The following is a 144179-nucleotide window of genomic DNA, read 5'->3' as shown; positions in this document are numbered from 1 at the left end:
GCAACTTTTCTGAATTTGAGATCATTTCCAAATAAAAAGCTGAAGAGTGTATATACAAATCCCACTTTTACAAAGAAGGTACTCATGTAGCTTTTTGTCTTACATGCACTTTCACATGTGCAAAATGCTGTGTGTACGATAATGTTCATTGAAGTATTGCAGCAAAAGCTAGTATACAGTAAGAACTGGACAAGTGGAAGCGTGTTTTGATTATTGCTGCCTTTCTGTTCTTCCTTATGCAGCCCGTAGCGAGGTTACAGAGCCCAGGGGGCCGAGGAGGGCATCCTCATGAGGTGGGAACAGCTTGGCCTGAGGAGGCTGTCACTGTGGAGGGTTGGGGTATTCTAGAACAAGATGGCAAAACTGAGTGTAGTTCTCAAAGTCAAAGGTATAAAAACTGAATTTACTCTTCCTCTTGTTTATTAGCTAAGCTGTATACTTCCAAAAGTTCATCTTGGAAATCATCATGAAGAGAAGGGAGGAGGCTTGTACAACTGGCTCTCAATTCCAGCTGCATATTACAAAGGGAGCTTTAAACAATGCCCATTCCTGGGCCCTGCACTTAGAGATGCTGATTTAATTGGTTTGAAGTTGGGTCTGGGCATCACCATCTTTCTTTCTCTTTAAGATTTTATTTATTTATTTATTTATTTATTTATTTATTTATTTGAAAGAGAGAGAGAGAGAGAGAATGGTGGGAGTAGAGGTGGAGCAGAAAGGGAGGGAGAAGGAAGAGAAAATCTTAAGCAGACTGCGATGAGCTTAGAGCCCAAGGCAGAGGTCCATCTCATGACCCTGAAATCGTGACCCTGAGATCATGACCTGAGCTGAAACAGGGTCTGATGCTTAACTGGCTGAGCCATCCAGGTGCCCCTGGACATCACCATTTTTTAGAAGTTCCCTGGGTAGTTCTAATGTGCACCCAGGATGGAGAATCACCTTCTGTCCCCTTGACCGTGAAAGGGGACAGTTTCCAGTTTCCATACATCCAGTTTCCAGGCCCCTGAAAATGGGCTCTTGGGCATGGCTAAATCACTTCTCCGACATCTTTCATTCTAACTACAACCATGCAAGTTGTTATGACCTCTCTTCTCCATCAACACTATTATTAAATATTTTACTTCCAATTGACCCTGTTTTACTTAATTTTGTTGTAAGAACTTTTTTAAAAAATATTTTTATCTATTTATTTGACAGACAGCGATCACAAGTAGGCAGAGAGGCAGGCAGAGAGAGAGGAAGAAGCGGGCTCCCTGCTTGAGCAGAGCGCCCAATACAGGGCTCAATCCCAGGACCCTGAGATCATGACCTGAGCCGAAGGCAGAGGCTTTAACCCACTGAGCCACCAGGTTCCCCTGTTGTAAGAACTTTTTAAAAAGACTATATTACTGCTCTGTGTGGAAAATCAAGATATCTTGCCATACAGGGAATGCTAAGGTAAAAGTAAATACTCAAATTCCCCCCAAAATTATTACATATTTTTTAAATTTTGAAAATTAAATAAAACAATAAAAAATAAGACAAAGAAAAAAATGTAGTTCCTTACCTTGGGGTTAAAACTATAAACAGTCATTCATAAAAGGCATCATTTAGATTTTATTTAGGTTAGGATGGAGATGAGTTTCTAGGCCAGTGAAATAACTGGATTTTTTTAATAGTTACTCTTTTTTAACAGTTAATAGTTTTTTTAAATAGTTAATAGTTCGGAGAGACCCTACCAGCATGTACAAAACTAGAAAGGACATAAAGGACTATTTGAGCATTAATTTCTAATCCAAATGTACAAAGCTTTTGCTCAATGAAATATGGTTTCATATTTCATTGTAATAGTTGTAAAAGAGTTCCAGGTGCCACTAACATTAAGGATTACTACTGGCAGGGGGCGGGGGTGGGGGGAGGAAATACATGTATGCTACTGAGGCTTAGGTACTCATTTAGGACATGTTTGTAGTTTAAAACAGGTTTCTCAACCTCAGCCATGCTGGCATTTTGGGCTGTGAAATCATTCATCACGAGGGCTGCCCTGTTCACTGGAGGGTGTTTATCAGCATCTCTGGCCTTTACTCAGATGCCAGTGGCACCAAACCCCGAACCCAAGTTGTGACAACAAAATATTTTCAACCATTGCCAAATATCCCTTGGTGGGAAGGACAAAGGCAAAATCTTCCCTGGTTGATGATCACTATATAAAGTTCAGGAAGCCTCCTTTGGGGAGATAATTTGTTTCTAGTAAATTATCCTAAAGTAACCAGAAATGTGCATAAACTGTTAGGGTTCTTCTTCCCCCCTTAAACCATGATGTTCTTTATAATATATAGCAATGGAAAATCACCACAATGCCTAACAATAAGGAATTGCTTAAAATACTTAGGGCACAGCCATGTGATGGAGTACTGTATGGAAATTAGACGGCAGAGGCTTATTCACTGTCAGGATGTTAGTGCTGACCCACTACATTTCCAGCCTCCCTGAGAGTCAGGTGGAGGCCAAGTGGCCAGTGAGGCTACTGATAATGGAGTGGGAGGAAGTGTGTGACATTGTTCAGTGATAAACCTGCGATTATCATTACCCGAGGGAGCGCACAGTCCTGCCATGTGTCAGAAGAAAGTGCAGTTTGGATAGTCTTCATACAAAGGGTATAAAATAAAATTAAATTAAAAAAATAAAATAAAATAAGGTCTCAAAACACCTAAAGGAGAAAATTCTACATCCCAAACCTGAAGGGATAGAAATAACTGGAGGCATACCTTTCGTGTACCTTGGACAGAGCATATTCTGTACAATTTAGTTGGTACAAACAAAGATTAAAAATACAGAGCTCCAGGATGTTCTGTCACGGTTGAACAAACCCAGTTGTGAACATGGCTTTGTTGAAGGAGATTTCATTAGATTGCATAAAAGCGCCACCCCTGTTTAGGACTAGATGTTTGTAATCTTTCTGCTCTATTTGCTGCATGAACATTCATTATTTTAGATCAAAGAAAACAGAGGAAACCACTCACACTCCCCCAGTGTCTCTCATTAAATTTAATTATTTTCCCAGTTCAGTCCTCTTTGTTCACAATTGTGTCCAGTGAGAGAAACAGGTCTTAGGAAACCCAATTATGTCTGAGGCAGTTTCAGAATCAGATAAAAGGGTTGGGGGCTGAAGCTTAAGAAAGGCCTGGTAGGAAATAACTCACATTTCTAACGACCTGCCATATTAAGAATTCTCCTCCTTGGGATTAGTTTTGAAAGCACTTTGCCTTAAATATAGGCATTTTCCAGTTTTAATTTCTGAAACTGAAAAGAATGTATTTCATTCAGAAAGGAATGGAACCATTTTCTGTATTACTTTATAGCACATGGATTTAATTACATCAGGCAATAAAGGAATTGCAACACATTCTGCAAAGTATTTTGGTAATATTGTGCAGCCACGGTTTCACTTGTTTTATTTAATGAACCTGTAATATACATATAAATGATTCCTTCAAACAGAGGATTTGATTCCCAGCTCACTGGGGAATGAATATACTGGTTATTGTCAATGCACAAACCATGCCCAATTAAATGTTTCAGCAGAAATAATCTCATCGAAATGAAGACCTGACAGCACAGCTTAATGCAATTTATCTTACTTCTCATTTGTTAATAGAAAATAAGGGTTTTGTGTTCCAAAGACAAAAATAAAGTGTTTTAACTTTCAAAGGAGTGCTAAAAATGAAAAATTAGTGCTATGTCTCATTTGCAGGCTCATCTTGACAGGACAAGGGAGTGTCAACATCACACAAATATCTGAAGGGTCAGAGGAAGGCTCTGGAGTATGACATTCCATGTCTCCAACCATGGCCTCTCATGCTTGCTAGCTACACGTGTCGTGGTGTTGTTCCTCTCTACCTGGGTAACAGTGATAGCCTCCCTCCCCTAGGATGCAGGGTAGTGCAGCCCTTGCTGTGAGGGGGGCTTTGGAAGAGCCTCGTGCAGAACCTTCCCTAGAGAAAGGAAGAATGGTCTGGGTCTGATTGTTTGCTGCCATGTTCAGGCATCTGGGCAGGACCTCAAAAGTGGGAGGCTGACAGTGAACTGGGTGGGGTGGGGGGAGAGGACTCTCCAGGGTGCTGAAAGCCCTGGCAGGACTGAATCACAAATGGTTGAGTCCCCCCGAAATTCATATGTTGAAACCTAATCCCCAGTGCAATATAATGTTGGTAGATGGGACCTCTGGAAGGTGATTAGTTTGTAAGGGGGAAGCTCATCTCCCTAGTCCCATTCAGAAGAGACCTCAGAGAACTTCCCCGCCTTCTAATACTACCATGTGAGGATACAGGGACAAGACTGCTGTTTCTGAACCAGGGAGTAGGTTCTCAGCAGACAACAAATCCACCAACATCTCAGTCTTGGACTTCACAGCCTCCAGAATTATGAGAGGTATCTCTGTGTTGTTTAAGCAACCCTAGTCTATGGCATTTTTGTTGTAGCAGCCCCAAATGGACTAAGAACAGTCTAAATGTACAGTATGACTGTCAGCAAACAAAATTGGCTTTATTACTTTATTATAAGTATTGGTTCATTTTTGCTATGAAATATTATATCTTCACTGTAGAAAATGTAAATCATATGAATTAAGTAGAATAGAAAAACTTTAAAGGTATATTCCTATCACTCTAAAAAAATAATCATTGTCAACATGGTAGAGTCTGTCCAGAATATTTTCCTGTGTATATATATGACTTTATTAAAATAAAGTATGCATTTCAAAGATTATTCCCAATTTGATTTTTAAACTCAGTAATAGCTCAACAACATCTTTCTATATTACCATGCATGCCTGCATCTATATAACTTTTCATTGCTGCATACTATTTTGTTGTGTAGCTATAACACAACTTAATTAAACAAGATGATTGATATTTAGTTGTTCCCATTTTATTCTACCAAATGCTAGCCCGTGAAAAAACATTCTTGTAGGGGCGCCTGGGTGGCTCAGTGGGTTAAGGCCTCTGCCTTCGGCTCAGGTCATGATCCCTGGGTCCTGGGATCGAGCCCCACATCGGGCTCTCTGCTCAGCGGGGAGCCTGCTTCCTCCTCTCTCTCTGCCTGCTTCTCTGCCTACTTGTGACCTCCATCTGTCAAATAAATAAATAAAATCTTTAAAAAAAATTCTTGTATTCATATCTTTGTGCACTCATTTAATTATTTCCTTAAGATAAATCTGAGAATTAGAACCAATATGCCAAAGAAATGCATACTTCTTTAATGCTTTTGACACATACCGCTGAATTGTCTCTTGGGGTGAGCAGCCTCTGAAATGGACCCAGTGATCCTCACATTGGTTTTATGTGGGAACTTTAGTGTGTGCTAGACTGATGTCTCCAACCAACAATCTAGAGAGGACTGGAGACCTGTTTCTAGCAGGGACGTGTATCCTCCACTGATTGAAATCTGTGCCCCAACTCAACCCGTTACTTGCACTCTTGGGAGAGATCCTGAGCTAGGATACCAGAGTCCTAACTCATAGAACTGGTGAGACAGAAAAATGTTTATTGCTTTAAGTTTTGGGCAGCTTAAATATATCCCCCCAGCACCCCAAAGATTATTCTAATTGAGAGTACACTAGAGTCTAGTAGCATTCCTCAATGTGACAACCAAAATGTCTCCAGGTATTGTTAAATGTCCTCTGGGAGCTAAATTATCCCTAGCTAAAAACCATGGCTCTACATCCAAAGTGACTGGCTAAAGACATTTATATGTAAAGCATATTCTAGACATTCTTAAAAAAAGGAAGAAACAAAGGAAGGGAAGGGAGGGAAGGTGGGCAGGAAAGAAAGAAAGAGAAAGAGAAGAAGGTGAAAGAGAGGGAAGGAGAAAGAGAGAAAGAAAGAATGGGAGAGAAAGAAGATAGGAAGAAAGGGGAGAAAAGGAGGAAGGGAGAAAAAAACTGACCTAGGCCAATCTCTCAAGACCTTACAGACATAAAAATACACAAAATGCTTGATATTATGGAATTACATTCGACATTCAAAAGAAAACTAGGATAAGCTTTCAACTTTTCCTTATCAAAAAAAATGAAATCTTAGTACCTTTCACATGAACTCAACTTGAGAGACCAAGATCATTTCTAGTTTCTATTTATTTTGCAAATTGGTTAAAAATGCAGGACCAGAAGTAGAGAGGACCAGGTGTCCGATGATAGTAATTCCACTAACAGTGATTTTTGAGAAAACAACATAAACATTTTGAACTTTTGTGTCCTCTAAAATATCATTCATCTCCCATGGCTACTATTTTGGAAGCATTTTCAAATGTATAAGGTACTACCCAAATATAGGGAATGTGTATACACTCAGCATTATCTTCTCAAGGGAATTGTGGTGTCACTTACTTATTTTCGTCTTTCTATTAGCTCAGCCAATATATTTAAGAGGCTCTAATTTTATTCAAGAGCATACAGAGAAGTGAGGCACTTTTTAAAATGGTAATAGAAGCCAAAGAGAAAGGCCTCTGAGACAGAACAGGTTGGTGGCATGGGTTGCGATTCTAGTGCACAACTGAATTATGCCACCAGTTTCCCTCAGTTTGACTCAGAAATGGTCAAACAGACACTGAGAGGCCCATAGACCCTGAGAGGCCCTTGGCAATAAATTCTTAGAGGAAAAGAGTTGGAGCAACCTCTGATGAATGGCACTGACTTCATGGGTATGCAACAGCCTTGACTCCCAAGGGCCTTTTGCTTGGTGCAATGCTCATTGGCTACCATCTTGAAACTCACACTTTAATGTAAATAAGAGTCCCTGCATTTTCATGTTGCACTGGGCCCTGCAAATATATAGCCATTCTGTGAATGAAGGATGTTTTCTCAGAGAAGTTACAAACCAAAAGAATCTCATTCACTTCACCTGAAATTGTCCCTCCCCCTGTCCCTAATGGTAAATTTCCTATCTCTGTAAGTTCTTGCCTGAGCACTGATCATCGTACATCTGTTGGGCCCTTGCCATATATCAGGCACTAAGCACTTTCTACCTATTATATATGTTCATGTTCACAGCATCTCAGAGTTCTGTTCATTTTACAGATATGGGAACAGTTAAGAAGTGTGCCCAGGGTCACACAGGTAGTAAGGGGGGCACCAGCATTCAATCCCCTGTCATCTGCTCTCATAACTTCTACTCCTGTCCATACTATATTGCCTCCACTAATAGCTTCTCTGAGACCTAAATGGGTAAAATGCACAGTACAGACCCCATGTTGTCTAGCATTTAAATATGGCAGGTGCAGGACAATTTCATGGACCAAAGATATTGGTCATCTTTGACTCCTTTTCTCTTTTTCTTATATCTCACACTCCATTCATGAACATCTCTGAGTTCTATTGTTAAAATTTCTGAGTTTAATTTCTCATGGCCTTCCCCAATATCCACTCTGGTTCAAGCCATTGCCATTCCTTCCCTGGATAACACATGTTTCTGTGGAACATCAAAGCATATTTAAAATGTGAGTGGAAAAAAATTTTAAAAAAATGTGAATGAGGTCATGGCTCCCCTCTGTCAAGTGGGCTCCCATTTCACTAAGAATAAAATCCTTCCTGCATGTGATCTGTGTGGCTCTAAGTAATGTGGCCTCACCTCCCACCCCTGTCTCCCTTGCTTATTCTGCTCTAACCTCACTGACCTTTACATTGTTCCTCAGCACAAAACAAAACTCAAAACTTTCTCGTCCCAGGTCTCCATATGGCACAGTCAATTGCTTACTTCACGCATGTCTCTGCTCAGATGTCCCCTTACCACAGAGGCCTTTTCTGACCGCTCATCTAGAATAGACACCATCTCCTGCGACACTGTGTCTCCTCACCTTGCTTTATTTCTTCCTTAGCACATGTGCTTATAAGCGAGTCAAAGATGTCCTCTGTGTGTTGGCCTCTAGGCTGTTAGTTCAAAAGCCTGCTTGAGCCAAACTCAAATTTTTGTATATCCAATTATTTAAAAAGTAGCCCAGCCACACAGATTTCCAGCCATTTAGAGCCTGCCTGTTCTGTACACCCCTTAAAGCCTCACCCAACGGTTGTTGTTCATTGGTAAGATAGGGCCCTATAGTTAGAAGGCTCCAAGCCACTGCTGAGCTTCAGAGCTCTCTGACCCAGAGACTTTCCACCATGCTGCTGAATGAAATCATTTAGACACAGAAGCCCCTTTCCAACCCTCCCTTCCTGGGGCTTCCTTTGCTTTCCTCTCCTTCCAGATATTAGCCCCCTCACTACAAATCACTAGACCGTCTTGTGCTGTGAGGAACCTCCCTTCTCAAGCTACCCCGACCAAGTGCCATCCAGTAGAGCTTGTTGTGTGTTCCTGCCTCTCACAGTTATGTTTTTCCTTGATCAGCCCTCAAATTCTTCTAACTCCACCCCTACAAATTATCACCTTTATGCATTCCCTGTCTTCTCAAAGAGTAACCCTTGTTTTGTTCAGGAATGGCCCCCACACCTGCAATATGTCTGCACATGACTAGTAGACATTTAGTACGTATTTGTTGAAGTAAGAAATGAATATATATGAGTCATCACTGTTCTTCTTTCCCCTCCACCCAGTCACATTCCTTTATACTCATGTATCATCATCCTCCAACAATAAATTCTCTTTCATAAGACAGCAGAGGACATGCTGGTGTACTTAGTGGTAAAATAGAAGGGAACTTGCAATTGGGAAACCATTCCCAGGTAAAGGAGACTAGCCTAGGTCTCACTATGTACAGTTCTGGCTCGAGATTTCCACACTTCACCTTGCCACTCCTGGCAATTCGTCCTTCCTTCAAGTCAGGAGTTGGCAAAAGAGAAATGGAAGCTGCTAGCTCACCAAACTTCCATACACTTCTCTGTCACTACAACCTCAACACCTGCACACCGCCTCTCACCAACATTTTCATGAAGACAGATAGGCATCCTCCTTTTAGAAGAGAACAAAATAATCCACCTATTATAAGAGAAATGGATAGATTGGTAGTAAATTTAAGGTCCTTACCTATAATATTTGCTGGCAGGCATTCATGCATTCTTAACTGCTATAGGGAGCATGTTAAATTCTACTGTGCATTTGTTGGTAAAACATGAGAGAAATTTCCTGCGCTCCTCAATATAATGTGAAACCCCTTATAGAGGAATGCGGTTGTAGCTGTGGTTTACTTGGGCATGCACCGTGCATCAGCCCATATCAGGCCATTTTTAGCAATTCACTCCCAAGGGCACACTCCTGGTTTGTCATCACTTTGAATTATTCTACTCGTGACATCTCAAATTCTAACCCAGAGACCTCCTGCTTATCCACTGAAAGCTCCTACTTCCCCCACTCACAAATTCTACTAAGTCTCTTTTCCTTCTTGTCAAGACCTCCTAGTTCTTTCAACCCTCCTGGTGTCTCCCTCCCCAATTAGAACATTTCCAAAGGGCAAGCGTTTTTTTCTACTTTGTTCACTGATGTATCCCTACCTTTTATGTCTTAAATACATAAATGAGTAAACAATTTGTTTCCAAGATCACATGGACACTTGTGCAAGACTCAGCCAACTGGTCTCTCCCTCTGCAATTTTCCTTTTCTGCAAATGTGCCTCAACCTTACTACTCTCATTTTTTTGGACATGACATCTGTTTCTATTTCGTAATGAAAATATGGAGGAAAATTGATCCCAGGTCTCCCAAACTCCCTTCCTCCTGCCCACCTAAACCTTCTCTTCTTTCTCAGAAGGAGAGCTATGTATCCTTCCTTCTTTCAAAGTCGGGCTCTTCCATCCGTACTATCTATCTTCTGCCCTCCCCATTTTTCAGGGAAGGGCTTGCTCAGTCAATGTTCTGACAAACTGGTGGAGTTTGTACCCTGAAAAGCACCTTCCTTCTGTGAGAAGAACTAAGAAATAGAGAGAGGGGATTTCCTGTACTCCGGGGTTAGGGAGGAAAGCTCTAAAGAAGAAGAGGGCAGCATTATGGGGCTCAGAGTTCATGCAACTGAAGTAAGATTCCTGAACCCAGCTAGGATTGGGAAGTGTGTCTAGGGGAGGGTGCATAGACTGAACCTTTGGTAGCAAGATTGCTGAGAGCTGACTGCTCAGTCACAATGGGGCAGGTCTCAGAGAGAGACCCCTGGATGCAGCGAGTCAGGAGAGGATCCAGAGAAAGGAGGAGCAGGACTTGGATCTTCAAGATCCCCCCCACAAGAGTGGGGGCGGAGGTGGAACCTACCAGCAGCCTCCAGGAGTGTGCTGATCCTACCCAGCCCCACCTCCTCCCCACTTTCCAAGGTCAGGGATAGCGAGGGCTGCCGGAGAATCAGTGCCACCTTGTGGCCACAGCTGTGACAGCTGCAGAGCCTAGGATGTCCTTGTAGCCAGGAGGCTGCTCCGTCAGTCTCCCTGCTTCCTACCACTCTACGCATGCAGGTTTGGTAATCCTGGTTTGAACAACCCCTGAAGAGTTTAATCACTGGAAGTGGAGGAGGGAAGGAGAGATCCTGGAAAGGAAGAAAGACATTATTGTAGTAGCCAAATGGAGACTTCAGCCACTTTGAATATTGAAGGAGATGTGACATTTTGTACCAGTCGCTCTGGTAATAAATGACACAATTCATAGTCCTTCTTCTCTTGATCTGCAGTTTCTGCCTTCTACTAGTTCTTTCCATCTCTCCTACCATGAACATAAGCCAGTTCCCTCCATTCTAAAAGAAGAAAAAAAGAGAAAAAAATGGACCTGAAGGACTATCACAAAATCATTGTCTTGTTTCCTTTTTAAAAACAAAATTATGGTAAAATATACATAACATAAAATTTGCCATTTAACCGTGTTTGAGTAGAATTCCATGGCATGAGGTACGTTCACATTGTTGCACAACCACCGCCATCCCGCTCCAGAACTTTTTTATCCTCCCAACCTGAAACTCGGTACCCATTCAACACTAACTACCCATTGCTCTGTCCCCTCAGGCCCTGGCAAGCTCCACTCTATGGTCTGTCTTTGGGAATGTGACTAATCTAGGTGCCTCATAATAATGGAGTTCTGTAGTATCTGTTCTTCTGTGACTGGGTTATTTCACTTAGCGTAAGGTCTGCAAGGTCCATTCATGTGTAGCCCATGTTGAAATGTCATTCTTTTTTAAGGATGAACAAAACTCCCTTTTATGTAGATACCACATTTGTTCATCCATTGCTGGACATTTGGATTGTTTCTACCTTTTGATTATTATGAATAATGCTGCTCTGAACATGGATATAAAAATATCCATTTAAGGCGTTACTTTTGATTCCTTGGGGTATATACTCCGAAATGGAAATCATAGAATTAGAAATGTGATAAATCTATGTTCAATTTTGGAGGGATCCACTGTAATGTTTTTGGCAGTGGCTGCATGGTTGAACATTCCCATCAGCAGTATGCAAGGGTTTCCATTTCTCCACATCTTGTCAACACTGATTATTTTCTTTCTTTTTTAAAAAAATAATAGCTAATGTTCCAGGCCCCTTGGAGAATTAATGTGTACATCTTAGAAATGCTCACCAAGTCTGGAATGTAGAGCAGCTTGCTTCGGCCTCCCCTGAATCTGTTAGAGATAACATAGTCTTTCCTCGTCCTAATGCACAGGTGGCACCATGAGATCTAATCAAATGTTAGCTGTCAACTAAGAGCATGCAAACCCTTTGAAGTGCATGGGAACCCTCTGATCTCACTACAATGTCCTCCTGGCATCCCCTTACTCTATAAAATCTGTAGACTACAGTTGGGACTTTACAGAGCATAGCTGCACAGCTCTGGATTGACGTTCACCCAATCTTCCCCATCAGTGAGTGTCTCTGAATGAAACTCTGTGTAAACTGTATGGAATTGCCTGCTTTGCTTTTTCTGCCTCAAAATGCCTTCTCAGTCTGGGGGATACTTTACAGACCCTCTCCTCTTGCATCTTCTGCCAGCTGGTGAGCCAGGCAGGAGACGGAAAAGGAAAGAAGCGTGGGTAAAGGAGTCATGAGGGCAAAGCCCACATTCCGTGAGGGAATCCCAAGCTGACAAGCACCTTCCCCAAGCCCAGCTCTGTACATGACAACTCTCCACAGAAAAGGAATTATGAGTAAAGAGGTGGTGCTTTGAGAGCTATCTCCTTGTCTCCCCGCTTGTAACAAGTGATAAAAAGTTTTTTGCTTTCAACAATGACAACAAAATAATAATAATAATAATAATAGCTATCCCACAATGTGAAGTGGTATTGCCTCCTTTCATACTTTGAAGTTGTAACTTGCCATTTACTTACTGTAGTCTAGACACTGCCCTCACTACAGTGCTCCATATGCCTGTTCCTAAAACTGTCTAGCTCTTGGATAACATCAGTCTCTTGTTTCTTCTCAGTTCTCCCTTGGCTGACCTTTCTACTGACTTGGCAGTTTTGATCATTCTCTTTATTAAAATTCTTCCCTTGGCTCCTGCAATCCCCAATACAATACCACTTTTCAGTTTATTACCCACCCCCACCCCGTAGACTCCCTGATCTAAATTCCCTTGTTCGTTAACCTTGGCATCACTACCCAACTACCCTTCTAAACTAGAAACTGTCCTCCATATTCAATTGCTCATCAAAATTCCCTTAAAAATTCCCTTAATTCTATCTATCTACAAAATTCCCTTAAAATCAGAACCTTTCTCCTTATTTGCAAAGTAAATGAGCTCATCCAGACTTCCCTGAGTCCATCTTGATTGGGCCCAAACCTCTCAAATAGTCACCACATGCCCAACCTCATTTCACTGTGTGTACCTACCTGCTGCAGGAGGTATCTACGTAGAAGAATCCTATAATTTCATTACTTAAAAATCCTTCTTTAGTTCTTCAGTCCCTGGCAAAAGGTGGCAAGGCACACACAACTATTGACAATCTGGTTCTACTTTCCCAGCTCATTTCTAGTTATTCTACTCTGTCCAGCCCACATCTCCACTCTATCCCCAGCCTATCACAGTTCCCCCAGCTTGCATGGCTACTCCTCCTTTGTTCCTGTTCATCACTATGTCTAGAATATTCATCTTTGCCTCTCCATCTGAAGAGCTCTTATTCAACAACATTGCTTCATCTGATGAGCTCTTATTCAACAACATTGCTTCATGGAGAAGCCTCCATGGCAGTCTCAGAGTTATTCAGTTTCTCCTGAGGAAGTCAAAATGACCCCTGAAACAAAAGTGGATTTATTCATTTAACAAGTGCTTATGAGGGATACTATGTGCTAAGCATTATGAGGTACATGAAGCATTTGTCCTCAACTAGCTTGCATGGTAATAGGGGTGGTGGGACATCTAGAAAATAAATGAATAAATACATAATGTGCCAGATGGTGGGAAGTGCTATGGAGGAAAAAGAGCAGGGTGCTGGTATGGGAGTGTTGCTATTTTATACAGGGGAAAAGCCTCCCTGATAAGGCTGAAGGAAGAGAAGGAACAATGCACACAGATTCTGGGGCCAGAGCATCTCAGGCAGAGGGAAGAGCAAGAGCCAAGGTCTATGTAGCACAAGTCACGTACATCAGGGCCAGCGTGGCTGGAGTGGAGCTTATGAAGGGAGGAAGGTAAAGCCAAGGTCAGGGAGGAAACTGCGACACAGAGAAGTGTCCCAGGTCATTTATCACGAAGAGCTGAAAGTCACCCCCAAGTTGGTCCAATTCCAAAGCTTATACTTTGCATGACATGGTGGCCATTTGGCCTACTGATCATTCAAACACTGAACAACTATTAGGTGCCTACTGCGTGGCAGGTTGTATTTTAGAGGTTGAAGATATGCTGATGGAAAAAAATACAGTGCTCTCTTTCAAGAAGCCTAGTGGAGGAAGGTAGATCCATGTAGACATTCACGTGGCATAGTTTTAGTTACCAAGGTCATGGTCTGTCCAGTGGTTGCATGGAGGTAAATTCTACCGGCTATGTTCAGGAAATGCTTCATGGAGGGGTCAGTGCCTAGACTGATCTTGAACAAGATTCAGGGGCCTCCTTGAAATATTAATCACACCGTCAATGTGGTTATCCCCTTAGGCCTCTGTATTCATTTCCAGGGCTGCCTTACAAAGTACCATAAACTGGGTGGCTGACAACAACCACCAATGAGTGGTTCAGCATTTATTGTTTCCTTGTTCTGGAGGGGAGAAGTCTGAAGGCTCTAGGGGCTCTTTCTCTCTTGTCTTTTCTGGCTTCTGGCTGTTGCTGGCAATCCTTGGCATTTCTTGGCTTAAAGATGGATTGTTTCAATCTCTGCCACTGTCTTCACTTGGCCTTCTGTCCTGCTTGTGTCTGTGTCTTTAAATCTCTCTCTTTGTAAAGTCACTAGTCATTGGATTTAGGGCCCACCATGGCTTCATCTTAACTGATGATACTTGCAAAGACCCTATTTTCAAATAACCTCATATTCAGAGTTTCCAGTGGTTAGGACTTCAACCCGGATTTTAGAGGGACAGCACAATCAATTGATAGCAGCCTGCATGGTGTGTTATATTTTACAGGAATGAGTGTGCATTACTTTTATAGTCTGAAAACATATTTCCATTGAACCTAATGTGAGAGATCTTTTTTTTAAACCTATTAGATTAGTGAAGATTAAAAGAATGTTGATACCAATTAATGATAAGCTAGGATAAAATAACTCCCACACACTGAAGAAATTATGAAGATTGGTTTAATCATTGAAGGGCAGTGTGACAATAAATTTTAAAATTTAAAATTTAAAATTTAAAATGAGTATATATATACCCTCCAGCTAGAAATGTCACTTGCTGAAATTTAAATTCGTGAAATAGATGAATGCTCAAAAGAATGTGTATGGGGATATTCATTAGAGTGTAGTTTTATGAAACCAGTGAAGAATTAGAACTTACTTAAAATGGTTATTTTTTTGGAAATGGTTTATCAAACAGCATTTTGTTAAGAGAGGGGATATCCGGCATGTGTGGGGGCGTAGGTGTGGGTGAGTGAGTGTTTACAGAAGAAATGGTCTAGAAGGATGTCTATCGATCAGAATACCTATACACACGGGTGTGCCATGACTAAAGGTTAACAGTGCCATGGGAGAAGGGAGGGTCCAGATTACCTGATCCTTACCTGAAATCATACTACGACTGACCTTCCCTGTGCCACCCCACCTATGCAGGCCCTGCTCCAGAAGGCAGATCCTGGTCCTTCCCCAGTGGTTCTCTACCTGCCCGCCATGGCTTTGTTGCAAAGCTAGGATGGGAGTGTATGCCCACCCACTCTGGTTCTAGGTTTGTTTCTGGGTGGTGGGTTTTTAGGTAATATTTATTCTTTATTACACTTCTCTGTACATTTTGACTTTTTTTTTTTTTTCTGCAACAAATACCTGTTACTTTTATAATAAGAAAAACATTATGGTCTTTCGGAAAAAAGAGACTGGTAGGTGTTTACCAGGCAGATGGCCGGGGACAGGTGGGGGAGGCCATTCCAGGCAAAGGGAGCAGCAGAAGTACAGATGGATTGGAGGAACAGGGAGAATATGTGACCTTTTAAGTAAAATGCAGTTCCAGCCACATTATTAGAATTTAGGGGATCGCAGTGAGGAAAGAGGGATGGGGAAATCAGGCAGAGGTAAGATCTGGAAAGCTTTGTTTGCCATGCAGAGTTTGCTTTTTTACTTAGGTCATTGGGAAGAAGGGGTTTTGTTTGTTTGTTTTCAAGATTTTATTTATTTGTCAGAGAGAGAGAGAGAGAGATCACAAGTAGGCCAAGAGGTGAGAGTGAAGCAGAGGGAGAAGCAGGCTCCCTGCCGAGCAAGGAGCCCGATGTGGGACTCGATCCCAGGACGCTGGGATCATGACCTGAGCCGAAGGCAGCCGCTTAACCAACTGAGCCACCCAGGCGTCCCGGGGAGAAGGGTTTTAAAGAGGATAGAGAACTGATCAGATACTGCTTTAAGAACAAGTCTCAGGTGTGTGGGTTGGCTCAGGTGGACAGGGAGGGAGAGGAAGGTGAGAATAAGGGAATGTGGGGAGGCTTCCACAGTGGCCCAGGCCATGCTGAGGGCCTGAGGCAGGAAATAAAGGTAGGGAGGAGTAAAGGCATTGAAGAGGTACTAAGAGGGGAAATCATCGGAACCAGGAGATTGCTAGTCTGTTGAGGGGGGAGAAGGGGAGGAGGTGTTGGGTTTGAGTGACTGAGGGGATGGCACTATCAATCGCTGAAGTAGAGAATGGAGGAGGGGAGGGAGCAGAATTGGGGAGAACGTCCATGAGTTCACTTCGGGACATGTTGGGTTTTGGGTGGGAGCTGTCCAAGAGAAGAGCAGTTGGGTAATCATCCGTGCTGGTAGAGCGTTTGAGGGAGATCCAGGCTGAAGATACACACATGAGGATGCAGAACACATGGGAGTGCCAGAAGCCGTGAGAGTACGGGATGCCCAGGAAGACCAAGGTGCCATGAGGAGAGACCTCAGGGCCAAACCTAAAGTATCAGTTAGAGCTCTTCAGTTGCAAGGAATTAAACCTAAACAAAAGAAAACAGAAGAGCTTATTGAAAGCCTGCTGAGTGGGTCACAGAACAAATAACCAAGTAAGTAGGCCTCAAGGAGGACAGGAATGAAGGGAACTCCTGCGTATCTGGGCAGAATCTGTGGCCCACTGACTGGTAGTTCTGGCTGCCCTCCAAGAACGTCATAGAGCGGTAGCTGAAATAAAAGACCTTTATTTCTCTCAGTTCTCAAGGCTGGGAAGTAGGACATCAGGGTGAGAGCACAGTTGGGTTCCAGTGAGGGCTCTCTCTCTGCTTCTTCCTGAGGAGGAGAGAAATGGAGGAAGTAAGCGCTCTTCCATTCTCATGTAAGGAAGGTGGCTCTTCTTACTAAAGTACTCACCCACAGGGCAACCTGGAATGCTCCTGTGCAGGCTGAAGCTGCTGAATACAGGCAGAACTGCTTTTTTTTTTTTTTTTCAGGGAAGCCTCAGCCCTGATTTTAAGGCCTTTCAACTGAATGAGTCAGGGCCACCCAGATGCCCTAGGATAAAGTTAACTGATTGTAGCTTTCATCACATCTACAAAAACCCTTCCCCATGACATCTAGACTAGTGTCTGGTTGAATAACTGGGAGCTGGAGCCTAACCAAGTGAATAAATCAGAAAGATCATCACAAGCATGTTCTAAATATTTAACACACTCTAAACATTTTAGCTAGAACATTCTTATGGGAGTCCCTAGTTACCCCAGTTTTGCAGATGAAGGCATTAAAACTGTGAAGGAGTCAACAACTCGTCTAATCTCTTACTCTAGTAAAATGTAGTTTGACCCAGGTAATCAGACGGCACAACCAACCAGCTGAGCCATTTGCCCGGCTGCCTTGTTGGAGCAGGAGAGGATTAAGGCCTTGAGAGCAGAGACCAGCTGTACTCACTGTTGTATGCTTAGCACCTCGCCTGGAAAATAATAGGGACCCAATTGTTGAATTAACTAGTTAGGGTATAAGATTTAAAATAGTCTGTGTATACTCAAGGGAAGATCAATAAAATCTATTTAATGGGTTCCTCAAACTGCAAACTCCTCAAAACAATTTTCTTAATTTCTATTTAAGTGTTCTTTGGTTATCTAAAGAAATTAAGTAGTTATTTAATTCAGAGCTGAAGATTTTAAGTAAAATACTTCAAGAGAAATTTTTTTCTAAATTGCTCCTTTAATTTTCTACAATGTGGTTTTATCCCTTTATGCATGATATGAAGCCAAATTCCATATGTAATTAAAATTCAATACTTTTATGAGAATACAGAAGGTATTTTCTTCATGAGGTCTTTCTTTGGAAACTAAATAGAACAAGTTTAAATTTACTTAGTGACAAAAATTAAATTGGTGTTTTCAGTATTTATTTTACTGACATTAGGTCCAAACAAAATTAAATTGCAAAACAAAACCTGCGTAGCCCATAAGATTTCTTTTTCAATTAAGAAAAGTAAAAAAACAAAAAACAACCCCCCCCCAAAAAAAACCCCAAAACTAGTTATGCAATTCTGGATAATCCAAGTAGAGAAACACTTCACAGAAGAAGTGAGAAATGGGGAATATAAATCATATTGTATTTATGAGGCTTCTTTTAAAAATCAATGATAGTTGATGTTCCATAAGAACAAAAATCTGAAAGAAATGAGGCGGATCTGAGAGAATCCAAAACCCTAGCATTTTTGAACCAGAAAGGGACCTTCAAGAATATTTGGTCCTTTGTAGGGCATCTGGCAGATAAGACCTAGAGGCCCAGTTGGATAAATTAAGTACGCTGGCGGAAGGCATGGAGTGAGAGCATTTGAGAGTCATAAATGTATACTTTCCTGTCCTGCCTTGCCAGCCCCCTGGTCCACCTGGGATAGCTCCTTTGGGAGATGGTGCTGTAGGCAAGTGTCCATGACTTCCCCAACAATTAACCACTGGCTCTTAACTCATCTGGAGTTACTCTTTTCTCCCTCCTTCAGATTCCAGGCCTACCCCAGCCTTATAGAGACTCTCATCCCTCTTCAATTTAGGACTCCATTTACCTGTTAGTGTTTTAGCTCTGTTTTCTCCCTTGGGATTGAGGGTTCCTAGCTTCTTTGGATTTGAAGTCTCTGCTTCCTCCTCTGAACCTGTGGACAGAACCAGACCCTACAGGGTATGGAGAATGAAAAGTTCAAACACAGTGTTATATCCTATATTTGAGATTAAACTTGCTGAGGAAGTCTATTTGTAAGATAATGCCTGAGGTAGTTTCCAAAGGGGACAGTTATAGTCTTGGTTTCTTGTGTTGTTATGGCCACAGAAACCCAGACTCAGCCAGGCCTTTCAGTCTGTGTCTAGAATCGAGCTTGTGACTCATGATTTACAGCATCCAGGTTGAGGGGTCAGTCAGTAGTTGTTCAAACAAAATCAGTGTCCAGGAACATCAACCCATTTGCCTTCAGAAAATTCTGGCTCTTAGAACTTCTTTACATTGAGCTAGAAATCTGTCCTTCTGAGGCTTCTCAGGAAGTGAGAGCGTTGAATTTTAACTGAGGCCCACGCTCCTGGAAATCATGTCCCTTGTCTCCTTTGCAGTAATTCCTTTGAATAATCACTCCTTGCTGAGTCTGGATTTGTTTTCACTCGACAGAGCTACTGTAATCATTTCAGTCTATCCCTGCATTCTCTCAATAGGGGCAATGTGGCCCCCAAAGAGAAGAGAAGTAATTCTTTGGGAGAGGAAGCAAAAGGAATCTTAACTCTTTTTATGTATCCAGCACAGAAATACATAGAGTGCATAAACAGATGTAGAGTGTATATGTTGTATTAGTTATTTCATGGTGAGGGTGGGGCAATTAGAATAAAAATATCTAAAAAGGCTCTTTAGGGAGGTAATTATTAAAAAGAAGAAGAAGAAGAAGAAGAAGGTTGAAGAACATTGGCCTGTTTTGGCTTTTCCACATGAGAACTCTCCAAATATTTTTGGGCAGCTGTCCTATTCCCGCAGAGTGAGGCTGGTAGAGCGTGTATCTGCATGAATTTCCCTCTGTTGAGCTTTGAGTGGTTCATTCTTGCAGGAACTTAAATTTGTTAGAATCTTGCATCACGTAATGATTAGTTCTATCAACAATAATTATAGATGTCTTTTGAGTCTTGCAAATTTGAAAACACAGACTGTGACAAAGAAAATATCTAAAAAAGAAAACAAGAAAGAAACCTCCTCAATTAAACTACTAAACAAAAGTGGAACTCCTCTCTCTTAAGTAAACACTATGCATTTCTTGTTGCTATTCTAAATTAATTTATTATTATTATTACTTTGCTCAAAATGGAATCCTGGAAAATTCAGAGACAAAGTCAGTGCCAACTCGGTTCAGAACAAAAATTCTTTTCTTAAACATCTTGACTTCAGAGGTGATCAATTCCTCTTCTATTCCAACACTGGTAGACTAGCTATCTACTGGTCCAAATCATTTTAATGTGGAAAAACACGTCCTTTCTGTTGCCACTCAATGAAAACTCCTCTATCTCCTCACCCATGGCCACAGCATGTAATCTCCATCTGACTTGATAATATGTGTTCGGATTCATTATTCTCTGAACGGCAATAGACACTGAACATTTCTCTATTCATTCACACCATTAAACCGCTACTGAATTATCTCTACTTTCTTGACTTCCACTACATTTCCTGAGCAGTGACTGATTGTTTGTTGGTGTTTGGCATGGTTTGATACATATGGTGTTTTTGGTGATAAGAAACAGGACAGAGTTATAATTTACCTTAAGATGGAAAGTCATTAAAATTATGACTTCAACTTTTAAATATTTAATCTATGCCATGTGAAGCTTTGGAACAATCAATAATTCCAAGAAAAACTGAGACAAAGTCTGAATTACTATAGCATCCATTTTCAGAGTTGGCAGAAATAATTTCAAGGTCTTGGGTCCATGAGAACAACACTTTTATGAATAGAGTAGAGACTTATTTAAAAGATCTGTTAGTGTACTTCCCAGATCTACTTTCCAGTCTACTTCCCAAGATCTGTCTTTGAACTGGTTCAGTCTGCATGTCCCTGTAGTGAAAAGCAATCTCTTCGTGTGCAGAACTTTGAGGAAGAAATGCCCCCCCGGGATTCCCATGCTTTACCACGAGGGGCGCTAAAGAGCCAGTCAGCCAGGTAAAAGAACAAGAAGCAACCAGAAGACTTGGTTCATGGCTGACATCCCTCACATAAAATTTGCCAAGTAATTCTGCAAATAGTTAGAAAACGTATGACGCTCTTAAAGCAAAACCCTGACAACTTAATTTTTCCAGAATGAAGTGTTCTCTTTTCCTATGCTTTCTCCCGCTCCACCCCAGCCTGGAGCCCATGCACACGAAGGCTTAATACTTTTCTGGCATCTTAACAGATTTCCAAACATTTATCTGTTTAAATGTCTATAGCCTTTCAAGTAGCAAAAGAAAGAATCACTAATTAGGTATGCTGAAGGAAAATTCAATTCATTACAAATTATCTAAGAGCTGTATGCACCATTCCGGCTATGGAGAATCAATCCTTCTCAGGGAACTAATGAGCCCTAGCTTCTGCATTAAATTGGAGCCTGTCATTTAAAATTATACACGAATGTATACATACCTGCATGCCGGGTGACTCATTTAAATGTAAATAGCACATATATCCAGTTTTCCCAAAAAAGCAGTTCATTTGCTGGAGACTTTAAAATCTTTTTGTTCTTTTAAAAATATTTTATCAGAGCCCAAATTTAAAGCTATTTCTTCAATAACCGAGTGACAGCCAATAGCATGCAAATCCTTGAAGTGACATGCATAGCAAAAATAATATGACTTTAACATAATTAAATCATATCTGCATTTCTGATCCCAAGCTTACATCTGTCTCCCAACAGCAAGAGAACACCACCCCCACCCTTCCGCCAAAGGATATTAACGTGTTCTATTCTTTTTCCATTTTCCCTCTTCATCGGACCTGACACACAGCTTCCATCACAGCTATTAGGGCTACTGAACACAGCCACATGACAGAATTTGTAGACTCCCAATGGCTCCGGCGAAAACAAAAGCATACATTTAAAAAGTAGACTGCAGTTTCTGTGAGCAAGGAAGATGGGGTCAGGAAGGGAAGGCTAGCTCCTTTCACGGGAAAATTGCACTTATTAGGCATGCTGATGTTAAGATCATAGTCCCCTGAATCAAGATCTAAACCTCTCAAGAATGGGTATTTTTGTTCATTTGTCAGTTGGTTTCCATTCCACTCTGTTTAAAAAATACATACAATTTCCTCTCCTCCTCACCATAGTTTTAAAATAATATTAAAATGCCTATAAATATGGGAGAAATGCTGGCCAGTGCTTTCTCCAAGGTTGTGGTGGTTGGTGGTGGTGGTGGTGGTGGTGGTGGTGGCAGTATGTGTGTGTGTGTGGAGAGAGAGAGAGAGATGGAAATCTGTACTGTTGCAATATCAACCATGCACTTCCGTTGTGGGCATTGGCCACATGATGGGCCTCACTAAACAGTGTGTATCCACCCAAATTTCCGGGAAAATGCTTATTCCCATAGTTTACAGTATCTTTGAAATGTGAAAGCCTAAAAGTGAGAATGAATAGAAGTGTTTAATATAGTGCCTCTAATGATAGAGCCCGGGGAAAAAATTTAGAACAGAAATGTATAGGGCAATTTTAGCAGCAACAGAAATCTCAAAAATCTATACTCAGCTAACACAAACTTCAAAGTCTTCACTGCTATAAATTAAAAATTTCCTTTGAGAGTTGAGTGACAGTGTGGTGTCAATATACTAAAACACTTGTGAAATATTTGGGTCTGCCCTACACACAGTTTTGTAGGAGCTAAGTTGCCCTATGGGGGCCTCTGCTTTTGGGTGATTTTTTATTCTACCCTTGTAATGTCTTCTGTCTTCAAGTTTTATTTATTTATAAATCTCAGAAAATGCGCTGATAAATTCAATTGTGATAAGGCATAAATGACTGGAGATTGGTTTTGTCAGGGTTAAGCTTTAATCCAACACTAAAAAATATTTCTGATAGTGGAATTTTAACCGAAATCATGATAACAGCCAAAATTTAAATTTAAAAATATTAAAATCTAACAGTTTTGCCCCAAAGCAGAAATAATGTCCATGAATGAAATACCTTGGCTAAATTCTGTAACTATAAATGAATGTCATCTAAAATTTATATCAGCTAGGACTGGTCTAAAATTCATATCAAAATTCTGTAGTGAGGCAAATTCATTTTTGAAAAATATCTTTATCTGGGAGCGCCTGGGTGGCTCAGTGGGTTAAGCCTTTGCCTTCAGCTCAGGTCATGATCTCAGGGTCCTGGAATAGAGCTCCTCATCAGGCTCTCTGCTCAGCGGGGAGTCTGCTTCTCCCTCTCTCTCCGCCTGTCTCTCTGTCTGCTTGTGATCTCTATTTCTGTCAAATAAACAAATAAAAAAAAATCTTAAGCTAAAAAAATATATTTTTATCTACAGTTGGATGTATGTGATAAAATATAAATGTATGTTTAGATTCATTATAGTAGTAACAGCTAAAAACTGCAAACAACGTAAATGTCCATCCACAGGAGAATGCTAAAATAATTAAAATAAAAAGAAATACCATGCAACCATTTTTTTGGTGACTTAAAAAATTGTGGTAAAGATTATATAATATAAAATTTCCCATTTTAATCATTCTTAGGAGTATGGTCCAGTGATATGCATCCATTTAAAACTCAGGTTGATCTGTGTATGCTAAAATGATTAAAACTCTCCAAGATCTATGATTAAATGGAAAAAGTACAGTGCAGAACAGTATGTATAAGAGAATCTACTTTGCTTTTAAAATTTTTATTTGAAATATATTTAAAAATGTACAGAGAATAAGTTTCACCCTGAGCCTACTCCTGAAATTGGCAATTCTTAACATTGATCATATTTCCTTCAATGTGTGTGTGTGTGTGTGTGTGTGTGTGTGTAAAAAAAAAAAAATTCCAGACAAATCTGAAGTCCCTTCATCTTTCATTTTCCATCCCTTGTACCTTAGTCGTCATCTCTAAGGAACTACATGAATTTAATGTGTACCTGATTAATACGTTTTTATACTTTATACATATATAGGTAACATGAATACAATATCACTATTTTGTGTATGTATGTATGTATGTATGTATGTATTTATTTATTTGGATGGGAGGAAAGTGCAGAGGGGAGAGAGAGAGAATCTTAAGCAGGTTCCACTTCCAACGCAGAGTCCAACATGGGGTTTGATCTTAAAACACTGAGATCATGACCTGAGCTGAAATTAAGTGTTGGACACTCAATGACTGAGCCACTAAGGTGCCCCTTGTGGGTCTTTTTACATTTGCCTCAATGTAATTACCTCTTCAACTTGCGTTCTTATTCCTCTATCACTCTGAAGTTTGTTCTCTTCACTTAACATCATTTTTGAGTGTGAATGTCCCTTGCGTTTTTTGTGGAAAAGATACATGTATATGCTCATTTTTGCAAGACAGCTTCCTGGTGGTACACATGAGATGTTGTTAATAGTATTCACATCTGGAAAGAAACACCGGGAATCAATGAAGGGAGGTAGGATTTTTACTTTTCATTTTATACCCTTTCCAAAGTGGTTGAAATTTCACTGAAGTTATTATTTTGTAATGAAATAAATAGTTGAAACATGTAAAATCATTATCCTGTTCATGTGGCAAGTGATATGAACATCTCATAGCTGCTTTTATGGGTTAAATGATTTTTTCCTATTGATGCACCATGTTGCCAAGGTGAAATGGAACTGTAAGGGATGTCATCTCTTATGATGAAAGCAGTAGAACTTTTAGGGAAGTTATGAGTTCTAGGGGGAAGGAGGCTGAGAAATGACACAGAAGAAGTCATTTAGTTCATTGAGTTTAGGAAAAGTGAGGGAAATATGCCCTCTGGGAATGCACTGAATAGGAACAGAGAAATGACTGACAGGGCTACCAACACATGTCAGAAGAAACACATTAGAATGGGAGTAAACAGATCTGATTTCAAGTCCTGGTTCTGTACTAACAACCATGTGTTTTAACAATTCACTGAACACTGTCACTGTAATGTTTTCCCTCCATAAGATGAGAACACACAGATTTCTCATTCATTCCTTCTGTAAATGTTGGTAGAACCACTAGAAGGTGCCAGGCACTACTAGAAATTTCACTACTGGAAGTATAAAGGTAAACAAGATGGAATTCTTAGCCTTGTCCTAGAGGTGCGTGATATTCTAAGAGTCTAGCCACTGAAGGCTAGAAATAGGCTGAGTGCCAACCATCGGGGCTGAGAGTTCTGGATATTTCCCTAAACAAACTCATTGGTGCTAAGTCAAGGGCCAGATGACTAATAAGAGAATAGTTACTCCAAGGGCCTCAGTTGGACCCCTAATGACAAAACAGAAAAGGTCCCTGATTTTCTTTGGACTTGAACTCAGCTAGTTGTGGAGCAGCAGGATGAGTTAGAAGAATCACAACCACTGAAACTGGAAGAGGAATGTAACACTGAGTGAGCAGAAGAGGATATTGGATTCTTTCAATTGGGATCAAACTGAATGAGGATATGAAATTTATCCTGTATCTTAATGGCTTATATTTTGAGATTCTCTTAAAATTTAAGTTTATCAACTTTAAAATGGTTGATTATCTAAATGTCCCATCTCATGTGGGAGATGATGTCACTTTGCGGAGAGAAATCCCCTTTTTTATATGCTGAGATGGTCACTGCAATAATACCATCAGTCATGCAGAGGTTTCTGTGTGCTGAGGGCAGAGAAGTATTCTAGGAGGTTGTCCTAAGTCTTCTCAATGAGAGATTCATCTATGACAGATAGAACTAAGGTTGTGGATGAGAGAAAAGCACTGACTGACCTGGGATTAGGCTTTGACGGTTTCCATATTAAGAAAGTAAATTAATGTCTCACAAAATAAGGATAATAATACTGACTTCAAAGGATTACTGTGAGGAAGAATACTTTTTTTTAGATTTTATTTATTTGAGAGAGAGAGCACTAGTGGAGGGGAGGGACAGAGGAAGAGGGCAAGCAGACTGCCTGCTGAGCAGGGAGCCCAACTTGGGGCTCGATCCCAGGATCCTGACATCATGACCTGAGCTGAAGGTGGAGGCTTAACCGACTGAGCCACCTAGACACCCTAGGAGGAACAACTTTTAAAACATGAATATATGTTGTAAACTATAAAGGGCTTTACAAACACGAGATTATCATTATTGTTTTATTTGGAGTTCTGGAAGATACAGATAATATATTTCCAAAAAAATTGTTTCATTCCCTGGGCTTATGAAAAGGTGCCAAGAGACCAATTGGCCCAATCTGTCTTAAGTCTCGTCCTGTGGACAGCCAATTTATCTCTTACTTGTGAGAAGAGTCTCATTCCTAGAGGGTGTATTATGTGACCTAGTTTTACAGAAGTCTGGGGACCTGTGGGAAAATATGGTTTTTGACAGAATCCAGGAGGTGAACTCAGATGGACATTTAAATTGGGAAACACATATGCACCAGAACCTTAAAAGCCCTTACGGAGTATGGCTTATGATGGCAAATGAGGAATTACAATCTCTGCCTTCCTAGGATCCTCCTCTATTATTCCTAATTATAGCAAATATATTGTCATGAGTATCTGAAACCTAAAAAATAATTTTCAAAGACTTCTAAGCTAATAATGGCTATGATAAAATTTGCCTAGCATCTTTTTTTACAATAGACTTACAATCTTTATCACAAAAGATACAGTACTCAACAGCTACACATTTAGAGAGAAATAAGCCCAAAGACAAAACACTTTTGAAATAGCATGGTTCTTTTTTTTTTCCTGTAAACACAGACAAGAAAAGCAATTTTTTAGCCCAAGACAATCAATAGCCTCAAAAGATTTTCCAGTGTTCCATGATGGAATGCTTTATGCATACATAACTCAAATTTAACAATTTCTAGTCATTATTTAAATGAGAAATTTGAGTATGTTAACAATTTTGGGAGATGTTCACATAAAAAGAACTCATTTAAACTTTATAATTATCCAGTTCACAAGAAAATTATGGGGCACTCCTCTGGGAAATACAGAGCAGAACAAATGGAAAGAAAAAGAAATAGGATATAGCAGAAAGTTGGAAAACAAAAAGGGGGAAGTCATGTTATTTGAAGAAAGATGAGTTGCCATTATTCATGCAATAACTTCTGGCTAGTTTTTGAGAAAGACTTTTTGTGCATGTTGGACCCACACACATATTTTTGGAAATAGTTCCAGAACTAAATGGTTCACCATTTGGGATTCTTGAAACCTTAGGTGATGGTATAAACTCAAAGCGTGAAAGTTAATGTCAAGGGAAGCAGAACAAATCTCTGAAAGAGGGTCATAGGCCAAGTCCTAGAAAAAAAGGACAATTAGAACAGGGACCCAGTCAGGAAAACATTCTCTAGGTTCCCACCAAGCAGCAGCTTGGGGATCAAATTGTTTCAACACATTTTGTGCCCAATAGAATGTATCTGTTATTGTTTTTTTTTTTTAATTTTTATTTTTTAAAAGATTTTATTTATTTGACACACAGAGACTACGAGAGAGGGAATACAAGCAGAGGTAGTGGGAGAGGGAGAAGCAGACTTCCCACTGAGCAGAGAGCCTGATGTGAGGCTCCATCCCAGGACCCTGGGATCATGACCTGAGCAGAAGGCAGTTGCTTAACTGACTGGGCCACCCAGGTGCCGCACAATGTAACTGTTTTTAAATGGCCCAGTGAGGAATCTTAACTTATCCAAGTACAAAAATGAAAGTTTCTACTTTTTTCCCCCAAATCTTCTAATTCATTTCTATTGGCATCTGGCTTGCATATGTTTTTCCCAGTAGATAACAGACTCCCTCAAAGACATCTTAGACTGATGCCATAACTTGTCAAACATGCTTGGTTATTAAGACATTTTCCTTATTGAGAGTTAATCCTCCTCACTTAAAATTTCAGGGTTATGTTCAAAATTTCAGACAATGTTCAATTATGTCCCACCCTCCTCCATCTCACCCTCATTACCTAGCACAGACCAGCTTGAGGCTCCATAGGCCTAGATGGGAAGACATGGGAGAGTGGGTCTTTAAGAGGTGGTAAGAGCTAGTTGGTTTCCTTTTTTGTCATCAAGGGGACAGCCCAGATCCATGGCTGCTCTTTGTATTCTTTTGCTAACAGTTTCATTATCTAGACTTCTTCCAAACAATTTCCTTAAGCACTATAACCCAACTCTGAGGCCTCAGTCACAGGCATACAACTCAGAAACATGGGGACAGTCTTGTCCGTTCTACCACCAGGCTATGCCACTGTGGCAACTTTCTTTCTCCCATTTGGAAACGTGAAGGCACATCAGCAAGCCCAACGTCAAGTAAATACTCTATCTAGAAACAACAAACGAGTTCCCCCTTTTTAAGCAAGACTACAGAACTTAAAAATGATTCTCTTCCCTGGAGAATCCTTACAGACAAACGTTATACAAAGAATAAGGTGGTGGGAGGGGTCCCGTCCAGTACAGGAAATAAAACAATACATTAACTGTAGAGAATTTAAAAACAATAATAAAACCAACTCTAAGTCAGTATGCTTTTTATTATCACCTCAGACTGGCAATTCTGAATAACATTAGTGATAAAATACTTCCCCCTATAAATATCTTTTGTTGGTTTAAGTCTAAACAATTATTGGTGTGTGTGTGTGTGTGTGTGTGTGTAAGCCCATGCACACATAAGCTTCAAATTAATACATTTAAAAAATATATTTCATTTATTTATTTGACAGAGAGAGAGCACAAGCAGATAGAGCAGCAGGTAGGGGGAGAAGGAGAAGCAGGCTCCCTGCTCAGCCCAGTGTGGAGCTTAATCCCAGGACCCTGGGATCATGACCTGAGTGGAAGGCAGCTGCTTAACCAGCTGAGCCATCCAAGCACCCCCCAAATTAATACATTTTTATTGCTTATCCTTTAATAAATATTTATTCTATATGAAAGTTAATTTGAAGAATTCTTCACTGATCAACTAGCTGCCAACACACAAGGATTCTGTAAGATGCATTTCTTTTAAGAATAAGTTCATAATGGTCCAGTTTAGACACAACCATTATGGTACTCCATAGTCCTACTTTTAGCCAAAGACTCAAAGTTGAATGATAACACAACTATGGTAAAGGGAAGGAAATAAAAGTGGAGAACTTCAATTCTGTTATTCTATGTGACCACCTGGAATTTTTGTTTATCATGTAAACCAGTGAAACTGCAAAGTGTGACGTGTGATGTGTCTGGTTGGAAAGAACACATCTTAGTGTGCACATGCAATATTTTATGGGGTTTGAATTCTAACTTTATAGAGTTGAACTATATCCCCCTTTTTAAGTTGTTAACTAAGGAATGAATCAAGAAAACAAAGCATTGAGTCAGTGGTACCATTCAGGAGTAGAAGATATTTTAAGAGCACAATACTTCGGAATTACTTTTGCACTCCCCATGTTGCACACACTGATCAGATGTGCGAAGTGGTCAGGTACATCCATATTGAAGATGATGAACTTTGAATAGAGGAATAATTCTTGGGCTTCTTTGCTATTTCTGGAAAACTATTGCAAGCCCACGGAAGAGTTGTTGAAACAACTAAATGATGACAGATGGGCAAAATCATGGTCAATCTGTCATGGTCAATGAAATGACAAAGCCAGAACTACAGAACATATTCACAATGATGTCAGGCACCAATCAAAGAAATCACTCCCCATCCTTATGTAGGTCTTGTGTAAATTAGTCTTTGAAATTCTGCAGAGTTCACTTCTTTTGGAAACATTGCTTTATGAGTGGCTCTTTTGGAACTTTGACAAAATGTATTCATTCATTTAATTTTCACCTCATTGATGAAAACCAGTGCAGAATGTGTGTAAAACAGTGTAAAGATCTTCCCAGATGAGATGGCATATTCATTATGGAGCTACATACATAGTCAAAAGAAGTTTGAAAAGTTAATTTTGATCTTCAAAGTACTATGTAATCTGAAAGAAAATGTGGACCCAAGAGGATTAGCTTAAAATTTCTCTGTGTTGCATGAGATTTTTCTTTCCTGAGTTATCTTTTTTCTGGTTGTGAAGTTTTAGATGAGGTTAATAAGACCCCAAAATATTTAAAAACAGTGAAAATCAGCCTTGAACAACAGGGACACAGCAGACTTTAAAACTGCTGCTTGAAGATCAACACACAGAAATTCTGAAAGAAGCTATAATTATGGCACATAACATTGAAAGGACCAAAGAAAGACCACCAAAATGTTATCAAAGTGAAAACTTCTGAGCTACAACAGATGCAGGAAGAAACCGTATCTTAATTTATCTGACTAAAGCAGAGCTTATAAGAATCATCTGTCACAGAGGCAACTGTCCTTGGGCACTGGAATATTCAAAAAAATTATGTAAACAACCTGCATCAGAAGCTCCCACTCTTTGAAGCTCTGACTCAGCGCCCCCTCCCCTTACTAAGCTAGTATATAAATTTTGATCCTAGATGTCTCCATAGAGCACTTTTACATGAACTGTACATTTTTGTCTCATCAATGTGTCTATTGTCAATTAATTTGCAGACCCCTGACCATTCAGACCTAAGCTGGTAGAGAAAAAGGTTTTTCTCCCAACAACACAGACAAAAATGAATATTTACATAGAAAAAAAGAGTCAAATTTTAAAGAAAATTGCCAGAAGAAATAACAAAAGATGTTGGTCTTACATTGCCACAAAAGCTGAGATTGAACCATTTCATTTTTCTTATCAAGAACTAAATAAGAGATAAAATAATGTCTCTAATTTTTGCTGAAGGAAAACCTTCAGTTTTTATGGAATATGATATAAATTTATGTTGAGTTTATAGTAAAGATAAGTGAAATATTTTTGATTGGAGACTTTTATAAAAGCTGTTAGAATAGATCTCAAAGAAACAATGACATGTTTAGTATGGCAATTGCTGGAATTTATTGTGAAATGGGATTTTTATGAATCTCTGCTGAACTTAACCTTACACTTAAGAATTTTCACTACTATTTGTATTACTTCATGTGAAAAAAGCTTTTGAAATTAAAGTGAACAAAAAAGTAGTTCTTCAACCAACCATGAGGGAAAGGAAGGTAGATTGACAAATCTGGCAAAACATGAATGTGTGCAGAAGATCTGTTTTGACAAAATTAAGGTTTAAAGATGGAAACTGTAATGTCATTCATTATTGTGCAAGACCAACCTGAAGGCATAATTTCCCCCTTTTTTTCAAAAACTGCATTATAATTAAAATAGATTAATCCATTACTTTTATCTTGTTTTTGCAATGTTTTATTAATTTTTAATTATTTTTTTCCTGGCATAGTTATAGTTACAAAAATCAGTAAAGCATTTTTCACTGTTTGCATCTCTTTTCTGTCAGTCGGTTATTATTGCTTATTTCAGTTTGTGATGATTACTGAAATACTTTTTTTTTTTTAAAGAGATTTTATTTATGTATTTGTCAGAGAGAGAGCACAAGCAGGGGGTAGCAGTAGGCAGAGGGAGAAGCAGGCTCCCTGCAGAGCCTGATGTGGGGCTCGATCCCAGGACCCCGGGATCATGACCTGAGCCAAAGCCAGGTCATAGTTGGTCAAAAGACCAACTAAGCCACCCAGGTGTCCCCTAAAATACTTTCATGATAGAGAGGAAGGGGGTATGAACTATCCAATCTAGGTGTCAAATGCCGTAGGTGGGCCTCCAGTTACACCACTGCTTGAACCCCTTTTTCCTCAGCCTCCCCTCAGAAACTTGCTTTCCACCCAGCCTCTTCCTCTGCGCCATCTCATCTCATCTCAACCCGGGAGGCTAGGGTTGAAATGGAGGTTTTGTATCAGTAAAGTCAATCAACAAACCCTTAGACATACTTTTAAATATTCCTTCCTTCAATGTGGAGGTACTTAATACCATTTGTTTTCAGAATTAGCCTTTGTCTTCAATTCTAAAAGACAAGAAGGATTTTGATCAGCCCGTCACAATCACCACAAATTATAGAACAAGTAGACCAGTTATTGAATCACTTCTATTAAACTTGATCATACCAGATTGACATTACTTCGTATGAATGTAAAATGACTTTCCCTAATAAAGTTAAAGTAGGAAACTAAAAAAAAAAAAAAAATGTTAAGTATTCTATATCACTTAAACTTGTAGTTTTAAGATAGACTAGTAGAGCAATTTAAAATATGTGATAATATAACTTTATTGCACAGGAGAAAGAAATATGATGGATTAACTTCTCTGCAACTGCTGTAATACTGACAGGATTTGCCAGTAAGGGGGAAATTTGCTTCCATTTCCAGTAGGAAAAGATAAAAATTGCTGATATGCTCAGTGTTATTTTGCAAGGAAGCTGTATACTTACTAAATTAGGTTTAAAAACTTAAGAGTATGTGACATAAATTCTCCCTGAAAGCGTTCAGAGTTTCTCTCAGGCAAGTCCTATTCCAATTTCTTCGCCTGCTTTTGCTTCCCCAGGCTAGAAAGTATGAGTATTTGAGGGTGAATGATTCTCTTTGCGGTTCCCTCCTGGGAAGAAGTCATCAATGCAAGACAATGCAAGGCAAATGAGCAGCCAAGGCTGTTTCTTTGTAATTGAGCCAGAAGCCAGAGCAAAGGGAAGCCAGCTTTTGTTTTTTTTTTCCCCTCCTGATCTGGTTGGCAATTTAGGCACCTGAGATCTGTGGATATGTGGTCTACTCTGTGTAAGCCAACCCTTCTAGGCGGGGCCCTTGGAATACTATCGCAGAATGGGAAAGAGAAAAATCAATGAAGCTTAGATGTCTTTTGCTTTGGAAGAGGACTTATACTTTGTTTAACGATGTCTTTAAAATATCCACTGCATGAAAATAGAAAAATTAAAGATTTTGAAAGTCTACCTTCTATTTAAAGAGAATGTTGGTTCTGGTTCACTGACACAGTGGCAGGAAAATTAAACTGAGTTCAATCATCATGATTAATAGCTTCCTAAGAAAATCTTTAAAATTAAACATCTATTATCTTTAACCAAGAGAGGCTATCTCAATCTGATTTTTATTTATTTATTTTTTAAAAAGATTTTATTTATTTATTTGACAAGATCACAAGTAGGCAGAGAGGCAGGCAGAGAGAAAGGAAGGGAAGCAGGCTCCCCACCCAGCAGAGAGCCCGATGAAGGGCCCGATCCCAGGACCCCAAGACCATGACCTGAGCCGAAGGCAGAGGCTTAACCTACTGAGCCACCCAGGCGCCCCTCAATCTGATTTTTAAAAAAGAATTCCAAAATGTTTAAAGACTGGTACTTCAAAGGAAAAAAAGTTAATCAGAAAGGTGATACAATAGGGCTTGGTTTACATAATAAGGTCTTTTAGTTTGGGCTACACCAGCAGAGTTAGGCCATTTCCCTTTTATCATTTTTTTGAAGTATCAATACTTCAGTGAAATCCACTGGGACTGGAAACGAATATTTTCACATTTAATTAAGATAGGTTCCCAGTCCTATTAAGTCACAGACTCCAAGGGTTAAGTGCCTCAAAACCTTTTTCAAATGCCTTTGTTTGACCTGCCTTGCAAATCAAGTTTGCCTAGCATAGAGAAACAATTGTGAAACTATAAAGAGATATTCACGAGATGTTGTGTTTATTTTATTAATTTGTGGTTAATGAAGTTGACTGAAACTACAACTGGATTTCCCCTGCCTGAGAAGCTTTCTAATCCTGTTCTTCTCAAAACAGAACTCAGTCCTTTGTCGCCAGAGGTGGGGTTAGCTATCCTAGTGCTTTTTCCCTTGTGGCTACAGTGATTGATCAAGGTGTGAGTCTGTAGCCACAAAGGTCATCATCTTTCCCTGGAGTGGATAAATAAACACTTAGAGGGAAAAATTTTCTCTTTCTCTGGCTTACTAAATTAGGACTGCCAGGGAAAGCTTTCCTGCCACAAGGAGATCAATAGGAGAGAGCAACCGAGAATATAAGACCCAAAAGAATCCTGGCCCCGGTGATCTGTGGGTCTTACCTCTCAGCTCTGGCTCCTGAAGCCCAGCCTTTGGTTTGAAGGTAGCTCTTCCAGCTCTCTGAGCAATGAATCTTTTCTTTTCTTTCCTGCTTAAAAATCATTTAAGTTTCTGCAACTTGCAGCCAAAAAGTCCAGACGAATATATGTGCCATTTTACACCACTTATTTCTGTCTTTTTTTTTTTTTAATTTAGTTTGTAGTTTACATACAGGAAGACTCACTTTTGGGGGTGGGGGAGGGATGTGCCATTTTGTCAGTTATGTTAACCAGCAAATGCAGACAGTTGTGTAACAACCACCATAATAAGATACAGGATAGTTTCATCACCCCCCGAAATACTGATTCTTTTTTTTTTTTTTTTAAGATTTTATTTATTTATTTGACAGAGATCACAAGCAGGCAGAGAGAGAGAGAAGGAAGCAGGCTCCCAGAGCAGAGAGCCTGACTCGGGGCTTGATCCTAAAACCCTGGGATCATGACCAGATCCGAAGGCAGAGGCTTTAACCCACTGAGCCACCCAGGCGCCCCCAAAATACTGATTCTTTATGGTCAATCCCTGTGACCGAGCTCAACCCCTGGGAACCAGTGATTTGTTCTCTATCTCAGTAGTTTTGACTTGTCCAGAACGTTGTATAAATGGAACCATATAACATGTAGTTTTTGTGTCTATCTTCCCTCACTTAGCACAGGGATTGGTAAGCTTTTCCTCTAAAGGCCAGGTAGTAAATATTTTTAGCTACCACACCATGTGGGCCATATGGTCTTTGTTGCAACTATTCAAATCTGCCATAGTAACACAAAAGCAGTCACAGACAATCCCTAAATGAATAAATGGGTTTGAATTGGGCCTAGAGACCAAATAGTGTGTTGTCCCTTAACTTAGTATAATGTATTTGAGCTCCCTCCATCTTGTTGTCTGTAGTAATAATTTGTGTTTATCCATTCAACAGTTGCAAGGTATTTGGGTTGTTTCCAGTTGTTGGTGATTATGAATAAAACTACCAACATGTGTGTATGATGTTTGTATGAACTTATTTCATTCTCCTAAGTAAAATACCCAGAAGTGGAATTGCTGGGCTGAATGGTTATTGCATGTGTAGTTTTATAAGAAATTGCCAAACTATTTTACAAAGTAGCTGTACCATTTTGGATGCCCACCACCAACATATGATAATTCCACTCTCTTTTTCTTTGCTAGAACTTGATATTGTTAGGGGTTTGTTTTTGTTTTTGTTTTTTGCCACCTTAATAGGAGTATAATGGGATCTTGTGATTTTGATTTGAATTTCCCCCAAAGAATAATGATGTTAAGTATCTTTTTAGGTGCCGGTGTGCCTAGGAGGCTTGGTTAAGCCTCCAGCTCAGGTCACGATCCCAGGGTCCTGGGATCAAGTCCCCTGTTAGGGTCCCTGCTTTACAGGGAGTCTGCTTCTCCCTCTGTCCTTCCTCCCACTCATTCTCTCAATCTCTCTCTCAAATAATAAATAAAATCTTTTTCAAAAAAATATATTTTCAGGTGCCTATCAATCTTCTTTGGTGAAGTGTCTACTCAAATCTTTTGCCCATTTCTTATTGGGTTATTTGTTTTCCTTTTGTCAAGTTTTATGATTTTTAAAAACATATTCTGGATACAAGTTGTCATATGTATACTTTATAATATTTTCTATCAGTCTATGGCTTGGCTTTTCAGCTTTTTAATATCATCTTTCAAAGAACAAAAGTTTCTATATTTTGGTGAGGTATGTTAAAGAATTTTTTTCTTTTCTTGTCACGTTCTTGGAGTTGTTTCTAAGATATCTTTCCCCAGTTTGAGCTCACAAGGATTTACTCCTATGATTTCTTCTAAAAGCTTTATAGTGTCCTTTTTTACATTAGGTTTATAATCTATTTTGGGTTACTTTTTGAATGATATGTATAATGTCACAGTTCTTTTCTTTGCATATGGCTGAATGACTATTCTTTCTTTGTTGAATTGCCTTTGCCTCATAGCCAAAAATCAATGGACTCTATTTCAGTGGGTCTATACCTGGCCTCTTGATTCTGTTCCATGGATCTACAAGTCTATCTTTTGCCATTATCCTACTGTGTTGATTATTGTAGCTTAATAGAAAATCTTGAAATCAGGTAGTGTTCATCCTCCAACTTTGTTCTTTGACAAAATTATTTTGGCTATTTTAGTTTCTTTGCCATTCTTTATAAATTTTAGGATTTTTTTCTACCTAAAAAAAAAAAATCCTGTCAGAGTTTCGTTTAGAATTTTGTTAGATCTATAGATCATTTCAGAGAGAATTAACTTCTTAACAATATTGAGTCTTCCATTAACATGACACCTCTTTCTATTTACTTAGGTCTGTTTTGATTTTATTCATCAGTGTTTTATAGTTTTCAGCACAGAGAATCTGTGTGTATTTTGTTTGATTTATACTTAGTATTTAAATTCTTTGTAAAGGACAATTTTCTATAATTTCAATTTTCAATTGCTCATTGCTACTATATGGAAATACCATTGACTTTTGTATATTAACTTTGTATCCTGTGACATTGTTAAACTCACCTTTTAGTTCTAAAAGCTTTTATTTTTTTTGATTTCTTGAAATTTTCCACAAAGCAAATGTTATCTTTGAATAGAAAGAGTTTTACTACTGCTTTCCCAATCTGTATGTCTTTTCTTTTTCCTGTTTTATTACACTGTTTAAAAGTTAAAGTATTATACCAAGAGTAAATATGAAATAAATATGGTAAGAAAGGTATCCTTACATTGTACCCACTTAGGAAGAAAGTGTCCAGTCTCATGCTATTAAGTATAATGTTGCTGTAGGGTTTTTTGTAAATGCTCTTTACCATGTTGGGTAAGTTCCCTTTCATTCCTAGTTCTGTAAGAATTTTTATTGTGTATCATTTGATAATGTAGTGAATTACATTGATTGATTTTTCTGAGGTTGAACCAACTTTGTGTCATAGTAAATTATCCTTTTTATATAACATTGGATTTTATTTGCTAATACTTTGTTGAATATTTTTACATCTTGGACATGAAAGATATCATTCTTTAGTTTTTTTTTTTTTTTTCTTGTAATGTCTTTGGTTTTGGTATCAGATAGTACTAACCTCATAAAATGAGTTGGAAACTATCTTCTGTTTTCTGAAAGTGTATTGTAGAATTGGTGTAATTTCCTCTTAGAATTTGGTAGAATTCTCCAATGAAACCATTTGGGCCTAGAACTTTCTTTGTTGGAAACTTTGCAATGCAAATCCAATTGTTCAAAAGATATAGTACTATTCTAGTTATTAATTCTCTTTGAATAAGATTTTGTGACTTGTGCATTTCAAGCAATTTCTCCACTTCATCTAAGTTATAGAATTTATGGGAATAAAGTTATTGTCATATTCCATTGTCTTTTCTTTTTTTTTTAAAGATTTTTATTTATTTGACAGACAGATCACATGTAGGCAGAGGCAGACAGAGAGAGAGAGGGGGGAAGCAGGCTCCCCACTGAGCAGAGAGCCCAATGCGGGGCTCAATCCCAGGACCCTGGGATCATGACCTGAGCCGAAGGCAGAGGCTTTAACCCACTGAGCCACCCAGGCACCCCTTCATACTCTATTATCTTTTCAATGTCTCCAAGCTCTGCAGTGATATATCTTTATCTTTATAGTGATGATCTTTATATTAGAGGTTCATTTTTACTCATTTTTTTAAAAAATCTAGATTTTCACTACATTGATTTTTTTTGTTTTGTTTTTTTTCTCTTTTCAATACTACTGATTTCTGGTCTTTGTTATTTCCTTCATTATGCTTGCTTTATTAGTTCTTTTAGTTTCTTTAGGAGAAAGTATGAAGCATTGATTTGAGACTTATCTTCTAATATAAGATTTATGCTATAAATTTGTCTCTAAGCATTATTTTAGCTGCAGTCAAAATGTTTGACATTGTGGTATCTTCATTTTTTTTTATTTACTTTTTTTTAAGATTTTTTTATTTTATTTTTATTGATTTGACAGAGAGAGATCACAAGTAGACAGAGAGGCAGGCAGAGAGAGAGAGAGAGAGAGAGGGAAGCAGGCTCCCTGCTGAGCAGAGAGCCCGATGTGGGACTTGATCCCAGGACCCTGAGATCATGACCTGAGCCGAAGGCAGCAGCTTAACCCATTGAGCCACCCAGGCGCCCCTGTGGTATCTTCATTTTAATTTGGTTCAAAATATTATCTAATTTCCTTTAGATTTCTTTGATCCATGTATTATTTAGAAGAGTTTTTTTTTAATTTCCAAATATTTGGGGATTATCCATATATCTTCTTCTTATTGATTTCTAGTTTAATTCCATTATGGTCAGAGAACATATTTAGTATGATTTCAATTCTTTTCAATTTGTTATTTTTATGTATTTATTTATTTTTGCCCAATGACATGGTCTATCTTGGTGAAGTTTTCACATGCACCTGAGAAGAAAGTATATTCTGCTATTGTTAACTGAAGTATTCTGCAAATAAACAAGGATATTTTAACAGGGTATAGAATTCTGGGTTGACAGATGTAATTTTTGGCATTTTTCTTTTTTCTTTTCAAACTTTATCTAAATTCTAGTTATTTTTTTTTTTAAAGATTTTATTTATTTGACATACAGAGATCACAAATAGGCAGAGAGGCGGTGGGGGGGAGCAGACTCCCTGCTGAGCAGAGAACCCAATGTGGGGCTCAATCCCAGGACCCTGGGATCATGACCTGAGCTGAAGGCAAAGGCTTTAACCCATTGAGCCACCCAGGCACCCCTATATTCTAGTTATTTAACATACAGTGTAATATTGGCTTCAGGAGTAAAATTCAGTGATCTGTCACTTACATACAATACCCAGTGCTCATCACTAGTACCTTCCTTAACACCCATCACCCATTTGGCCTATGCCCTACCTATCTCCCTCCATCAAGCCTCAGTTTGTTCTCTATAGTTAAGAATCTCATGGTTGGTTTCCCTCTGTTTTTCTTTATTTGTCATATGTTCATCTGTTTTGTTTCTTAAATTCTACATCTGAGTAAAATCATATGGTATTTGTCTTTTTAAAAATTTCACTTGGTGTAATATACTCTAGCTCTATCCATGTCATTGCAAATGGCAAGATTTCATTATTTTGGATGGCTGAGTAATATTCCATCATAAATACACACACACACACACACACACACACACACACACCCCACTTCTTTATCCATTTGTCAGTTGATGGACATTTGGCCTTCTTCCATAGTTTGGGTATTGTTGATAAGGCTACTATAAACATCAGGATACATGTATCCTTTTGAATTTGTATTTTTGTATCCTTAGGTTAAATGCTCAGTAGTGCAATTGCTGGGTCATAAAGTAGTTCTATTTTTAACTTTTTGAGAAACCTACATACTGTTTTCCAGGGTGGCTGCACCAGGTTCCACCCCACCAACAGTACATGAGGATTTCCTTTTCTCTGTATTCTCACCAACATCTGTTTTTTCCTGTGTTGTTAATTTTAGCCACTCTGATAGGTATGAGGTGGTTTTCACCATGGTTTTGATTTGCATTTCCCTGATGATGAGTGATGTTGAGCATCTTTTCATGTGTCTGTTAGCTATCTGGATGTCTTCTTTGGAAAAATATCTATTCATGTCTTCTGCCCTTTTCTTAACTAGATAATTTGTTTTTTGAGTGTTGAGTTTTTCTTTCTAGATTTTGGATACTAACCCTCTATCAGATATGTCATTTGCAAATATCTTCTCCCATTTTATAGGTTGTCTTTTAGTTTTGTTGATTGTTTCCTTCACTGTGCAGAATTTTATCTTGAAGTCTCAATAGCTCATTTTTGCTTCTGTTTCACTTGCCTCCAGAGATGTATCTATAAAGAAGGTGCTGCAGCTGGGGTAAAAAAGGTTGCTGCCTTTGTTCTTCTCTATGATTTTGATGGTTTCATGTCTCACATCTAGGTCTTTCATCCATTTTAAATTTGTGTGTATGGTGTAAGAAAGTGGTCCAGTTTCATTCTTCTGCATGTCACTGTCTGGTTTTCCTAACACCGTTTGTTGAAGAGACTGTCCTTTTTCCATTCGATATTTTTTACTGCTTTGTTGAAGATTTGTTGACCATACTGTTGTTGGTCTATTTCTGGGTTTCCTATTTTGTTCCATGTATCTGTGTGTCTGTTTTTGTGCCACTGCCATACTGTCTTGATGATTACAGCTTTATAATATAGCTTGAAGTCCAGAACCAACTTTGCTGTTCTTTTTTAGGATTGTTTTGGCTATTGTTTTGGCTATTTGGGTCTTTTGTGGTTCTATACACATTTTAGGATTGTTTGTTCTAGTGCTGTGAAAATGTGAAAAATTCTGGTGGTATTTTGATAGGGACTGCATTAAATGTGGAGATTGCTTGGGGTAGTATAGACATTTTAACAATCTTTATTCTTCCAACCCATGAGCATAGAACATTTTTCCATTTCTTTGTGTCATCTTCAATTTCTTTCATAAGTGTTCTATAGTTTTCAGAGTACAGATCTTTTACCTCTTTTAGCTCTCTGGTTAGGTTTATTCCTAGGTATCTTATTGTTTTGGTACAATTATAAATGGGATCGATCTCTTGATTTCTTTTTCTGCTGCTTCATTATTTCTATACAGAAATGCAACAGATTTCTGTACTTTGATTTTCTATCCTGTGACTTTGTTCAATTCATGTGTTAGTTTTAACAATTTTTTGGTGGAGTCCATTCAGATTTTCTACAGAGAGTATCATGCCATCTACAAATAGTGAGTGTTTGACTTCTTCCCCGCCAATTTGGATGACTTTTATTTCTTTCTGTTGCCTGATTGCTGAGGCCAGGACTTCTAGTACTATGTTAAATAGTAATGGTGAGAGTGGACATCCATGTCTTGTTCCTTACTCCAGAGGAAAACTCAGTTTTTCTCATTGAGGATGATATTAGCTGTGGGTCTTTTGTAAATGGCCTTTGTGATGTTGAGGTATGTTACCTCTATCCGTACTTTTTTGAGGGTTTTTATCAAGAATTGATGCTGTATTTTGTCAAATGCTTTTTCTGCATCTATTTAGAGGATTATATGGCTCTTGTCCTTCTTTTATTAATGCAATGCATCACATTGATTTGCAAATATTGAACCACCCCTCTAGTGAAGGAATAAACCGCACTTGATTGTGGTGAATAATTCCTTTAATGTGCTGTTGGATTCCATTTGCTAGAATCTTGTTGAGAATTTTTGCATCTTATGTTCATCAAGGATATTGGCCTGTAATTCTTTTTAGTGGAGGTCTTTATCTGGTTTTGGAATCAAGGTAATCCTGGCCTCATGGAATAAGTTTGGAAGTTTTCCTTCCATTTCTTTTTTTTTTTTTTTTTTTTTTTGGAACAGTTTAAGAAGAATAAGTATTAACTTCTTCAAATGTCTGGCAGAATTCCGCTGGGAAGCCAATTGGCTCTGGCCTTTGGTTTGTTGGGAGATTTTTGATTATTGACTCGATTTCTTTGCTGGTTATGGGTCTGTTCAAATTTTTTATTTCTCCCCATTTCAGTTTTGGTAGTTTCTATGTTCCTAGGAATTTCTCCATTTCTCCCAGATTGCCCATTTTGCTGACATACAATTTTTTGTAATATTCTCTTACGATTGTTTATATTTCTGTGGTGTTGGTTGTGATCTCTCCTCTCTCATTCATGATTTTGAGTCCTCTCTCTTTTCTTTTTGATAAGGCTGTCAATCTAGTTGTCATTTCTTTGTAATAATAGCTAACACGTTTTGAGTGCCTGCTCTGTACCAGTGTGCTATACACAGATATGAACTCACTTGAACTTCATAATAAACTTATGAAGAAAGTAGCATTAATATTTCATGTTCTGGGGGCACCTGGGTGGCTCAGTTCATTCAGCATCTGCCTTTGGCTCAGGTCATGATCCCAAGGTCCTGGGATCAAGTCCCACTCTGGCTCCCTGATCAGCGGGGAGTCTGCTTCTCCTTCTCCCTCTTTCCCTCCCCTCTGCTTATACATGATCTCTCTCCTCTAATAAATAAATAATTTAATGTTATATATAAGGAAACCAGAGCACTGAGAATTGAAGAACCATGGTAAGTGTCCACAATCAATTAGTGGTAAAGCTGGAAGTGTATATTTGTCTTTATCATGCTCAGTACTCTTAGTGTGCTCTTTGGTCAGTAAATTATGTCTTTCAAGTCTGGAAAATGCTAGCTCAAATCTTTTCAAATAGTGATTTTTCCACTATTCTCTCCTCACTCTTATCAAAGCTCTTTGTTGTCAAAGCCCCTCGTGTATGGTTGTGCAGGTAACATACAGCATAACTCTAGGAACACCATCCACACCAGAGGCTATGAACTATTTGTTTTCTACTTACTTTCAGTCAATTCACTTAGAGACATTTTTTTGGTCAATTCTCAATCAAGGAATTGATGTTTAAATACATTTCTACTATATGCTTATAAAGTAGCTATTACTATCTGGTACTCCAGGAAAGAAGATTGTTTCTGATGACTTGTTGCCAAGGAAGTCAAGTTTACCTCAGCTTTTAAATCATAATCATAATCATAATCCCGCTTTTGTGTGTCATGTTCTACTGTCTTAAAAATGACTCTTGTACATTATTTAACCCGAATCTCATCACAGTCCCATGAGATTATTTGGGACTATGGTATCATTACCCCCATTTGATAGATAGGGAAAATAGATCTCAGAAAAACCAAGGGCCTTACACACGATTACAAAGCTACTGAATGGCAGCTGGATCCATGACTGAAGGGTGAAGTCAAGGCAACACAAACAGACTCTCACATCTTGGCTCCTCTTTCCATTTCTCTAATCACTTTTCTTATTACTTTTTTCCAGGCACTATAATTTTCAACATTCCTAAATACCTTAGGCCATTTCAGAGCTGATCTTCTCTCTGCTTTCTGCTTCCTCTATCCCTCTGTAGAGCCCATGGAAGAGGAGACCACCTATAAGTCTACCACAGAGAACCTCATCTATGATTTCTTTACCAAAGTCTGACCTTTTCTGTGCCTGCTTCTTTCCCACCAAATTCTGAGCTCCTGCAGAGGCTGTGGGGGGAGGGGGATTGATTCTTACCTGTCTGTGAATTTATGGTTCTTACCACAGGGCTTGGGCAGTACACAGTTCACATTAAGTGCCTAACATTTTGTGAATGAGTGAATATTTGAAACACAAAAAGGACTTCCAGATACAACATTTCTATGAAGTTTAGTAGTTTAAAAACACTTTTATATGTCAATGTTTAACTTTTTACTTTCAAACACTCCAAAAAGTACTAAATGCTGCATTAACATATGTCAAATGAATAATGAACAAATTAACTAATGAGTGAGTTAGTGGATCATAACAATAAAATAATATAATATCTCCATATGTGTTTAATAAAAACCATTCTCACTTTAAAATTTAATGCAGTCAGTTTCATATGCAATTACCTCTTAACCTTTACTGACATTTAAATCTATAAACATTTATGTGATGTAAAATGTTTTAAAATTACTCAGGGAATCTGAATGAAAAGTATGAGCAAATACAAACCTGCCATGTTAGATATTGATTTCATCATTTCTGACCTGGGAAAATAAAATCAATGTTTAATAGGGCAGCTGATGACAAATGGTGGGGGCTAAATGAGCTTCTTGTGTGTATTCATTCTGATGATAAGTGAAACAAAAGGGATCCATTGTGAATTACGCATGTGGCGGAGTTGATTAAACCCGCCTGCGTGGTCACAGTGTGATTGAAATATCACTGGATCCATGATGAGCTGCTCCTCCGGACGCTGTTTGCCTCGTGGGAGAAACAGGCGGGCAGATCTTCCTCGGTTCAGTGATTTTACTGCATATATACAATTTCAGCCAAGTGCAACAGAAAATACTTAGAATAAGGGCAGCTCCAGAAAGACAGCCAAGCCATAAATGACAGCATGGCTGTTTCAGAGAGTCCTGATGCAAGGAACAGGGAAGCTTGAAAGGAGCAATGGACGTCAAGCATTCCATTACATCGTCAAGCCAGACTAAAAGAAGATCATGTCTCTGCTAGTTTGGTAAGCAGGCAAAGCAGGAAAAACACAAGCAGATATTCAAGGAGAGGAAAATGTAAAGGCACTCGTGTCACACCTGAGCCAAGTACATCATGCAAGATTAGAAGAGGAATTTAGGAGCTAGAGGGGGAGGTACCACTGCAGAGATAGAACCCCCATCACGTAGCTGTCGGTGCTGGTCTACTTCCCTTTTCCATTCAGCAAATGTGAATAAAGATCTTGCTGAGATATGTAAAGAATGCAAAGGGAATGGGTCACATCTGTGCTTGGGTAACCCTGCTTGGTTAAAAGTACCCTTTGCAATTATCAATTTGACGTAGTTCGAAATGATGATGCTAAACAATGTCTGGTTCTTGCATGAAACCCATTTCCCAACAGAGTTAGAGAATTCTATATTATACTGGATTCCATTATTATTATGTTATCACAAAGATATTTACTTTGGGAGGCATTGAGCATATTTTGGGCCATAGGAATGTTGTTTAGGAAATGATTTCTTCAAATTTCTGGCCATTAGTATCTGTCAGCAGAGGGTAAGAGTTAGGGGTGTTTTATTTATTTACACTGTATGTTCCAAATCAGCAATTTATTTATTCCCTCCGGTAATCTGGTATTCTCTCAGGCTATTTTAGAAAACTCTTTTAGAGATTTCCATTAAAATCCATTAAAAGATGTCCATTAAAACTGAATTATACCTCTCAGCAGGTAGTTAAGATATTAATACTAGGTGTCAGTTACTTATGAAGTCTTTTCTGTTTGATTCTGACATAACTCCAGAAAGAGACATGGGTCCAGAAGCTCACAGGCTAAAATATCTTCCTAAAGGAAACAGGGGCCTTTTGTGGGACTCTGAATTTGTAGGTTTTTAGAGCAGCTAGCTGCAAGCAGGTTAACATAATCACTTCACAAGTTGGATGTGAGAACTGGAAGGGTTGAGGGGGAAGCATTAGCAGATGTGAGAATGATGCATTTTGGGTAGCTTAAGCTATTTTAAATAATTCTTTGAAATGTTATTCTAAGCTTAATAATCACAAGGCAGCCTCTGTCTTGACTATATTTTCTCAATTATTTGGCATTTGGAACAAATGCTTCATTTTACATTACATTACACTTGTTTAATTCAATTCAATAAACATTTTAAAGCTTCTCCTTATACTCTTTTCAACTGAGAAGTATATCCCAAGGGCCATGTGCTAGAAAGACTAACTATGTAAAGCATAAATTGTGGGGTGGTTCCTAGAGTCTAGATTTTACACAGGAGAAAATTTAAACATTTTTATATTAACATTATGAGTACTACATGATAGATCTGAATGTAAAATCCACGTGAATTTTTTGAGAAAGAACAGCTTCAGAGAAATTCCATCTTAAAGCAGTCTGAAGGCATATACTCTTCTGTAAGTGGTACCTAGGAGGAAAAATGTGAGAACATTCTATGTAAGACAAGCTACTTGACATGTAGGAGTGGGAAGTACACAGAGTCTAACCTTGGTCCTTTTACTCAGAAATTATAATTAAGAAGTAGAAAATGTATTCTGTGTGAACACCCACGGAAGATGTAGAAAGACATGAAGGAAAGATCAATTCTCTTTAAAAGTGTCATATGAGTGTTAATACTTGGAAAGAGCTTGGAAATCTGAGTAGAATTTCAACAGGTAGAGTGTGTGAGAGAATTGTCCAGGTGAAGGGGTCAGCCTGTGCAAAGGCACCGGGGCATGAACTAGCATGGAAGATTTAGGAACGAGGAACATGCCCTGTGGCTGGAACATAGACACAGGGCAGAAGGAAAAAGATGTGTTTGAAGTTGTGCTTATGTGTATTTTTTTCTGTGTTATTCCAGATTAATCAATATCCAGCATTTAAAGGAATCTTCCTGTGAGGAATTAACTTTATAAAGTAAAAATAACTTCCCCATTTATCTGCAAAAAGATTGAATTTTAAATTCATTTACGTTGTGGCACAACTACTTTTATCGTCTTTTGTAATAGATTGGATGAACATTTCTCCCCATTTACCCACAGAAGGGTTTTGTTTGTTTCCACATAAACAAATTTATGTTTATGTAGTGTCTACTATTGTCTGGAACAGTAGCAAAGACTGCCTCGCTCCTCCAAAAAAAAGAAAAAAAAAAGATAGGAAACCTTCTCTGAAAAATGGTACTAAGCCTGGGTATATCTAAACATTTACGCTTCTCTGAGCCTCAGGGGAAGGCCAAATCTTGTTCCAGATGTCAGGATGATCTGAGAGAGAAGCATCTGCCCTGGGTGAGGCTTCCTGTATTCCTTTTACCAACACCTGTCCACAGAGGCTTGAACTTAAGTGTACCAGAAAACTAGTCATCTGATGCCACCAACTATAGACAGTAATTCCCAATATTCTCACAAATGTGGGATAAAGCAAATAAATTTCATTGATTCAATACCAGTATTTCCTCTCTAGCAGTTGGAGGATTATCACAGAGGTCTCTCTTTACTTCCACTCCCCTTACTCAGAAGTACATCCTTGGTTTCCTATGAATGTTCTCAAGGAATTCTAAATTGTGAAAAATCAGGGATCATGACCACATTTAAAACGTCACTGGATTAAAAACAGCTGTGGAGATGGGAACTTATGTCAGCATCAATAAGAATAGTAATTACTGACCCATATTAAGGTTGTAGAATGACCTAGATGGAAAAATAAACTGGGGCCTTGTCAGGAAAATTTCATGGTGCATGAGACAGGTGGAGAGGGATGAGGTAAAAAGACTGACCAGGCCAAAGGGCAAATGCACAACGTGGTGATTCCTTGTCATGCTCACCACAGCTAAGGTCTGTGTACCAGCTTTCCAGGGTCAGAACTGAATTTTGCCAGTTCTCCCAGAGTTCTCAGGATAGAGTGATACACAAGCCAAAAAGCAAAGCAAAAACTTCGTTTGTATTAGCACAATGTCAATTCATTAATCTTGGGATTAATTTCTGTTACTCCGAGCACCCCCTCTGACACCAGGATCCCAGGAAGGCATCAGAAGCCTGCTTGACAAGCTTGGAGTTAGAACAAAGGAAGGGGGGAGAAAAAAAGGTAAATCATACAGGTCTTACTGCAGTCCCACAAAAAAGAATGCCTTTTGCTGCATAAGAAGCAGTATAGTGTTGGGTGTGTGGGTTTGGGTTTGAGCTCATCCTGGCATTTACTACCAGTAACCTCTGGTTGCAGCTTCAGTTCCCTCATTTGTAAAATGAAGATAATAGATAATAACAATGTAGATGATAGCAATAGCTAACTTTTTTCTTTCTTACTCCAAAGGGCTTACAGAGACCAATTTCACATCTAAGTCCAGGGCAGAAGGGATGAAGCTTATAAACCTGGAATAGAGCCCAAGAGTTCAGGGTGGAACCCCAAAAAGGAAATGAAATAAATGGAGGAAGAGAGTAGAGGGTCAGGAGAGGAGAAGACAGACTATATCACACAGTGATAACATAGGTGGAGGTGGGGCTCCATTATAATCCCATCTATACTGATATACAGGGAGTTATGGGGTAACCCTCTCCACCCTCCATGCCCCAAGGAAAGGCAAGAGAAAGCTTTCTATGGGTAGGGGAAGTAAGGATGAGCATCTCCCTTGAGGCCATTATCGGCTCCCAAGGAAGTTACTGGCCTTGGAGGCATTGGGTAGTTTCTGGATAGCTGTGTTTAGGGAACTGGAGGTAGGAGTATTGGCTTGAGAAAGTTTCTGGTGTGTGCCAGGCCTGGTATTCCCACTGAGAACGTCCAGGGTTCAACTGACTCCATGGCATCTGCGGGGGGGGGGGCGCGCGGAAACCAGAGCAGGAGCACCTGGTCTCCTCCCAGCACAGCACCCACCCAGGTATGGGAAGATGGAAAAGATGTTTTGGGGATTCAATGAGAGTACCTGGAACCTTCTGGCATCTTGGGAAAGCTGATCCCCAAGGATACCCTTCCCGGGTCATGCTATGCCTGAGAAGGCAGCTGAGATACTAGGGCTGGGCCTCAGGGCACAGAGAGGAAACTCCCAGAGGCCATCCTGGAGGGTGATCCCTGAAGGAGGCTGCTCTCCAGGCTGGATGCTTAGGGAAGGGTGGGTCACGGGGGAGGGTCTCTGGGGGAAAGCACCACCGGACTCTGAGGAAGGCAGGAAGAGGTCAGGCCTCTCAGCCTCCAAACTGAGGTTGGGAGTCCTCTTGGTCCCACCTGCCTAGCCCACTCCCCAGCCAGCATGGCAGCCAGAACTGAGCCAGGTGTGTATTATAAGACCTTGGCCAGGGCGTCAGAGTGCATACTGGTCCAGGAGATGGATGCCTCTGTCATCACGGTCGCTGGTTGAGCGACTCACCACCTGGTTGATCTGGGTGGGGCTGCTGCTCCTCTTGGACTCCAGGGTGAGGAGGACACTGCCAGTGTCAAGGTCATAAAAGTGGTGCCATCAGAACAGAAGAAGGGCACCATGTGGGCAGGTTCAGTGCTTGTGAAGACCACTGAGATGTGGATCCTGTAATTGCTGTTCATGGGGAGCCCATGATCACCGGTTGTGGGAAAAGTACAGAGGCGGGTCGAATTGCTGCTCCCGGGGTCCTGGATGTGCATGGGTGCCATTGACAGAAGAGTAGGGTACGCACTGGGAGCGGGGACTAAAGGTTGGGCAACACACAGCCTCTGCATGGCCTTCTGGAAGGACATGGCTCAGCACACTCAGGTCATAACCATCTTAGGGGTCTGTGTTGAGGTCTGGAATCTTCTAGATGAGGGCATCTACTCAACACATCTCAAAGGTAGACCGAAATTCTCTAGAGTTTGACCCCCTGGTTTTGCAGCTCATAGTGGGTCCCTATCTGGAGCATCTTCGAGGGTCTGGAGAGGACTCCCCATCCTTTCCCAAGCCCAGAAAATAGAACCCAACGATGGCATCCTCAGAGTCATTCTTCCTCTTCCACCTGGTCCTCCACTGCAGGCACCAGCTTTGGCAGGCAGCTTCCTGCATTGTTTCTTGGGCAGCACACCATTGGGCTGGTCGTCTTCATGGCTCTCCCCATCCTCACAGTTCCCCAGGAAGAGGATCTGCTCCAGCACCCAGTCCCCCCAAGCGCTCTTCGCCATCTTTGACTGACACATTTTTCTTGGTCTGTTCACTTGTTTCACCAGCAGCAACTCACTGCTGCTGATCCCCCCAGGGACCGAGGTGGTCCCGCAGACTTCTTCTCTGGGCTCTCTGGCCCCACTGAGCTCCAACAAATGGCCCAGTAGGGACTTCACGCACCTGGACTGCAAGTCCACGATGGCGTCCATGTAGCCTACTTCTTCCAGGTACTGTTGGAGAACCTGCTGCCCCTCCCTCCGCGCCAGTGGGCTATTCTCCAGGGTGACTGACTCCACGGGGCCATCGGACACTTGTTCTGACAGTTCTGGTTTCTTCTCCCTGTGGTTAAGGTCAATACTGAACTTCAATTCATCATATTTGGCCCTTTCCTGCTTCTGCGCGAATTCTAACATCTCAATCCACCACACCAGGTCTGTCTAGACAATGCCTTGCCTTTTGCTTTCTCCGTGGAGGGAAGTCACCTAAGCCTGCAACTGGGCTCACTCGACCCCCTCGGCTTCCAAGCGCGCACGTGCATGTTGGAAAAGGATCCCGCTCAGGCTCGGGGCCTCTGACTCCATGATGGACCCAGGCTGCCTCAACTGCCTCTTCCCTCACCACCAGGTAGGGCTCTAGGGCAGGGGAGGGGGCCAGGGCTGCCCTGTCAGACTGTCCCAGGCCAGAGCCAAGTGAGTGGCAGGATCTGGCGGCCTCAACCGTGGGGACCACTCCCTGCTGTGTCCTGGAGGCCTCGGGACCCCCTGCGCGCCCCTGTCTGTATTCGCTAACTCTTAAGGAGCAGCTGTGTGGACCCAGTGTGGGCCCTGGACCTTGCAGATATCCCTCAATGAACAATAACTCTCAGAAGAGAGCATTACTGTTATCCATATTTGGCAGATGAGGAAACAGTAACACTATTGGTCCCTACAGAAATGGTGAAGAGTCTTCTCTACCTTGTTATCTTGTCTCCATCCCATTTCATGGAGCAGGGTTTGACTCCTTCCCCAGGTTTCTCTTAGCTTTCAGAGGAGTGAGTCAACTGTTCTCTGGATCTACTGACCCTTCAGGGGCAGTGGGATCTGGAAGGGAAAAGGGATCTCTGGTTTTGTGACATGGAGAGGGGAGGACTAGAGGCCCCAATCCAGCCTGGGGCCTCTTGTCTCCTAAACTATGTGAATTGAAACATGTCGTACTGAGATATAATTGATTCCTGCCCCGCTCTCTAAATCTCCATTTGGCCCATGAGAGTGATTCATATTCCTCATATTTAAATATTTTTGCCCTTATTGTGTGCCAGCTAATGCTCCTGACTTCAATTTACCATGCATTCATACCCTCCCTTCTCTCTGAGGGTGTGAATTCTGTATTCTCTCATTGAATAGCACTGAAAGGGTCATGCCCAAATCATGGCCCTCTTCTCCTTTGTGTTCCCTCGTGGCTATCAAAGTCTTGAATACAACTATATTTCATCCACTTTATCCTATCACAGAAATTCTTTATCTAGTGGTCAGATTATCAACATTTTTCTTCTATGGCCAGTGTGGAAAACATCACTAATGTCCTTAGTAATGTATATCCCAACACAGATAAGAAGAAAGCTGGCTAAGGTAGTATTCAGTGAAGAGAGCGTCTAACTTGGTCTTCCCACCCAGGTTACCAGAATCTTAAGGACAATTACAAATCACTTTAAAATACATATTTTGTTGTTAATCAGGCATTTGGCAAAGCCAAAAGATCAGGAGACAACTGCCATAGAAAAAATAGTTTGTATACTCAGAGTTCCTCGAAGGAGAGGGCATACCATGCCATAGGGGGCCACGTAAGGAGGAACCAGGTTTGGTCAAAAGGCGAAGGGATCAAGGGAAAAATGTGGGCACTAGCCTTTATTATGGTTTCCATGGGAAGGAACTGGAGAGGCAGGGAAGTAGGTTAGGGTTTGAGAAGTTTTAAATAGTATCAGCAGGGTCTGGGGCATAGTGGGTGTCCCTGGTTATTGGCCACCTGATCCTGGGGTGATTAGGGCAGACAGACAGTGGCCCAGAGTGTGAGAGTCCACTAAAGGATATGGTTGAGGGGTGTAGACACTAGATTGGCTGATTTGTTTATGAAGGGTATGCTTACAGGTGAGTTGTTTGCTGTCTCTAGGAATTAGCTAATCCTGAGAAGGGTACTTGCTCTGGGGAAAGCAAGGCTCCCAAGATGTCAAACAGTCAGAAAATAGAAGACATGGTTAATATGCCAACTGAGTGAGGTCCATCTGATCCAGACATTAATGCTCTGAGAGCATTAGAGAAGGTCATCAATCCAACACTTAAAAAAAAATCACAAAAGAATTGAGAATAACTTAATGAAGACCATATGGAATAAGGACTGTAAGCAAATTACTCTAAATTAGCTTGGGCATCATTCTTTACTACAAACTATGAACACTATGTGCTATGATATTTATAATAACTTCCAGTGTTATCTCACTAGGAATCCCTAGAACACTTAGCATTGTGGCTAAGAGAAGCTTTTGGTTTTGGTCTTCTCTACCACTATCCTGCTGTCTCCTCCTCTGCTGGGTCTCTCTTTGATGATTCCCATCCATCTGTTGGAATGGTCATTTCTTATAAGTATTTTCAAATAGCTTCATTCTTTTGATCTGTAACCATTGCAAACTTGAATTTTTAAGAAGGCAAGTGTTCTCCAATTGTATTACTACACCCTTGTCAATCTGTTGCTAATTTTTAAAAAAATTTCAAGATTCTCTCATGCAAGTCCCATTGAAAATTACCTACCTGAGAATCATGCTCATCTGCAGAGGGATAAGGGTTCCACTGCTTTGTATTCAAGAGGTTTTTATCAAATACTTGGTCATGAAATAAATAACATTTTCTTTGATTAGCCTTCACGTTTTACTTTTCATCTTTGGGATTCATCCATTTGGAGTCCACCTTGTATGATCTACTTCCCCGTGCTCCATGCAGACTCTCTCCCCCTGTGCTGAGCTCTGCTAGTCCCTGGGGGCTTGAATATACTTTCATAGGGTGAGGGGTTTTTGTTGCGGCCTTATTGTGTTCTCCCACATCAAACTCCATGTTCAAATTCCATTTCCGCCATTTATCAAATGTGTGACATTCACCAAATAAACTTAATCTCTATAAGCCTGTTTATTCCTCTGTAAAGTGAGTTTATAATAATACTCACCTTATAAGGTTGTTGTGGGGATAAATGAACTAATACATATAACGCACTTACCACAACACCTGGTACATCATAAATGGTTGATAATTGTTGTAATTGCTACCACAGATATCCTAATTGGCTCTTCCTGAAAGCTTCTGGCATTTTAAGTAACTTTTGTAAATTATTAGTCTCATTCACTATGTTGATTTGCTAGTTTAATTTTCAAATGTAACTTTATTTCTAAGCGTTACCACCAAGTGCCAACTACTGGACCTAGAGCATAAAGACCTTTATAGACTCTCTTAAGTTTTATCTAATCAAAAGTATTATAAATTCTTATACATCAGAGTCTATAATGGATAGGACTACATTATGACTATGGACCCTTTTCTCCTTTAAACAAAATAATTTTAAATTATACTTTATGACAGAATCAGTATAAAAACAATATACTCAAGGCTGCATTTATTATTACATATTCATCATTATTACATTCATTGTTTTTTCTGATTTTAAAAGAAATTAAAACTACAACATTTTCATGGTCCCTAAAGGTCTTATAGACAGACCCTAGTGTCTACTGTGTGAAAGAATAAGTCAGGCCTGATTTAATGGGACTCAGACCACAGTGAGAGTCAGGGAGCCCTAGTGATACTGTTTCCTCAAATGCAGCTAAAGATATTGCTACAGCTGTTTTGTTAATAGGATTAATATTACCAAAATCATTTTTGTAGTAAAATATTATAGAATGATAAAGAGTCATACCACCTTGAGACCACCTAGTTTAACACCCATTGTTCATAGATAAAAAATTAAGACTCAGTGTCAACGTGTTCAGCTTGGATCCATAAAGAAGAGAGCTAGAACCCCGTTCTCCTGATTACTGGGCAGTATTCTTTCCACCACACTATCCATTGCTCTTGAAGGCTTTATTTGAGCTTGGTTTTTAATTTGAGCTCATGATTCCTGGAACATTTCCTGTAAGAATTTTTTTGTGTTCTGGGTTTATAAAACTGACAGTAGAGAGGAATACCCTTTCCTATTGCTGGTGGCCTTGTTTGGAACCATTGGTCAGAGCCACTTCTCACTTCTGTCCTATCTCATAATCCTTCCAGGGCACCTCTACTCCAGAGACGTGGGTTGTCTGGTTGTAGTACCCTTGGGAGAGGGCTCCTTTAGATATGCACCTCCCTAGGAACTAAAGTCTAACAGGCCAGGGAGCAAAGTCAGGGAAAAGGGAACTAAGATTTGTCAGTTGCTTATTGTATAACAAGATATTAACTGGGTGTTTTATGTGTAATCTATTCTTTAATCTGGAAAGTACTTATCAATATCTTGTATCTTGAGCTCTACCACTTGCTATATGACTCAAACAACTAGGGAAGGCTAAACATAACTGGTCTCCTGAATATGTTGGCTTTCTTAGATACTATCTTATTGTGAGCCATAATTTTGCAGTGGATTCCAACACTAGTTTAGTCTTTGGTTGTGGACTCAAGGTTCTTCAAGATCTACATATATTTGAATATTATAATCTCTGGCAGAATGTCCCAAGTGGCGTGGTAACAATGATTCCAGCTTTGTTATAATGCACAGGTTAATTATATCCTTGTGACAATGCCAAAGCATGGCTTCATTACCCAAGGGATTGTGTTTATCTATAGTGATTAAATTAAGCATCCATCGACATTTCTGAGAAATACTCTAGCACTATTTTGAAGTCTTCCTAATCCACCTAGATTAATCCTTTTGTGTACAAACCATCAATATTTCCATAGGATAGTTTTCATATGATCATTCCCATGTTAACATACTAAAAAGGTATTTAAGATGAAATATTTAGCCTAAATGGAGAGGCATTAAAAACAAAGACCAGCTGTTATATCTATGTACTTGGTAAAAAAAAAAAAAACAGCTGGAATCAATAGCATTTGGACACATGGTTGAAGATGTGCTTTTTGTGAGGAATGTGCCCTTGAGGGAAATGAACCTTTGCATTTGTATACTACTGAAGTGGAAAATAGGGGAGAACCTTGGAAGCCAGGGAATATCTTCAATTACATGAGATGAGTGAAGAATGAATGCTTTGAACGTTACTGATTTCAAGACAGCCAAAATGAAACAGCATTTTAATTAAATCCTGCACACTGGCAGTGAAAGCCCAGTCCCAAATTTGTGCTAAATTTTAGGAACTGAGTATGAATAGAACTCTTTGGGTATCTAAGTGGCCTGCACATATTGGATCTGGGCTATCCAAGATGGTAGCACTAGCCATTCATTCAATAAAATACATTTTAAAATTCAGTTCCTGGTCTCACTAGGCACATTGCAAATACTCAGTAGTCACATGTGACTAATGGTTACTCTATTGAATAGTGCAGATATCAAACATTTCCATCATTACAGAAAGTTTCTTTAGACAGCACTGTAGTAAACATTCAATAAATACATCATGAATGAATGAATGAATGGATGGATGCCTAAAATTTAAAAGGGGAGAAAAGATATTGCTCTTGTAAAAAGTTGAACCAGTCCTCTTAAAAGAAGACATAATAGGGGCACCTGGGTGGCTCAGTGGGTTAAAGCCTCTGCCTTCGGCTCGGGTCATGATCTCAGGGTTCTGGGATTGAGCCCCACATCGTGCTCTCTGTTCAGCGGGGAGCCTGCTTCCTCCTCTCTCTCTGCCTGCCTCTCTGCCTACTTGTGATCTCTGTCTGTCAAATAAATAAATCCTTAAAAAAAAAAAGACATAATATTTTGGGGGAGGGAAGGGGGATGGGTAAAGGGATAGAATGACCTTTTAAGAAGTATAATGTCCTATTTCATTGACTGTCTTAGATTTTTGTGAAAAACTTCTCTGAAACTTTTAGTAAAGTCTATTTTGTTCATGATGACCTGTGTGGGTGGGAGTTTTTGAGGAGCTCATTAAAGGGGCTTTATTTCATATGGGGGGTCAGCTTGGTGTAGAAAAGAGGCCAGACATAAGGAAGAGGGAACAAGAAGTGGAGGAGGTCATATGTCACCAAGAAGACAGGAACCTTAGGGACAGATTTGAAATTCCATAGACCAGAGAACCAGGCTCAAGCCAACTTTACCTCTAATTAAAGTACCCTGACTACAATTTAATATACTGTATCAGGAGTTATCAGGCCAAATCTGGCCCCCTATCTATATTTGTAAAGCCTACCAGCTAGGAATGGTTTTTATACTTTTCAACGATTGTGGAAAAAAAAAAAGAATAATATGAACACAGGACAATTGTATGTAATTAACATTTCAGTGTTCATAAAAAGTTTTGTTGGAACACAGCCACCTCGTTTGTTTACAATTGCCTATTGCTGATTTTGTGTGACAATGGCAGAGTTGAGTGTTTGAGGCAGATACCAAATGGCCTGCAAAGCTTAAACTATTTGTGCCCTGTCTCTTTATAGGAGAAATTCCCAACTCCTGTACTATCTCATCAGTATAGGGAGAGAAGGGTTTTACATACCAGATATCACAAAACATTCAGGCCAGGAATGGGTTGCACTAAAACAAGGCTTCCTCATGGGGAACCATTAAAAGAGGAGGTTTTAGAAGATTAGGGATGATGAGAGGAGTAAAGAATTACTTAAAAGGAAGGAAACCTCTACATCAAATGCAAATGTCTACATTTTTATTGCTGATGATAGCAGGAAAAATGGGACAGATGAAAAGAAAACTGTGTGACCTAAGACAAAAATCATCCAGTCTTTCTGAGGATCAGTTCAACTTCAGGCAAGTGTCCATCTGTGATTCAGAGTAGACCAGTACCAGATGGTTCAACAAAGGCCTATTTAGTGCCTCCTAAAGGAGGGCCCTGTGCTAAAGTCAATGTGAAGGAAGGATGAGAAGCCTAAAGTTGGGCCCTTATTCTCCAAAAGAAACCACACATAATCTCCTTGAGGAGATAAGGAACCATATTGGATTATTGGTGATAAATGTGGCAAATGAGAAATTCTGGAAATAAGTTATAGAACTAGGGATGGGATAGAATCAGCAGGAGTAGTCAAGAAAGATATCGTAAAGAAAGAAGGAAGGAGTTGGGTTGCAGCTTGAAGGCTGACTGGGGGGAGAGGAGAGAAGAAAGGTATTTCAGATGGGTAAATGGACAAGCAATGGCTTGGCATTAGGTGGAGAGAGCTCTCTTCTTTTGATTGCTCTAAAAGAAGAGAGGTCAGCTAGGCTGAAGCAGGTGGATATGATGGGGAGAAGCTGGAAATAAAGAAAAATAGGACAGAGACAGGAGTTTGGGGAAGGTTTTGAGAGCCAGAATAAACGGTTTCCCAGATTGATAAGGGGAAACGCAGTGTGTTTGTGTAAAGAGAAAGGTTAAGAAATTGGTATTCATCAAAGAAATAGCACAGGGAAAAGTTAGGTGAGCATGAAGAAATCAGACAAGTCTGTTGATATTCTAGTAAGAGAGAGATGAACAGTGAGAAATAGTGCACACCTTAGACCTTACAAGATAGGAAAGAAATTGTGTTAAGAGATACATCTTCTAGAGCTTCCAAGGTTATTTTATAACATGAGTACAAGAATAAAGGTGGGAATTGTGCAGCCAGCTCTATGAATTTAGGCACAACATGGAAGAGCCAACTGCTGGCAACACAGTCAATGGCTTTATTTACACAAGGATCTGGTGAACATCTTCGAAAAGATAATGAGTAGAAGCATTGGCCCAGACAACTGGCTCCTTAAAAAGTATCCTGCATGACTGAGGAATCACAGATGTCCCTTACTCTTCTGAACAAAGGATTAGAATTAAAAAGGTAGTGATTCAAGAGGGGAGAGGTTCATAGAACATTTGCTAACACTACCAAGCCTGAATAGGGTGGAGTGGGACATTCTGAGTAGAGCCCTGAGTAATATTATTGGCTCCTGACACAGCCTTTCCAGAGCTTCTCTCCAGATTCCTGGGAAGAAGGTGGTGAAGAGAGTGTAATGATCCTCAGTGAATAATATATACATATAGATAGATATAGATATAGATATAGATATAGATATGTAGATGTATATCTATATATATCTATATACAGATGTAGATATACAGATACAGCTATAGATATGTAGATGTATATCTTTATATAGACGTATATATCTATATACAGATGTAGATATACAGATGTATATCTATATATCTATATCTATCTATCCATCTATCTACAGTCTCATCTATTTACTGCTGAAAAAACATAGCACAGTCACCATCTTTTTTCCCCCACCTTCTCTCTTGACCAGTTCAGTGTGAACGAACAGCCATACCACTGATCTCTGCAGCGAACAGATGACCACATCCCCCTTAGTAATGCTGACCAGCAGTGATCAGAGCCATGATTCTTGGAGAATACCATCCTAAGAGATGATCAGTACACATAGGAAAGGCCATGACCCCTTGCCTGTGAAGATGATAAAAGGAACCAAAAGACTTGCACTGCAGAGACTGAACTAAAATGGCTAATAGTAGATGCTACTGTTTTTATACTGCCCTTAAGAACCAAGCTTTTTACCATTTAGGTTGGTGACCATCCCTAAAAATCCTGACTCCTCCAATAAGACAAAATTATTTTTTATAAACTGAAGAGTAATCATTTTGTTAGTTTTACCAGCAGATGTAGCATCGTGTATGATTTTTACTAGGAGTCACTGCTTCCCCATGGGGATGCTCTAAAGAAGAGTTTCACTGCCACATCAGTGAGCCCTGATTTGAGCAGATCAGATGGGCTTGGAATGAATAGCTGTAAGGTCAGGTACACCCCACACGGAGGTTCTTGTCAACACTGACCATAAACATACTTAGGGTTTGCGTGAGAACAAACTGACCGGAAAAAAATAAATAAGTAAAAATTATCCCATGATTAAGATGGCTTCTTGTAGGTATGAGATTGAAAATACCCACTATGTGTGACCCGGCACACTTGAGGAAAGGAGCTTATTAAAAAACAGAATGTTAACAAAAAGTTTGAATCATTTCTTGGTAAACAGAATTAATTGTTTCTTTGTATAAGTAAATTTTGTGTGGATGGTATAGAGTTTTATGTTTATGAAGTTGTCTAAAACATCAAAACCTTTTGGTGATGATGCCACAACTACATCAGTGACTAGAATGAATGGGAATTGTTGGCATTGAAATTGAAATATGTTTCTAGACTAATTTCTATAGAATAGAGTGGTTGTACTACAAGTAAGCTAAATTCTATAAGGAATAGAGGATTTAATTATCTAATTTCCCATGATTTATTTCTACCAATGGAGAGGGAAGATAGATGGTTAAACTTAAAAATAAAATGTTACTATGCAACTGGTTTATTGTCAGAGCTCTTCCATTTTCCATCAAAAAAATAACTTTTGGATTAAATTCTTCTCATTACATTTTGATGTCATTCTTAGGCAATTAGGATTAGATTATAAAAACTCTAGGAAACCCTTCCAAAAGTAAATAAGAAACAAAACTTCAAAAGAAACCACAAATTACTAGCTCAGAAAAAATTATCTGTGCATCTTTCAGATGAAAATAAAACACATTTGAATGTCTAGTTTATTTAATAGGTTATTTTAAAATCATGAAGTTCAGGGCAAGTTCCCACAGTGAATACTAATAAGTGGTGAATAGTTATTCTGGTGCTTACTCCAACTCCATAAATTCAACAATGGTGCAATGTCAAAATAAAGGAATATTTTCCTTGTCTGCTGGGAGCACCACTTCCTGAGCCTTAATTAGAGGGTGATGCATAAAACATTTTTTGCTAACCTAACATATTTGGAGTCAAGATACTGTCCAGGGAATATACTTTCAAATGAAAAGAACTTATTTTGGGTAATAATTATTTTTGATAATTAAATGCCTCTCAACTCTCTGCTTAAAATTGAATTGCTCTGAGACAAATGTTTATTTTCAAGCCAGTAACCAGGAAAATGAAGGTATATATAGCAAAGTTCACTCTTTATGGGATAAATATATGCATGTAGATGGAATTTTAGTTTATTTAACACTCCCTTTGGCTAGGAAAAAGCAAAAAGCAAAAAGGAGCACCATTTTCTTTTCAAGTAACAAATGTGTCGAACACATGGCACAAGTGCCAAACACACGTATGCCAGCACAGGCCAGGGCAGCGGCTGGCCGGCCAGTGTGATGACCTTCCACACAGCCTGGGAGCCTCCCTGGCTATAGCTCTAGGAGGGCTGTGTCTTTGGTCCAGAAAGCACCAACTTTGAATGTTAGTGTCACATTTATACACCATAATGTAAAACTTTGTTCTTTGGGAGGACAGGTTATTCTTACTTAGCTGAACTTTGGAGATTTTCTTCTACTGTTCAGGAGTTGAGTCAAACATTATAGAGCCTAGAGCTCATTGAAAATTAGGTATGAGGGGCGCCTAGGTGGCTCAGTGGGTTAAAGCCTCTGCCTTCGGCTCAGGTCATGATCTCAGGGTCCTGGGATCAAGCCCCACATCAGGCTCTCTGCTCAGTGGGGAGCCTGCTTCCCCCTGCCTCCATCTCTGCCTGCCTCTCTGCCTACTTGTGATCTCTCTGTCAAATAAATAAATAAAATCTTTTAAAAAAAAGAAAATTAGGTATGAAAGTAAACACTGGTTAAAGTAAGAAAGACTATCACATAAAATACACGTTTTTAAAAATGGATTAATTCCAACATTCCCAAATCCAAAAACAAGCATATATCTGATAATTAAATGTCTAACATATCTATAATGCCTTTTCCTACATTTTTGGTGGTATGTTCTTTGATTACTTCTTTATTTGAAAAGTATTTTTTATTAATTCGACTTTCTGTAGAAAACTTAGAAATAATTCACTCTTCTAGCAGAGATGATTGATCTTTAAAAAAAATTGTAATTTAGAAGTTTTTTTCTAACTACACAACACATTGCTAATGGCCTATATATTTTTAGAAAATTTCTAATAGTGCTTGCTTCAGCAGCACATATACTAAAATTAGAAAATTTCTAGCAAATTGAAGAACTCTAAAGTTAAATGGAAGACATGAGTTGTAGGATTTTAGGGCATTTCAGATTTTTTTCTGGAGTGAGTTACTAATCTTAATGATGATTTGAACTGATACCAGTCTATTATTTGGGTCATTTTCTCTGGAGCCACCGGACTGTGGCAGGACAGCCTGTATCAAAATTGCCAGGACTATATCTGATATGTTAGGACACATAAAATGTGTAAATCATGTACAGATGTCTTCACTAATCCACTACAGGTTTGTATTTTCAAACACAGGAATTCCATTACATTTGATTTTGCATAATTCCCATCAAAAAGTGGGGGAAAAAAAGTGTGTAGTGCTTTCATAATTATATGTCCTATTTATAGCCTACATTCCTGACAGAAAGAACTCTCTTGGCATGGTATCAGTGAGCACAGAATCCTCTGTAATGTTCCACACCGATGATAGGAAAAATTTTCCACAGACCAGCTGATGGCTTGGTACATCACAAACCTTTTTCCTCTGTGCCCATATGCTTCAGTGGCAACTGTAGTAGGATGTGTTTATAGCATGATTCCACCTCTGGCCCTGTCGTTGTACTGCAGTGCTGTGAGTCAGCGCAGTGGGAAGTGGGAGTATTCTTGGAGCTCATCCCACACCGAGCCAGCTAGCAGGAATATCCCTGCACAAAGAAGCGACTGCCAACCACACAAATATTTCTCAAACTAAGTGCTTCACCAGTCCCGCCTCCACTGAGCCATATTTTAGCCCCTCGCCAATCTGATATACTTGACACTAGAGAAAGGATGGCAGAGAGTATGTTAGAAGAGAAAAAGATAGCAGTCGTGGCCAGCCTTATGGTTATTTTTATACAAATATATGATGATATGGGAGCACATTGCTAGGCCTCTACCCGCAGCCTTGAAAGAAAGTTGTGCCATGAAAGGCCCTGAAGCTAAACATTTGTGACAAAATTAGCCTCAGTGATTGCTGGGTGATCCAATCAGAGGCTTCGTGGTTCTCCAGAAAGATACTTACCATTAATCAGTCTCTCTTCAAGCCTGAAGCAGTGAAGTTGAGACTAGATCTGGGGAGCTTTCCCCTCAGGTGTTCTACGCTAAAATCCGTGTGTGCTTCTATTCAGAGTTAGTGTGGGGGCAACTCTGAAAGGGTGAACATTGGCTTAGTAACTTAACACTGAGAACACCAATGCAGGGGAGGGCAGGGGAGGTGGTAGAACTACTGTTGGAAAAGGCATGTTCTTGACCACAGCAGAAAAATTTGTAACGCGCGATGTGTTTTCCGACTAGTTATTTCAGTGTCTCTAGGCTTTCACAGGATAGAGAAGTAAACCTGCATGTTGTTTAAGCCCCTGTAATCAATAGTTGTAGCCCAAACTATTCTTGACAGAGACAAGGTAGCATCAGATTACCGAGAGAACGTTCCTGAGTTATTTCTTCCTCCATTGTGCTGTCTTCCAATGCAGGACAATTGTTTAATAATTTAATAAAAAGCAATTTATTATTTCCCATAATTCTGTGGGATGGATCCGCTTGGCTGGGAGGTTCCGTCCACATGGCATCATGTGGCTTACATGGGTAGCTGCATGACCCAGGTACTCAGCTGGGGCTGGGGAACACCGAAGAACACCCAAGATGTCCTCACTCCCATGTCCCACACCTCAGCCAGGTGCTGACGAGGTCTCCCCATGTGGTCTGTCATTATTCAGTAATGTAGCCTAAGTTTCTTTACACAGTAGCTAGCGCCCACCACAGCAAAGCAGAAATTGCCAGGCCTCGTCGTAGAGGCCAGGCCTGGAGTTAGAGCAGCCTTACCCCTCACCCTCCATCATACTGTGCAGGACGAAGCCAGTCACTAGGCCAGCCCAGATTTAAAGGCAAAGGAAACAGACTCTATCTCTTGATGGGGTAAGTGGTCTGCTGCAGGTAGAAGGATGGAAAATGTGTTGGCAGCCATTTTTGTAGATGGTCTATATGCAAAGAGATGGATGTTCCTAAAAGGACCAAAAAAAAAAAAAAAAAAAGTAAGATGGAGTAGAACCCAGATGCTCGCTTTTCTGGCACATAAAACGCATTGTCTCAGTCAGATCTTGGCCTTTCTTTCTAGTCAGTCACTATTTAATCACTTGACCCTGTAGAAAGTTGATACTGCTGGGAAAAGGGATGATGCACGTTTTTCTAGACTGGGCCACCTAGAATGGCACAATCTGTGGTGACCATGTTCTAAGATTTAGCTTTCGGAGTACAAGTCCCTACACTAGTTTTTCAGTGTATGCCGAACTGAACTGATTCACTGAAGCAAACACATTACACACAGATATGCACACACACATGACAATCGGATTGTCAGTTTATTAATTTGAAACTGGAAAAATAGCTAAGTAATCCAGAATATTGTTTTCTGATCTGTATATCTTTTCGTAGAATTTGGACAATCTACTTGGAAAACCAAATTATTTCTGGATGTCGCTTAAGGAAAATTAGAATCAGAATGGAGGAATTAGATTATCTTAATGTGGTGTCCTCTTCTATGAGGCTTAAAGGAAGTGCCTGCCAAGTGGGCAGTCAGTTAGACTACTGGTACCCTGGCTAAATCAAATCTGTAGTCTGTTTGTGTACAACCTTTAAGCTAAGAATGACAGTGTTATAAAGAAGAACAAAGAAATATACAACAGAGACCATATGTGATTAGGAAAGCTTAAGATATTTACTATCTGGATTTTTACAGAAGAACGCATACTGAGCCCTGAGCCAGACAACAAGTTACTTGACGGAAGGTATTCTCTGTTTCTCCTAGACAGTGATTACAAACTGCATGTAACACCCAATAGAGGGCTCTGAAACTAAGTTACTGGGTTGAAATCAGTATGTTAGGGGCCCAGTTGTGTCCTCTAATATTCATTTGTTAAAGTCCTAATCCCCAGTATGTCAGAATGTGATTGTATTTGGAGACAGGACTTTCAAAGAAATAATTAAGTTAATATGAGGCTATGATGGTGGGTCCCAATTCAATAAGGTTGGTGTCCTATAAGAAGAGGAAATTTGGATACAGACACATACAGAGGAAAGACCATGGGAAGACACAGGGAGAAGACAGCTGTCTATAAGCCAGGGACAAAGGTGTCAGAAGAAACCAGCCTTGCTGACACCTTGATTTGAGACTTTCGGCCTCAGAACTGTGACAAAACACATTTCTGTTGTTCAAGCCACTCTGTGTGTTATCCTTTGTTATGGCGGCCTTGGCAAACTAACACACAGGAATTTTAGAAATATGCAATAGGCTGAATGAAAAATGTCAGGGAGCCCTGTATATTAAAAGAATAAATATTGTTTAATATGATTTTATTATTATAAGTATATGGTATGTATGTGTTGGGGAATTGATATCTGTGATGTATTTCTCAACATGGCTCATGGTCAAAAAGTTTGAGAGCTACTGACTTACAATATAGTAGGCGCTCAATGTGTTTGCTAAATAATAACTTGCATCATTGTGTCAGGGCCCCATCTGGGGCTCAATGACATTTCTGCTCTTAACTGTCTTTCCCTGTAAAGACCTCTCTCTTCCTAGTTATATTACTTCTGGTATCATGTTGTGATCACTTAGGGTATGATCTTCTTTTATACTGTCATGTCCCTAACTCTACCTTAAATCCAATCCTGCTATTCACAGGGTCTTAACTGCTTCTTGATTTGTGTGGCTTCTGATCATTTTCAGAACATCTCCAAACAGCTAACTTCCTTCATTTTGGGGGGATGTTGCAGATATCTGTCATTTTTATACGACCAGCAAGGATACTGACAAATGGCAATAGCCTTCCAGCTTTTCTTTTGGGGAACCTCTCCATACACCATGTGATTCTGGAAAGCTGTTCTGTATGGTGGGTATGTGACCCAAACTGGTCAAGGTCTTCCCTGATATTTGACATATGGTTCTTAGTTTTAAGGACTATGGGAACCCAGAGCTGTTTTTCTTTCAGCATGGTGTACACACTGTGGGATGAGGCCAGACCCAGACTCGAGCAGAGAGTTGGAGAGAAAGAACTCTGGCAACATGGCTGGAGCCCATGACCCAGCCGTGCCTAACGGCTTAACTTCAGCCCTCAAATCAGTATTCTGTTGTCCCTGCTTTAATTTAACAAGACGGGTGGGTTCTATTTGCTTCACATCCATGTTATCGTTGGGTTAGAGTTGGCTAAAAGTGCTGCTTATGTGGGCTGATAATAAACACCAGGCTACCCAATGAGAAGTACTGGTGTGTTGATAAAGGTGGGTTTAAGGAAAGATGATAGAATCTGGGTTAGGTACTGGGTGAAATCAATTATGTACACTATGCAAGCGGAAAGGAGATGTGTTAACTAGGAAAGATGACTGTAAACAAAGAGTGTTGAATGAAGATCACGTACGAGAGTTCTGCCTGTTTGGCCAACAAGAGAACTAAACCAATTAGCCGGCAGTTGTAAACCTTTCGGATTTATGATGTTTTGTTTATAGGAGTAAATTATTGTATGTAATGATTGAGTAAAAAGAGAGACTCCTACAAAGATAGTAATTACTCTGTCATTTTTAGTTTTACTTTAAAAAAAAAAACATAAAAATTAGGGAAACAAAGGTATAGCTTCAAAATCAGGTTTTAGTGAGTTAGACTAGACCAGAAGGCAAAATCTGTGTATCTCTATCTAGTCACCCAGGTGTCTGTGAGGCTCTGCCTTTGACCTCTATAGAAGCCTTGCTGTGGGTTTTGCTTCCTGAGTTGAACAGATCCCCAAAGTGTGCATTTTTTGAAGACACTAAATTAATTGCCATGATAAAAACATCCCTGTAGCTCATGGACTGTGAAACATTAAGAAAGTACAATAACTTGAAGCCCACCCAGTTTTTAATGCACTAAAGAATTACACCGAGACTGAAAATACAGCGAAATTAACAGGAGGCCTAGTGGATGGAGAGTTTCCCACACACTGTGTAGCGCATACAGCCAGCTGAGAAGTTACTAGTGTTGCAAGACAATAGGCAGGCTTCACTTCATACACTGAATGAGACAGCACAAAACTGAAGATACTCTCAACAGCCACAGTTTAGAGTCGCCCCTGTCTTGATCACTTATTTCCAACTTCCTTCTCTGTTTTCCTTCTGTAAAAATCTCCATAGAGCCTCTAACTCCTCTGATCTCCATTTTATCACTTTTATTTCTTTTTTTTCTGGGCTCCCTGTGCTTCAGTTGGCTTTTATAAGATTCTGGCTGAAGGATTCTCCTTTTCAAGTGGCTTGCTTGCTGCCGTAAGAATCCTTAAAATCACACCTGCTATTATATGTCCACTTGCCCCAACTTAGATTTTTTTTCCTTAGTAAGTTTCTTTATGCATTCACTGGTCCTATTCCATTTCTACTGACTGTCTCTCAATTTCAGCAATTCTTTCTCACATTTTTTGGGCATATAAATACTAAGGAGCTCACCCCAAAGTTCCAGAATGTCATATCCAAAGGATGTGTTTTAGTGCTTGTTTGACCTTTCTTTGAGACTCTTCTTTCTCTCAGCCTTCCATACAGTATTTTCACTCTTTGTTTGTTTGTTTTTCCTACTTCTCAGGGTGGTCATTCATTTTCCCTTCCTGAACTAACTCAGCCCAGCCACTGTACCGTCCAATGGAGAATTCCACCATCTGGGTGTTTCACCTGCATCTCAAACTCTATCTGAAAGCAGCCTCACTATTTCCCCTATCTTAGTTAATTGTATCCATCAATGAAACCAGAAAATACGGGATCACCCTTCACTCCTCCCTCTCCTTAACAGCTAGTGAGGCATCTCCATGGCCATGACTCTAGTTCCAACCCGGTCAACCCTGAATTCACTTTCTTTTTTTTTTTTTTTTTTTTAATATTTTATTTATTTATTTGACAGAGATCACAAGTAGGCAGGCAGAGAGAGAGAGGAGGAAGCAGGCTCCCTGCTGAGCAGAGAGCATGATGTGGGGCTCGATCCCAGGACCCTGGGACCATGACCTAAGCCGAAGGCAGAGGCTTTAACCCACTGAGCTACCCAGGCGCCCCCTGAATTCACTTTCTAATTGATCTTCACCTTTATTCTTCCACAGATCACCCTTCCCCACAGCCCATCTTCTCTCACTGCCAACTCTGTGGTTTTCTACAAATGCAAACATGATTCTTGGGCACGCTGCTTGAAATCTTCTAATACGTTCCACCATCTCCCACAGTGCTTCTGAACCTCAGCCTGACTCTGAATCAGTAGTCGCTTGCTAAAACGTGATTTTGACTGGGGCTGGGGTGTGGCAGTCTCCATGTGCTGCTGCTGCTGCTCCTTGGACCACATTTTGAGTAGCAAGGGTTCTAGATTTGTGTCCGAATCCCATAGCCCCTTATAGTCTGCTCCCTGCTCAATGTGATAGCTGCAGTTCTTGACATTGTTGGGAAAACACCTGTGATGCCTCAGTCATTCCAAGCATTCATTCCACCTTGATCCACTGATCTTCACGGTTTTCTAGCCACATTTCTCATTTCATTTGTAGGCCAATTTCAGGAAGTACCAGCTGGGGATTAGTCTATATTCAAAAGAGAAAAATCAAATAAAATTTCCATAATAACGGAGGAATACATGTTTTACAAGCTCTTTAGTGTGAAATGGTTCAATAATATCACATTTGTTTCACATTTCTTAACAATTCACCTTTGGGTCTTTACCATGGCAATCTTTTTTTCTTAATGAAAATCTCACTAAAATTTTCATGAGGCCAGCAGTGAGGGAACAGAACTATATTAAGAGTCTTATGAAAAATATATTATGCATCTTTCTCTAGATATTGTCTTTTAATATTTTCATTGGATTATCAATTGCTTATCTTCATTCCAGCTTTATGACTCCTTTTTCTTTTATCATTAGAAGTGGCTAATAAAAGGGTAGATTAAAATACATTTGGCTGTTTAATCAGGGTTGAACATAATTTCCTACACCACAGACGCTGGAAAGTAATGTTTATGTGAGAGAAGATCGACCTCCCCTTTCTCTGAGCCCAGAACAGATCTCATCATAGGAAGAACAGTCTCTCCTAATGAAGCTGAGCCATTAGGTTTGCCCCCATCTCCTGCCACTTCCGGCAGCAAAAGCCAACATCTTATTAATCATGGAAGCTGCTGCACTATTTTACACCCTTCTGTACTTTTGCATATGCTGTTTGCTTTGCTTAAAACTCCCTTCCTCACCCCCGTAGCTAACTCTCCTTGATGTTTCAGATCTAGGTCGAATGGCACCTGGGATTAGGACGCCCAAACGGATTGCCTCAGCGGAGCTAGCTTCTTACTGAGTTCCCTACGTAAACACGCTGGTCCTGCTGGAAGATCTGGTTTTTTGCACAACCCCCATCCCCACCCTGTTAGAGGCAGAGACCTTCCAGCTCCTGTGCCTGGCTGGCACAGTGTTCACCTATAAGATGCTTGTGGTAGGCAGAATAATGCTGTCCCCCTCCTGAAGATGGCCACGTCTTAATCCCCTAAACCTGTGGATATGTTACTTTACATTGGCCAAAGGGAATTTGCAGATGGGCCCAATGTCATCACGTGGATCCTATTGAGATGGAAGAAGAGCCAGAATCAGAGAGAGATGTCAAGTGAAAAGAGAGGCCAAGGGATGCAGTCCTGAGCTAAGGCAGGCAGGTAGCTTCCAGAAGCTAGAAAAGGCAAGGAAATGGGTTTTCTCCTAGAACCAGCAGAAAAGAATGCATCCCTGCCAACACCTTGGTTTTAGCCTATAAGAACCCATTTGGACCTCTGACATCCTGAACCCCAAGATACATTGTTTCCAGACGCTAAATTTGGGTAATCTGCTGCAACAGCAGCAGTAGGAAACTAATATGGTGCTCAATTAATGTTCTTTTACAGAACGCCTGAATTAAAAAAATGCCTCAGGGTCATCTTCTCTGTCCTCCTGTTCTCTCTATCTGCTCTTTCTCCCTGAGCTGTGAGGGAAGCTGCAGGCAATGGCTCTAGGAGATCTGCTTGGTCCAGCTAGGTCAGGGCTGGGCAGGGAGGTGGGGGGCTTCCCACTACATCACTCCACCAAAACATAAAGTCACACTTCATTAAATATTTTCTATCACCTCTTGGTGCAAGATCCTATGGTTGGTGCTGTGGGAAAAATTATTTGGTCTATGGTTTACTTTTGAATTCCCTAGAACTCTGAGATTATTTGAGAATAAGCACTGCATTACAGTAAATTCAAACCTGGCGATCAGCCCCTGCGCCCTGCCCCCAGCCTCCCCCTCCCCCCAAACCCCTTGTTCCCTGCCTGCCCCAGAGGTGCTGGAATGACCATCTCCTTTGAGAACACGTGTTTCCTGACCCACTTAGGTAATTTTCTGAAATGGTGCAGTTTTCCTTTCCCTAGACCTTCATTTCCAGTTTAACGTACATAAATGTGTACTGAAAAAGACTTTTAAAAAGGTACATTTCCTTTTCACCATTATCCTCACAGGGCTTTTTAATCACTATGGTGACAAGTGAAATGCCAACAGCTCTTTGACTGTGCTAAGCTGCCAGGCCTCTAGGTGTCGCCACCTGCCAAGTCCTGTTGAAGGGTGTCTGGCCCCATATATACAGGCAGAGCATGTAGTTTTTTTCAAATTATCCAGAAAAAAAAAATATATATATATATGGTTTTCCTCTGTTACATATATGTTTATATATTCCATTCTAGCTCTAGTTTGCTGTGCAAAATTCAAACTAAGAGAATAAATGATAGATGTAGTGACTTTTTAATTTTATTCTTTTGTTTTATTTTCCACATCAGCACTGGAACATGGGGGATTTTGTTGGGCTCTCAGAATATTCATTAAAGAGGAATTCAGTTCCATAAATTCACAAAAAATTGTTTTTCTTGTATAATACCATTTTAATATTTTCCCTTTCTTTAGATCTGCATACAGTTTTGGAGGCTACAGAGTTGATTTGATTTTCAAACCAGGTGGAAAGCAGCAAACATTGAAGAGTGGATACATTTAGAAACATACACACACACACATATATATATATATATGTGTGTGTGTGTGTGTATATATATGTGTGTGTGTGTATATATATATATGCATATATATATACTATATATATGTATATATATTGTATATATATATATGTACATATATATATATGCAATATATATATATATTCCAATACAGAGTATTGGAAATACTCTGAAAGTTCACTAGTCACTAATACTCGGTTCTTCCCCATTTTGAAATTTTACAACTTATAAATGTAAATATATGGGGCTCCTGGGTGGCTCAGTCAGTTGAACGTCTGCCTTCGGCTCAGGTCATGATCTCAAGGTCCTGGGATCCAGTCCCACATCAGGCTCCCAGCTCAGTGGGGAGTCTGCTTCTCCCTCTGCCACTCCCCCTGCTCTCTCTCTGTCTCTCAAAACTAAATAAAATCTTTAAAAATACATAAATAAATGGAAATATATGGTATTTCAAAATCTGGGTGGGAGAATTCAGAAGGGCTCATAAAGATGAAAACCCTGCCCTCCAGGACTGCTCCTTCCTGATTTCATCATTTTTCTCCACCTTGCCAAATCCAGAAGAGTTGTCTGCTTTAACTTCAAAACGTGTGACAGACTTTTACAAAAATCAGTTCCATTGCTTCCCTTTCTCTCCTTACACTAGAACGGCCTCCTCTATTCACGTGTCCTTGTTTGTGCTGTGGCTCTGCCCCCACCTTCTGCTATTCTGCTTTCCTCCTTTCCCTGCAATTCTTGTCCCTGACCTTGTAATCACAGCAGCTTGCTTCTGATGGCTGCTATAGGTCACATTTTGTAGGCTATGGCAAGATTTACATTGAATAACTGGGAAGAACTTTCTGTTGAAAGATACTTCTTGCCTCGTTTTTCTTTAAACTAAGATTTAGCAGACCTATGTGTACACACACAAAACCACACACACACACACACACACACACACACACATAAAGAAAATGAGAACTTTCCAAATCTTGCATTTAATATTTATACAGTCATTTTCTGAAAGCTTTCAATATAACCAAAGCTACCGTTAGGCAAAGAACTTTGACTATAATGAAGGTTATTGTAAGACAAGAGAACATGCTGTTTTTATCATCCACCCACTTGCTCTCCCCAAGAAAAATACTGAACAGCAGTTAGCTCATTTTAAGGGCTATATCTAGTTACTGCTAAACTGGCAGACTTCTGTCGGGCTTCTAAAAGCAATTCGTATTGATTTCTGACTTTAGGGTTAAAATTAATAAGGAGCCCAGGAAGGCCAGGGGTTTTCCTTGAACAGAGAAAAAACCCAAAGGTTATGTTAGTGACTGAATTTGCTGTGCTAGTTAAGGGTTAAAAAAAAAGAGAGAGAGAGAGAGTACATATTAAAGACTATCAATCACATTGAAAAAATGGGCAGTTATATAATAAGAGTTAATATCCGATTTTGGTCTCTTTTTATTGTAAGCCAGCAGTGACCCTTCCATTTGCCTATTAGAGAAAGTAGAATGTTTTGTGAGCTAATCGTTCTGTAAAATAATACCTCCCTGGCCTGTGTGTTATTAGAAGGCAAACTCTGGGTTTGTGGAGTAAGAGTAATTCATTCCTGGAACCAAGACTAATGTTACTACTGATTTATAGACACCTGTAAAATCCATATCATAGAGCCCAAGAATTAAAATGGCGCAGAGTGTCTCTAGTGAGGCTCCTCACCCACCACTGCAGCAATCCTTTTTACAGGTGGGCTTGGCGGCACCACCATCACATCAACAATGGGAGATCCTATGACGGAGGTAATACTAGAAGCTACTTTCTTTTTAAGTTTCTTTTAAATTTTTATTTATTTATTTGACAGAGATCACAAGTAGGCAGAGAGGCAGGCAGAGAGAGAGGAAGGGAAATAGGCTCCCTGCCAAGCAGAGAGCCCGATGCGGGACTCATCCAGGACCCTGGGGTCATGACCTGAGCCCAAGACAGAGGCTTTAACCCACTGAGCACCCAGGTGCTCTTAGAAGCTATTTTTATATTCCCAATCAAGTCCAGAACGGTGTTGGTATTCTGAATATCTATTTGTTACTCTTGATTTAGTAAACATGTCTCAGTGTCACACAAAAGCCTCAAGTACCGGTGAGAAAAATCAAAACAGAAAACGGGCACAGCAAGCATTCCAGTAGCAAGGCTAGAGAGAGCCACAGGTAAGAAATGGACTGTTCTGGAGTGGTCATCCTTGGAAGCCAATTATTTTCTCAGCAAAATTAATTTCTCTTTCACTTCAGGTTCACTTAAAAGTTAATAAAAGGAAGAATATCTGGCAGGATCATCTATCTCTCCATCTACCCACTCGCTTAATCACTAGCCACCATGAACTGAGAGTCTGGGAATGCACATAATCATTGGATTTAATTGGATCTGGCACATTCTATTTCCTAATAACTTCTTCCTTGTCTTCCATTAGAGGTAAAATCTTTTAGGGTGAGTGGATAGGTCAGACTTTACAGAGAAGTTTTTCAATTTTCTGTTTGCCATAGGAGTAAATTAAAAACAAGAAGATTTAAGAGTCAATAGCTATGTCCTTCATGGAAGTACTGGGTTCTTGGTATTTATTGTTGAGGAATTAGAGATTCTAGTGCAAAGCTAAGACCAATGTTCTAAAAATAGGTTGGTGTGTGTCCTCTGATAACTGATTACATGAAGAGTCCTTTCTAGAAGCTTTAAACATATACTTCCGCATCATGCTTTTTCATTTAAATAATACTTCGTTTTCAACGTGAAACTGAGAACCACAAAGTAAGGAAGACTAGAAGTCATGAAGTCATGTCACATCCTAAGATTTGCATCTTTCTGTAATGTTTGTGTTTGTGACATGAAGTTCACCAGCTTAGGTAATGACTGAGTTTCCAACTTCATACAATGAAGTTTTGGATACTTGACAGCAAGTCATCAGTGTTGCTTGTAATGCAAATTGTCACTTAAACTGCCTAAACGTCACAAAACACTGAAAATCCTTTTGCTCTTAATAAACATGCCTAATTCCCTAAGAGAAATCACTAAGGAAATTCATTTATGATACATGCCAGCTATTGGTTTATCATGTCTTAGCTCCAAATTAACCCTCAAACATTCTGTAATCGTGGACAGAATCCCTTTAAGCATGTCTCCCTCACATGAGTCCGATGTTAAGCTTTCTCAGTTGGAGGCTCTCCTGTGTGAGAGCACAGTGGGTCAGTCGTGTGGGTCTGATGGTGCTGCCTTCTCTTGTGGTGGTGGTGGGGGGGTGTGTCACAGAGCATAGGGTCCCACAGAGACCTGGAGCTCTGGCCCAGCAATAACCTCCCTCAGCCCCCTTGACATGGACACACGCTTCTAGTCTCCTGTCTGTCCTGCATTTTGACTCCCTCTGCAAGCCTACATGCCTGGCCAGAGCTCCCGGGCCCCTGACCGCACCTGAGGTTGCTTGCTGTTGCACGTGACTGGAGACCAGCCAGCTAACCTCGGTGCCATCATCCAGTTAGCTGCAACCTTGACACCCATCCCCCACCAGGAGCTCTGAAGCCCCACTTCCCTCCCAAGTTTGTCCCTCCTTGGGTATTCTCCCTTACCCCTGCAGTAAAACATAGTGTTCTTACATCTGATAGTCACTCCTTTCTCAGTGCTTGGGAATTCTTTATATTTAATTTCCTGTGCAAATAACCATGTGGTGTTTACCTCTTGCCTGGTTACAGACTGATAAAAACACACTTCACTTAGCAACTGGTAATTGTCAGCAGAAAGAACCCAAGGAATAGGCGTTACTAGTGATACAGTAAGAAAAAAACTAGACTTAGTTCATGGCCATACTTTTAATTATCAATTAGACTGTTGAACACATACTAATAATCCATGTATTTTATTTGACTGTAGGGTCAGCTTTTATGTAAGAAATTTATCATATGCAAGTTAAAAAAGGACGTACTAGTAATTCGTCTCTTAATATAAAGCTGACCCAAACAAATGGTATAAAATAAAAAAACATACCAGAAGTTAGCTTCTGAGATACTAAGCAGTGAACATTTATGCTCACAGGTAAATTACAAAGAGTACTACACTTTCACCAACATCACACAAACATAATATCAACACTGGGTGTCAACAAACTCACATAATGGTCTTCATACAGAAGAGATAATGGTTCTGGTTTTTATAACAACAAATTTGGGTTTAACTGGTGACCGGTGGTTATACCCTCACTAAAATGGGAAAATGCTATTCTCTTTCTCAGATGTTTACCAGGTTAAAAAAATATATATATAAGCTGAGATACAAAGAAAAAAAAGTATGACTTACTAGCACGGAGTTCTTGGGCTTTGGCTGGACAGCTTATTTGGCGACTCTTAGTTCTACCACAAATTATGAGAAGGATGCTCTTCCAATCAGCAAAAAATTAGAATGTATATTTTAACTCTATTGAAAATACTATTCAATAAAGAGCTACTTGCAATGAAAATGCATTAATGTTTTCAGTAATGGTGAAAACACTGGAGAAAACATATCTTCCCCATCATCTAAAATCTATTCTCTCCTGAAATTACCCATTTTCAGGAAGATGGCCATCTCTGGAGGTAGACACCATTCCCACCCAAATTCCCCTATCACAACCTGTCATTTTGCCTGCATATCTGTCTGATTCCAGCAGTAGGTCTGTCCACCCTTACTGCAGATGTACCGGTTTATGTGCTAGGGTTCTAGAGGACAGAACCCCTCTGGAATTGTCTCAGAGGCAGCCTGGTCTCTAAATGAGTCAATGATAGGGAACAGGTTTCCTGCTGTCATTCGGAAGCCACCCACAAGTCTGACTGTCGTAATCATTTCACCTGCCAGATATGTAACTGCTAAAATTCTGTTTGCCCGGTCACCTCATGACTAGAATGGGAAACTTGTCAGGATTCAGTTTCTCATTTTGATTCTGATGGTGTAATAATAAATACTCACTAGGCATGTAAAATGGTAGAGCAAGGGAAGCTGCAGCTGGAGGCATTCCTTCTGCCTGTCAATCTGGAGAGTAAAAATCACTGCTGTCGTCACTTCTACTACCTGTACTAGTTTGGTAGGATGTGGCTAGGAGCAGATTGTTGAGTGGTTTACCATTAAAGACAGGCAGGTAAATCAGGTAAAGACAGAGAAGGTAAATCCGGTCTAGGATAACAGAGTCAATGCCAAATTACGGGGTTTTTTGCCCCAACTATTGATCTCAGAGTCATCTTTGAATCTGGCTTTGAATCCAGAGCCCAGAATCTGTATTTCAGTCTAGGAATTATTAATATGTGGCATGAAATGGATTGATATGAAGAAAAATACCACCCCATTGGGATAATATCAGTAAGCTACATCAAATGAACATGAGAAATGTTCATCTATAATTTATCTCAGACAGATTCTGTGGGGTTATTCGATCCATTCTGAAAAGATAAATCCTACATACGTATGGCAGTTCATGAGAATGACAAATAATGAGCCCCAAAGCAACATACAAAACAGCTATGTGAAACACAGTTGGCATCTGTTGGCATACGAGGACTATAATACAATCACTCTCATTTCAGGGAAGGGTCCCAAACAAAATAAGTGAACAACAACAACAACAAAATCAAACAACAACAACAACAAAACCCAGGGCACCTGGGTGGCTCAGTCAGTTACACATCTGCCTTCGGCTCAGGTCATGATCCCAGGGTCCTGGGATTCAGTCCCGACTGGGCTCCTTGCTCAGTGGGGAGCCTGCTTCTCCTTCTGCCTGCTGCTGCTCTCTCTGACAAGTAAATAAAAATTTAAGAAACAAAACAAAACCCATTCTCCTACTTAACAACTACTGTCGCCGTCCATTTTTTTAATGACAAAATATAGGTTTGCCCCCAAAACCGTTTCACTGAGAGTAGCAACAAGAAAATGGCTTAAAACCCTGAGCAAAAAAGGGAAGATATTTTCCCTTAATACTCACATTCTGTTTTAATCTTTGGCAATGAGACCAGAGAGAAATATGTAAAAAGTAGATTATCCATATATTCCTATGAGCTCAAATGAGTTTTACAGATACAGATACAACATTTTAGGAAATCTAGGATAAAATCCTATTGATATTTATCACTGTTTTGCAGATTATAGATGCATCTGTATGGTTCATTAAATTCCCTCTTTAAAAAGAGGGGGCGACTGGGTGGCTCAGTGGGTTAAAGCCTCTGCCTTCAGTTCAGGTCATGATCCCAGGGTCCTAGGATGGAGTCCCACATCGGGCTCTCTGCTCAGCAGGGAGCCTGCTTCCCTTTCTCTCTCTCTGCTTGCCTCTCTGCCTACTTGTGATCTCTGTCTGTCAAATAAATAAATAAAATCTTAAAAAAGAAAAAAAAAAAACACATACACACACACCACCATGACGGTTCACAGATGTGGACCAATTAGAGAGGAGACACCACTTTGTAAAGGCAATAAAGGAACAAGAGGTTAGATACACAGAGAGATGCCCCATATTACCACACACACACACAGATTACTCTTTATCCCAGGAAAAAAAAGAACCTCCCTCTTCACTACAAAAGTTCTTCAAGCTAGGACAAAAAAGCAAAATGAGAAAAACATCTTTCTTGGCAGTATTAGAAAATTATATTCCAAAAGATGTTCACACTTTCATTTTACAAATGAAAGCAGCAGCATTATGCCAAAAACCCCAAAAACCCTTTAAAGGTTTTGTAAATTCTATTGTAAATTCAGGCAGAGGTTGGTACAGAATAGTACCATCCAAGAGGACTATAACACAAGCTATACATGTAATTTAACATTTCATAGTGGCTACCTTTAAAAAAGTGAAATTCATTTTAATATTTAATTTAACCCAATATGCCCCAAATATGATCATTTAAAAATGCAGTCAATATAAGAATTATCAGTAAGTTATTTTACATTCTTTCCTTCATACTACATCTTCTAGCATGCCAGGATCCTATTAAAAATCTATTAAAAATGCTGTCCCTGGGCAGCAAGAGCCTCAGAAGATAAGGCTGCAGGGTAGTTTCTCATTCTTATACCCACCAGTCAGTTCACACACATGAAAACATGCTATGAGCACAACACACTGGGTTATATTCATAGGCTACAGATCTCATTCAGCTTAAGGATTATTTAACTATGAGTATAGGCTCAAAACAATCTATGACTTAAAGTAACTTTTTTGATGTCCTTTTAAGTATATTATCATTTTGGCCTAGCGTAATCTTACATTTTGGTAAACTAAGGAAATGTTCATATATAAATATGCAGTCTATATAAAGATTTCCTTTCAATAAAATTTTGTAGCAGAGAACCAAATGATATTAATTTCCTGCCAAATAACTAGAATTGATGAGCCTTACGATAAGCTTCAAAGAAAGAACCCTGCTAGAGCACAGAGGGGCTTCTCTGGGCGACTATGTGGACAAGCTGAAAATTAGCACACAATAAAAACACACAATATATGCACTTAACTTTATTTTCTCCAAATAGAAGAAAGCTTCACATGCTTTTCATACTTCTGGTAATTGCTTCAGAAGATTTTTCTACTCTAAATATAATTTCTCTTTAAATAGTTAAATAAGCATTAACTGATAAAAGGTAAGTTATAAAGAACTTTTACAAATTGATAATTAAAAAACAGAACACGGTAGGAAAAAAGGTAGGAGACACAAAGAAGAATTTCCAAATTCCTACTTAGGAATTACCATAATAAAACACATTCAACCTATTAGTAATCAAATATGTGCAAAATGAAACCGCAATGAGATACCATGTTATATTTTTCGGCTTGGCAAAAACTCCATTTCATTTCCGATGATCCCGAATGTGGGCAGGATCTAGAGTACTGAAAATTCTAGGATACCAGTGAAAGTGTGAGCTGGTAGCATGACTTTGGAGAACAATTTGGAGAACATATCTATTGATAATGTGCTTTACTGTACCACACAGCAATTCTATTCAAGGTATACATTCAGTCTTGGCTATGTGCACTGAAAGTCATATAAAAGAATGTTCATAGCAACACTGCCTTTTTCTATTTCAAAGAAAGATGCAGTTCAATATCCCGCAACAGAAGAAGGGAAAAACTGTGATACAGTCATACAATGAAGTAGTACCTAGCAGTGAAAAGAAACCAGGATACTTGTTCCAAAATGATAACGCCCAATTGCAAAGAACGTAAAGTGACAGAAGAATACAGTTTAATGCCATTTATTATTACTTAAAGGTACAGAGGATAAAGGAGGTAAAACGGTAAAGGGGAGAAAGGCTATGATCTGCAGACTTCAGGAGAGGGGCTCCCACTCTCAAACAGGGATGGGATAGGGTCCGAAAAGAGCACACAGCGCCTCAAAGGCAAGGCACTGAGCTGGTGGCAGGCACACAGGCGCTTGTTCTCTTTATATTTGAGTGTGTGTGTATGTACGTGTATATATTCCATTGCAAGAAATAATCTTAAAACCTGGAAGGGCTGTAACAAGCAAAGGAGATTACACATAACATTTCACGACGAACAGAGTGCCAGGAGCTGACCTCGACCCTATTGTTCATCACTCGGCAGTAATGGCCACCCTTGACTGTGTTCTCCTTCACGGTGGAGACTCCTGCCCTGCTCAGACAGTACCCACTCCAGTCCAGGGGCTCAACACATGCTGACTGAAAGGATGACCCGCACTTCTAGAAGAACTGGGAACACTGAAAATCTGGGGTATAAGTGGGCAGTAATGACCTGGCTTATTTGGCTTCACGATTTGGCATATTTCCGTCAAGCTTAGTCTGTTCTCTTTTCTCTCCTCCTTCACCCTCCTTCTGTCTCAGTGCTTAAGGTCTGAGATAATTCAGTGATGAGATCAGCCTCAGACTCTGCCTTCAGAAATGTTTTCTCCCGCTTTCGAAGAGGGCTGCCTCAAGGGAGGCCTGGCTATTTAAGGGTGGCGGCTACACTGTACTTGGTTTTTTGCACCCAGTTAAGGGAACAAATCCACCAGCCTGTGGCTTCAGTGTATGCAGGAAAGCACTATCATCTACTGGAACCAACCAAGGGAACAAGAGATCTAATGCGTCCTTGGTCCTGGTCACTGAGAGGATTCTGTGATCACTTCCCATAACACATACACACAGAACCACGTCATGTTGGTCTCCTCCAATGGTCAAATGCTCTGTCCGCATTTTTACAAGCAATCTGCAGCATTCAGGTATGAGATTCAGGAACAGGAGTAGAAGTATAACATCCCAACTGAACAGGAAGGTTTCAAGCAAACACAGAACTGACATTAGAAAAGGTATATATAAGAAATGGTAGGGGACAAACACTCCATTTTCAGAATATGTGTTTTCTGGAATTTATTTCTCTTTAATGCTGAATATAAAATCTGAGGTTTTACCAGGGCCCTTAAAGACAAACGCATACACACTGAAATCTAAAAATAATAATTATGCAGATCAAAGAGGGCCCTGACACTTAAGAAACGCTGTTAAATGAAAAGTATTTCTAGAAAAAGCAAAACCCTATATAGCAAAATCAAATTAAAAAAACAAAGCAAAATAGAAAGAGGCTTTGGTACCTTTCAATAACAGAAGACAAAAACAAGTTTAGTTCATTTTTAAATTCATGGAATACAAAACAGCTAGGTATTTAAAGGAATCTATAAAACGGAAACAAATCTAAAATATATCAGGATCTGATAGAGAAAAAAAATTTTTCCTTTTCTTCTCTTTGATTTTAACAGAACACCGGAATTTGGAAAAAATCAGTATTTCCCCAACTAAATTTTCTTTTGGTCTGCATATACCTAGCAGGATGGCACTCTGTATTTTATCTAATTTTAAACTGGCATAATTTTATTTTTAGCAGCACATTTCCTTTGTCCCAATGAGCCTACTCCAGGAAATAAAAGTTCTGAAATGCCTTTGATATTACATCTACGTCTGCAACTCCCACCTAGTTCTTTCCTAGGTTTTTAAGTGTGTGAATATTCAAATCTAAAGGCAGCTAGTTAAAGAAGGAAACAGGAAATCATTACATGTTTGGAATTTAGCTGGTAAAACAGTACAAGGAAAGAGACAAGCTTCTCTGAACACAACGTGGTCCCAGAGGGCAGTGCCCGGCGGAGCCTGGGTATTGCAGCAAAGGCCACACAGGGTGCTTCCACCTCCCTCGTAACAAGTACAGCACCAGCCAGGGCTGGGCTCTCTTATTTCTATGCTGATTTAAAAATAATAATAATTATTATTAAAATAATGAGGTGATGAGAAGACGATGTGCGACCGGTAACAATTTAGCAATGCCATCCAACTAGTCTGTTTAGGAGACCCATTCGGGTCCTGCCATAACCACAGTAAAGCAAAAGTTTTAAGATGAATAGATCTGAGGAGCTGTCTTTGTCTAGCAAGTCTCTTGTTGATCCCACAACCCCAGAATCTAACTTGCAAGGCCTGGATCTTACCAAGTTGGTTCTTTGCGCTCATTGGCAAGAGCAGACTAAATGAAGTTAGACCACTGTGGCATTAAGCTTTTTAAAACTGTTGTATCTGCAAACGAAATTCTAAGCCTTGTCAGAAGACGCACTGACTCAAACACAATATCCAGTTCAAAATAAAAGATTCCTGGATAGTCCCTGGGATTTATCAGATGGAATGTGACGTGGATCTTCTTTAATGCCACCTAAGCAGTAATACCCATGATTTCACAACAGCTTTCCTTGGAGAGAAAATTGTGGATCGTGTATTTGTTCCAGTCAAGCCGAAATCTACGGCCATGCTCTTCTTAGGGTCGTAAACATAGTCCTGGGCTGCAGATCTCAGGCTGGGGTTTCTACGTCAGCATTCAGGTCCTTTAGAGTGGTCCACATTTAGTTAGTTGGAGGGTGAGAGAACACAGGTGACAGGGCTTTCGTTCTTATGTACTTTGAATTTCTTACATCCTGCTCAGAATCTGAATGACAGGTCCAGCATCACGATGCTGAGGAAAGCAGAATATTTTAGGCAACCCTCTAAGAATTTATCTTATTCGAGGCTGTTTATGTCTGGCAACCAAAAACTCTAAAGACCATAAGCAGGGACAAGGATGGAGAAAAGGAACCTTTGCCTGAAGGAAGTAGACATGTTCAGCATCCATTCCGAAGGGAGTAGAGAGATTCTACATGCCCACTAAAATTCAGAGCTATTCTGACAGCCCCTTTCTCTGAAAGCTCACTGGTATCCATACACGGAATGAGAACATGTATCTACATTACCCTGAAAAATCTGGGACTGTACACTGGCCAGAAACAGTAGCAAGCAGTTAAAGGTCTGGTGAAAAGCAACTGAGGAAAAAAAATGAAATTGTACACCAATATTAGTATCTTTTAGTATGCCTCATTAAGGGCTCACAAAATATATCTAGCCAAGATCTTCCTTTCTCAAAAAAAATATAATCCATTCACAAAATAGAATAAGCAGCTGTTAGTTAGGGAAGCTGCATTTAAAAATATGTTACTTGTGCATAAAGAAGTTGCTAGAGCTGAAAATCCCTTCAGATAGGAGTCAGATCATTTCCCTATAAATTTACTATCTAATTAGGACACCTCCTAAAATATATCTTTTCTAAGCTGTCTTTTACATTTAAATAAAACTTTTCCCTTGCAGGAGATGAAGAAGCCTATATTTTCCAAAATACCAACTATTTTTATCCCTGTAACTTGGTCCTGATCACACATTGTTGTGACAGTGATTTCTGGAAACATCTGTAGGAGTTTGGAGGATTTATGGAAATAAGAGTGTCCGTTACCAAAGGAGGCTAGAACATCTTGATCTATAGGTGCTATTACGAAGCCCAGGACTAGTGACAGTTGTGACTTTTGCAGCAAAAATCTGCAGCCTTTTGTTAGCCAGCATTGCTTTGTTCCTCTCTGATCAAAAGATTCTACTACATATCAAGGATATGATCCAGGCTGCTTAAAGAGAGGCAGGTCTGAGCAATACTGGCATCAACTACAACCTAGGGCAGATCCAACATCTTCTCTCCAATGGTGCCACCCACTTTATCTTTCAGTCATTAAGGAAGCACACCTGTAACAGGTTTGAGTACCTCCAGGTGAATGAGGCAACTGCAGGCAATTTTGAAAATAAGGGAAAAACCACCACAGTCCTGATATGGATCTAAGCAATCATGCAACCCCATTATACCCATGTCTTCTAAAAACACCTTTTCCATGGCAAGCAAAGTTACTGATGATGCACGTGGCTTTAGTCACAGTGATGCATTAGGTAAGCAGGTGTGTGCTGAGGACCAGGGGGCGCTCCAAAATGCATCTCCGTTATCTTCCACTCGTCTTCTCTAAGGTTCTGCCTATTTATTTAAAAAAAGAAAAAAAGGTCACTTGTTGCATTGGGTTGATAAGAAAATTCACCCCGGCAATGATTTTTAATGATGTCAGGAATGGAGATGTTGGAAATCATAAGAAATCACCCCCATGTGATTGATGAAAGCAAATCCTAGGTTTCGGGATCAGCATAGATTGCAATCGTACCCACCTGACCTGCCAAGTATGAAAGGAGAAAGGAAGCCACCTGTTTCCAATGACTGCACTGACTGACCATGATTTACTAGCTATTATGTATTTTGAATATCACCTCTGAATGGCAGAGATCCCAAAGCAGAAACTTCTACTCCAGGCTCTGCTTTAGGTCTAATTAAACAACAAACCTGATGGTTTTCCACCTGAAAATTATTGGCGAAAAGGCCTCCCTTTTCTCTTAGGTAGGTACCCAGGATGGGTTGGCTTCTACTGGCTCCAACTAGCCAAAGAGGAAGTGGGCTCCCCTAGGGTTTCTGTCCTTTCAATTTTTTGAAAGAAGAGAAGTGAGAAACCTGTATTTTAAATATGAGCAACACATTTAAATTCTTTTCAAAGTTCTGTGTAGGACAGATGCATCCAGACCCAGTGTGTCCTACAGGCCACCATTTTGTGACCTCTCACCTTTCTCTGCCCTGTCCATTTCTTAGAACTGCCCAGAGTCTACCTTATACCTGGGCCTGTTGGGCTTGTGAACATTTTCTTCCTACCATCTCTCTATTCTCTCCTCACTGTGTAAGAGCAATTACAGATGCTAGTGGTGTTTTTTATATGTTCCTCGGCATATATGTATATAGTACATAGATAGACCTACTGTTTATGTACATATACTGCAGAGAGGGAGGGAAAGGAAAGGAGAAAAGGGGGCATCCATCTTTTAGTACATTATACCCATGAATGCTCTGTCTAGGCCTTTGAGTGCAGATTGTGGATTGAGTGTGTTTTACTACCACAGTAAAAAAAATATGTGAGTAGGAAGGCGGTAAAAGCTGAATTGCTCTTAAACATATTTTCACCTCTCTCCTATGCCAAGTGTGAGTTGCCATTAGCCCTTAAGGCCCTGAATGATTCACGAGAGAAGACTGCACAAACACTGCACTATGGACTTGCAGGTTGGTTCCATGTGCTCCTGCTCATATGACCCACTGAGGGGCTGGAATGTGGTGGGCTGAATGGGTGGGGTTGCCCAGGGCCTTTAATGCCTTTGGAATGGTCGACTGAAATCAAGCAGTTGTCAATGGCATCGGAAGACCAACTTTAATACTGTGACCACAGGTCATGTGAAAATGCATACTTATAGATTATAGACTTCCTGGGAAATTTATGAAAATAAATATTTTTAAAGAGTAAAAAAGTCAGTCTTCAGAGTCTCTAAGGAATCTGCCTCTTCAGGGAAAAATGAGAACAAAGATGGCAGGCACATGGTATTTTTTTTTAAGGTTTTTTTTTTTGCAGAGATAATGATGTCCACTAGATTTATATATCCTTTAGATTACTCCCACCCGTGTTTTTTCCAGGTCTTTGAAGATAAATCTGGATTGTTTAATATTTTTGGATGAAATATGTTGTAAAAACACTACAATTTTCCTAACAAGTATTCCAATGTTCCATCTTTATAAAAATAGTTTTAAGAACCTTTAAATATTATATGTGTGGGTTTTGCCACTGTTTAAAACATATGCATGGAAACCACCCACAACCATCTGTGGACTTAGTAATGTAAAAACAAAGCAAGATTTCACATCGGCTATGAACTGCAGGTGTTGGTATAAAATTTATATTATTGATAATTTCTGCTTTCCTCCCATAGGTGTTCCAGAAATGGTACAGATCCTGGGTAGCCTCAAGAGACCTATTGCTTACAGACATCAAAGTACCCAGTACTGCGCTTTCATTTCAATTTAGTGTTAAAAATAGATACTTTAGAATTCAGTCTCAATTTGAAAAAGAATCAAAACCTCAACTGGTTTGTATAAAAAGACTACAAGGAAATATACCCAAAAAAGTTAACATGCTTATCTCTGGGTGGTGGGATAATAGGTGATTTTTATTTTCTACTCTATACTTTTGTATTTTCTTAAATGAACCTTTCCTAAATGAGGCTACTTTCATAATCAGAAGAAAATGGTATTTTTTAAAGGGGGAAATAAAATATTACCTTATTTAATAAAGAAACCCTATTTTTTATTTTGGAAGTGAATCTATACATTTCACAAACTTGTAATAATATATCTAACTTCTGGTCTTACTACTAGAAAAGCTTGAGCCTTTTATGTTCCTTCAAAGACATATGATGTAATAAAGTAGCTTCAAAAAGCTTTCTGATTTAGTTTAGGAATTTTAGTGTTTTTTTCAAAGTTGATCATTTATTATTACAGACCATCTCCCTTCCAAAGTACAGGAGTTAAATGTGCAAAAAATGTTAAAATATGGCTTTGATTCTGCTATTTCAAAAAAATGTAAAATAATGTAAACTTGCACTTTAAAATAGAAAGCACTTACTACCTAAATTCTTCTTGGAAGAAGAGGATATAGATTATAAATAAATGATAGATAAAATTAAACTCTAATATACAACAATTGAAAATTGGGAGGGAAAAAAGCTGGACTTCTTTGTGTTTTTACACCAGGTAGTCCCTGACCGTGCACTTGAGCAAGCAAAATTTAAAAATTTAGGAGACTACACACGCATTCCTTTAACACCTTCAATCTCAACCGCTAGACACAATTCAAAAAAGATAATTTTAAATCAAGAAAAGATTTCCCTACCTTTGATGCCAACCGTGGTTTCAGGCCTAAAAATGAATAGACCGTGTTGCTTTCCTTTGCTTCAAAAAAACTGTCATAATCCTAGAAAAAAGAGGAAGAGAAAAGAAAAAAAAAAAGCAAACAATATCAGTATTTGGTGCTTCTAAAAAATTCTTTATGGAAACGAAAAAATGCACCACTGCTTCATGCAGGCCAGGGAAGGCCTACATAAATCTACTGGATTGGCTCTGCTTGAGCATAAAAATTTCTCTGAGTATGACGATGGGTGTACCATGTTTTTAACACAAGGCCTGTGACAGGATTAAAATGTAAAACACTGACAAGACAAGTGAAATCAGAACACGTTCCCTCTCCCTCTTGTGCCAAACTAACATTTATTTGTGTGAAACCACTCTGATAAAAGATTTTACTTCGGGTGCTTCAATATGAAAGGCTGACTCCCAATTCCATTCTTAAATTTTGTTATCTAGGGCTTTAAAAAAAAAAAATCACCGGGTAAACAGAAAGCCATAAAGGTCTCCATGTGTCAGTGCAAGTGCTTCTACTCTGCTTTTGAAGTTTTCCACATTCTTTCAGACTGTGTCTTCAGAGAGAATAAAAAGATCAAATAAAACCTAGAGGAAACTATATCCTCTGTAACATTTATCTTTGCCTCAAACACAGAATCATTTTTCTCTTCCTACTTTCGCAAGAGAAACTAAGAAGGAATTCTGGTCAATGTGTTCATCAATTGTTTCTTTTCAAATGTTTGCACAGATGTAACTATATGGTTTCTAAGTCCAGGTAAAGCAGTCTCAAAATTCAGTAGAAGTTCCTTGGATAACTTTTTCCGAAGGTTCAATGTAAGCAGAGAGTGATCAGAATCAGTGGAGCCATTTGCTCTGTGCTGGGGACTTTAAAATCAGTACTTCATTTAATCCCCACCACAGACCACCAGGTTGGAGACTGGCTCAGAGTCAAGAAATATTCTGCCCAAGTTTGACAGGCAATCCGTGAAAGAGCTGAGATTTGGGGCCAATTCTCACTGACGTTAAAATCAATGCTTTTTGGACTCTGATGCTTCCTGGCCAAAAAGAAACCAGGTATGGGGCACCCTGTATTTCAGTCACTGAGTTCTAATGAATTCGCTGCTGAGCCGAGCCAATGGCATCACAAGTATTTCTGAAACCTGTCTAGGAATCTGAATGAGAGTCCATCACTTGGAGAATGGAGATTTGCTTCCTGCAAAGGATGCCTCAATGATGACAAAAATCTTTGAATTATTTCACTCTGTATAGAGACTCCCTTGTTCAAATGCTTTAGCAAGTTGAGTGTCATGTGGTTTTGAAGGCAGCTTGATTTGAATTCACGATCCTCTCAGCCTCAGGCCCTCCACTCGCTCTTCCTTCCGTAGATCTTCAGGTGGTAGCTCCCCCTGCAAGTTAGGAACAGGCCTAGTACAGTGCACCGCCGAAGAGAGCCTTCCTTGACAAGGAGCAATATATCTAAAAAGCGAGGCTCAGCAAAAAAACCTACGTCAAAAGTGGCATTTTAAGGGGCACCTGGGTGGCTCAGTGGGTTAAGCCTCTGCCTTCGGCTCAGGTCGTGATCCCAGGGTCCTGGGATCGAGCCCGATGTGCCCTCTCCTCGGCATGGAGCCTGCTTTCCCCTCTCTGCCTGCCTCTCTGCCTACTTGTGATCTCTCTGTCAAATACATACATACATGCATACATAAATAAATAAATAAGTGGCATTTTAAGCTGAAACAGGAAGGAGGAGAAGAGCTGACCAAGTGAAGGGTTGGGACCCGGAACAGCACTGGTGAAGAGTGAAGCTGGCAAGTCTGACAGGGAGGAGCATATGCCAGACTGTGTAACACCAAGAAAAAGATTTTCAATTTTATCTTAAGTACAAAAGGAAATCATGTATGGGTTCTGGGCAAGGAGCAGAATGATTTAGTTTCCTTTAAGAAAGTAGCTAAGTTAGGGGCCCCTGGGTGGCTCAGTCCGCTAAGCACCTGACTCTTTTTTTTTTTTTTTTTTAAGATTTTATTTACTTATTCGACAGACAGAGATCACAAGTAGGCAGAGAGGTAGACAGAGAGAGAGGGAGGAAGCAGGCTCCCTGCCGAGCAGAGAGCCCGATGCGGGGCTCGATCCCAGGACCCTGAGACCATGACCTGAGCCGAAGGCAGAGGCTTTAACCACTGAGCCACCCAGGCGCCCTAGCACCTGACTCTTGATGTTGGCTCAGGTCATGATCTCAGGGTACTGGGATCAGCCCCACACTGCCCTGTACCCAGTGGCGAGTCTGCTGGAAACTCTCTCTCTTGCCCTCTGTGCCTCTCCCCGCTCACGTGCATACTCTAAATAAATGGAGATGAAATCTTTAAGTCCACTGTGTGGAGAATGGCTCAGAGAAAGGCTGACAAGAAGGAAAGCAGGGAGAAAAGTCAAGGGAGTACTGTGGTAATCAGGTAAGAAGGCGGCAGCCTGAACCCAACCAACGATAATGGAGAGAGAGAAGAGTGGACAGACTGGAGATAGATTTTGGAGGGAGAACTGACCATACTCACCTGTAGAACTGCGGGGGAGGGGGTTAGAGAGAATTAAGACTTAAAGCAGCTCTGACCTTTGTGATTTGACAGAAAAGACCAGAGAAAAAGCAGATGTGAGAATAAGGCTGAAGTGGTTTCAAAATGTGCAGTTTGAGCAACTGTATGGGACATCCAAGTGAAGAAGATATCAGCTAGGCAGCTGGAGGTTTCTAGTGACTCTAGGATATTACAGATTTCGTAGTTCATGGAAAATTTAATTATTTTTATAAGGAAAACTATGTCACAAATAATACGGGTCTAACAGAACTTAGGCAAAGTCCCATGAACTGAAAATATTGTTACAAATATTCTTTGTGACAAAGGTATTTCCAAATAGCTGAATACCATTTTACCGATCTGGGTTCAAATCCTGTTCAATGCAAACTTTCTCTGGCTTTAACATCACTATGGCTAGGGGGTTTCTTACCTGAATATTGAATTGGATCCTCCCAATAGCTTAGAAATTGTCACTTTAGGTAATTAACTCCTTTCAAAGCGACAAATATAAGATTTGGTAATTAACTTTAAAAGCAGAATAATTTAAGGGCAGTAATTCTTAAAAGCGCGTGTTAGAATAGTACCTGATACACACCAGGTTACCAATATTTGTCAAGTGGATGAATGAGTTGTGTTTGCTAATTAATGATGACTGATGGGTCATGTTTTAGGTAATCTTATGCTAGTAACATAATTGGAGTGAATCCTACCCTACTATGGGTTCTTAAAAATTATGTAAAAAATTTATTTTCTGATATTTAAAAGTCTGATGAATCTCAAAATGTAAAAGGTTTTCAGCTTTTTTTTTTTTTGTCATATTTAGGCAGATAGGTGGTTGATAATTTAAAATCTAGGATTTCTTACTAGTTAATACCTCCTTTTAGAGATAATAAATTAAACAGTATGACTGAACTAATTTAAGAGTAAAATAGTATTAGAAAATTTTAAATCACCTCCTATTAAGATGTAAGTTCTTATGGCCTTAGGCATTACCCAATAAAAGAGAAAGTTCTGCTTTCTTATCAGATTCATCTCATTTATCAGGCTTCTATTTTTAAAGATGTATTAAGGTTTGTACTGCAAAAGTTAAAAGCACTGTATTTTAAAAACTCACTATAAAGTCTCAAAGTAGACTTACTGAATTCCATATAGTCAAAGACACTTTCTGAAATGTCTATAAATACACATCTACAAGTTACATATTTCAGCAAAACCAACCTTCTGGAACTGTACAATATAATGATCAGTTAATATTACCTTTGGAGAAGGGTACAAATATACAAAGCATATTCAAGATAAAATTGCCCAGTTTCAGAAGCTAGTACGTTTTCATTACACGTAAGACAAAAGAAGAAAACTCACTTTGTTTCTAATGCAAGAAAAGAGAAATTTCTGGACTATACAGGTATCAACATAACTGAGCACTATTACTAATGGAACATCTATCTAAATGCTGCAATTTTAAGAAAAATAAAGAAGGCTAAACAGCTGTTAAGAAGCGGGGGAGGGGGGGAGGAAGCTTCTGTCACCTAAACTTCTGTTTGCATTCAAGTGAAAACCAATGTCAGAAAATTTATAAGCTCATGATAAAATCTACAATAGGTATTGTGCGCAACAGCCTCCTTCTTCCACAGAGCTCACTTAAGTACATTACCTGTACACCACGATTAGACTATTAAGAACTAGACAAGTATTTGAGACAAAGACCTTAAAGTTCTTTGCCCTTTTAGTGTTCCCTAGGAGAACAGTGAGGAAAACCCACAGCAGCCACACTGCTAGGCTGCATCGCTTCCCACGCTAGCTCAATGACAATTAAGTGACAGACCCATATTATTTCCACATGCCAAGGGCATATCCAAACAGGAGGCTGTGCGGAATAAAAACTACATGGCTTATAAGGAAATGGTGGCAGCAGTCGGTTCTAACTGAACCAAAGCAAATTTGGTTTACCCAAAAGAAGAAAAAAAAATTTTTAAATTCTAAGACAACCAACGTTATTGCTGCTGCAGCTGAAAATGAGCAGAGGCTCCTTCTTAAAATTTTTCAAGCCTGAGGGTAGCCTCTGAGCAGAATATCTTGATTTAGTAGTTAAGGACTATGAATGCTATGTTGTATTTTATAAAATCTTGATATAGAAGGAAAAAATAGTAGACAGTTCCAATCCTGGTAGGGTATGTAAGATGTATTTGTCTAAAACAGCTTCATTCAGCAATTTCTATGCCAAACACCAAAAATATGGGTAAGCCCAAAGCTGAGGATTTTAAATTCCTAATTCATGTTTAACATTTCTGACCATGCTGGTACAAGATAGCAGAACGAGCAAATATAGCGACCCAAGCACTAACTGAAACTGAATGGGAAAAAAAATTTGTGTGTTAAACATAGGAAAAGGAACCAGCAATAACATTTTAAGAAATACCCAGAGGAGTTAAGTGAAGAGGCTAAAATTAATTAAGAGAATCTCTTGGATAATGACATTTATGTCATTCTCCTTTAAGCCACAGGGATTTCGTAAAATAGGATAATATACCCTCCTCTATGACTGTGGACACAACAGCTCTATAGAGATTAGCATTTATAGGTTCATACCAAAATAAATGTTAAACATGTTTTTATTATTATATTTTAGAATAGTATTCCAGTCAGAGAGGAGAAAGTGACGTATAAGCTTTAGCAATGCTGTGCACGTGTGTCGGGGGGAATCAACGTGGGGGAGAAATGAGAGAAGCTATTAAGAATGCAGATTTCTCTTCATCTTTCAAAGAAAAACGTGCCCTCTAAAGTTTTATATCAAGGAATACAGGCACAGAATGGTGATAACCAAGAAAACTGCAAAGCCGAACCTCACAGGAGAGGCTATCTCTTGGGAGTTCGGGGTGGGGGGAACCTACAAAGCAGGGCAGAGGAAAACTGACTTTTCACTTCTGACCCTCCTTTATTGTCTTCATGTGATAGTATTAACACGGCCTTCGCGTCTTTAACAGTTTTGTTTTCTTTTCATTAACTCTAACTGCATGAGGCTCAGAAAGAGAAACATTTTAACCAAAAGAAAACCTCCAACGTGATCCTATTTAAGATACACCGTTAAACATGCAGCTGGGGCAGCCAGAACCTGTCTGGATGAAGGTTTTCAATATTCACGGCATAAACCATCGTTTTCATGAAAGACACGTCCCAGGGATTCATCACTGTAGAATACTGCAGCAAACATCTCACTGAGGTGAAAGAGGGAGATTAAGCATTTATAGATAGAAGAATAAAAACTACGGTTATATAAGAGATAAAACCGCAAAGAATATCTAATTAAATTGTTACGCTTCTGGGCAGACAGCTGATCAGCAAGAGATAGAGAGGAATTTCTATCACCCCTTCCCCACCACCCGACTTTTCCCTTTCCTAGTATCTGTGAGGATGTCAAATAAGATTATTTACAGTAAAACATTTGAAGATTGTTCTTGATTCGATAAGTTATCTTAATTTGCATTTAATTCAGATTAAGTTTCTTAAGAAAATTCTACCCGTAGGAGAGGCGAGTGTCCAACAGAGGTGATTTTCTAAATAGAGTTAATTGTAAAATTTAGAAGATACCTCAGTGAGCTTCCTCTTGAGACTTGACTGTTATTAATAAAATGGGAATGCGAACGCTCAGAACTTCGACAAGGCGGGACCCAACGGAACAGGTTAGCGACCTGCTCAGCTGAAAACATCTGTGCAGCTATTCACCCCCTCACACAACCAGTTTTTGGTTAAGTATGTTCTGGGTTCCTAGCATCATGCAGATACTAAGGTAAATATGCCACAGAGCCTGCTGAAGTGAACACAAGGAACCTCACGGACTGCTGAATGGAGCTACATGAAAAAAAATTCTGAGATAAAGATCCTAACAGGAATGAGGCCCAGGTTTGCTGGGAGAGAAAAGAGGGTGGAATTCCATAGGAGATAAAAATTACAGGATTTGGTAATGAAGTGGGATTGAGGTGAGGAAAATGAGTCTGGGATAACTTTCAGGGCTTTGCCTTACATAAACTTGTAGATGATGTAGTCATTAAGCCTATGTAAATAACATCCATATTTTAGAGACAGAGCACAATCTCCCATGAATAACGAAAATTTTAAACTTCAGCTTTCCTTTTTTACTTTTCCTTATTGACTCCAACTATCAGAGTTGCAGTAACACACAATTACTGCCAGTAATTCAGCCTGGGTCAAAATTCTATCACTACGTTCTACTCCATTCTGCCAGACGATATACTTCATTTTCAGAGGAGACTCAGCTAATCTTGTGTTTCTCAAATGTGGCCTCTAAAGAACCCCAGGAGGCAGAAGAAACAACAGACCTTCTAGATGGCCCCTCCTCTGAGCTAAGCATGGTTTGACATTTTTCAATGACTAGAAAATAAGACAAAGAAAACCAAATGAAAAAAAAGATATAGCAGAGAATTGGTGGTCTGAAAAGACTGATTTATCAGTTGGCCCAACCCTTGATCTAGAATATTGGAGGATATATTTGGAGGCAGCCCCTATAAAAGTGAAATTTCTTTGAAAGCCTTGTTCAATCTTAAAAATCCATGGAAATCAGGCATCCTGCCCCATAACGTGTCTGTGTTTCTTTTGCCATTAAAAAATACGTTTTGTAACGTACTCAAAATATTCAAGTGAAATGCTGTTTTGGGCAGACAGGCAGTCTTTATTCTACGACTTTGGGCACCCCTGAGCCCTGAGAGACTCAACTTGTTTTAACTTTTACTAGTTTTCATTTTCCCAAGTGATTTCTTCTTCACCTTGAACCCAGATTCTAGGGCCACCAACAATAACCCTTCATTTCTTGATAACAGTACATCCCAAAATATTTTTGTTATTTGATAGAAGCCTCCTGAAGAAAGAAGGAAAAATGACTCTAAGGAAAAGAAAAACAGTAGAATAGCTTGAATGAGAATGTACTTTACAAAATAACATTCAATTTAATGCATTCTTCAAAAGAGCTTGCCAGTTGCAAACTATTATCTCAAGTGACTAGAAACAAACTAAATAGCCCACAGGGAGGGAATGATTAAGTTAATTATAATAATCCACCCAAAGGAATAAGATGCAACCTCTAAAAAACAAGCTTATAATGACATGGAAACTACTTCTGTTAGAGAACAAAGCAGGGCACAAAATGGTATACACAGTATGATCAAAAAATGTGACTTTAAAAATTTAAATCAACTGGTAAAAAAAGAGAACATGTATAGGCCAAATGTTTGCAGCTGTATTTGAAAGGTAGTATTTATTGTTCCCCCTTTCTTATTCTCGTTTTTCAAATATTCTCTACTTCCATATTCATTTTAGTGCTGGGAGAAAAAAGTAACAACAATAATAATGTTGGAAAACCAATTCAATAAGAAAATCTCTTTAAATATTAATCTCTTTCCAACAACTTCTTATAAGATTTCTGGCTGAAAATCATTTCTTACATTTATGTGTGGAGATATATATTTATATGTTCAAATTCAATATATTCAAATTCAAATATACGATTTTTAGAAAATAAAATCATATGTATGAATCAGGGATTTTAAAACTGATCATTAAGGGAGTTGGTTCTGCATGCTTCAAAAAGATGCCCAAACACTTAAAATGTAGAAACAATACAACTACATACATTTAGGTATTCTGTGCTGTGCTTCTGAGCCTCCACCAATGGTTAGAAGACTAACATATCTCCTTGTCTCCCTTGATGGGAAAGAAAGAATAGGAGAGGAGAGGCCACGAGGAACCACTGCGGGTCATTCAGCCTTTCTGCACCTCCTTGAGATTATTCTAACCCATCTCTAGTCTACTTCTAGGCTCCAATTAAATGGACAAAGTTGGAGGACTTGCATTTCCTGATTTCAAAACATATTACAAAGCTACAGTAATCAAAACAGTGTGGTACTGGCATAAAGACAGACACATGGACCACTGTTACTGATAGAGTCCAAAAAATAAACCCACATTTATATGATCAAATGATCTTCAACAAAGGTGCCCCAATACCACTCTCAATGGGGATAGGACAGTTTCTTCAACACACAGTGCTAGGAAAACAAATGCACATGCAAATGAATTAAGGTGAAACCTTATCTTATACCATATATAAAAATTAACTAAAAAATGAAGACTAAATATAAAACCCGAAACTATTTGGCAAGTAATGATCGTAGGTATGACTCCAAAAGCACAGTCAATGAAAGCAAAAATAGACAAATGGGACTACATCAAATTTTAAAACTTTGTTTATCAAAGAATACAATCAACAGTGTAAAAGTCAACCTAAGAATGGGAGAAGATATTTGCAAATCAGATATGTGGTAAGGGGTTAATATCCAGAATATACCAAGAACTCTTAAGACTCAACAACAAAAAATCAAATAACCTGATTTAAAAATGGGCAATGGACTTGAATAGACATTGTTTCAAAAATGATATACAATTGTACCATTAAGTGTATGGAATGCTCAATGTCACTAATCATCAGAGAAATGCAAATCAAAATCACAATGAGATACCACCTCACACCTATTAGGATGGCTGCTCTCAAAACAAGATGAAACTGAAAAAAGAAAACAAGTATGCATGGGGATGTGGAGCAGTTGGAATCCTTGGGTACTGCTGATGGGACTGTAAAATGGCACAACCATTATGGAAAACCGTATGATGGTTCTTCATAAAATTAAAAATAGAACTACCATGTGATGCAACAATCCCACTTCTATGTATATATCTAAAACAACTGAAAGTAAAATCTCAAAGAGATATTTGCAAACCCATGTTCAAAGCAGTACCATTCACAACAGCAAGGAGGTGGAAGCAGCCCAATCCGTCAATGAATGAATGGATTTAAAAAATGGATATATACACACAACAGAAGCCTTAAAAAGAACTGAAATCTTGTCACCTGCTTCAATGCTATAGGCTAAATGTTTGTATCCCCCGAAATTCATGCTGAAATCCTGACGCTTAAACGCCTTTAGGAGGTGATCAGGCCATGAGGGTAGAGGGTATCCTAATCAAGGATAGGATTAAAACCCTTATAAAAGAGGTCCCTGTCCCCTTCCACCATGTAAGGACATTTCTAGAAGTTGGAAGTCTACAATCCAGAACAGCATCTTCATCAGAACCCAACTATCACCCTGATCTTAGACTTCCAGCTTCCAGAACTGTAAGAAATAAATTTCTGTTGTTTGCAAGATACCTAGTCTGTGGCATTTTGTTACAGCAGTCTTGATGGACTAAGACATTCAACAACATGGATGAACCTTGAGGACATTATGCTAAGTGAAATAAACTAGTCACAAAAGGACAAACATTGCATGATTTCACTTCTATGAGGTATCTAACATAGTCAAATTCATAGGTAGAAAGCAGAACGACTATTATCAAGGTCTCGGGGGAGAGGACAAATGGGAGTTGTTTAATGGGTACAGAGTTTCAGTTCTGCAAGATGAAAAAGCTCCAGGTATCTGTATTACAGCAATGAATATACTTAACACTACTAAACTGTACACCTAAAAGTAAGATAGTAACTTTTACAATGTATGATTTTAATCAAATATTTTTAACATTTATTTAATTTAATTTAAATGTATTTTTAAAAATCCAAATCTTCCCCACCCTCCACCGAATAGGGAGGGAGAAAAGAAATGAAAAGGGAGAAGATACTTTCCTTTAGTGCAGATGTGTGCCATTTTCACTTCTGGTGCACTCCACACATGCCAGTTCCACACACAGAGAAGACAAAGCTTAAACCTTGAACATGAGGACCATGGGCTTTCTAAAAACCAAATCAGATACTGTAAAACCCATCAGAAAAGTCTAGAAATGGTTTACCTTTAGGTTACCCATTTCCAGAGAAGAATCTTGCTCATGGTAGGGATACTCCTAGGAAATAGCAAGAACAACCAGTCTGTGCAATTTCGGTTCTTGACTACAAACAACTAAAATGGACATTAGCAACTTAACAGGACAGGAAGTTATGGCAGTAGAGCGGGAAGTTGTGAATCCACATTAAAGCTGGAGAACCAATTTATAAGATGAACTTCTATGTCTGGGTGGCCAAGAACACACCCCGGCCACACCAGGGATTTGCCCCATTAGGACACCTGCCATGGCTATTCCTGACCCCAAGACCCCTGTCCAACTGCTCCTGTGTTGCTGCCCTATCCCCTCAATGTTCAAAATCTGGGGTGAGAAGAAGTGACTGAAAATGCCAATGAGCTCCCATTCAGTGGTGGAATTCTTCCCTACGGGCAGATTATTCAAATACTAAAGGGCAGAGAGAAGGAAATGGTCTGCACTGATTACCAAGTAGCTTAGCAGCTGTTTATGTCTCCCATGGCTAGCTCACCCAGTCTAAAATAAAGTAGTAAGTTTCCAGCCAATTCTGGGGAACAGGAGAATCTTCACACTCACTGGATTCTGTCCCTTGCAACGCAGCAGGTTTCCACAAGCTACCCAACCAGATAAGACCACTCCTAAACTGTCACTAGGTAAAGCAAGGCACACAGGAGTAGGCAGGATGAATGAGACCATGGCTAGCTGCCCTCTAATGCTTTTGCTTCTGTCAAAGTTGAATTGACTTGATGGTGATAAGAGCAGACACTGTCTTCCAAACTCCGCCAGCACAAACTATAAAGACAGAGTGTGTACCAGTGCTGCTGTCACCATCCCCACGGGACTAACACTGCTCAGTCAGAGAGGATGCCATTTATCCAGCACAGTTTAATCAATGTTAAACTTGATTAACCGTCAGCCCCCACAGTCCATCTGAAAAAAATGTCCATAGACTCTGTAAGCCAAAGATACACAGAAATTTAGAAAGTCATAAAGAAGTGAAAGCAAGGGTAAGGAATTAACTTTCTTTCACATTATATTCTTTTATTCATTCAATACATTCCTGTATTAAAAGGGCTCTGAAAAATAGACTTCTATTTTCATGATGACAGACAAAGATGTCTCTTCCTCCTTTATCTTGAAAAATCAACAAAACAAGAATTAAAAAAAAAAAACAACAGAAACACCATTTAAATAAAATAAAACTAGGAGACTGCTATAGCTCTGAACCACCACCTATGCAGGCAGTGAGGAGAGAAATGGTGAGGGGCATGAGAGAGCAGAAGAGATCAAACCTCGGTGTCTGAACAAGCTGCAGGGGGCGGCCCCCCCGAGACGTCAGGAATGGAGGCATTAGCTATTGTGAAGGTGTGGTGAGTGGGCAAAGGCAGAAAACAGGGAGACTGAAAATCTACATACACAGCAGTTAGATTTCCAGGGTACCTCACTCTCTCCAAAGGAACTAGAAGGTATACTATTCATAAATATGGCTTCTGGAAAGCAATAAACTTACAAACAAGCAGCATGGAAGGGTAGGGGGGTGAAAACAGTGATGTGAAGGTGAATAGCAGTGAGCAAAACCCTCCAGCTCTCTCAGCCTATAGGTCCAGAACTCCAGTAGCCTGGCTGATATCCCCAAAGCAAGAGACTGAAGAGCCATTCTCCAGAAAAATTAAATCATCACTGAGAAAAAACCTGCAGATTTTATTATCCGTATCTACCACAAGAATATAACAGGCTACCCAGTCAAACTACAGAGAAGTCTGGTAGAAAACAAGCCCCCACACATATATATGAGCACATACACAGCTTCTAACTAGCTTTCTAGTGCCTCAACTCTTAAACAAAAGACAAGGATCACCAGATATCTGAGGATAGAAAAGACCAAAATAAGCACGTGAAAAAAAAGTGAATTAGTAGAACAAGAACAGTACTACTAAGAGAAGAAAACCTAAAGAAATCATATTTAACATCTACACTGAGCTAAGATCTTATACTCATCTTATAAAAGCACATTATTAAAAAGAAAAAATCAGGATGTAAGAAAGGAAAAAAAAGATGACATAAAAGTTCAATGAAAAAATTCAGAGATTAAGTTAAAGAAATCTTCCACAAAGTAGAACAAAAAGTTAAAGAGGACAATACAAAAGAAAAGGATAAGAATATAAGAAAATCAGTATAAGAAGTTCACATGTAAATTTATACATATTCTAGATAAAAAGAACAGGGGGAAAAAGCAGGGAGAAATTTTTCAAAGAAAATAATATAAAAACATATTTAATAATCATGTAATTCTTGGATAATAGGGACCTACTGAACACACAGCACAGTGAACTGTGTAACATAGTGTACATATAATATAGATTACATTATGGTAATTCACCAAAAAATTTTAGGATACACTTATGAATAAGAGACATTAAAAACCTGGAAAGAAGAAACTGGCAAAAACATACAAAAGATCAAGGAAAAGGGCATTAAACTTCTCCATTAGCACTAGGCACCAGATGATAATGAGGCAAAACCACCAACACTCTTCCCAACCTAGAATTCTATACCCAGTAGAATTATGACTCAACTACAAAACCAGAACAAAGGAATTCGCATACCTGAGAACTCTGAGGGACAGAAAACGGCTAGATTTTAAAGTCTTATAGCACTATTTGACTAAGAGTTTTGCTTTGTTTTGAACTGTACAGTTTATATACAGTGTCAGCTATACCTCATTTCAGTTTGCAGACATGAGAGTTCATTTTCTAGGGTTTGTAATCATGAATGGGATATACCTTCAATTACCACATACTCCCCTAACAAAATACGAGATCACAATGTAAAAAATTCCACAATTAAAACAATAAGCTTTATTCTTAAAAAGTACTTTATAGTCACAAAATATCCTGGGAAGTAAGACAGATATTATCATTCTTTGCTTAAAGATGAGAAAACTGATACTTTAAGGGAAATGACTTCCCAAAGGTGTCAACACAAACATAAAGTCAAACGAGAACTATCTAAATCTAGCGCCATGTTCAGGATTTTAACCTGACATGAATTCAAGAAGTCTGTGCACAATCTTTATGATTTTACATTTCAACATCTCTTTCTCTCTTATGCATAGGGAAACTGTTTCCTTTCAAGGTATCTAAAGCATCATTATCCGTTTTCTCCACTCCAATATAACCCAGCTACTTATTTCACCTTAAACATCTCAGTACTAGAGCCCCTTCCCCTTCTCCAGGCCACCCTTAAAGAACTGTAGTACAGGTCCTAAAATAAACACTTAATTATACACTTTGAGTATGAAAAGGGCAAATCCTAACTACTCATTAGGAAGAAGTTGCTTGGTTTTTTTTTCCTTAACCCAGGGAGAAGTAAAATAGATAATTAGACAAATGTGACTTCATCTTCTCATATGCTACATACAGAAAGAAGGCACCTAATGTATCTCAGGTGTTCATAATGACCCATCTGACTCACTACCATAAAAAAAAAATTAACAAAAAACAATTCTGGTTTATAATTGGCTATTAGCAGTTTTTTATAACATAGAGGAGTAAAGATTCAAGAACAACTATCCCTTCCATTCTGCCCCCAAAATGTATTAATCAAAAAATCTGCTTTAAAATTTAGAACACATTAAACACAAACACTCCCCTTCCCTTCCCACCACTTTCCTCAAGCAGAGAGACAGGAAGACAGACAAGCATGCACTCACATTCACACATCGTCTGTGTCCTTGGACTCATACACCCTCTTTTACACTGTGAACCTGAATGGTACAGGGTGAGGAGGTCACAGTCCTCCCTGAAAAAACCCGACTTCACTCTAGGTAACGTGTTTCTAATCACCCGAATAACAGTGTGATAACAATCTGTTACTTACTCCACAGTATCGGTCACCATTAAATATCTGAGGTGGCAGAGGGTTGCCCTGAGCAGGCTTCTTTTCTGGGGGGATGTTTTTGTACATCCATTGTCTTTGTTCTTCTGACATCGTGATATCCACCTCCTCAAACTCTATCTTGTTGGCTTCCAGAAATCTAACCACATCCTGCTGCTTCTTCTTTATCTAAAGAGGGAAGACAAACAAATAAGGAGACAGGCTCATCTGAAACAATATGTAAAGATTTCCAAATTGAACTAGATTTGATTTCTTATTGTCAGAGATCACTGATTAAAAAAAAAAAAAAGCAATATCCGTAGGCACCAAGCACCATCCTCTCACTGGATATCCAGCAGAAGTCTAGGCAAATCCTGACATAATGATTTCTTCACCTAGACTCCCCAGAACTCTGGGGCACAACCTGGAAGGATCAGATTATGTATGAGGTGAGGGACTCAGTTCTCAGTAAGCCATAACCATTCTCCCTCCCACTTACAGAAGTTGACATTTACAATCATGAAAGCTCCCTCTGCCAAAACCATTTGAAAACCATGTATAGCCCATCTGAGATGTCAACATTTCACCGATTCCCGGGAGCAGCAACATTTTTATTCCCCTCAGCAGTCTCTTTCAGATATTCCACAGCTGTAGTCACTGTCATGAAAGCATCTTTTCATCAGTTCACAAGAGAAAAATGTTCTCTGCCTCTAAGGTGAAAATAAACAAGCATCATCTTACTTTGAACTTAACCCTTTTTGTTCCTCTCATCTTCATGTTTCCTTCTTCAGTCACCAGGAGTCGGGTATGCTCTTGAAGAGCAGCAAACACATCTGTAGGTTTTCAAAATCTTATCAATCTTCTTATTTAAGGGCACATATTAAATAATTCAGACAGGGTGACAATAGTATCTTAAACACAGCATGTAGAACATGATTCAAGAGGCTTGCTTTTTCTAAAGTGAATCTGGGAAATGTACATGGAGAACAAACTTAAGCGGTGAAGTAATTTTATAATGGCCATAGAAAAAAATCTTTTTGAGAGATTAAGTCACCAGAAAGACCTCTCATCCAAAAAACAGAATGTCTGAAGAACAAACATTCATATACTGATTGCCCTACCAATTTCCTCCACCTTCCCCCCAAAAGCCTCAATGACATGTGCTTCTGAGATGGAAATCTGTTGTATGCCATGAGCACACAGTTTTTGATCACTGAGTTGAAGCCTATGAATAACTAACAAGATTGCACAGTTAGTATGGACAGAAATACAAAGCTAGTCAAATAGGAATCTTTACACTTGGTGGTATCAGAAAACAAGGGAACTACTGTATGGTAGCTTGATGTATTATCTTAGTTCCTTGAATTAAGCTCTTTCTAATTTCTGAAAAAGTTACCTTTTTTCCCTCACTGGTACACAATTTCAGAAATGTAGTTGTATTATTCTGAAACTGGCTTGCAAACAAAGTATTTTTTATCCTGCTTAATTTCCTTTTATAGCCCTATAAGGCTTAAGATAAACAAGGCTGATGCTGAGGTCAAAGTGGTCACCTATTTTTTTTTTTAAGATTTTTATTTATTTATTTGACAGAGATCACAAGTAGGCAGACAGGCAGGCAGAGAGAGAGAGAAGCAGGCCCCCCGCCGAGCAGAGAGCCCAATGCGGAGCTCAATCCCAGGACTCTGGGATCATGACTTGAGCCCAAGGCAGAGGATTTAACCCACTGAGCCACCCAGGCACCCCATAGTCACCTATTTTGATCAAGGTCTTAGTATGTGTTCTTGTTAAGACAATCATGTCGTTCTCCTCTTTATTTAGTGGGTCCCCATTGCCCTTGAAAGAACACACGCATTTCTTAGCATAGCACAATGTCCCTTCATGATCCAGTTCCTTTGACTATGAAAGCAATGTATTTGCATTTTTATAAGTTTGGAAATTGTAAAACAACCTAACAAGAAGTTAGCTGCAATCCTCTCAAAATCTAATTGGAGGAAGGGGTTTGGATTTAACGTCCATATGTAGAGCTTTACATATGCAACACATTTCAAATGTTCATGAGAGTGATCAAAAACGAAACTGACACAGTCACGCTTGAGTTTTCCATATAACGTATATACACATAATATCCATCCCACCTCTACATCTTCCCCAAAATGTGAGTGCATAAAAACTCATATACTCTCAATACTAGGATATATCAAAGATACATACATAGCTTCTTTAATCCCCAATTCCCTAGCTCCCCCCACCACATACACACATTTACTAGTGGACTATAATCCCCTATATCTCAACTGGCCGTTCCTTTCACAGGATCACCCTCAACAAAAATAGCGCATCTTGCCCCTTTAACTCAAAAGCACACCCTGTGTACTGTCCTGTCATTAAAAATTTATCAAAGGCATGAAATATGTGCTTAGCAATCCATCATGTACATGTTTTTTGTTAACTTATTTTCAATTATTGGTATTTAGAATACTTGTAACTTCCACCACTAGAAGTATCATGTAGTGAACATTTTTATTTAGAAATCTTTGACTGTAACTTTCAACACTGTTTTAGTGACAAAGCCCTATGAATGAAACTCAAATCAAAGGGTAGAGACATTTTTCAGGCTCCTGATGAACACATGCTAAACTGCTTTTCAAAAAGTCCATGTCAATATATGTTCCCATTAGCAATGTGTGAAAGGGTTCACGGCTCAACACCCTTCCCTCCTTACAGCCAATATTTGAAAGATGTAGCACACAATATTAAAGTTCAAATGATGTGAGTGATGGATGTGTTAACTGTGGTAATCATTTCACAATATATACATATATCAAATCATTGTGTTGTATACCTTACACTTATGAAATATTATGTCAGTCGTATTGTAATAAAACAGAGGGAAAGGAACTAACTGGCTGCTGTTTAAAAAAGAAATTCAAACGCATCATTACACACTAACAATGCTCAAGAAGCAAAGGATAGTTACTAACAAAGGTGATAACTGACAGTAGTACAGGGAGTAAAATGTAAATAATTATACCTCTGGTTTAAAAGAGGAAAGCAGAGAAGGCAGGAGTAGGTTTGTGTTTCAAAGCGATCACTTAATACTGCACAACTAAAAAACAAAAAAGGAGAAGCTCTGTATGTACCGTTAACACTGCCATGAAAGCTCTCCAGAGTACATTAGTAAGTGGTGGGCGGGGGGGGGGGGGGGATAGAAAAAACAAGGAAGAGAACTGTGCAAAGACTAGGAACACTTTTTAAAAATAGAAAAAATAAAGGAACACATTTGTATTTGCTTTTATTTATGTTAAAAATGAACTCTTGAGTTTATCTTTGTGTATGGTGAGGCAGGAATCCATCAGAATCCTAGAGGAGAACATAGGCAGTAACCTCTTCAATATCAGCCACAGCAACTTCTTTCAAGATATGTCTCCAAAGGCAAAGGAAACAAAAGCGAAAATGAATTTTTGGGACTTCATCAAGATCAAAAGCTTCTGCACAGCAAAGGAAATAGTCAACAAAACAAAGAGGCAACCCACAGAATGGGAGAAGATATTCACAAATGACAGTACAGACAAAAGGCTGATATCCAGATCTATAAAGAACTTCTCAAACTCAACACACACAAAAACAGATAATCATGTCCAAAAAATGGGTGGATGACATGAACAGACACTTCTGTGTCATACAATGACATACAAATGGCTATCAGACACATGAAAAAATGTTCATCATCAGTAGCCATCAGGGAGATTCAAATCAAAACCACATCGAGATACCACCTTACACCAGTTAGAATGGCCACAATTAACAAGACAGTAAACAACGTGTGTTGGAGAGGATGTGGAGAAAGGGGAACCCTCTTACACTGTTGGTGGGAATGCAAGTTGGTGCAGCCACTTTGGAAAACAGTGTGGAGATTCCTTAAGAAATTAAAAATAGAGCTTCCCTTTGAGCCTGCAATTCCACTACTGCGTATTTACCCCAAAGATACAGATGTAGGCAAAAGAAGGGCCATCTGTACCCCAGTGTTCATAGCAGCAATGGCCACGGTCGCCAAACTCTGGAAAGAACCACGATAACCTTCGACGGACAAATGGATAAGGAAGATGTGATCTTTATACACTATTGAGTATTATGCCTCCATCAGAAAGGATGAATACCCAACTTTTGTAGCAACATGGATGGGACTGGAAGAGATTATGCTGAGTGAAATAAGTCAAGCAGAGAGAGTCAATTATCATATGGTTTCACTTATTTGTGGAGCATAAGAAATAACACAGAGGACATGGGGAGAAGGAGAGAAGGGAGTTGGGAGAAATTGGAGGAGGAGACGAACCATGAAAGACTATGGGCTCTGAAAAACAATCTGAGGGTTTTGAAAGGGCGGGGCGTGGAAGGTTGGGTGAGCCTGGTGGTGGGTATTATGGAAGGCACGTATTGCATGGAGCACCGGGTGTGATGCATAAACAATGAATTCTGGTACACTGAAAAGAAATTAAAAAAAAAATAAAAAATAAATTAAAAAATGAATTCTTGAGAGTTATATAAAAAACTAACAGAAATAGATGTCTAGAGGCTAGGGGAGTGGGAACTGGGCGACAGGAACAAAGTAGGAGTGAGAACTTTAAACGTTTTTGAACAGTGTGAATATGTCAATATCCAAAAGATAAAATAGAAGAAAGTTATGTTGAGAAAAAGAGCTTCATATAGAAGGGAACAGTAGTATATAGCCATAGAGATGTGGTGGTGTTTTTTTGTGGGATTGGTTGTTTTTGTTTTTCAAAGATTTTATTTATTTATTTGAGAGAAAGAGAGAGCATGAGACGGGAGAAGGTCAGAGGGAAAAACAGACTCCCTGACAGAGCTGGGAGCTGATGCGGGACTCGATTCAGGGACTCTGGGATCATGACCTGAGCCGAAGGCGGTGGCTTAACCAACTGAGCCATCCAGGCGTCCCAAGATGCGGTGTTTTATATAAATCAGGTTTTCCAACAGGACATGAAGCCCCAGGAGTCAGAGCATGTTGTTCTAACTGGCCTCCATGTTTATTCAAACTTCTAAGAAAAGCCAGATGATTAAAAAGAAATTTTTCTTGGGGGTGCCTGGGTGACTCAGTCGTTAAGTGTCTGCCTTTGGCTGAGGTCATGATCCCAGGGTCCTGCTTCATCCTCTTCCACTCCCCCTACTTGTGTTCCCTCTCTCACTGTGTCTGTCTCTGTCAAATAAATAAATAAAATCTTTAAAAAATAATAAAATAAAAATCAATTTTTCTTAAGAGCTAAGGCCACAGAAAATTAATACTACAGCAAATCATTCAAATAAACAAAGGGCAGAATTTAACCCAGAGCAGGAAGTTTTGGAGTGGGTATCTATGGCATTAGCATCAGGAAGGAAGATGAGTCACAAGCTGCCACTACTGGCTATTTTTAAGACCTGCTGGGGTGAATGTGACCTGGAACTGCGTAAGCCCAGGCTTATGTGGCAGGGGGACAGGCCAGCTTGGGCAGCGGGGACTTTGAAGAAGGGACGGCTTGCTGGGTGGGACCCCAGGTAATAGAAAGGATTCCCACGTGGCAACAGAAAGCTGCCCACGGCGCTGCACGTGCTGGCAGAAACCCAGAATTCAAATAACACCAACATATACCACCTTGGTACCTCCTTGACCCAAGGAGCTTTATCCTCCCATTTCAACTATCCTGAAACAAAATGTACAAAATGTAAATGATATTGATGTAACAATCAATATCAAAAGACACATGAAGTGAAAGTGGAAGAGAAGTAAACTGTGGGGCAACAGTGGAATTACCGTCGCTGTTACGCATGACAATTCAGCTGTGATCAAGGACCTACATAATTGGGGGGGGGGGTTGTTATTGTTTTGTTTTTAACACACTAAGAAGCCTCAGCAGATAATGCTGGTTTTTACCCAGTAGCCCATCTCCCTTCCTTTCTTAGTACCAGAAGCCTGGTTTTGTTTGGAAAAGCAATGCGCTCCACTACAAAACCCTGTTTTACCCAGACTCCTCCGGAACCAGAGGGTCATCACATGACACAGTTCTGGCCAATGAGAGAGACAAGGCAGACGTTCTCCGGAGGGCTCCACTTAATGAATGAAAACGCAAAGTCCATTATGTCCTTCTCCCTCCTCTCTTGAAGGAATACAGAAGTGGTGCCTGGAGGTGCAGAAACCATTCTGTAACTGTGAAAACAAACACCATATGCTAAGAATGGCCAAGCAGAAAGACAGGAGCTTGGGTCCTTGATGCTGTGCAGCCAGCTCTAAACCTTTCTGTATTAGACAAATTAACCCTGAATTGCTTAAGCCACTCTGTCCAGTTTTTCTATAGCTTTATCTGAAGGAAATTCTTAACTGCTACTTAAAATGTCTTCAGAAATACAAGTATGAAAATAAAAGCTATTACTGCATAGCAGAGCCTAGAAATAAAAGCCGTAATACATAAATTTAAGTGAAATGAGTATGTCACTGAATGAACAGATGAATTTTTATTATTTTCGCAAAATGACTGCCAAAAAGGAAAAAAGAAAAAAAAAGGTGTTGGACCCCAAACAGAAAAAGAAAGAAAAGCATGAGAGTTGGATTTTATTATTCAAACATACACCATTACACATCATCCACAGCAATTAAAAGGCACAGATAATCCAAAATCTCTTAGGCTAGATTATGGGAAGGTAAACTATGGCCCACAGGCTAAATTTAGCTCATAACAGTTTTTGGATAGCCCACGGTCAAAAATGGGATAATTTTTAATGGGGTCAAAAAAAAAAATAATACTTGATGACACGTAAAAATCATATGAGATACAAATTTCAGTGTCCATAAATAAAGTTGTATTGGAAGATAGCTCCAACCACTCATTTCCACACTGTCTGTGGCAAAGCTGAGGGCTGCAACAGAGGCACAGGGCTCCCAAAACCTGAAGAAAAAGTCTGTCCTTTACAAAGTTTGCCGGCCCTGAACTAGACCAAAGATCCCCATTTCTGGCTCAAAGTTCAATTTCTTAATGAGGCCTTCCCTGACAACCAGGTTTTACATTTTTCCAGCATCCCACTCCCCAACTCCCTACTTCCTTCAAGGCTCCATTTGTTACCACAGCACTTAGCATTTGACATACTGTACGTTTTCCATATTTATTTCCCTATCTCCCCTAATAGAATATAAATTCCACCAGGCCAGGGATTTTATCTCCTGTTTTGTTCACTGCTGTATCCCCAGGGCCTCGAAGCATGTCTGGCATGTGGCAAACACTCACTACATGGTTGTTAACGAACAGACGGGATTTTCACACATGGAAGGGCCAGGGTGACAGAAAGGCTTCATCCTGACTCTCAGCAGTGTTGGTTCTCTCGTCCTTTAGGATGCTCTACCACGGAGAGTCCTCCCTAACCACCACAAGTTCTATTGTCTAAATTTATTAAAATTTTATTTATTAGCCTCTGTACTTGACTTTAGGCTCACCTCTCTCCACAACGTCACTTCTGTCAGCACAGACACTGTGCTGACAAAAAAAAAAAAAAAAAAAAAAGCAGGAGGCCCTCAGTAAATATTAACTGAATGGATGATTAAAGAATTATCACTCCAGCCCTGAACATCAAAGATTTCCAGGTGATGTTCTAGAGATCAAACGGAGTTGGTAATTTAATTTAGGAACAAATGTAACTGAAGTTTAGCCAAAAAGGAATGTAGATCAAACGTCAATATTTCTCAATTAATGCTAAAGCTGTATGATTTTTAAAAGCAGTGTGTCTAGGACGCTACATGTAACTGTAAATTACGTAAATAATTCAGAACGGTCTATAGACCCTGAATGTGAAAAAGGCTTTGCTTTCAACATTGACAATGATACTGAAGAAGAAAGTTGTATGTGACTGTATATTTGAATAAATGTTATTGTCAGTTAATTTTAAAAACTGCAAGTGTATAATGTCGTACTTTGTTTGGCCCAAATGTTTTAATTGTTGGTATATCTGCAAATTGATGGAAGTTGCGAAAGAAGCAAATAAATATACCAATATTTCCCTGTCTCCGCTTCCAACAGCTACCATGGGGTTCTCTCACTCCCATCCACTTCCCCCAATATTTCCAAAGCTCTGAACCAAGCTTTTTAAGAGGCCCTGTATCAATAAATGATCTGTATTCCCCTCAAAATTCATATGTTGAAACCTAACCCCCAAGGTGGTGATCTTAGAAGGTGGGGGCCTATGGAAGGTGATTATTTTATGAGGACAGAACCCTCATGAATGGGATTAGTGTCCTTATGAAAGAGACCTAAGAGCATCCCTGCCCCCTTCCACCATGTGAGGACACAGCCAGGAGTCTGCTGTCTGCAAGCAGCAAAGGGCTTTTTCCAGAACCCAGCCGTGCTGGCACCCTGATCTTGAACGTCTAGCCTTCAGAACTGTACGAAATAAATTTATACTGTTTCTAAGATACCCAGTCAATTTTGTTATCACAGCCCAAACAAAGAAATAATGTTTACCCTTTCAACTCCATACCCTGGCAAGCAAGACCTACCCAAGCCCTGGTGACCCACCCCCACCGGCACCCAGGCGATAAACTGTCTGGGCTGGTGCTGCTGAATGGGCTGACCTGGCATGAACACTCAACGACCCGTGAAAATCGCAGTGAAGATGTCTGTAGCTCTTTCACTGGGCAACCTCCTGGCTCCAGGAGTCCCTTGGGATTGGATAAGAGGACCGGCTAAATAAATTACACTGCACTTGAGTCAGATTAACCCCTATTCGGAAGCACTTTTAAGTAAACTTGCACTCCTCCACTCTCTCTTCTACTCGGATTAGTTCTTTCCCAGAAGGCTGACGGTTATGTTAGGTAATTAAGGAGCCCCTGCTAGAATCCTTCCATAGGCTTCTAGACATGTCTAGTCATGTGTCAACTCCGGGATATACACAGCTGATGCTGCACCTCTGGACCTTGGGAGCCACTAGCAAACAAAGAGAAATAATCAATTTGAAGAAGACAGTTGTTTTTTTAATAGAGATTTAATGTGCATAATTGTGGGAGAGCAAGTTTAAAGAGAAATGAAGTACAGATGGAAGACAACAAGGAAAACTGCAGGGAGGACGGGGAGTGTGTATTTTTGAGTTAGACTCTCCGAGTGTAATCCTGGCCCTGTCACCTGGGTAGCCTTGGGGCAATTACAAAGTTTCTCTCTCAACATTGGTTGCCACTTTTGTGTGAAACGGACCCATTTTTTTTTCATAGATTCACTGAGAGGATTAAATACAAAAAGAGCTGAGCAATACCAGGGTCTTGCTCAACTCTCATTCCTTCAAACACATTGGTTTTCCTTTCTTTACCCTAGATGGGACCCTCTGCAAAAATATATACAAAGTGCCTTCTGGGTTCTTTCAAAGGCTTTAGGTATTTGATGTAACAGTTCTTTATTTCACTTACTTTCACACTTCAAATACAGTTTTCTTTTTTCTGACTTGAGGTAGATGTAGGACTGATTAAAACCTTTTATATACCTCCCATGGAAAAAGTGAAAGGCAGAGGAAAGAAAACAGAAAGTATGAATTTTCTAGTAACTTGACAAAACTTACCATGGAGGTGCTGGACTGAACTAAGGAGAAGGAGAGGGCCCTAAGACAACTTTCCACCACAAAGGGAGGAAAGGACCCATGATCTTTCCCTTGTCAAAGGCCCTAGGAACTTCCCAGCAACTGAGCAAAGTATCTCGAAGAAACACAATTTCACCGCAAATTATTTTTTTCTGAAGATTTTGTTTATTTGACAGAGAGAGAACAAGCAGGCAAAAGCTTCTGGCCAAGGGAGCCGGCAAAGCAGACTCCCCGCTGAGCAGAGAGCAACATGGGACTTGATCCCAGGACTGGGGAATCATGGCCTGAGCCAAAGTCAGATGCTTAACTGACTGAGCCACCCAGGCACCCCACATGGCAAATTCTTTAACTAATACCTCTCTGGTGGACTCACCAGGCACTATACTATCAGAAAGAGGATGCAGACGGCAGGAAGTAGTGGCAGACACTAGACTAGTTACCTCTCTTTCAGTCTGTGAAGACTGGAAAACCAAAGTTCCAGTTTGCCCAGGCACCCTGGCACCTGGGTAGCCCTGTGACCCAGCTCTGGCCCCTGAGGTGTGAGCCCACATCTGCTGAGCTTCTGAACAAGGCTTTGCTCTCCTGATCAAGGAGAGGGATTCAGATGCCAGGCCCTTCACCCCCGCCCTTCCTCCTCCCTCCTGCTTGGAACCTCAATGTGAGGGCAAGAGGTATGGAGGCAACTTTTCCACCCTAAGCCGGTAAACATCAGGAAATGACCAAGAGAATCCTAGAAACACAGGCCCTGAACAAATCAGCCTGCAGACTTAGAGAGAGACCAACACTTCCGTTCTTTTAAGCTCACATTAGCCAGGTTCTCCCTTAGCACCAGGTGAACACACTCCTCACTCCGACACTCACTAATAAGCTTCATTGCTGGGGAGTAGAGCAGGCTGGAGACTAAACCCCAAGAAGCCATCGGCTGTCACCGTTCTCACACTGTTTAACTAAACATGAGGTCACACACCAAGTTCAATGTGTCTGGTGTCTGTTGCACGTTATCTTACTAGAAAGCAAATACCAGGTTACCAAGTCAAAGATAACAATGAGAGAGGCTGTCTAGCAAGAGACTGAAACTTGAGTTTTAAGGAATCAGAGTGTCAGATAGAGATGGATTATGAAATACATGACGATTTCTGAAACAGCCAGTATTATATGGTATAAATTAAAGCAATAAAATTTTAATAATGGAAAAAATTGTGTTTTCATCTGTGTTTTATTAGCACGGTCCCTGCTATTTAACAGGCACTCAATATGTTTATGTTAACCATATAAATATTACTCAGTTTGAATAAATACTTTTAATGTTTTCTTTTGAATCAGTCCATATTTTTGGTCCTGTTTTCTTAAACAATTTGCACTGGTTTCTTTTTTCCATTTTTGTAAGTCATCTTCGCAATTTAATAATTTTTTATTTTAAATAACTCCCATGATTTCAGCCTGAAGCAAGTATTTTTTATACTCTCTTCCAAGGATACAAGATTTTATACTCTCTTCCAAGGATACAAGATTTAGAAACATATTTAATACAGTTGTCATAACATACGCATTTGAGGTAGGATATTTTGGTTGTATCAAAAATTATTTTGTTTTTATAATCTTCAGAGTTATCTTATTGCATGCATGAATTCTATTAAGTACTAATGTTTAGAACTTTATTCTACCATTAGAAATTTAAGTATGTTCTAAGGATTTTTTTTTTTAATTAAAAAAGAAAATTCTTCCAAATGTGCTGACTTTTTCCTGATGACAAGTGTATCAGCAGTAAGCTACCTAACATACTAACATATATCAGACCCTTTCTCACACATACAGACACACACACACCCTCTTCTTTCTTGACTCATCCATTCAAGGTAAATATACTTTATCAAGTAACTATTTTACAGAATGGATTTGAGGAAATGTTTGATATTATTATTTTGGTATCATTATTCTGTTACTGAAAATGATGCTTGTCATCTATAAAAACTGTCAGTATACTGAAAATGATGCTTGTCATCTATAAAAACTGTCAGTATGAAAACCTATAAATATAACTTTCTAATTTAAAGTGTTTCAAATGGAAAATTTCACAAGAATTTTTAAATTTCTCAGTGTAAAAATGTAAAATTCTTCAACTGGTTTTCAGGAACTTACTGACATCAGGGAAGACAGTATAATTTCAGCTATCAAAATTTAACAGCTTTTGCATGACTAATGAATGGGATCAGAAAAATGATTACCGCTGTTCTTTAATGATGTTCATCCTCCATCTAAATCTATGGATTCTTGGGGAGTTACCTTTTCAACAATGACAACTGTTAAAGCCAACCTTCAAATTGTAGTATTGATTGTTAGCTCACAATATTCTAAGAAAAACTGTTTTTGATGAGAGAAAATTTTGATCATTAAAAACACAATCAACAATATTGTTTGAATTGCATCCCATGACTTTTACTGCTATTCTGTGGACATTTTATGATGCACACCTTTTATTAGCATGGTAGTATATAGACTGCACTTATTTAAAGCATACACATATTGGGAATATGTGCTTAAGGAATTTTTTAATTATTATTAGGATTAGGGTATGTGATCAAAAAACTCCAGAGATGACTACACTAAAAAAGCCATGGGGACCAGAGGAAACATGCGTGTGCATGCACACAAGATTATAATGTTTAAGTCTTTATAATGCTTGAGTCTAAATAATTTTCAAGTCAGAAGGCAGATCTCTACTCCAAACATGAGAAACATTAAATTCTATTAATCTAATTTTTCAGTACCTTTTTTCTTATACTAGGTTTTAAAAGTTAAGTTTGCAAATTCCTATCCTTCAAAACCAGCAAAAACGGAGGGAACAAAATCCACCGTATTTTCTAAAACTGTGGGTTAAATCTTAACATCCTTTGCCTAGAAGCATTCTAGCATGCCTGGGAGAGGAAAAGTTACCACCAGACTGATAAAGAGATCCTAAAAATCTAATCTTGCTTCACTGTAAATATAGCAGCATGTTATACTGCTAATATATTTTCTATGGGTTAACATAAATGAGACATAATACAAAAACTAGAGTCAGAAAAGACAGGAATATTAGCATACACTTACAGCACCTGAATCTGGCAAAATAGAGACATCTTAAGGCCTGGGCAACATCTTTTATAATCTGTTTTCTCTTCTTATTAGACACACTTCCACAGCTTCAACTATCACCTCTATGAAAAGATATCTAAAAATCTGCATTTCAAAACTGGCCTTTTGCACAGGGTCAATCCCACGGTTCCAAAGCCTTTATGGAAATTTATGCTTGAATGTCCCAACATCACCTCAAACTTGACAGCTAAACAACATCACCTCAAACTTGGCGGCTAAAACAAAACAACAAAAACAATGCTGTCACAAAGTCAATCCACCAATCCACTTCCTTCCCCTAACTTTCCTGTTTCTATTAACAAAATACAACTTTGTTGATGACCCAGTATGACAAGAGAACCACCTACAAGTCCAAAACTTAACATTGTTACAAAGATAACACCTAAATGAAAACCACACACCTGTGATTAAACTAGATGAAGGGCGCCTCTCATACTCAGTTTGGGAGCACTAAAAACAGGGGCAGTATAAAGAATAAAGAAGGTGGGAAGGTAAACCTGCCCACAGCAAGCCTGGCCTTGAGGTCTGTGCAGGGCCCTGGTTCATGTGGCACTTTGCTCATGCTGGTTGGAACACTGTGATAATGATGCCAAGGGCAATGGCCTGATCCTCATATGGGCCACATAACTCTGAGTCACATTCTAGTCCTGGCCAGGCAGAAAGAGCAGGATCACCCCGGACAAGTTCCTTATTCCCTTGAAGCCTCTGTGTCTCCATCTGTGAGAATCTATAGATCATAATTCAGCTCAAAGGGCAGTGATGAAAATTAAATGACATAATGCTCCCAGAGTTGTACCTGGCCCAATGAAAGAACTCAATACACGTTTACTATTATTATAATTTTAATTTTATTGTATTTTTTTTAAAGATTTTATTTATTTGACAGAGAGAGAGAAAGAGAGCGCGAGAGCACAGGCATAAGCAGGGGGAGTGGCAGGCAAGGAAGAGGGAGAAACAGGCTCCCCACTGAGCAGGGAGCCTAATGTGGGGCTAGATCCCAGGACCCCAGAAACATGACCTGAGCTGAAAGCAGATGCTTAACCGACTAAGCTACCCAGGAACCGCCTTATAATTTTTATCCTAAGGCCACTAACCTCATCCTCTGTTTTTTCTTTAGCAAGCGTGTTCTGCTGGTCACTGGGGATACCCGGACCCGGTACAATTCCAGTCACCTGGCTTCTCTTTCTTCATTCCGCCAGGACATTCTGAAGGTCTCTCAGGTGTCAGGCACTGTACCCAGCAGAGGGGTAAACGCTCACCTCTGCCTTACTTCAGCTCACTTCCCAAGTGAGCAGTGAGTTACGGGGAGCCAATATTCAAGCACCGACAGCGCCCAGACTTTACTACTTGACTTAAACGTAGGACCCACTCTTTTTGGGACTGTACATTTTAGTAAGACTGAGTTTCCCTTTAAATACTACCATAACCCTTTCTCACTAGGATCACATATTCCCTGAGGGGTTACTCTGCATCCAGGCTCGTGCTCCCACACACGCTCCCATCTTCCTGGGGAATCCGGCTGAAGCAGCTGGAGAGTGAGCGGAGCCGACCTCTGAACCGAGGCTTGTCCAGAGCAGAACGGGGTTGGGCAAACAGACACTAGTCCTTGCTGTGTGTTCACAAGAATAACCTTTCGACTCTCCCATCTCTGCCGCATACAGGAACTGAGAAAAGGAATGCAAAGGTTAAAACTAGAAAGTGGAACAGAGAGAACAAGGGATTTCAGTCAAGGAAAAGAGGAATTAACAAATGTCCCCATGCTATGCCCTCAGACTTAACGTCACTACTGGTGTATTTATTTTAACACCCAGAGCCAATGTCGATTTAAACACCTTTGTTATTGTGAATCACAGCTGTCTCTCTTTTGGAAATACAGATTAAGACCAAGAGGGTTTATATGTAATTAGGTCCAGTCAGTTCATTTAGCTCCCTAACTGAAACTCGGGCAGGTGTCCGAGTTTATGGTCTATTGCTCTTGAGCTTAAAGAAATAATTCAGAACCAATCAGAGAGAGGGTGCTACTGCCCCACCATTGGCCCAACAGTTCTTCCCATGAACTCAGATCTAACCACCATTAATGAAAATGCTACCTGTATGTACTTTCTGACTGGGAACAAGTATTTTCAGAGCAGCTTAGTCAACTCCTTTCATATTCCAGATCATAGGTTAGTGAGACATTATTTGTTTCTAATTCTTGGCATAATTTTAAAAGATAACTAAGTAGGACAGTACCAGAACTGAATTAAAATTTAAAAGATGGAGGAATATCTAAAATCTGCCCCCTCGAGCTTAGTAACTATATTTTTCAAAACCACACTTACATGTTTGATCCCACATGATTCCTTGTTCATGTGAAAACCTAAGGCCAGCATCTCTCCCAGCAGCCCCCTCTCTCCCAACTGCTCCATCAGGGGTTCCAAAAGCCAGATCTTCCTCCAGTTTCCTAGTAACCATGAGGTCATCTCCTCCTTTCTTTCCTTCAGCTGCCAAGTCCTGAAACTGCTACTTCTCCTCTCTTGTCCATTTCTCCCCATTTCTAAAGTCCCTATTGTGCTGCTGGCCATACCTCTCAGAAATTTACTGTCCTACCCACTCCCTTCTAAAGGCAGACAAGAATGTTCTTCTCAAGCACACATCACGATCTTTTCAGAATTTTACAACTTCTCGTTGACTCTTCATAAACATCGTAGAAAGACAGCTACACGGTCTCATGTTCTTAGATTTCCGGAATTGTGGAATCCTGATGTACACTGTCACACATATCGCCATCCAGCCAGAGCACCTCAGCTCACACCCTAGGCCTGTTGAGAACTGAATGAGGCTTAAAATCTCATCTCTCCTCTCAAAAGAACACCCCATCATCTCTTTTCTCTAAATTATGCAAATTTACCTTGTTTGGCTAGACTTCTACACACACCGGAGCCCAAACACCTTGATTACATCTTTATTTACTTACATTCTCTGACATTTTACATTTTTTGTAGAGCTTACACAGTATTAGTACATATTAATGTCACTTAGGGTTCTAGATATATGTGGCACATATCCCAAGAGAATTTTCCAGATAGTATATACTCACATTGTTGTCTCTGGAGTTTGTCAGAAAGTACAGATTCTTGGAAGAGGAATGACTGCTTAAGATTTACTCACACATGGGGCACTTGTGATGTGGGAAACAGAAGCAGAAAAAAATTATTAAATTTCCTTACCCACTGAAAAGCCCTTAAAACAGGCAGAGTGACATTCCTCTAGGGACTCAATTATCTCCACCTGGAGTCTTTGCTAAGGGCAAAGGGCAATCCTAGCCTGACTGACCCCTACCCCCAACCATCCTTAAGTCTATTTTAACAATTCCTTTGGAAACTCTATCTCTAAACCCTCCAAGATACAGGTTGACAATCATTCCCAAACATATGGCCCACTGATATACATCTCAAGAAAAGGTCTTATTACTGGTAATGAATAACATTTTTCCAAACAACAGCCCCTCAAAGTCCTGGAAACCTTGCTTCCAAAATTCCTTAGAGACTTAAGCCATCCCTAACCCCCTCAGCAACTTGCAAGTATATAATTGACCACGCCTCACAGCCCCGGGCCGGCAACTCTTTCTGCCTACCTGTCCTGTCCCGTGCTTTAATAAACCACCATTTTGCACCAAAGATGTCTCAAGAATTCTTTCTTGGTCATCGGCTCCGGACCTCACCCCACCGAACCTCACTTATATTCTAAGACTTCAGCACTTGGGTGGCTTAGTAGGTTAAGTGTCTGCCCTGCTCAGGTGATGGTCCCAGGATCCTGAGATCCAGCCCCATATGGTATTCCCTGCTCAGCAGGGAGTCTGCTTCTCCCTCCCCCTACCCCTCACCCCCTTGTGCACGTGCACATGCAGTCTTTCTCCCTCTCTAATAAATAAAATTTTTTAAAAATTTTAGTCACATATAAGAAAACCAGAAAATTCAGAAGATCTTCGAAATGGTACTACCACCCACTTACTTGCCCAACCCAGAAACCTGGGCTTCATCTTTTTGACTCTCCCAGATGATACAATTAATCAAGTCATGGCCTTTCTGCTTTTCAAATTTTTCTTGAACCCATCCACATTTCTCCATTTTCACTCCCATTAGCCTTTGCCAAGCCATCGTTAAGCCTTTGCCAAGCCATCGTCTCTCGTCTACAGTTTTTCTGTGTCTTCTTCTAACCAGATTCCCCCAAACTGCTTTTCACTGAGCAGCTAAAATATTTTTATTAAAGCATAAACCTAATGGCTTCATATGTCTGTTTAAAAACCTCTCTTCAAAAAAAACAAAAACAAAAACAAAAACAAAACAAATAAACAAAAAAAACTTCTCAGTAACTTCCCATTATCCTTGAGATGAAAGAAAAAAAATCCTTGCCCAGCCTCCTGCCCCTCCCCCACTCACCCTGAAGCAATGGCTCTCCACCCACAATACAGCCAGATCACCTAGAGGGCTAATCAAAACAGACTGTAGAAAGGAAGTCAACCTCAAAGTTTCTCAGTCAGTAAGGCTTGGGTGGGGCTCAAGAATTTGCATTATATATCCATAGAATTGAGCATTATCCGGCCATAAATATGAATTAAGTACTGATACAGGCCACAACGTGGCCCAACCTTGAAAACACTTCAGTGAAAGAAGCTAGTCATAAAGGAGCATATACTACCTGATTCCCTTTATAGAAAATGTCTAGAATGGGCTATTCTATAGACAGAAAGTACAAGTGGGTGCCTACTGCTGGAGTGAGGTGGGTGGGAGGCACGGGGGAAGGGCTAAGGTGTATGGGATTGGCATTTGAGGTCCCAACTTCCTCATGCCATCTCCCACCTCTCCTTTGCCTACATTTACTTCCTCCCCACAGCCACCGAACCTGTTTCCCTCACCAGGAATGTCCTCTTGCCTTCTCAACATTTAAGTCCTAAACAAACAAACAAACAAAAAACTCAACAACAACAAAAAACATGTAAGTCCTACTCTTCCTAACAAGGCCCAACTTAGAGCCCACCACTCACAGTCCCATCCCATGTCCGGAGTATCTTCCACTTCCTCTGAACTTGGGGAGAACATGCTACTCAAATTCCTTCTGTTTCTAAGAGCTAGCGGATTTTGTTTGCCTAGTCGAGTAGACAAAAATTTTAGACATAATTTTAAATTCTGGAGGTCAGGGAACATACGCTACACCTCTTTACGTTCAAGGACCTTGCATACTATGTCAGCAAACGATGAAGTTGCAGAAACAATGATGTGAAATTGCCGATGCCTAGACCATGATCCTGGAATCAGTCATTTGTTCTACAATCATTCAATGGCCTGTCAATCTAGTCTTTTGCAAAATGGTAAAACTGGCCACAGAGAAGTCAGTTAAGTAACTAACCCAAAATAATTTACTATGTAAGTAGCATAAGTCAGGGCTGGAACCCGGATTTCCTAACGAGCAGCTCACCACCCACTTCTCCATTCTGCTAAATGACCGACATTTAGGATTTGAGACACCAAGAACTCTTGTCCCATTATATCATCCTGAGTGAAATTACAAAGCTTTAAGCTCCACATAATATTTCCAGCAATTAGTTTTAAGGTATTAGCAAGGAAACAGCTAAAATTCAAGAATTAAGCATACCAAGAAACACAATACAATCATGAACCAGAGCTACAAAAACAAAAGGGAGGGGGAAAAAAAAAACCCATGAACACTTCAGATATCGAAATTATCGGATATAAATTATAAAATAAGTATATTTAGTAAGTCCAATAAAAGAAAAGTTAGTGGCAGATGGGAGTCTCAGCCAACTAAACTTTGCAAGGCTTCTAGAGAGGACATGAGTCAGCCTCCATAACCACACATCAATGCTGTCCAAAGTCCAAATAAGACTCCATATTATAAGGTCACCAACACCAGAACAAAACCACAAAGGGGACAGACCTTTTCCACTCACAGAAAATGCAAAGGGGCCATATGTACTCTCCTTCCTTTCCTTCAGGTACAGGTATAGGCACTGCCTGATTATCACAAAAGCTACTTTGGGCCAAAAACACTGAAGTGTTTACAAATCCCAAAAGGAAAGGACACCCACAATCTGACACACGAGGTTTAAAATGTATACATTAAATTAAAGTTTCAAAGGGGCAATTAACCAGTTCAAAATCATGGCTCAAGGGCAAGTAACTAGAAAAGGTTTCTAACTGGAGATAACAGGCAACTGAAAGACAAAAAGTATAGAAACAAGCTAAATGACATTAACACCTCCTTCTGAAAGTTGCTCCCATCTCAAAAATGTCCACTGGACTGCCTCTCCTGACTTCCCGGTCCATTCTGCTCTACCTGGAGACTTTCATTCATGCATCGTGAAAAGATTTGAGAATGAGGTCCAAGATGTGTCAGACTCCCTGCAAGATCTCACAAACCAGTCTGCCTTCACATTCCAACTGAACCATGCCTAGTCCATCTACTTCCCCACCACACACACTAAATTCAGTCTGATCACAGCCTTGGTGCTTCTTCAAGCATCAGTGGTAAAGGATCAGTTTGCTGTTGTTCTCATGTTAATGTTCCAATCTGTCACAGACTGATACTTGCAGAAAATAAATTTCTAGAGAAACAAATTAACAAAGACATAGAAAGAGAAGGTTAGGGGTGCCTGGCTGCCTCACTCAGTAGAAGGTGGGACTCTCAATCTAGGGGTCATGAGTTCAAGCCCCAGACTGGGTGTAGAGTTTACTTTAAAAAAAGAAAAGAGAGAGAGAAGCCTAAAGTTTTTATTACTATAACATAAAAAAAAAAAACCCAAACTCATAAATTACTGTGTAAACTTACTATAAAAGTTCCTAAATGTTTACCTTCAATTGCAGCGCTAATATCAGCAACAAAGTTTGGTCCATAAGTCATACTCTGAGTAGCTCTACTCCAAGACTGGCATTTGTAGAAACTGGGTCTTTATGTAAATGTTTCCTCCATTCCCACACTATCCACACTTCCTATACAAGTTCTATTTATTCTTCACAGCCTAGCCCCAAATCCACACTGTGCTCAACCATGCCTACCCAGTGGTTCTCAACGGGGAATAACTTTGTCTCCCATCAGGGACATTCCTTAATGTCTATAGACATTTTTGGTTCTCACCACCAGGTGGTATTACTGGCATTTAGTGAGCAGTGGCCAGAGATGCTGTGAATCATCCTACAACACCCAGAAAGCTGTCCACAACAGTCAACAGTACCAAGGCTGAGCAAGCCTGACTTGCACCAACCACTGCCTTCCCAGAGCATCTCCTTCATCAGAGTCCCACCATACTCCTAGTCACTGCCAACCCAGCAAAGAAGGACACACAGCCTGGCACGGTTTCGTAACAGTTGCACGTATCTGACATGTTCCCCAACGCAACCATAATTCCTCTGAAGACTGAAGACGGTGAGAGATCATCACATCTGCATCCCCAGTGGGATTTGGTAGGGTCTCTTCAGAGGAGCTGCTCATCACATACCTGTCAGCTAATCTGTCTCCTTCCCCACCTGCTTGATGCAATGTAAACGGCTCTTTTCACCACCAACACAAGTATTAAACTACTTTTCGTCTGCATTAAAAAAAAACTTGTTTGCGTTAAAAACAACAACAAAAAAAGAACAGGAGCACCTGATTGCTTCAGCCAATACACATGCAATTCTTGATCTCAGGGTCATGAGTTCAAGCCCCACGTTGGGCATAGAGCTTACTTTAAAAATTAATTAACTAATTAATTTAAAAAACAACAACAACTTGTATTACTTACCAATGTGAGGCCATAATAAAACATTAGCAAATGGAATGAAAGATGTGGTTGATTTGATTTTATTGTTTTTACATTTTTTTGTCAAGACTACATGTTTACTTCCTGAAAGAAAAAAGTCAGTCAAGTATAAAATATGAATTTAGGATGCCACGATTTTACGAGACTATAAATGAAAGTTTTACACAATGGCTCATACACGTGCCGCCTGTTAATGAGATAATACTTTGCAGAAAAGCTGGTCTAGCAAAACTTGCTGTAATAGTCAAAATCCTCTGCAGTAAGGAGAAAATCCTGCTGAGGACAGTATTTTCCACAGGCAAGAATTACTGGCCTTCATCCAAAGGCCATGCCTTTACCAATGGCTGGAGATGCTACTCTGTACATAGTGTGTTTTTGAATATGTTGTTCCCATTTCTGCATCAGTTAATCCTCAATTGTGTGGAAAGTGATCCTAAGAGATGATCTGGAAACTACTTCTATCTACATTTGAAAACTAATTTGAGGGACAGCAAATCATTTTCACAATTACATTTTATGACGCATCATATAATTAGTACACATTTCCTTTGTAGGCACAAACTGATACCTCTAAGAGAAAGTCTGGATGCTCTTTTATTTATTTATTTTTTTAAGATTTCATTCATTCATTCATTCATTCATTTATCTGTCAGAGAGATCGAGCACAAGTAGGGGGAGCGGCAGGCAGAGGGAAAGCAGACTACCTGCAAGGAGCCTGATGTGGGGGCTCAATCCCAGGGCCCGGGGGTCATGACCTGAGCCGACGGCAAACACATAACCGACTGAGCCACCAGGTGCCCCTGAAAATCTGGATGCCCTTACCAGCATTCTATGGACCCATTCTTGTCTTGGACTGGCCACATCATCAGCTTAATCTTCCGACCTTGGGCTTCTGATCAAATCTACGTGCCCTGTCTGCTAAAAACTCTCACCCAGCTTCAGCTAGACACTTGGTTCTGTTTGGGTCTCACACAACTGTCAGATAAAATGAAATCTTGAGGAATACCTCCAAATTCTGGTGCTTCCATCTCAAATCTCTCTGTATTTTCAGCCATATAATTCTCCATTCCATCTAGATTCAAGAGTTAAGTGGAGAAATTAACAAAGGAGAGAGAGAGAGAGAATACTCTGGGAGCCAGCACAAAGAAAAATTAAAGTCTCTTTAAAAGGTCAAGGAGTAATTGTTTACTCACAGGTTTTTATGAGACCTTGTGGAGACCTTGCAATGTGCTAGGCTGTCCTAGGAACTACAGGAACACAGGTGACAAAACAAGGCCTCTAATTTGATGCAGTGCATAGTCTAACAGGGGGTGGGGTGGGGGGGAGAGACAGGGCTTGCCAACCATTAACTTCCATATGAAACTGGCAGTCACAGAGGGGTGCCTATAGGGCCGGGCAGGACTCTGTAGGGAAGTGTGGGAGGAGGGGGGGCTATGAAGCTCAGGGACGTGTAAGCAAAGAACAAAAGCACAGTGCCAGAAATATAAAAAGAAGGAATATAATAAATCAAACAGCTCTGAGGATAGTGGGGGAAAGGCGCCTACAGGTAGGTATTATACCTTAAGGTAGGGAGAAAGAAGATGGAAGGCAAAAGAGGAGTTGTAACAAGGGGGACAGAGGTAGGAGCAAGTAAGTTACCTTCTCCTGGAACTGGAGATTGTGGTTTTCTGTATAACTGAAGCACATCCCTTCAAACACAAATTTATTTTTACTTTTTTAAACTAATTTTAGTTCAGAAATCTTTCTAAAATGCACTCCATGTGTTCCTGCATTGTTCAGCAGAGCACATCAGAGCAAAACATGCCCAACCTGATTCAATCTGTTCTGGATGAAGAATCATCATTATAATCCATTTTTGTACTTTGATGTGGTGCACTGGCATTCTCAGAGTCACTTATGTGTAAAAAAGTCTGCTGTTTTACCCTATACCAACTACAGCCTCAAACTGGCTTCTGGAAGTCTCTCGTTCTGCCTCCAGGAGAAAGCTGGTACTTCTCAGAGCTTCCCTTTGCCCTCAGTGGAGCAGAAGCTGTGGCCGGTTTCACTCAGCTGTCTGAGGTAAGGCTCTGAAGGCCAGCCCCCGGCCCAGTCACCCAGTATGTGGAATAGCCAACTGCCCCTCAGAGGCCCCTCTGCTTCCTTCCAGGTCTCCAGCGTCATTCCACACAGGCGTTCTAGAATTCTTATATCTGCGCAAGAGAAGGAATAGTATAATACAATCACCTCTCATAACATGCATTCTTCATGCCACTTATTTAAGAAGGAGGAAAATACAGGTACTGCCGCTTTTTCAAAGTTCACAGTATGCCACTTCACTTTTATATAAAAGGCCTACATTAGTACCTATTTTCACTAACTGAAAAAAGTCCAAAGAGGATTTTCACCTTGATGTAAAAGGCAAAAAGCAAAAATAGCATTCAGCATTTGTTTGGCAGCAAGCCTTAATGGAAGTAGAGCGCTCCCCAGCAGCGGGAGTGGCGCCCCCAAGCTCCTTCCCCGGAACTACACTCAGCAGCTCAGCTTCAAGCCTCCGTAGCTTTGAACGGTGTCTCTGAGCATCTGTGCTTTAGCTCTATTCATTGTAGGCATCTGTTAGCAAGATGTGTCTTCAGGTATCAAAAAAGCCTAAGAGAGGTTATCTTCTTGGGTTTGGGAACACTCAACATTGTTTTCATATAAATGAACGGTAACTGCTTCTTTCCTTGATGGCATTTTGGCTTATAAAAAGTTTCATAGGAATGTTCTACTTCTGGGTAGCAGGGGAAACCTATAAATCATGTCCCTCGCAGCCTTTTATGTTTTCCAGGGCAGACTTCCATGTATGGGCTCCACGCCGGTCCCACTCTGGCATGGTCCTGAACTCTTGATAAGCTCAATATTTGTGATGTGGAAGCTGTAGAAACAATATCTCTTTTTCATTCATTCAGCAAATGCTACATGCCAAGTTCTTTAAAGGAAATGTGGAGGTATAGAAAGATGAATGCAACAGCTGTAACCTCAAAGAACTTAGAACTTGCAGTTCAAACAACCTGGGTACAAAATAATTAAAATCAAGGGTGGAACGTGTGGAGTCCCCAGGATAGCAGTTCCATTGGCTGCACCATGTTGGCCTGGAGAAGCAGAGTCCTCCCAGTTTGGAGGGAGGAGGAGAAAGGGAGGGCCGTGGGGAAGACTTCACTGGGAAATGGTACAGGCTTCAAAGAAAGGAGGGGAATCTGGTCACAAAGCAGGGTGAGCACAGGCAGAGGGGATGTTAGGAGAAAAGGCATAGAAGGCAGAAGGTAAAAAAAAGCCTGGTGTATTTATATAGTAGTCAAAGGAACAGAAAGAGAAAACACTGCAAAGGTAGGTCAGATTCAGATCACAGAGGGTCCCAAATGCCAGGCCAAAAAGTTAGGCCTTGAAGCTGTAAGCGTTAGGAGCCAATGAAGTTCTTCTAAGCTCCCTGAACTGAACACACAGACTTAATCTTGTTAAAAGGATGAGGCCTTTTTCTCCCCTTTAATAGAAAAGGAATTCAAAAAGTCAATTATTAATCATCTCCTCCCTGTTAATTATCTCTTAAAAACCAAGCTCGCTATTAAAACGGCCCCATGGAACTGACTAGAGAGCCTCCATTTGTCTAGCTCTCACACTATGGGAACTACATATCCGTAGAAAAGGAGTCATCTAGTCTAAAACAAAGGGCAGCACAGACATACAAAGCAAATTCATTCTTTTGATGAAAAATAACAGGAAGGGTGACATCTATTCCAGGCCACAAGCTCATATAAAATATTTTGGGGAAAAAAATAAACTCTCTTCCACTGGCCACTTGTATTCTAGTGAAATTTTCTTGAACAGCCACCTTCCCAAGAGGATGCTATTTTTCCATCTAGCTCTGGTATGACTTTGTCCTCATTCAAATAAACACATCTGCCCCTGAGACTTACCTACGAGATAGATCATTTTAGCATTACATTCCACGGGACTCTGTATTACCCTCTGTTTTCCATGTTTACCGTTTCTCCTCAGTATAGGAGTTGTGTGGGAGGGGAAAGGATCCTGCCATGTACCCATTCTGCATCCTGAATACGGCTAAACACTGTGAAATAAAAAGTACTTGTAAACATAGGAAAACAGATTAACCCGATCAATTTCCAAAATAGATATCCCTAAAGACCCAATTCTGTGTTAATCATATTGGTTCATATGTAGACTAGAAGAAAAAACTTAAAAACTCAAAGCTAGAAGAGCTCTTCAAAGGATGGCTCTCAACTGGTTCTTAAAAAGCATCAACATTATTAGTCATTAGAGAGATGCAAAGCAAAGCTACACGGAAATACCACCTCACACCTACTAAAATGCCTAGAAACGAGAAGACAGACAATAACAAGTGTTGGTGGGGATGTGGAGGAACTGGAACCCTCAAACCTTGCTAACAAAATGGAAGAACCATTTTGTTATAGAAATGGAACAACCATTCAGGAAGACAGCTTGGCAATTCTTTACAAAGTTAGACACAGAGTTACCATATGAACCACCAATTCTTCTCCTGGTCTATATCCCAGGGAATTGAAAACATGATCACACTAATGTTCACAGTAGCATTATTCATAATAGACCCAAAGTAGGCACAATCCAAAAGTCCATCAACTGATGAATGAATGAACAAAATGTGGTATATTGATGCAATGGAATATTATTCAACCATAAAAAGAAATGAAGTACTGATACATACAATAACATACACGGACTCTGAAAACATTATGCTAAATAAAAGAAGCCAGACACAAAAAGTTATATATTGTGGGATTCCATTTACGTGAGAAGTCCAGAACAGGCAAATCCATAGAGAAAGGAGATCAGTGGTTGCCAGGGGCTGGGGGAAGGAGGGAATGGAGGGTGACTGCTAATGGACATAAGCTTTTTGAAGTGAGGTAAGGTTCTGGAATTAGATATGGCGATAACAGAGGAAGTATATTAGAACCCAATGAAAGGTTCAACCGGAAGGGATGAATTTTATGGTACGTGAATTATATCTCAATTAAAAACAACAATAATAGCCTGAGGAGAAACCTGGAGCCCAGAAAAGCTTAGTTTCTTGTCTAAAAACAGAAAGGTGATTAAATGGCAGCAAAAAGGGTGGGGGGAGAGCACCTGGCTGGCTCAGTCGGTAGAGCTTATGACCCTTCATCTCTGGGTTATGAGTTCAAACCCCATGTCAGGCACAGAATTAACAAAAAAGAAAATGTCATCACCAGAACCAGACTGAGTCTCCCAACTCCCAGTGCAATATTCTAGGTCCACAATGCACTGTTCTAGAAATACAAGGGCAGTCAGTGCAGACTTGAACTAGTAATTTAACAGCTCACACCTCATCAGAAGGGAAAGATGAATCAAATGATCTCTTTAGTTCCTTCCGGTTTTAAGGCAATCTTTGTGAGCATTTCCTCTCTGCTACTATAGATTAGAGCAGGGGTTCCCAACCAGGTGCAATTTTGGCCCCTAAGAGACATCTGGGAATATCTGGAGACATTTTTCACTGCCACAGCTGCGGGCAGGGCGTACTACAAACACCCAGTGAGTAGAGACCAGGCATTGTGCTCAGCGTCTGCAATGCACAGGACAACCCCCCAATAAAGATTTACCCACACCAAAATGACTACAGTGATGCTGCTGATGCAACCTCGCTTAGGGTAAGATCAAGTTCATTTTTAAGGTTTTCCAGGAAGTTCTGTCCTGGAGTATAATGACTCCAAGCAGCAGGTCAGATATCAGAGTGACTGAGAGGCCAGCACCAAACACAGACAGGAAATAGACACTTTTTACTTCCCATAATAATTAGTTTCCTCAGAATCATTCAAATGCCCATAGGAGTCAGATAGTTAACATAAAGTAATGAAGCCAAAAATCACCGAATAACTATTTAGGACTATTATTTCCACCTTTCCACAAAGAAACTTTCACTGGCCTCCATTCTTCATGAAACACATAGAACCCTCTCAATATAATCTTGTAGTTTCCCACTTTTGATAAACATACATGCGAAGAAATACTTTGTACTATAGGAAAAAGAACGCACAAGCTCAGTAACAAGAAGCTCAGAGTTGGGAAGACAGCGGGAATGGTAGGGGGTATGGAGACCCCCAAGAGCGCATGCCCTGGTGAAGGGACCACCGCTAACCGACTCTGATGCAGCCAGGCCATGATGGAGTAAGGCACTGGGGTCAAAGAGATTTACAGATGTCTCAAGAAGAGGAGGAATTCTAGATTGTATATGTGTGAGAAAAACATTCCCCAGGATTTAAAATCTTTGCTCAAAACATTTTAAAACACTGTGTTAACTCAAAAAAGAAGGGGTTCTAGCCTCTGCAACTAGACTATGACCTCTAGCCTACACGGACCCTAATAAACACAGATGTGTTCCATTTAACTCAGGACCCATTCTCTGGCTAGAACAATAATTTTTTTTTTCCTTAATTAAATCTGGATAGCTTATTTAGAGTTGAAAATTCACAAAGGTCAGAGAATTAGTAGAGGCTTAAATATAAATGAAATTCATAATACTATTAATGGCTGCCTTGTCATTAAGTTCCAACAACTTTACAAATGGGGATACTGAGATCCAGAGAAGTTCAAAGACTTGCTATGCCATCTTGCCACTGAAAACACCGGAGCCATAATTTGAACCCAGGTCATTATATTCCTAAAGTTCACCTTCTTTCCACTTATCATCTTATTCATATCACATAAATGTCTTCTACAAAGCATAGCTACAAGGCTCTCTCAGTAAATTACATGTAAAGAATCTGATCTTAGAGAGAGAGATGGCTGACAATATGGAAAGCACAAAAATTATAATTATTAAACGGGGCAGATGAGGTAAATGAATGTCCTCCTACTTCTATGGGCCCCTCCTGCCTTCCTGTGCACGTTGACTGCATCTTTCCCTCTACACACAGTGAAAGTCTGCACTCCTACAGGCCCTCCGTCCCTCCCCTACAACCACTAACAGCCCTGCCTCTGGTCTCCCACTTTCTACCCACTCTTGCACTGAACTCCCACAGTAGGCTGCAATATACTGATAAATTCTTTCCACCCAAAAGGACACATTCTTTACAGGGTAGAAAACAGGGAATGATGAGCCTGTGGAGAAAATGTCTCCCAAGAACAGAGGATCCTGGATGGAAAGAATGAGAGAACACACTTCTACCACTACCACCATCATTTGTCCCAGTAGATCTCATGCTGACCAAAAGATCCCAAGGGATTAAATATCTGTCCTGGACCTCATCCCGGCCAACCTTTCCTTCTCCCATATTACCCCATGAATTTCCCATCCCATCCTGCTCCCTCCAGCTCAACACATCAAGTCAGTTCTACTCTATCACATAAACCAAGACAACTGCATTTGAGGTAAATCATACATTTGGTTTCAGGACATCCAACAAAACATTCGACAGTGTCTTCAAAGACCGTCTCCGTTTCTCTCTAACCTCTGACTCCTTCTTCTGGGACATGGCCATTGGGAAAATGGATGACACAGATGTAGTGTCTATACCTTCTGGATTCTATGACAAGGCAAGGTATTTGAAATTTCTGAGTTTCATTTTCCTATTCTGCTAGATAGAGTAAAGGAGGGTGGGAATGAATATGAATGGCTACCAAGCCAAGTTCCTTTGAGGAATACAAAAAACAAACATAAAGCCTTGAGTATGTCCTGCACACAGTGTGAATGAGAGTTGTCGTTTCCATTACTGTCATAATCCTTACGAAATATTAGCTTTCCATTTCAACCCGTATTTCTTATATCTCTTACCAGTCTCTGCAGGAGCAAAGTCATTGCTTTCACATGCCAAGGACACTGCAGCTACAGTCACCTGCTCAACAGCTGAGTGGGGACCCCTGGAACTGCTCCTCTCTCCTTCACTTGAGCTCACACCCTGTTATCCAAGCCTGTTTCTGAGTCTGCAAGACCCAGCTTCTCGCTGGCCTCCGAGCAGGGGCTTTTCTTGTGAGTAAGATGAGATAAAAGTACTGGACACAAAATTTTAAGTAAGACAGGGAGGAGTTCAAATCTGGAGTCTTTGAATTGAATGATCCTAGGCATGGTACTCAATCACCCTGTACCTCAATATTCTCATCTGAAAAATGGATATAATAAACAGTTTGTAGAGGCATCCTTATGATTAAATAACTTGTAGGAAAAACCCTACCACATTCTGGGCACAGCAAAACACTAACTGTTCACCTGACCTTCCAGGGCTCTAAGGCTTAGCAAGGCTGAGCAAGGCTCAAGGTAGACAGGCTCAGGGCTCAGCAAGGTAGACAGTCATACCTGACAGTCCACCTATCCCAGCGTCTTTCTCCCCTTCTCTTTCTATCAACTTCTCCCACAAAACCCCAACCTCTTTTGCCACCATCCGCCTGCCCAGCTGCCACCTAGGAAAGCTTCCCACAAATGTTTAGCAAGCATCAAAGTTCAGTGTTCAGCTTCACAGTCACAATAATCACTTTCTTCACTCACCTTTGTTAAACACAGAGATCCTGGCCCTTCTCTACTGCCCTCCCCCTAGATCGGGGTGAGATGTTTGCAGAGGATACTGTCTACCCATCAATTCAACTTGGTGTCTCCCATTTCTTTTCCCTTTTGCTCCCAGACTCAAAATACTCTACGTTCAGTTATGCAAATCTGAAAGAGTCTACGACAGGGCTGGCAAATACATGGCATAAACCCTGGTCCTCCCTGCTCTGGAGCCAGGTCAGATATCAACAGTCAATCACACTGTTTGTTTCCCAGCTCATCCCAGCCAGAGCTCCAAAACCCCTCTCCCAGCTTCACCGTCCATCAGTCAAAATTGTCATTTGGGATGAAATCTACTTGCTAAGCACAGGAAGCCTGAAATCAAACCAGGACTCTAAATTCATGTACTAGGTACAGCAAAGAATAGTGACCAATTAACTGCACAGTAGTAAGCATTCTGTACATAATGAATAAATATGGCTTAGGGCCTCATGAATGACATGCTGTGTACCTATAAAAGGTTCAAAAATTAATCATAATTAATTAATTAATTAGAGTTACAGAGCTCTAAGTGATTTGTTTGGGGGAATGACCTCAAATTGTAATGCTCTTATTATTTATTCAATTCAAACTTCAAACTTCAGTAAAAAAAAAAAAAAATTCTTTATCCTTAAATTTACTAAAAATTTGAAAATTATGTCAGCATGCATCCTTGGCTCAGGAAGTACTATATACTATACATATATATATTTTTTTTTACTGTTATTACTACTTGCTGCTGTTGATAAGGATATATCAGAAACAACAGGTAATATGCACTGAGCTCTTACTATGTACCTGGCACTCTGCTTAATACCTCCTATGGAAGACCTATCCATTCAGTTCTCAAAGCAGTCACAGACAGAAGGTACAGTTTCCATCCCATTTTTACAAATGAAGAGTCTCAGGTTACTTGCCTAAGGCCATGTCCGTCAGCAGCCGCAGAGCTAGAATCTGGACAGCCCCTGCCTTAAATGTGAGACTATACTGCCTTCCAATGAGAAATAATCCGCGGATGGGGCAAAAGTAGGTGCTGGGGCTTCGATATAAGCTAACTCCAGAATTAAATAAACCAGCAAATGTTCAACCCCAATACTTTGGCTTCTAAGTAGTTTATTTATCATAAACGGTCAGTGCAACCCAAAACTCCGTCAATAGGGGATCCAGGTTTGTGGAAGTGGCCAATTCCCATTCAAAGAACTATCCTAATGATTGTAATTACTAAAGCAGAGAACTAGTAAGCTTCAAATCACATGGGAATGTCATGAATGAAGAAGACCATACTCCCACTCCTTTTGTAGCACCAAAAGGAAAACAAAAGAACTCAAAAGCTTACATTGCTTGTGTTGCTTTGGGTTTTCTGTTTTGTTTGGTTTTGTTTTCAACATAGGATTGGTATGCAGTAATAGTTGCTGACTTTAACTATACTTGCATTTACCAAATACCACCCACTGACCTGTCAAGCAAGTCACTTAATTGGGTCTCTCTTCTCCTCAGCCTTCTACTCCCAAATCCACTAGGCCCAAGCTGACAAAATGCCAATTCCAGATCCGAGCCACTGCGGGTAGGAAATAGAAAACACATCTTGGAAGTACCGAAAACCCTTTGCCCTCAGTCACAGCCAGGATTTCATTTCCAGCCTCAGGAGCTCTGAAGCCATGTTGGCAGAGAGCCCACGAAGGTCCAGGTCCGGCAAGGAGGCAGACACACCCTGATGCACACCACACCCTGCCCTTCCACTTTCAGGGGTCAGTTCCAGGAAACACCCTTTGGGGTTTTTCCAGGTACTGAACAGCCCAGAAGAGTTCAATCCCTTCAGGAATAAATAAACTGTCAGTGGTAACAGAGGGAACCAGACCCAGGGGACCAACCACATTGTTCTAGTCTCCAGGGGCTGCCCCAGCCTGAAAGGACGTGGGCTTGTTGGTAGGGGGCCACCTACTTGCCAGCATCTAGTTCAGCTATCAGTCCTACCACAAAGCTGTGTCAAGAGCCCAGAAGGCACTTTCCTAGGTTGATTTCCTTTAGAGTTCAGAAAAAAATAATCAAACGTAAAACAAATAACAACACTTTCAGTTACCATAGTTCAGTTCCTTAGTAATTAGTCAGTGCTGGCAGATAAACTCAGATAAGCCTACTTTTAAAAGAGGACAGATAAAAGGGAGGCTGCAGGGCCTCAAACGACATTGCTGGGCTGCAGCTGCTTGTTGACTTCTAATCTCCAAACCTACCTCTCCCGGCCCCACAACCACCCCCCATTCCAAGCAATACTGATTGCTACTGGGCTCAACAATCACTCAACAGAAAGGCTCAATGACGTGCTTTCTTTCTTTCTTTCTTTTTTTTTTTTTTAGATTTTATTTATTTGACAGAGGGTGAGAGAATCTCAAGTAGACCCTGCTGAACACAGAGGAAATCGGTCCCACACTTAACCAGCTGAGCCATTTAAATGCTCCTCAGTGACATGGTTTTAAACAACTAGAAAAAGGAACACCAAAAAACAACTGTATATAATCAGAAGTGGATCTTTTCCATGAAATATTAATAAGCATTTGCCATGTCCCTATTTCATAGGGAAAAAAGTTCTTTTCACTAAGTTTCTAATTTGGAAAGCTAAGGTCCTTTTTCACATACTGAATTAGACAGCATAACGAAAGCTAATCACAGAAAAAGAAAGTATATAGGAATGTAATTTGAATCAGAATAACCTGCTGCTAGCTAACTATGCAGCTACTGTAGCCCCCATTAAAGCAATTCCTACTGAAAATTTGCTGAAACCCGAAAGGGTCTCCTTTTGAAGTTAGAGTTTAGAGGGTGACTTTTTAAAAAACTGAATTAGCAATTAAAGTAATAACTTCTTGATCCCATTTTTTAAATCTGCATTTCAAAATATTTTAAACTTTCATGTATAATGACCATAATTCACACTAATTTTTATTTTTAAAAGTGAAACTTTTTTTTTAAAAGATTTTATTTATTTATTTGACAGAGAGAGATCACAAGTAGGCAGAGAGGCAGGCAGAGAGAGAGGAAGGGAAGCAGGCTCCCCGCTGAGCAGAGAGCCCAATGCAGGACTCGATCCCAGGACCCAGAGATCATGACCTGAGCCGAAGGCAGCGGCTTAACCCACTGAACCACCCAGGTGCCCCATAAGTGAAACATTTTAAAAGTAAAACATTAAAAATGAAACATTTTAAAAGTGAAACACTCACTAAGAAGCTAGACTTTTTCTATTCTGTCATCTAACTTCGAGAAAACAACCAACCAACCACAATTCATTTCAGAATTTTTTATAAATTAAACACAAAATGGCACCTAGGTGGCTCAGTTGGTTAGGGTTAGGTGCCTGCCGCTGGCTCTTGTCCTGGAATAAAGCCCCATGTGACTCCCTGCTGAGCAAGGAGTCTGCTGCTCCCTCTCCTTTTTTCCCTCCCCCACTCCTGTGCAATCTCTCTCAAATAAATTAAAATCTTAAATAAATAAATAAATCATGAAAAAAATCTAAAGAAGTATTATTTAATTTGGTATCTCATACTGCTGTGTATTAAACTGGTTTTTTTCTTCACTATAGTTGTTTTCCTTTTGTTTTGACAAAAAAAAAAATGAAAAACACACAAAAAAGATGAGATTCAAATAGTCTTAAATTCCTGCAATGTGGAAACCACATTATATTCCATATTATAAATACTTACCAAAATTTCATTTTCTCAAATAAACAGAAATGTTTACTAAAAGTATCCCAATACAAATGGATAAAAAGCCCCTAATTTTCTAAGAGTCCATGCCCTTGATTAATATTTTTAAGTTTAAAATATTATGGTAGAATGAGAAAATATCAAATTTGGTAAATAATAAAATGAACTAGAAAAACTGAGGTCAGGTCTTCAGTTGGGATAGTGCTAAATCTCCCTTCCTAACAACAAAACTTATACATTAACTGCAATAATTCCATACAATTCCATATCCAGGAGCTAACTTTGAGATTCAAAAAATGTGCCTGCAGTCTTTCCAATTAAAGGGGGAAATTCCATTAATTAGTGTTTCTATTTCAACCCTCATATTCCGTGTTGTTATGAGTTGAATTGTGCGTCCCCCAAAATGTTGAAATCCTAATCCCCAGTACCTATGAATGTGACTTTATTTGGAAATAGGATCTTTGCAGATGATCAATCAAGATGAAGTCATTAGGGTAGGCTCTTTTCAACAGGACTGTGTCCTTATAAAAAGGAGAAATCTGTGCACTGTGATAGACACAGACCCAAGGAGAACACCATGTGAACATAAAGGCAGATGTCAAAAATGATGTATCTACATGGCAAGGAATGTCAAAGCTTGTCACCCAACCATCAGAAGGTAGGTGGCATGGAACAGTCTCCCTCCCAGCCCTAAGGAGGAGGCAACCCTGCCAATACCCTGATCTAGCTTCCAGAACTGTGAGACAAATTCCAGTTAACTCCCCAATTTTGGAACTTTGTTAATGGCAGCCTTAGGAAATTAATGCACTTGCCTTCCCTTACGATCACATTCTTGTTCTTACACCCCCAATTACTCTTGCTTCTCCTGGTGATTTCTTATATGATCTCACCTCCCTAACCTCATTCCACACCCTCATTCGCCAAAGCTCTTCAGCATCGTTTCTCATCAAGGGTACCTCCGCCATTCTCATGGGGGACTGTGTAGCACACTACAGGATGTCAAGCATCCCTGGTACTCTCATTCCCCCAGGGTATCACGGTGCCCACAGAGGAGAACTGCTCTGGAACCTGCCAGCTGGAGTCTGACTCAGTCTCCCACCATCTACTGTGTCTGATCTCTTCAGGGCAGTTAACTTCAGCTTCTCCATCTGTAAAATGGGAACAAATAACCACCCTGCCTGTGACTCTGAAGCTTCAGTGAGTTAAAGAGGCTAAGCAGGTGCACCTAGGTGGCTCATTAAATGCCGGCTTAGGTCATGATCTTAGTGTCTTGGGGTGGAGCCCAGGCTGTGCTCAGTAGCAAGTCTGCTTGTCAGGCTCCCTTGCCCTCTGCCCCTCCCCTTGGCTCATGCTTGCTGACTCATGCACATGCCTGTGCACTCTCTCAAATAAATAAAATCTTAATAAATAAATAAACAGGCTGATGACGCAGGCTTACCCTCACCAGCTTCTTCTGGCATTAGAATCACGTAGGGAATTACTGCCTATTAGTCCATTCTACATGGTCATATCCTGACTTTAGCTGCCGTGGAACTCCTTGCCAGGGCCTTTTCACACAGCGAAGCTTCACTGAGTACATTCTGTGGATCTGCAACAGCTTCACTGGTTATTACATGTTTAAAATAGTTGCGTCATGCCAACTAGTAGGGTATGCCTTCTATAGCTGCAAAGATCCAGACAACTTTGGGCATAGTCTCTATGAGTTCCACCGGCTACTCTCATCCCCACTTGAAAATAGAGCAGCAGCCCTGGGCAAAGCTCTACGTTTTCCAACTTTGCTTCCAATTTCTTTGTATCTTTCCTCCCAGTGATGGTCCCTCTCTAATAACCAAGGATATACCATTCATTTCACCGTGCTCCATGTTAACACTGCCCAAGCTCATATCAGCCCTTCATTCTCCTTTTTAAATGGTTTGTGTCCCAGGTTTTTGATCTGTAGCGAGTTAGCACTGATTTGTTCCATAAGGCCGGCGTTTAAGTCTTTCCCCAGCCCTTACATACACCTACCACCTGATAGCACCTAACACAGACCCTGGTAAGTAGCAGGTTTTCAGTGACTGATGAGTACAAGAGTCAATCAGGGGATGAATGAATGCACTGCTGAATGAACAGAGGAATGAATACGTTCAGGAGTCAGGAGGTCTGGTGTCCATTTAACCCTTCCTTAGCTCTGCAGCGACTGACATAAATGACTCCAGGGTAAGCCACTTGATCTCTATGCCCAGATTTCCATCTCTGAGATTTTTAGGTGGTTGGATGTCGCAAGAAAACCACTTTAGGTTTTCTTCCAGCTCAACTGAGCCCAGAAACTTTAACAAAGAGTGAAAGATTGTATTTCTTTTTCTGAGACATTTCTGAGACTTTTTCTCAGACATTTTCTGAGACATTCTGAGACAAGGCAAGCACAGGGGTAAAGATTTTTCTAAAATCACATACCAGGGATCCCTCCCTGCCAGAGAGTCCCTTGTTACCTGGGGACAAAAGGCTCCAGACAGCGGCGCCTGGGTGGCTCAATGGGTTAAGCCTCTGCCTTCGGCTCAGGTCATGATCCCGGGGTCCTGGGATTGAGCCCCACATCGGGGTCTCTGCTCAGCGGGGAGCCTGCTTCCCTTCCTCTCTCTCTGCCTGCCTCTCTGCCTACTTGTGATCTCTCTCTGTCAAATAAATAAATAAAAATCTTTATTAAAAAAAAAAAAAAGGCTCCATACAAGCTGCAGATACTGAAGACATCTCTGAGATGCTGAGCACTGCAGAGTTTGTTATCATGGGCTTCTTGCAGGAACTGAAAGTCTACCCTGTCCTCAAATGAGGTCCACAGGGACATTGGTGGCCTGCCCTCTTCTACCCAAAACTCCTCCCTTTCCAGCCTGAACAAGGTGGGTCCTGCACTCGCTTCTGGGCTCTAAATCTAACTCCTCAAGTCCTTTTTCTGCCATCTGCCTAAGGCTCCCACATGCATATTTTATGATTTCTGGCACACTTCCTCCTTATCTAACATCCTGCAATATATCCCTCTGCCCCTATATTATTTCTATTTCTGATAATGTGTTCTGAAAGAAGCAAGTGTCCTTGAGGTGTACTTTATTACTGGTGGTTTTGGCTTTCCTATCTTATCTCCCCACTTGATCCTCACCTAAATTTCTTGAGGGCAGAGGCCACATCCTCTATTCTGCTCCAGTTCCCCACAAGAACAAGGACAGAGCTGCGCAAGCAGCAGATCCCTAGAAAATACTTGTTGCATGAATAAAATAATGAATGAATGAAATCATTGATGGATTTCAATTTTTCAAATTTAAATTCATATTAATATACTTCCTGAATAAAGTTACCAGGACACCCCTTTCCGGGTATACAACCGCAACTACAGAATAAATAAAATTTTTAAATGGCACTTTAGAAATATACTATTTTCTGAGGACTGAAATAAATGTCCTTCACTACAATATGAACGAGAGCAACATTATTAGCTGTATAAAGAAATCTGCTTTTTAGGTATCCATAGCATAATAATGTGGCATGTCTTTTATTTCCTAGTAAAAGCAGATTTTACCTGGGGGGGGGGGCGGATAATCCCTTGGTGTTAATTATTCCAAATATCACTGTTATGTGTTGAAGCTGGAAAATTCAGGGAAGTCAGACAAGATATGAGGATTTTTCTCTAAATACGTTGTTTAAATCTCCTGCCGATTGGGGCAGAACACCTTTTTGGAAATACCATCGACTCACTTAGCAAAGTCAATTTCTAGTTATGTTCCTTCCTTGTGGTTTAATAAACTTCAGCTAGAACCAAACTGATTTGGAAATCAAATTATTTGTTCTCCCATGCACTTGCTAGTCACAGTTGGTCACCAAATAAAACAGCACCAATGGTCAACACAACTCTGCTGGAGGGAAAACATTATGGCTATGCCATCAAAGCTTAATGTAGCTTAATTCTATAAACCCCATCAACATCCCCAAGCCAACACTTAACCTAAACCACTTCATTATCTCTTAGAAAGCATTACTCTTGCATACAACCTATACTTATCACCACCAAAAGTATCAACATTACACCATTACGGATAAACTATGTATTAAGGTAAGAGATAATATTGTAATTGGAGGGACTTACTGACAGAGGATTGAGAACTAAAAAAGTGAGGTCCATTAAAATAGACAATTACTATTTATGGACAGGACAAATTATGTCTTCCAGCTCAAATCAAACCCTGTCAGAACACACACTACCAGGCAGGGCAGTGAGGGAAGCTGCGACATCACAGTAAAACACCAAAGGACAAGAAAAAACTCATTTTGAGGCTAATATGAATACATTTAAAGTGGAAAAAAAAAAACGCTGTTACAAGGATTTATCCACATTTATGCAACTGATGAAATCAGAACAGGTTAAAGCTAGAATGTAATTCTGAGTTTTACATCATAACCCTTCATTCTACAGAAGAGAAACTCGGGCAGGGATGGAGCCCCTTCTCCAAACTTAGGTCTCTGAAGTCCAGATTCATGTGCAAAACACGTAACGGTAAATTTAAAAATTAAAAAAGGTCATAGGCAGACAATAAACACTTGTTAATGGATTTGAGGAAATAGAGATCCACAATTCCAGAACTATCTTGGTATATTACCTGCTCACAGGATAAGCCAAGTAATTACCTAAAGTTTTGACTTCGACTTGTCCATCATAACCTAGGCTTCTTAATACTACAGATCAGCCCTTCCATAATCAATAAAATGCTATTACAACAATTATTGAAGCGTACAAGTTGGTGGTGAAACCAAAAGCTTTGGAGCATTCCTATGAAGAAGTGCATTTGAAAAAAATCTATCCACAAAGTAATATGGGTTTCCTGACACATGAAGTGTAGTTCAATGGAGAAATCTGTAAAGGACAGGTATGACTAAGCAACCACAAATAACCAGAAATACCAAAACTATCAGGAATATGGGGACACCACATGCCTGCATATAAAGATAAGGTGGAGTTTCCCATCTATTGTTCCTAATGAAAAAGAGGTCTTTTTTGTACTACCGTGTTGACTTCTTTTTAAATAAAAAGTCTCTTCTTTTTAAATAAAAAGTGGTTTTTAAGGATTTACAAATATTTTATTCCATCCTCCATCCCACCTGCTTCAGAAACAAATTTGGGGACAATCTGGTTGTTGCTGGGCAGACAACTAACCAGATCAAATTTAAACAATCAATATGGCACTTTTGATGTATTTGATTATGTATCTCACCAAGGAACCCCTTAAATCCATAGTTTAACTCTTACTAAGGAAACCAAGTCTTAACAATCATGTAAAACATGTCTTCCTCTGTGGGCTATCAAGTATATTACTGATTTTTTCCTTACAGTCCGACACCTCGCTATGTAACTTCACTCCTTCAAAAAAAAAAAAAAAATCAACAATATCGAGTAAGCAAAACAGCTTAAAATATTAGAGAGACCACAATTTATACATCCTCAAGATGAAATTGACCATGGCACTACAAGGGTAAAGAAACCAAACACATACATTTACATAAAGATGTAAAAATATTCATAGCATCCAAGGCAGGGGAAAAAAAAAAAAAAAAGACAAAACAAAATCCTAGCACGACAGGACAAACCCCGTCCACAGTTCTATTTGCGCAGGTATAAAACTAAAGAAATGTACTGGGTGGCGAGGAAGGGAGGGGGGAGAGCAATTACTACTTAAACTTGTTTCATTCAGGAGCTAGGTAGCTAACTAAGCAGCCTTGATAAAAGCTGTTTATACAAAATATAACCAGGCTGAACGTCCCAAATCAGGAAGAACTAACACTAAGGGAAACGGGACCCCCGGGGCTCTCAGACTCCCCCTTCCCCAAATTCCCGAGCCACACTACTGGAGCTGGGGGCTGCCCGCGGACTCCATTTTCCCGCAGCGCTGTCTCTCTCTCAGGGCCTGTGGGTGAGCTGGGGTCCCCCACCCACCTTTGCTCCCCGCCCTTTTCATTGTTGTGCAAGTGTGATGGATCACCTGCCTGGTGCGGGTTCCCGCGTCCGGACGCGCTGCGCACAGAGACGCGCAGGGGCGAGCGGGGCGCGCCTCCCGCAGGACCCGCGCCTGGTGCCCGCGACCCCCGGAGACCCGATCCCGGCCCGCTGCCAGCCCCCGCAGTGCTCACCGCCACGAAACCCGAGGAGGAGGCGATGAACACGCGGATCACCATCCTCTCGCACGCCGGGACGGGCAGTCAGCCCCCGCGGGCTCAGGGCTGGCGGGGACGCGGAGGCAAAACTCGGCTAAGAGCCGCCGCCGCCGCCGCCGCCGCCGCCGGGCAGAGCGCTCGGGTGGGGGAAGATCGCAGGGACCTGACTCCCTCCCGCGGGTCAGCAGATAAAAGCCCAGAGCCTCCCGGCCGCTGGCCGAGGGAGGAGGGGGAGGGGAGAAGGAGGAGGGAACAGGCTGCGGGGCCTGATGGGAGTTGTAGTTTCGTTCTCTGCCTGGAGTGCCTAGTGGACTGAGCTTTTTCCAGCCCCTCCTTACTGCGTGATAATCGCTTACCCGCGCAGGTGGTTGGAGGGGAGAGGCTAGGCAGACGCTGTGACAAGGGGTAGCGAGGATCCCGGCGAGACCGAGAAAAAGAAAACTAGGCAAGAGGGTTTGGTTCAGAGTCCAACCTTGGATTGTATGTTGTGGTTTACTGATTTGGAGCATCCCCACCCAGAAACGCCGACAGGAGGGATCGAGCCTCCGAGACCTGCGGTCTTGAGGCCGCTAGCGTGCGGGGCAAGCCCGAACCTGCGGCCGGCGGGCGGGCGGGCGGGCGGGTGGGGCGGGGTGGGGCTCTCAGCAGCGGGCGGTGGTAGGTGCTGTGGGGCTGGGCGCTCCTGTGTGCTCCCAGCGGCTCCCGAGATTGCAGAAAGGTGATTCTTCTAGTTAAATGAGACGTCTCCTTCTTCTGTAAACACTTCAAATTAGAAGCCAGCTGAGAGCACGACCGATATTTTATTTTTCTTTGCAAAACTGTAATTGTAGTAGAAAAAATAAATACCAAGCGAAATTAGAATCCTCCTGTCAACGTTGGGCATCAGGACCCCACCCGCCCCACCCGCTGCTCTACACAATGGCTTCGCCTCTGTGCCCCTTATATTTACAACGGAGCCAGATCTGGGCTTTTTTCAGAACCGATGCACATTCCAAGCGCAATCTCCCAGGAGGATGCTGTTAAATAAAAAGCTTTTATGTAGTTGCTAATAGTTTAGGAATAGTTATTTAGCAAGAGTTTTCTGTTTCACAAAAGCCCAAGCCTCTCACAGTTTGGTGGAAATGAACCAGTTTTCTCTGCAGTTACTGTATTTACTTTCTGCGTTTCAGCAGGGGAGTTTAGCAGAGTTCTGGGAACAATGTTAATTAATAGTTCTAGAAAGAAAGAAATTAGATAATGAAGCCTCTAGCTCTTTGGTTAATTTCTTGCACAGATACTAACCATCTTGGAGCATTTGCTTTTTATTTTTTTATTTTTTTTAAAGATTTTATTTATTTATTCGTCAGAGAGAGAGAGCACGGGAGAACACAAGCAGGCAGAGCGGCAGGCAGAGGCAGAGAGAGAGAAGCAGGCTCCCCACCGAGCAAGGAGCCCAATGCGGGACTCAAGCCCAGGACTCTGGGATCACGACCCGAGCCGAAGGCAGCGGCTCAACCAACTGAGCCACCCAGGCGTCCCGGAACATTTGCTTTTTAGAGCAGTTTTTAATATTTCAAGTTTATAACCTTTTCTATTATCTTATGTCATTTCTGTAGTACTCTTTTTTAATTTAGCGTGTTAACAGAAGATTCAATCCTTATGTGACTTTATTTCTTCTTATAAACAATAGCTAAATATAACCTTTGCTGTAATTAATATCTCTCTGCATAGGCACGTTAATTTGCCTACCATACATGTGGAAATGAATATTTATAAAATTTAAAATAATTTCTTAACAGTAGATACTACATTTCCTATATAACTGCCACTGTTAAAAGTCAACATTTTCTTCAGTTTGGAATTATTGATCTGTGAAGATATGGCTAAACTCAACAAATAGAAACTTAGAGCCTATTCTCTGAAAGGTACCAAAGTGAATGAGAAGTTGAATAAGTCATTTCCTCACTCAGCAAGCACCTATTGTCTGCAAAACAAAAAGACAGATACAGAAATAGCAACAGAACAAGACACACTGTACCAATAGATTGTTGTGTGGGTATAAAAGGAAAGGGGGGCTTTTTAGAAGAGACTTTGAAGATGAGTAGAATATCTGCTGGCAGATGGGGGGAATGCTGGGTGAGTCTATGCAGAGTTTACGAGATCAACAAGCAGTTGGCTGTGCTTCAAGAAAGGGTTATGAGGGGACTAATAGGAACAATGTGGAAAATGTAGGTTTGAATGAATGCAGCAGGAGACTCTCCCTGGTTGTCTGCCTAGCTCCTCGTTCTTTTGTGAAATCTGTTCAGCTCCGATCTAAGAGGTTGTAGGGGTGGCAGACCAAATCCCTATTCGTACAGCAAGACCCAGAGCTCAGTTAGCCACAACTAATTGGTCTAGGGGTGAACACCGGACCCAAGCTTGGCCAGGCAACACCCGGACCCTAAAGATTTGAAATTAGCACTGGGAAAGAAATAGAGAGTATAAGCTTTAACTTGTGACATGGAAGCTGGGAGCTTTTCAGAAGCCGTGTTTCAACATGAGAACCAGAAAAGCTGAAGAAGATAGTCAGTAGGAAGAGAACAACGAAGCACACAAAAGGAAATTAATTTCAGAGAATCCTGATAAATGTTTTTGTCCGGGGGTCCTAAAACTATGGCCTGTGTAGCAAATTGTGTGTTTTATAAATAAAATTTTATTGGAACACATTAATTTTCATATTGTCTACGGCAGAGTGACAGAAACCATATGGCTTGCAAAACCTAATACATTTATTATTTGGCCCTTTATAGAAAGCTTGCCAGTCCTTGTTTCTGGCTCAAAATGTTCCTACATCCCTACTTTTAAGGCCTACATAACATCCCTGTATCCATATCATAAATACCTCATTTTACTTAAGCATCCTGAAATAGGCTTCTGTTTCACGCAATCACTAAGAAGTTTACAGTGAATTTGTTAAGCTTTCCAAGGAAGAAAAGGTTATGATCGGAGCTATAAATTAAGATCATTCTGGCGTGGGGTAATTTTTATTCTCTGCTGGTGAAAAAGTTTATCTCTAGAACTTGTATGCAGGACAAAGTGTTAGAAGTCCAGGAACCCACAATAGCCCGTGTGGCGTTGAGACCCAGAGTTAATAAACAACATGGAAGAGCGAGTGAGAGTAGAAAGCAATCTGGAATATAAACTAGAGGTCCAAGATCAACTCCACAGGGTATCATACCACACCCATCTGACAAGTAAAGTCTGCAGATAAGGCAGGCAGCCAAAACTGAAAGACAGAACTCCGAAAATTGAGTAGGTCAATAGGCTTTAGGAAAGCTGCTCTTTCATTACCTAAGACTTGAGCCCCTTCAGAAGTCACGATAGAGTTTCTTAGGTTAGGTTTTTTAGGATAGGTTTAGGATAGGTTTTTTCTTAGCTTTATTGAGATATAATTGTATAAATTACCTATTTCACCCATTTCCCCACCCACCTCCTTTCTGATAATCATTAATTTGTTCACAGTAGTTAAGGGACTGTTTTCTTCGCTTAGCTCTCTCTTTTTTCTTCCCTTGCTCATTTGTTTTGTTTCTTAAATTCCACATATGAGTGGAATCATATGGTATTTGTCTTTCTCTGACTGACTTATTTCACTTGGCGTTATACTCTCTAGCTCCATCTATGCTGTTACAAATGACAAGATTTCACTCTTTTATGGCTGAATAATAATCCATTGTATGTATACACCACATCTTCTTTATCCATTCATCTATCAGTGGACACTTGGGCTGCTTCCATAATTTGGTTAATGTAACTAATACTGCTATAAACATAGGGGTACACATGTCTTTGAATTAGTGTTTTTATATTTTGGGGGTAAATATCCAGTAACTCGATTACTGGATCATATGGTAGTTCTACTTTTAACATTCTGAGTAACCTCCAGACTGTTTTCCACAGTGGCTGCACCAGTTTTCATTCTCGCCAACAGAGCAAGATGGTTCCTTTTTCTCCACATCCTTGCCAACACTTGTTATTTCTTGTGTTTTGGATTTCAGCCATCCTGACAGGTGTGAGTGAGCCACTATGATTTTGAAGTATAAAGGGAAAAAATTTTAAAATATTTGCAACTGTTGGAAAATATTAAAATACCTATGATTTCTATTGGTAACAAAGTCGTAGATGTTTGCTGCTATTACAGTGGCTTGTTGCCTGCAATCATAATTGAAGGAATTAGTAAATTTTTTGAAAAGATTTATCTGTTCATTTTAGAGAGAGAGAGAGAAGGCACTTGGGCACGTGAGGGTGGAGGGGCCAGAGGGAGAGGGAGAAAGAATCTCAAGCAGACTCCCCATTGAGCCCAGAGCCCAACACTGGGCTGGATGTCACGACCCTGAGATCATGACCTGAGACAAAATCAAGAGTCGGATGCCTAACTGACTGAGCCAGCTAGGCGCCTCAGGATTAGTAAAGTAAATTTCTGTTACAGTTTAATGAAAGTATAAATATGTTAATTTTTTTCTCAATTCAAGTTCATGAACTCCGTAACTTCTATCCACAAGTCCCTTGGGTAGGGTGGGTGGGCAGTTGTGTCCAAGAACCCCAGTTTAAGAAACCATAGTCTGACAGTATCCAACTGTGTAAAAGCCTAGGAATTTACCTAAAAAGAAAGTACAGAAAGAAACAAGAAGGAGCCATGAAGAATCCCCTGGAGAACTCTTCTGCTCAAAAGTTGGAAAGAGAACAAAGAATTAAAAGGAATGGAGGAACTATCAGAAAAATACAAAACGAAAAGACTACAGTGTCACAGAACCCACGAGAGGTGTTCTAAACTTTAAGAAGTAGAGAATAGCAAGAACACTGCTCAGCATGGAAGTCGGGGAAGATAATAAAAAAGAAGGCTTGAAGTCTGTTAGTTGGGCAGGCTATGTTCACATTCCAGCTTTGCCACTTAATTTCATGGACAAATTTTGCCACCTCTCTAAGCCTCCGCTTTCACATCGATAAAGTAAGTATAAATAATGACTCTCATTCACAATTGTTATGAGTGTTAATTATGCTTAGGAAAATCTCCAAATTATGCCTGAGGATATCTGTTTGCTCCACCTGGCTGCAGATGTTTGGACCAAATCGGTGTATTTCCCTCAGTGGGACCCATTGCAGCCTGAAAGCAATTTATGACAATTATGACCAGGCTTGAAAATACATGCCAGTCCTCTGTCCGGAATTCACAGTTGGAACATCGAAAGACTAAGGCAATTAGCAGTAGGAGCATGCTGCAGGGAGGATGCTGCAAGGGAGTGTGGAGTGGGGTTGAGACGCTTTGAGCAAGTGAAGGAATGAGGAAACATAAATGAAGACTAAGAGGAAGTCTGTCTGTGACAGGAGAGTGGAGCCCCCGTGGACTGAAAAACAGAAACACTAATGAAGAGGCTGGCGGCTGTCCTACATCCAGACTCAGTTTCCACAAATCCAAGCGTGCCACAATTCCGGCCTTGGGCTGCTGTTTAAACACCTCCATCTTTATGGGGCTCCTGGGTGGCTCAGTGGGTTAAAGACTCTGCCTTTGGCTTAGGTCAGGATCTCGGGGTCCTGGGATCGAGCCCCGCATTGGGTGCTCTGCTCAAGCGGGGAGCCTGCTTCCTCCTCTCTCTCTCTGCCTGCCTCTCTGCCTACTTGTGATCTTTGTCAAATAAATACATAAATAAATAAATCTTTAAAAACAAACAAACAAAAAAACACCTCCAACTTTTATCTTGGGCTTGTGTAAGTGGGGGTCTTTTCCTGACACCTCTAAAATCCTGACCAGAACCTCCATGTGACATGTGGGTAGTGAATCACATGCCCACAGCAAGTCATGAGGAATGTCCAGGGACACAGGCTTCACCATGCAGACTTCAGCAAATGGGACCACCCTGCTCAAAAACTTTGGGGTTTTGTCTGAAATATTCTGATATTTCAATGTCAACTCAATTTTTTGAGTCAACTAAGCCAAAACTTCTGCAAGTCCTGTGCAATCCTGTGGTTCTCCAAGTTTCTCCCTCCAATGTAAGTACAACTCTGAGGCTAGGGTTGGTGCCCACTAAACCCACAAGTAGCACTAGATGTTATTATAATGATGGTTTGTTATCATTGCTGGCCTTTGAGAGGGCACTCCCAGCAGAGGATGGAGGCATTCCCCTGACAGCAGTGGCTTGAGGATGGATGGGGCCCTAGAAACAACTGTTTCAGTCTTTTCTGATTGAAAGTTGGGGAATGATGACAGAAACTTGAAGGGGCATCAGGGAGCATAAACAGTCTTCAAGAAGGTTTATCTAATGACTAAATAAAGAGCTCTTTTATTTTTCTTTAAGATTTTATTTATTTATTTGACAGAAAGAGAAAGATCACAAGTAGGTGGGGAGGGGGGCTGGGGAGAGCAGGCTCCCCGATGAGCAGAGAGCCTGATGCGGGGCTTGATCCTAGGACCCCGAGATCATGACCTGAGCGAAGGCAGAGGCTTTAACCCACTGAGCCACCCAGGCGCCCCTAAAGAGCTCTTTTAAACAGTCAGGTGACTCAACTGTCCAGATTTTATTTTTAGAGTGGAATTGAATCTGATTGATAATTCTTCACTGTCAGGGCTGCCCTCTTTTTAACACTTAATCCAACACTACCTAGCTCCCCAAGGAGTTCACTCAAGGCACGTCAGTCACCACACCGTGCCCATCACAAATCCCTGCCCTGCTCCAGGCAGTTGCTCCTCTGAAAGCTGAGTTGGCACATTGGGCTATTAGTGGGTGACAGATCTGTGGGAGAGGAGGTTAGAAGCCAGAGGGCAGGGGTAGATCAGAGTGATAAAGGAACTGGTCTCGGGGTGAGACCTGTCACAGCTGTATGCACCGTCTTTAAGTAATTTACTTAACTTGGGACACCTCACCTTCCTCGTTGTTGGAGGCTTAATGGAGAAGATGCATGTTAAGTGCTTTATTACACAGTGCCTTGGACATAGTTAGGACTCAGTAAGTATTAGCTATT

At 40.2% G+C, this 144179-nt stretch overlaps 1 protein-coding gene and 1 pseudogene across 1 annotated transcript; both read right to left on the bottom strand.

Moving 5' to 3' along the window:
• Nucleotides 1–48426: 48426 nt before the first annotated feature.
• On the bottom strand, nt 48427–49169 carry LOC116876714 (annotated as a pseudogene).
• A 31603-nt stretch (nt 49170–80772) lies between these two features.
• On the bottom strand, nt 80773–137451 carry SH3BGRL2 (SH3 domain binding glutamate rich protein like 2). The gene is made up of 4 exons (XM_032873210.1): nt 137184–137451; nt 98267–98452; nt 83959–84039; nt 80773–81182 (listed from the first exon to the last, which is right to left on the bottom strand). Exons 1-4 carry the CDS (start codon nt 137226–137228, stop codon nt 81171–81173), a joined length of 324 nt encoding a protein of 107 aa, XP_032729101.1. The 5' UTR covers nt 137229–137451; the 3' UTR covers nt 80773–81170.
• Nucleotides 137452–144179: the final 6728 nt, after the last annotated feature.

The sequence above is a fragment of the Lontra canadensis genome, unplaced genomic scaffold (genome assembly GCF_010015895.1).
Source record: "Lontra canadensis isolate GAN:19392208 unplaced genomic scaffold, GSC_riverotter_1.0 scaffold47, whole genome shotgun sequence".
Lineage (NCBI taxonomy): Eukaryota > Metazoa > Chordata > Mammalia > Carnivora > Mustelidae > Lontra > Lontra canadensis.
The sequence above is the reverse complement of the archived record's forward strand: the minus strand, read 5'-3'. Positions and strand labels throughout refer to the sequence as shown.

Coding starts and splice junctions, on each gene's coding strand:
- SH3BGRL2 (XM_032873210.1), bottom strand. CDS start 137,228: ATGGTGATCCGCGTGTTCATCGCCTCCTCCTCGGGTTTCGTGGCG. Junction 98,453..137,183: donor CCTCCTCGGGTTTCGTGGCG/GTGAGCACTGCG, acceptor TTCCCTCTTTAG/ATAAAGAAGAAGCAGCAGGA. Junction 84,040..98,266: donor ATGGTGACCGATACTGTGGA/GTAAGTAACAGA, acceptor TCTTTTTTCTAG/GATTATGACAGTTTTTTTGA.